Below are 139,898 nucleotides of genomic sequence, written 5' to 3' on the forward strand. Positions count from 1 at the left end.
CACTGGCTTCAGCAAGTTGCACTGCTGAGAAACCAGACTCCGCTGACTTCAGCTCTGGCAGTAGGGAAGGAAGGAGGGTAGACAGGAAATGGGGGACAGGGGGTGGCATGCTAAATTTACTCTTGTCCCTTTGGAGGGGGGGTGCTGCCAGCCCTGTGGGTGCTTCATCTGGCAGTCAGTCTGGACAAAGGCTCCCCAAACCCTCCTCCATACCCCACCCCTGCCTGCCACTCAGCCAAGTCTTACCTGATGCCTAAGCACAAGATACATCCTCCATAAACCATAGTTTTTAGGATTATCAAATACAGAAAAATGACTGGAAGGAAGTACACCAAATCGTTAAGAGAGATTAGCCACCAAGCATGGGATTATAAGTGAATTTTATTTGGTTCTTTTGACTTTCCTGTGTTTTCCTAATATTTTTCAATGGGCAGAACAAAATCATAAGTATTTAGGAAGTCTGGGGGTCCCAGTCTGGGTAAAATCATCCACTCTTTAGCTATGAATGCCCACACAGGAAGGCTCTGAGCTGGTGGTCCTGACCTGGGGACAACTTTGCCCCCCCAGGGGACATCTGGCAATGTCTGGTGATAAGCTGGTTGTCAGGACTTGGGGGAGCATTGCTGGCATCTAGTAGGTGGTCAGGGACCCCGACAAACATCCCGCAGTGCACAGGCCAGTCCCCCGAGGCAAAGAAGGGCCTGGTCCAAATGTCAGTGGTCCTGAGGTGGAGAAATTCTGCTCTTCCCACTTGGCAGTGAGGGCCCGTTGGAGTTCCCCTTCTCAAAAGTGTTTGGAAACCTGAACTGTGCGGCCAGGAGCTTGATTGCTGAGTCTCCTCTTGGTGGCTGGAAGCCTGTAGCCATAATTGCTCAGGCTTTTGCCCCCCGGGGTCCCACAGAGCCAGTGCCCCATGCCTAAGCCTGGCAAAATAAGGATGCTGTTGCTGAACCTGGCAGGGGGGCAGCCTTGGAACTGCTTTTCCGAGGAAAGGAGCAGAAAGGAATAGGCCTAGGGCAGGAGACAGGAGCACCAAAGGGGCGAAGATGCAGTCCCTTTCCCAGGCATATGAACCCTGCAAGGGGTGAAGCATGGTCCCCTCCTGTCTCAGCACTGCTTCCGGGCTGCCCCCTCCTTCGGGGCAGTCCTTCCGGGAGACTGATTGTTCTTCCTTGTGTCTGGCCTCCAGACCCCTCCGGCCTTCAGGGGATTTCCCCCAGAGCTTCAGTGGCCGGCTCAGCAAATCACTGGCTATAAATGAATCTGTAGGTCGGTAGGGTGCCTTAATCCCGCCAGCAGCCGAAGCCTCTGGAAGCCAACCCTGCCTGTTTGAACCCCCATCTCACCCACTGACAGACATGTTGGCTGGATGAGGGCAGGAAAGCTGTCACCTCTCACTGTCCCTTGGCTCCGGCCCCAAGAGCCTGCTGGTTCTTTCTTCCTTGCACTCACCTGCCCCAGGTCCTTTGCACCTGCCGCTTCTCTGCCTACTGCCCTCTCGCCAGAGGTCCGCGGGACCAGCATCTTCTCACCCTTGTGTCTCAGCGTGAATGCCGCCTCTTCAGAGGGGCCTGCTCTGCAGCCCTGCCCCGCTTTGGCTTTAGGACAACCCCCTGCTCCCCTTCAGGGTGGTGGTGGTGGTGCTCGCGCTGCCGTGTCCGACTCTCCGTGACCCCGTGGACTGTAGCCCACCAGGCTCCTCTGTCCATGGGACTCTCCAGGCAAGAATCCCGGTGTGGGGAGCCATGGCCTCCTCCAGGGGATCTTCCCCACCCAGGGACTGAATTGCATCTCTCACGTCTCTGGCATTGGCAGGCGGGGGCAGAGGTCTTTACCATTAGTGCCACCTGGGAAGCCAGGTGACCGTGTGGATGTACGGATTTTTGCTGTGCAAGGGGGGGGGGGGGCCTCTGCCCCTCACATCACTCTGTCTATGACTGCACAGTGCCTGGCAGTCCGCAGGGGTTCAGAAGACATTGACTGCATTGACAAATGGGTAAGGGAGTTTGGCAAGGGGGTGAAGATACAGGGACAGCAGTGGGCCTGGCAAACATCTAAGCACCAGAGGCAGAAATCAAAAGAGCCTTAGGTTTAAGGCTTAGGGCCAGGCCTGGCTTTCAATCCCTGCTCTGCTGCTTCTTTCTGGATGTCGGGCAAGGCTAACCTCTGGGAGCCTCAGCTTCCATACCTGTGAAAGGGGGAGAAAAGTCCTTGCTATTCCACAGCTGTGACATGGCTGGCACACTTCAGGTGAACAACGAGGGCCCACGTTCGAGAGACAGTCCCTGGCTATGGGAGCAGGCGTGGACCCTCTGAGGGGCACCGGGGGGCCTCCACATCCCCCCATGCCTGGAAGTCCAGCCCCTCTGTGGTTTGGGGAGCAAGCCCCCGCCCTGCTGAGCGCGCCGTCTTTTGGCCTAAAATTAGCTCACAAATTCCATGGCTGCCTGGTCAGTGCTTCCAACTGACAATTCAAACCAGATGTTTCCAGCTGTTGGAGCCCTTCCCCCCTGGCCAGCGCCTGCATGTGCCCCGGGGAGGTCGGACTCTACCCGGGGGAGATGGATCGGAGCCCGCACTCGGGGGCCCTGGCAGGAGCGGGAGCCAGCCTGGGCCTGTGGGCTCACCCCTCTAAGGATGGGGGCACCCTCGCCAGCTGACCTGCCAGCGAGTGGGGCTGGGGTGGGTAACCACTCTGCCTTTTTCCATTCAGGAGCCTTGTGGAGCGCCTGCTGTATGCCAAGCCTCTGTATTTGCTGCTGTCCAGATACTGTGAGAAAGAGTCCGAGGCGCCGCTTGCGTTGCTGTTGTTATTATTAGCATATGCATTTAGTGCCAGGTACTGGTAACCCTCCTGCCAATGCAGGAAACTTAAGAGACGCAGGTTCGATCCCTGAGTTGGGAAGATCCCTTGGAGGAGGGCAGGGCAACTCACTCCAGTATTCTTGCCCGGAGAATCCCATGGGCTGAGGAGCCTGGCAGGCTACAGTCCATAGGGTTGCACAGAGTTGGACACGACCGAAGTGACTTAGCACGCACATATGCACCAAGCTTATACGGGCTTCCCTGCTGGGCTCAGTGGTAAGGATTCCTTCCACCTGACAAGGCAGGAGAGCCAGGCTCAGTCCTACAGTTGGGAAGATGTCCCGGGGAAGGAAATGGCAACCTGCTCCGGCATTCCTGCCTGGAAAATCCAATGGACAGACGAGCCTGGTGGGCTCTAGTCCAGGGAGCCACAGAGGAACTGGACATGACTTAGCGACTAAACAACAGCAAGGCTTGTTACGTTCTCACAATAACCCAGGAAAGTGTCACTAGTGCTCCCATTTTACAGATGAGGGAACTAAGGTCCAGAGAGGTGGAGGAACTAGCCCAAGGGCTCTCGGCTCAGAAGCAGCAGAACCCAGAGGCCCTGAAGGGTAGGTGCTCTCAGCTCACCCTGGCTGAGTTTCCCTCCTTGCTGTTACCCCCACGGGACCCTTTCCCTCCTAGTGGATGGATCTGGGGGTTGTGGAAGACCCTCTCTGTGAGGCTGTCCCTGGGCTCGGGTGCAGAAGATGGCTCACAGCAGCTGCCAGGAGAGGAGGTTCATTAGGAGACCCGGGAGCCAAGTGTCGGGTTCCAGCTGAGTCAGAAGCCGGAGGCTGGCGGAGGGGCTGTGGGGATCTGCGTGGGCTTCACGGGGGCCTTACATGGAGCCGCTTCCCCAGCCCCAGAGGCGGGACCCAGAGCCCTTTCTGAGGGTCCTCGAGAGGAAGGGTAAGTCTGTACATGCATGAGTGTGTGCACGTGCGTGTGTGTGTGTGTGTGTGTGTGTGGCACCGTGCATAAAGAGGAGAGGGGCTTGATGCAGGGAGGAGAGGGCTTCACGCATGTGGGGGGACCGTGGTTGGCCTTCACTCGTGGTAAGAGCCAAAGCCCCCTGCAAATGCCCGCAGAGACCTGGCAAGATCTGGCGCCAGTGCCCCCTGACCTCACCTCCTCCCACCCTCCCGCTCACTCACTCGGCTCCAGCTTCACCGGACACTTTTCTTCTCCACGCCTTGAAAACGCCAGGCAGGGACTCGCCTAGTGGTCCAGCCTCTGAGCCTCCGCACTCTCAGTGCAGAGGGCCCGGGTTCCATCCCTGGTCAGGGAGCTAGATCCCACATGCTCCAATTAAAACTCCTGCTTGCTAAGATCCTGGGTGCCTCAACCAAGACCCAGTGCAAGCCTCTCACTGACTGGAGATAAATTAAAAAAACAAAGCCCAGCACCCCCTACCTCAGGACCTTTGCGCTTGTTCGTGCCTCTGTCTGGACCACTCTATCTCTGATCATCTCCCTGACTCACTCTGCCACGTCCTTCGGGTCTTTGTTTGAACATCACTGTTTCCCTGCTTTGTCTTCCTCAGTACCCCTTATCACCGTCTGCCATTCTGTATGTAGTTACTTAATTACTAAACTACCCTCTTTTTTGGCTGTGCTGGGCAGCATGTGGGATCTTAGCTTCCTGACCAGGAATGGAACCTCTACCCTGCTGCCCCCGAAATGGAAGTGCAAGGGTCTTAACCGCTGGACCACCAGTGAAGTCCCAGTGTTATCTTCTCAGGTATTTATTCGGCTGTTCTTAGTTGTGGCACTCGGGTTCTTCGTTGCGATCTTTCACTGAGGTGCGGAGACTCTTGCGGGCGTGTGGGATCATAGCTCCCTATCAGGGATCGGACCTGCAGCCCCTGAGTTGCAACGTGGAGTCTCAGCCGCGGGACCACCAGTGAAGAAGTCCTGCTCCCACCAGAAGGCAAGCTCCCCCGGGACAGAGACTTTTCATCCGTGTTGCTCTCTGCTGCAGTCCCGGTGGTGAAAAGTGTCCGACACATTGCATGTGCTCAGTAAGGACTGAGACAGAACAAGAAGGGAGAAATGGAAGGGAAGGATAGGGAAGAGGAAAGGAAGGAGGAAGGGGAGAAGAGGAAAGAAGAGAGAGGGAGGGAAGACGGGACAGACGGTCTTAGTGTAAAGGGAGGGGTCGCAGAGCAGGAGACACACAGGATGATGAGCTGTTTGGGTGACTTCAGGGCCCCGAAGTCCAGCTCTGAGCCTTCCCCACTCTGCCCCTCTGCTCAAAGACGGGCAGCACCCACCTCCCCCGCCCCTGCCCCCTGATTTCCAACAGTGCTGTATAGACGATTCAGGAGCACCATCTCAATTCCTCTTCATGATGGGGGGTGGGGCGGGGCAGCGGGGGGCTCCTGCAGAACGGCCTGCCGGAGGGCACCTCACCGAGGGCACCCCATTGGCAGCTGGCAGAGCGGGAGAGCCAGGCCAGGTCTGCAGCCAGGGGTGTGCGTCTACACCCCTACCCTCTGATGCGTGGGCTCCCACATGGGCTGCACGGAGCCGCTGCTTGCGCCGGGCTTGGGGAATGTAAATGTTCACAAGGCTGTGTGCAGCTGGCCAGGTCACCATGGACATAGGAAGCCAGAGATCCTACTGGCTCTGGTGCCCCCACCCCATCAAAAAAAAAAAAATGAGAGGGAGGCAGGGCTCTTAATTTTTAAAGACAACTTTGAGTCATAACCTACGTAAAGCATAACCATCTGAAGTGTGAGGCTTGATTTTCCCATACACACGCGCCCACATAACCGCCACCCAGACATTGTCCGGCTCCAGCCCGAGAAGTTTCTCCGTGTCTCTTTCCAGTCAATACCGCCCCCAAGGGTAACTGCCTTCTTCTTTTTTTTTTTAATAAATGTATATCTTTCTTTATTCAGCTGCACCAGGTCTTAGTTGTGGTATGTGGGATCCAGTTCCCTGACCAGGGATCGAACTCCGGCCCCCGGCATTGTGAGTGTGAAGCCTGAGCCGCTGGAGCACCAGGGAAGTTCTGGGTAACTGCCCTTCTGACTTCTGTCTCCATAGCCTGGTTTAGCCTTTGTTCTAGAACTTGTAAATGGAATCACCCAGTCCGTGTTCTGTGGAGTCCATTTCTTTTGCTCGGTGTGTCTATGAGATTCGTCCAACTGCCTGCCTCCCATCTATCTCATCCTCCCACTGGGGAGGAGTGTCACACGGACCACAGTCCGTGCATCCATTGTCCTGCTGATGGCTATCTGGGTAGTTGCCAGTTTGGTGTGTTTTGGCTCTTACGGATAAAGCGACGTTCTTGTCTGCATGTGAACGTGTGTCGTCGTTTCTCTTGGGGAAATACCCAGAGAAGAGCTTGCCGGGCCATTGAGAAGCGTATGTTTAACTTGATAAAACCCGCCAGACTGTTTCCAAAGTGGCTACGGTATTTCTCTCCCTACCGCGGTGGTGGGTTGTTTGCTGGAGTGGGAAATTCACTTAGAATCACACAGCAAAAAGAGTTCAGAGGAAACTCGGCTGACTCCTCCTGGTGTGGGAAGGGAAACTGAGGCTTGGCTCACAGCAGAGCGTGTGGGAGGGGCAGAGCTGGGAGTGAGGAAGGCAGGTCTCTCGGTTTCTGAGCTTGAATGACTCCTGGGCGAGAACCAATTCAGCAGCCCCTCTGGTTTCCCTGTAAGACACTTGGTGCCAAGCCCTTTTCCACCGCAGGGCCTTTGCACTTGGCTTTCTTGGCCCTGGAAGCTGTTCCTCCTGCCCCTTGAGTGCCTGGTTCCTCTTATCTGCACATGTCAGTGCCGATACCTCTTCCAGGAAGACAGCCCTGACCACAGTCACTAGAATAGATGACCAGACACCTGCCCCCGCCCCTTTCCAAGCTACTTCCTGTCTCCTTGGCCTTTTGATCTCCTTGATGGCATTTTGCAGTGTTAGGGTGTCTTCTTGAATTGCCAGTTGACTTGCTTCTCAACCAATTCCCCTGAGAGGAGCTCCTTGAGGCAGAGCAATATTATGTCAGTGAATCCCTTCCCTGGGCCTCAGTTTCCCCATCTGTAACACAGGCAGGTTGGACGAGAGCCATTCAGCCAGTGGAGGGCACTTACTGAGCACATACTGTGTTCCAGGCACTGGTGCCAGGGATATGGTGACAGAAAAGGCCCTTATTCTGGACCTGAGAAACTGACAGTCTAGAGACACATAGAAACAAGTCCTTACAGGGCACCAGGGGTGCAGGAACATAGAAGGAGCTGCTCATCTCCCTCCCTAGAGGCTGGGGTTCAGGGAGGGCTTCCTGGAGGTGGTGATAACAGAGATGCAAGATAGGCAGGCGGGTCAGGCCAGGGGGCACACGGAGGACAGTGCTTCAGGCGGAGGGAAGTCACTCCAGCATCTGTCTCATTCACAGTCCTCTCCAGGCCGCGGGCAGCTCCTGGCTCACGGAGACACTCGGTAAAGAGCTATGGAATGAGTGAACGTCTCTAGTTTACAGATGGGGAAGCTGAGGCATGGGGAGGTTTCACAGTGCGCCTGAGCCCTGGCCACTCCACCTCCTTGGAGTCCCCCACCAGGGGCCACTCCACGGGTGTTCACCCACAGGCCAGGCCTGTGCTGTGATGGGGCCGCAGCCCAGGTCTCTCCAGCCACATGAAAATCTTGCGATATTTTTGCCCAGAAGGCAGGCCCCAGTGGCTTCGGGGGCTGTGTAATTAGAAGTGGCTCTGAGCCCACCAGAGGCTGGAGCTGGGGGCTGCGGTGGGCCAAGCAGCTTGCCCAGGCTCAACCGGGGAGCACTCTGGCAGGGACTCAAGCCTGGGTGAGGTTTTCCCTCCTCTTCCCTGCCTCCTCAGTCCTGGTTGGTCAGTGGGGCAGGGGTGGGGGTGGTCACAGCTGCTAATTGCAGGCTAGGCACAGGGTGGGGGCTCTGAACTGCTTCAAGGCTGGGCAGAGGACTCTTTGCTCTGTTTCTGAAATTGTGGGTTGCAAGCGAGTGGCCTGGCCCCCTCCAAGCCACAGGCCTGCCCACCCTCCACCCTTGGAGCCATGCGTGGCGCTGTGGGCCTTGGGATTAGCCGGGCCAGGCCCTATCGTGGGTCCTGGAGCTGGAGAATGTGGACCGTGAGTCCCTCAGGATGGATGAGGAGTGGCTAGATCCTAGGAACGTGAGCGTGGAGGGCAGAGTGGTCACTGACATGGTCACAAGCATTTATTGAGCACCTACTGTGTTCCAGGGACCACCCTAGATGCTGGAGTTACGGCCACTCACAAAACAGGTAGAGTTCCTGGTCGCCCCGCAGGCCTCGTTCATGGACTTCTGCTTGATGATCAGAAACTGCTCTGAAGGCGCTGGCTTCCTGTCTGTCCCAGGGCCTTTGCACATGCTATCCGCTTGCATTCTTGCCTTCCTAAACACCTCCACCAGTAGCTCTACTTTCACCTCTTCATGGAGGCCCCCATAAGCCCCAGGACCAGACTAAAGCCCCCCAGATTAGCCTCTCACAGCCTCGGAAATGCCCCATTCCAACTCTTAGCACAGTTTGCAGTTAGATATTCATTTCTTTGTTGACTTGCTTATTGCAAGTCTCCTCTCTCTGAGCCTGTGTCTGCTCATTACTGTCTTCCAGGGCCTGACAGTGGCTGGGTGTAAACTCGATGCTCAAGAAAGATTTGTGGACTGAATACAATTTAGAATGTCACAGCGTTGGAGCTTCAGAGCTGGCAGGCTTGCAGCGGGCATCGAGCAAAACCCCACATTTAGCTGCAGCCCAGAGAGGGACAGAGATTTGCCCAGCCACTCACAGCTGATGAGTGAGCTGGGGCTGGAACTCAGGGATCTTTTTTCCTCCCATTGGTGACTGAGGTTTTTGTTATTCTGTCCTTAGATTGTGTCGGGATATTTGGCTTAAGGGGTGTGTGTGTGTGTGTGTGAGAGAGAGAGAGAGAGAGAGAGAGAGAGACAGAGAGATGGTCTGATAGCTGTCTAACAGGGTCACTGGCCTGGTAATTTTCCTGGCTTTATTTTCTAAACAGCTGGCTCCTCTTTGGGGAGGCGAGTTGGGGCTGCTGGGGCCATCAAAGGGAATAGCTACAATCTAGGGCCCTGGTTCCTAAAGGGTAGGCATAATCTGTTGATTCTTGTACTCTCCATGCTCCAAACCTTCCCTGGCTCCCTGTTGCCCCTGATGAATGCTGTTCTGAGCCTTTAGCCCCGCTCTTCCCTCGCCCTCCTCATTCGCTCCTCCCTTTTATCTACTTCGTTCTCCAGCACCGTTTCGTCACAGCCCCCTGTCCGTGTGTGGCATTCTCAGCCACCTGCCTTCATCCACGCTGGGCTTTCCTCCTGGAATGACCTTCCTGGGTCTCGGCTCATTCACAGTCACAACCTCTAGGACAAGTCCCCTGCCTCTTTCAGTGGACCTCTCTCTGTCCTGGGGTTCCCTGAGCTCTTGGCTTCTCTCCTGCCGTGGACCCACTTATTTTTTTTTTTTTTAAGCGATTAATGTATGTGTGCTTCTGCTTGGAAGTCCGTGAGCTTCCTGAAGGCTGGGCTGTGTCTGATTCACCTCTGAAACCTGCTTAGCACCGGGTCTGGTGCACACAGGTGTTCATTAAGCACTTGATGGATGAATGAATGAATGAGCGCAGGAATAAATGAATGCAAGGACTGCTGACTCACTGGAGTCCTCAGATCAGCCAGAGAGCCTAGTTCCAGTGCCCACAACTGACTTATCTCAGTTCCCTGGCGGAGCCTCTTGAATGCACCTTGCCTCACTTTCTCAGTCTGTGAAATGGGGCCATGAAAACCTGTGTTCTGGCCGCTTCACTTTGGGGTATCGCGAGGCCGTGGATCTCAGGATGTTAAGAGGGAACCCACAGAGCTTCCCACCCACCCCTGTAAATGGGGAAACGGAGGTCTGCGGAGGAAAAGGCTCTGACTTCGGGTGTCTGAATTCCCTCCCTGCCTCAGGCCTGACCCTCCACGAATCCTTTAAGCCCAGCTCCCACTCTGCTCCCTGAGCTTTGGAAAACCTGAGTCACAGCTGGAACCAAGCACAGGGAATTTTCCTCCTCACTTCCAGGGGCCTCGGAGCCTCCCTGACCTTGTCCTCTCGGGCTGGGAGGCAGGATCCCTGCTTGCTGGCCCAGGGGTGCTCGGCACGATGGCCCTGCTGTGTGTGTCTGTCGGCCTCAGTCTGCCCTGGGGACCCGCGGTCAGGGAGGAAATGCCACATCTGGTGTCCTGGGCTGTGGAGGGGGCACCCGTGGAGGAGAGGGTGTCCGCGAGTGTGAGCGGGGAGGGGGACTGTGTGTGGCCGGGCTTGGCCCCGCCCCTCCCCTTGTCCCCACCCCAAACCCACTTAATGAAATCAAGCTGGACGGAGGGAGGGAGTGAGGGAGGGAGGGAGGGAAGGAGGAGGCGGGGAGGGCCAGGGAGGGCGGGTGGCAGCCCAGAGCCGCGGCCACCGGGCACCGCCAGGGACTCTGACTCGCTCTGCTCCACCTGGCGGGACACCCTGTGTGCAGAGGAACCGGTGAGTCCTGGGGCCCCCGCCTCTCTCGGGGAGCCCGGGCTGTCTTGGAGTTTACGGGGCCGGCGTGAGTGCTTTCGGGGGCTTCTCTAAGTATGTGTGAGCCTTGAGTGTGTGTCGGATGCTGTGTACGTGTGTGACCTGTGTTAACAGGACGGGTGGCCAGCTGTGTGTGCACCGGGACGATGTGTCCTGAGCGCAGCGCTGTGGCGTGTGTGTGCGGTTGGGGCCTTGCTGTAGGGGGTGTGCTGGAAAGTGGGCGCCGGGGTGGGTGTTCCCGGGGTCCGCAGGAGGGTGGTGTGTATGGGGTGGTCCCATCTGTGGGGATCCCCAGCGGGTCAGGGGGTACATCGTGCAAGTGCTGCGTGCATCCGTGCGTGTTCTCTGTGTGTCTGGGCTGCGGTCCGGGTAGCCATCCGGGGTGTCGGGACTCTGTGCATCTGTGTCTTTGGTGCCTGTGTTGTGTGTCTGTACTGTGTGTATGTGTGTGGGTTTCAAGACCTCAGGGAAAGACTCCCGTCCTTCCCCAGGCCTCCCCTCCAAGGGGCCCAGGGCCCTGTCCTTGGCTGCCCTGGAGCAGGGGCTTCAGAGCTTCAGCCAGAACCCCTCCCCCCAAGGCCACTAATTGAAGCCAGGTTTCTGTGGGCTCCCCTCCCCCTCTGGCCACCAGTCCCTGAATGGGGGAGGGGCTGCCCCTGGCCCCTCAGCCTCAGGTCTTGGCGGGGTACCTTAGCCTTAGGGATGGATTTGAAGTATCTGCCTATTCCTGACCTCAAGTGTGGGCATCACATTTGAAAACAATGAACTGTGAGTGAGATGGGCTCTGGAGAGGGGCCCTGTTCCCAGCTTGGAGTCCTGGATAATCACGTGGTACTACTAATTGACATCTCCACCGCTATTTCTTGTCCTAACAATAGTCCAGGAAGGTGACCTTCTCCCCATCGTACAGATATGGAAACTGAGGCTCAGAGAGGTGCCATGCCTGACCTCAGGACACACAGCTGGGAAATGACCTCCATTCGGGTGTTCAGAGCCGCCTCTCCAGTCCGGCTCCATTCTGACCAACTGTGTGACCCTGGGCAGGCCTTTCCCAGTGTCGGGCCTGGGTTTCCTCTTGGATGAAATGAGAGGGGTTGGCCTGACCCCACCTCCTCGTGGCCCATGAATTTCTGCGTCCTGGAAAAAAAAATGAGGAGCAGGGAGGAGCTGAGGGCAGCTGATGGGCAGGACAATCATGTCAGAGCAGCCCAGGTCAGCGCACCCATTCTACAGACTGGAAACTGAGGCCCAGAGAGGTCAGGGGGCTTGTCCAGCAGGGTCACACAGCCATCTCCTGTGAAGCCCCGCCGGCTCCCCGCACTCAGCCTACATGTTTCCCAGGGAGCCCCGGTGAGAGGGGTGAATAGACTCAGAGAGTCAGGGTCTCAGTCTTTAAGAGCCAGAAGTAGTTTGCGTGGCCTCTTTCCTTATCCTCTGCCCCAGCCCCCAAGGCTCTTGGGGAAAGGAACACTTTACTCTGTCTGACTCATTGCTGTGCGTGTGTGTATGTGTGAGTGTGTGCGTGTGTGTGTCTGGTCCCGGATTCCTCGTTGGCTACAGCTTGGGGAGATTTCACTCAATGAGGTATTAATACAGATTTGGTCTTTCCTGGACGATGAGGGGAAAGAGTGAGCATATTTACATGTCAGGCAAGGATAATCATCATTTGTCCACGGGCGGGGTGGGAGAGTGCCCGCTGGTCTTGGATCTCTGCTGGGGTAGAAATTCGGCTGCTTCTGAATTCCATCTCCTCCCGCCCCCGCCCCTACCCCCTCCAACGGAGCAGCAGCTCCCTACCAGGCGTTTTCTGAACTTGTGGTCTCATCTGATCCTAACAGCTCCAAGAGGCAGGCCCTGTGCTCACCTCCTTGCCCCGCCCCCAGTTTACAGATGGGGAAAGTGAGGCCCAGAGGAGCCGGGCAGCAGAGCCAGACTCGGAACCAGGATCCTAATCCCGGCCTAACTGGCCTTCTCAGTCCGGTGCCTGCAGAGCTTCAGGGCGGAACCTTGACGGCCGCCGCTGCAGGGAAGACCCTGGTCTTCAGGCCCCACCCGGCCAGCAGTTTACAGCGAGAAGTTTCAGCTGCCACTATGAGAGGTCATTCCAGGGCTTACTCGAGGCAGCAGGCAGGGAGGTGACTGGTGAGGGAGGGGCAAATCCACCAAAGATCAAGGCTGTCTGTAGGAACCTAGGCTAACAAGTACCAGGGGAAGGCTCCTGAAGTTCATGGAACTGCTCAAATCCTGGTCCCAGCTGACAAGTCAACCAGGGAGTGTGAGCCCATTCCTGGGTCAGCTGGGGGCACATCGGAGTGTGAGTGTGTGTGGGTGTGAGTGAGTGTATGTGTGGATTCTCAGAATCACAGAGAAGGAAGGTTCAAATCCCAGCTCTAACACTTAGCATCTGTGTGTCCTTGGGCAGGAGGTCACTGTCTGTCTCAGGACCTCCAATTCCTCATTTGAGAAATGAACACAATACTGGTGTTCTAGGTTTCTTTGGAATTGCACCCACAAAAGGGGCTCAGATGAGCAACTGTGGTAAACGTACATGGTGACCTACTCATTTAAAATGAATCTCTTGACTTCCCTGATGGTCCAGTGGTTAAGACTCTTGCTTCCAATGTGAGTTTGATCCTTGATCAGGGAAATAGGATCCCACATGCCATGGAGCCCCCCGCCCTGCCCCAACAATTTTTTTAAAAGAGCCTCTGGGTGAGTGTTGCCTTGTCTGATATCCTGGGAATTTCTTTTGTATTTTGCTATCTGAGCCAGTCTGTCTACATTCATGTCATATTGGGAGGCACCAGGTCACTTGGAACAAGCCAGTCAATGGCCCCATGTCATTCCTACATCACCTCCTGAATCCCCAAGTCACCACAAGTTGGTACCATCACCTGCTTTGCAGAGCGGGGCCTGAGACCTGGGCTCTCATGGGGACCTGCTGCAAGATGTTGGGCACCTGACTCCTTCAGCCCAGGAACTCGCTGTGTGGCCTGAGGCCTGCCCCTTGCCTTCTCTGGGCTTCTGTCTCTCCCAACTGCATCCCCGAGAGGGGGTGCCACAGTCAGGGGCGTGTGAGGCTTTCCCATCCTGGCACATGCAGCCTCATCCAGCATCAGGGTCCTGGGCCCTCTGCTGGGCCAGGCAGGGACTCTCAGGGGGCGGCCTGGGGGGGCATAGAAGGGGTCCCTGGGTTGTCTGAGAGGCCAGGCCAACTCACACCAGCTGGGAGAGTTAATGCTTTAGAAGCCAGGCTCCTCTGTAAAGCTGGGCCATAAGGAATTTATTAGTCATCCGGGCTGTCTGGGCCAGGGAGGGTCTGGGGGTTCATGTCGGGAGCAGCCTTCCCATGGGGGAGGGAGGTGCGGAGTTCATCTGGATCCCATTTGGTGGCGGCCACAGGACTCCAGCTCCAGCTTTGTTTCAGGCATAAGGGTTTCCCCGGGGGGCTTTGAGGTGGCGGTTAGCCGTGGGGCACATGCTCACTCAGGCCCCTGCTGAGCTCAGAATCTGGATGCATCAAAACTTATGAATCTTTTGGTGACAGGACAGCAGATAGGCCAGGGGCAGTGGGGAGGGCTTCCTGGAGGAGGGGGTCAGCTTGCTCAGTTACTCACTGAGCCCTCCCTCCGGTGCCTGCATCCAAACTCCAGCTCTTCCTTAGCAAGTTTTTTGAATCCCTCTGAGCCTCAATTTCCTCACCTGAAAAAATGGGGAGAATGTAGTACTACCGCCACTAGGCGGTTCCCAGGAGTCAAGAGAAATTTCATCTAAGAAAGATAAAATAGGGCCTGGCACATGGCAAGCGATGAAAGAGTAAGTTCTTCTTATTCGTTGAGCCAAGTCCATCAAGATGCATTTATTGGGTGCTTACTGTGGGGTCCAGGACCCAGATACAATGCAAAACCGTGAAGCTGCCAAGACGAGTAAGATTCAGCCTGTGCCCTCTATAAGCTCAGATTGCGGTGAGTCGTTGGGGGCGGGGGAGAACCGACGTGAACCCCGGGATGGGGTCCATTGCACAGTGGGGAGGCTCAGGCCCAGGGAGGGGAAGCGATTTGCTAGAAGAGGTTCTGTGACCCCTGCACCTCCTCAGGGTCCCCTGAGGCCCCGGGGTCCCACCCTGACGTCTCTCCTGCCTCCCTTCCCCACAGGTCCCCGGCAACATGGTTTCCGCAGCGGCGCGCAGCCTCGCTGTGTCTCTGCTGCTGCTGCTGCTGCTGCTGCGGGTCCTGCCCACGGCGTCCCACTCCATGTCCCTGCAGGCTGGCTTCCTGGAGGACACGGGGGGCAGCGGGGAGGCCGAGGGCTCGTCGGCCTCCTCCCCGAGCCTCCCGCCGCCCCAGACCCCGGCCCTCAGCCCCACATCGGTGGGGCCCGAGCCCACGCCCCTGGCGGGCCCTAAGCCCCCCACCAACTTCCTGGATGGCATCGTGGATTTCTTCCGCCAGTACGTGATGCTCATCGCCGTGGTGGGCTCCCTGGTCTTCCTGCTGATGTTCATCGTCTGTGCGGCTCTTATCACCCGCCAGAAGCACAAGGCGTCTGCCTACTACCCCTCGTCCTTCCCCAAGAAGAAGTACGTAGACCAGAGTGACCGCGCGGGGGGCCCCCGGGCCTTCAGCGAGGTCCCCGACCGGGCTCCCGACGGCCGGCCCGAGGAGACCCTGGATTCCTCCCAGCAGCTCCAGGCTCACATCCTCGCCGCCACCCAGAACCTCAAGTCTCCCTCCAGGGCCGCCCCAAGCAGTGGAGACCTAGCCAGGGCACTAGAGGTTAGGTCAGAGGAAGAGGAGAAAGGCCCCCAGGAGGCGGACCTGGAAGCCCAGGGACGTGCGCTTCCGGCGGAGAAACCCGAGGTGCCTCCTCTGCCAGAGGAGCCCTGCTCAGTGGAGATGGACGCAGCTGCAGGTGCGGCGGCAGCCACTGAAGGTCAAGGAGAGCCAGACATGGCTCCCTCACTCGCCCAGGAAGCCGGGGGCCCAGCTGGTCCCCCTGAAAACCCCTGTGCTTGCGGCAGTGTCCCCCCCAGCATCTAACTGACCCCTCTTGAACTGCGGGCCCTGACTGTTGGACCCCTAGCGGTCACCTCCTTGGGCATAGAAAGGCCCTTGGTCCCCACCGCGCTCTGACCACCCTGCTGCCTCCGCCACTCCCCGCTGCAGATCCCAGCGTGTCTGACCCTACCACAGTGGGCGGAGATGCTGGTCTGTGTCCCACCTCAGGAATCTCACCGACTTCCAGAACATCTTTCTCCGCAGCCCCAAGGGGCTCATCCGAAAGGCAGAGCTCCTCTGGGGGCTGGCGCTTGGAGGCGGGTGTCCCAGTCACAGACACGTCCGCTGAGAAACAGAAGTCTCAGGTCCCTTGTGACAGTCCCTTGCAACGCCGCTGCTTTCCATCAAGGCAGGAAAGAGAAACGGAATAACGACATTTTGGAAGAGGTTGAATGAATGGGGAGATGCACAGGGGCCTGCAGGTACCACAGAAGATCCATCAGGAGGTTTCTGTGAGGGCCCCTGCACGCAGCGCAAGCATTTCCCAAACTGGCTTCCCTGGAAGAAAGACTTTGAGGGCCCAATGAACCAGTCGACAAAACATTGCTTCTCTGCTCTGCGCACCGCCTCTCCCCCAACCCACCCGACTGAAGTCCTCCAAGGCTTTGACAAGTCCTGCAGTAAAGGCGCCCATGGAATCCGGTTTCCCTTAGCCTTTCCCAAACTGCTTTTGACCGTGGAGTACTTTTGTTTTTGTTTTACAGCTACAGAGTAAAATCCTGCAGAGAACACTCTGGAAGTTACTGCTCTAAATGTTCCACGGGGTGCCCCCTCTCCAGTTTCCAGATGGTCCAGGGTGAGGGTGGTAGGGTTTGGGGTCTCAGCCTCTCATCCTGCTACTTACTGCTGTGGGGATGGGGCAAATGAAGTTCACCTTTCTTGCCAGGGACTCCAAGCAACCTAGAAGCTGGCTGGGAGGTGCTGTGTGTGAGGGGACCCCATTCTAGGACGGGTCTGAAGGTATGGGGGAGGGTTTCCGACATCCAGGCTGGAAGCAGGGGTCAATGGCCCCCCACCCTTCACACACACACACACACACACACACACACACACACACACGCCTGGCAGCCTGTGCCCACAGCATTCTTTAGTCTTCAACAAGGGAGCCTGAGCTTCGTCCAGGATTTGGGGAGGCCCTGTGAGGGGGTTCTTGTTTCTATCCCTCCGTCCAGGCTCCCCCACCTCTGCACAGCTGTCCAGGTGCTGGAATATAATAAACCAGCACAATAAACCTTTATTCAGGCCTGAGCATCCTGGTTTTCTGGGGGTGGGGAGAAGGAGTCTGCTGGGAGGTTGGGGGGCATTTCCTCTGGGCTGTTCTGTGGGGGTGGGGCAACTTTCTGGGGGGTGTGACACATCGACCTGGCCTTGGGAGCTGGATGGGTGTGGGAAATGGAGGGAGGGGTGGATGCCCCATGGGAACAGGGTCCAGAGATTGTGCCCCAGAAGCCCTGGGCTCATGGCCACCGAGGCAGTGTCCATGCGCGCCTCTGCAGCTTACGCTGTCTGCAGGAGAACCACCCACCTCTCCGTTTCCCCCAGGAGAGAGGGGCCGTGGAGGGGCTTGGGGCCAAAGTTTTAGTTCCCCCTCTCCCTGCAGAATGGCTGAGGGCTGGTCTGGGTCTCACGGACAGCGCCACACTGGGCGCACCCTTGGCCTGCGGTGCTGGGGTGGAAGGCAGTCCCTGCCTTTTGTCTCCTCACCCACCAGGCTCCTCCTTGCCTTTGATGGCAATTCCTGTGACCACTGCTCCCCCAGCTGCCAGCTGGAATCCAGACATGGCTGGGCTGGGAGCATGTGCTGAATCCCTGGGGTGATGGGGGCAGGAGGCTATCCCCAACCCCACCCCCTGCAGCCCCTCTCCTCCTCTGACCCCACATCCATCTGGAGGGGGCCGGGGTTTGGGTTTGGGTTTCAAAACACACAATGGCCACTGTCTGACTCAGTGGGGAAGGACCCTCCCTATCTCAGCCCAGACAGGTGACCGCCCAAGGACGTAGGGAGAATTGAAATACGAATACGGAATACCAGGATGCTGTGTGGCTAGGACCAAGTCATTCCACCTCTCTGGGTGTGATGAGCTCTCTGCTTGTTCCTGAGCTCCTGCAGGGTCCGAGGCATAGGGGTGTGGCTAGGAAGTACACGAAGCTTCCCCAAGTCAGGCAAAACCCAGGTAAGACAGCAGCAGACATTGGAGATCCCTGGGGAGCAGGCAGGGCTGGGTCTCCGATCAGCAGTGGCCTGGCCAGTGGCTCCTATTATTGTCCACTGGGCCCTCCAGAGGACGTGGGGCATGTGGTTTTAGCCACAGCCTGTTTCCCTAGGGACTGGGGAGGAGCTTAAGGAGGGGGTCTGAGCCCCAGTGCAGGAATCAACCTCTCTCTCACCTCTGAGCTTTTACAACTACTATTCCCACTGCCTAAGACACTCTTCCACCCCCTGCCTTGCTTTGCTAACTCTAATTTTCTGTTTGGCCGTGCAGTGCGGCATGCGGAATCTTAGTTCCCTGACCATGGATTGAACCCTGCAGTGGAATCTTGGAGACCTAATCACTGGACCACCAAAGAATTCCCGTTAACTCTCATCTTTTAGCTTCTGGCTTAGATATCCCTTCCTCCTGGGAGTCTTCCCTGACACCCTCCTCCCCCCTCCCCTCTTCCCAGGCTCTCTTCTACAGTCCTGTGGGCTCAAGGATGACAATAATCCCTTAGTTAAGGAGTATCTGTTATGTGTCAGGCACCGCTCTAAGCCGCGGACATCATCAACTCAGGCACTGTTCTCATCCCCATGTCACAGTTGGGGAAACTGAGGTCCAGAGAGAGGAAGTCAGCTGCCCAGATCACAGAGCCAGGATTCCAGCCGCGCGGTCTGATCCCGGAGTCTGAGTTCTCCGCCGGGCTCCCCTGCTTTTTCGATGAATGAACGAGTGATTGAATGAAGGACGCCCTTGGGGAGGACAGAACGGCCGCACGACCTCTAAGGCTTGGAGCCCCTCCACCCTGCCCCCCGCATCTGTGATGGAGTCACCCAGGAGAGGCCTTTGATGGGCTCACATCTGGCCGGCATCAGCGGGCAGTGAGCCGCGGAGGGAGACCACGGTGGGTGTGTGTGTGGCGAGTCCAAGGGAGGGGGAAACAGCACGGCTTAAGGGAGCGGGCGGGGGTGAGGGGTTCCAGCGTTCCCAGGGATCCCGGCGTCTGCCAGGGCAGAAACAGGCCCCCACTGTCCCGGGCCTTGTAAAGCCCGCAGCTGCCCCCAGTCAGGGAGTCTGCCCCGGGGCCAGCCCACAGCCGCCTTCGAGGGGGGGCGGGGGGTGGAGGGCGAGCAAAACCACCCTGAGACTGAACCCCGGCTGGTGTGGGAATGGGGCTTCAGGTGACGCGAGGAGGGGCTGGGGTGCTGAAGAGCCCCTTCCCCGTGTCCCGCTCTGCTCTGATCATCTGCCAGGCTGGGCGTAATCTGGCTGGCGTTTTGTTGAGAACAGGAAGGACAGAACCCACGCCTGCCCGGCTGCTCTGTGTTGGGCTCATCATCTTTACCGCTTGGGGTGCTCACCGTGGTCTGGGCTCTCCGGGAGACCACCTGAGTCAGTGCCAGCTCCACGCTTGCTTTCCTGGCTGTGTGGCCTTGAGGGAGTCGCCTCGCCTCTCTGGGCCTCTCTGGGCCTCTGTGGATAAACAGAAGATGAACCCACGCCAGCCCGCAGTGTTCTCCACCTGCCCAGCGGGGTTACCTGGGAGCTTTGAAACTCCTTTCTACCTGGCCCCCACCCAGACCAATGAAATCAGAGTGTCTGAGGCTACAGCCAGGCAGTTGTCACAGCCAAGATGCAAAGTCCCCCGGGAGAGGGGCCGGGGGTCTGAGCACCACTGTCTCCCCAGCACTCAACACTGCCCCTGGCACATAGCGAGCGCTCTGTGTGTGCGCATGCGTGTAAGGCAAAGGCGAGATGGTGCCCGCACATCCATAACCACATCGAATCCTTCCTACACTCTCCACGGAGAGAGGAGCAATATCATTACCCTCCCCCCATTTTGCAGATGAGAAAACTGAGGCTCAGAGGGGCGTAGTGACTTACCTAAAGTCACACAACAGGGCATAGCTGGTCTTCGAACCCAGGTCTGTCTGGCTTCTCAGCCTGGACTCTTCAGTGCCGAGCCTCCCACCTCGTTTTAGAACTTCCTGGTCCAAAGGCAGAGCCCCTTCTCTGATGGTGGGGTGGGCCCGAGCATTTTGCGTCCATTGCGTTTCATCTTGAGTCCCCCTTCCTTGTTCTGACCCCACCCTTCCTCCTGGGGTGATGACAGTGACTGCCAACTGCCTGTCTTTGTTTTCATTCATAGATTCGTGGAATCATCCAGTTTTTTTCCTTGCCTGGGATGATGTAACCCTCTGAGTTCCGAGGCGGCCCAGAAGTGTGTAGCAGGGTCATAGATCTTTTGTTTCCCAAATACAGTTCTTTATGAGCACCTACCCTGTGCCATGTACTGGGGAGGAACAGTTAGCAAAACTTATCTGAGGCTACATTCTAGCAGAGGAAATGAAACTTCATCAAAGAATCATCCAGATGCAACCACAATGATTAATAACGGAAATAGCCACCATTTATAAGTGGACTGTTCTGCACGTGTCTGGCATTTTACCCATATTACTTTTTACAGCTTTACTGAGGTGTAATTGACACACAATAAAATGCACATATTCAAGGGTGCAATTTGATAATTTTGACACGTATTTAAAGCCATCACCACAATTAATATAATGGATATACCCATCACCCTTTGTAATCTCTCCTTACTGCTTCCCCACCCCAACCCCAGTCCCCAGGCAACTATTGATCTGCTTTCCATCACTTTTATTTTCTGGAGTTTTATATAAGTGGAACCATACAGTGTGTACTCTGTTTTTATGTATGGGTTCTTTCATTCAACATAGATATTTTGAGATTTATTCATGTTATTATATCTACCAATATTTCACACTTTTTTATTGCTGAGTAGTATTCCCTTGTGGGCGTCCCATGTGGCACAGTGATAAAGAATTCTCCTGCCAATGTGGGAGATGCAAGAGACGTGGCTTTGATCCCTGGGTGGGGAAGATCCCCTGGAGTAGGAAATAGCAACCCACCAGTACTCTTGCCTGGAATTTCCCATGGATGGAGGAGCCTGGTAGGCTGCAGTCTATGGGGTCCTGAAGAGTCGGACACAACTGAGCGACTTCACTTTTACTTTTCACTTTCATGCATTGGAGAAGGAAATGGCAAGCCACTCCAGTGTTCTTGCCTGGAGAATCCCAGGGACGGCGGAGCCTGGTGGGCTGCTCTCTATGGGGTCGCACAGAGTCGGACATGACTAAAGCAACTTAGCAGCAGCAGCAGCAGCCAGTATTCTTGCCTGGAAAGTTTCATGGACGGAGGAGCCTGGGAGGCTACACTCCAAGGGGTTGCAACAAATTGGACACAACTGAACACACACACACACACACACACAGAGTATTCCCTTGTATATACATATGAAAACTTATCCATTTTCCTGTTGATGGATGTTCATGTGGTTTCCGGCTTTGGCTATTACAAAAAAAGCTATGAACTACTGGATGTTATTTTATCTCTCCTCCCAACCTTATTAAAGAGACGATTGTTAGTGCTCCCCATTTTACAGATGAGACTCATGGAGACTCTGAGAGGTCAAGTAACCTGTCCAAGGTCACACAGCCAGTAGTTGGAGTACAGAATCTTAAAAGAATGAGAATTTTTGAGCTAAGTGACTTTAGAGAACCTCTAAAGTTGAGAGAGACTCAGACCAGGCCCTCATTTTATACTTGGTCATTTGAGGACCAGACTGGCTGGGTCTCATCTAGAGCTGGGTGAGAATTCGGGGTTCTGCTGGGCAGTCTTGCACGGTATCCAGCTGCACTCTGCTTTATCCGGGCTCTTCATCTGGTTTGGGGGAAGGATCTGTCTGGAGTGGGACAGGGATTTGTCATTTTTTCAGGAGGTTTTAATTTCGGGATTCCTCTGGCTGCTCAGAAATAGCAGGAAGGATTTGGTGCTGGCTCCAGGGCCCAGGAGATTCCCCCGCAGCTGCTCCCCCTCCCCAGGCGGGTGCAGGGTTTATGGTGGCAGCTGCAAAGTATAAAATAGCTCTGCTCGTAAATCCGCTCTTGCCAGGGTCCCTGATGCCAGAGGCCTCTGCAATGCTCAGCATGGTTTCCCCCTCCCTGCCTACGGGGGCCCTGCAGTTACGCTGATGGTGCCGGGAAGGCTGGAGGGTCCAGGTCTAGGGTGGTCACCTGTGGCCTCTCACTTAGGGTTTGGAGAGTTGGTCTCAGCTGGAGGGCCTGGAGGGGGAAAAGACTAGGATTGCACAGGCCGGACTGGGGACAATGAGGGGAGAAGGTTGTGGTGGACATGGAAATAAGAAACAGAGACCTAGTCAGGGTCCTCTTATGTGCAACTTGGGCATGTCAACTTGTTGAACTGTAGGTTCCTCGCTTGTAAAGCTGGGGCCCTATCTCCTCAGAATGCTGTGAGGTTAATGGATGTGAGTGCGCTTTACACTGTGTGGGGCAGGGTAGCCTGATGGGTAGGGGTTCAGATGACCTGGGTTGGAATCTCAGTTCTGCCACTTCTCAGCTGTGTGACCTTGGGCAAGTCACTTAACCTCTCTGGGCCTGAGTGAGTTTCCTCGTTTGTGAAACAGAACCTCGGAGGGTTGAGGTGGGAGTTGAGTTCATTCTCGTAGAACAAATCCCCCACAAGTGCTCATTGAGTGTGAGCTCTTGTTTGCTGTAAACTGTGAAGTGCCGTTCCTCAGAAAGAGAAAAGAGGGAAACTTCTGGCTCTAAATGTCTGGTTGTTCTGGGAGTCACTTCTTTCCAGGTCTAGGTTTAGAAGCTTCAGTATCCTAAGATCAGTGATTTTAGAGGCTTGGAACTTCACATTTTAAACATCTATTCTTGAGGGGCAGGGCAGAGGGTGCTAGAAGGGTTGGTGGACTCAGAGCACCACCGGGAGCCAGGAAAGTCCTCTGAACCCTGGGGAGAGGGCGACAGATGCGGCCAGAGTCAGCAACAGGGTGCTGTGGCCATTTGGGGGTGAAAAGTCACCCCCACCCCATGTGCCCCTCTGCAGGGGCTTGGCTCCCAGTAGAGGCCAGGGGTCACATGGCAGCTGTTCCCCGTCTCCCTCTGGGGTGTGGTGTCCCCGCCAGGGTTTGGATACTGTCTGGTGGGTACAGCTGGAGACGTGGCTGTCGATATGGGCTGGGGAGCCCAGGGACTCGGGCGGGGCAGGTGCTGGGGCTATTTCTGGGGGGTTGGAAAAGTGAAGGGGACCCAGTGGAATTAATTGCCAGGTGGCCTGGAATATCTCTCCTTCCCTCTCTGCTGTGTATCCAGTATAAAACAAACCAAATGCTTAGACTGGCCAGAAATTTCTCTAGGCACGGTGGGGGAAGGGCAGAAGGTGTCTGCATCCTGGAAAGCCTGGGGTTCAGATCCCAGCGTTCGGATCCCACCTCCAGGCTGCTCAACCCTGGGCAGTTTCTGCTCTCTCTCAGCACTTCACCTGTGAAACCACAGGTCCTGCCCTGTTGTGAGGCTTAGATGAGAACAATGCTACTTGAGCATGTGGCCTACATGGGAGACCCCCAAGTCCCCCACCTGTGCCTTCCTCAGGATTTAAATCCCACCATGAGGGTGTTTCCATCTCTTCTTCAACACCCACTGTGTAGCAAGAGTGGCACTGAGGACTTTCTACACACTGGGTTCTCACAAAGCTGCGGGTGGCAGGGCATGATCCACCTTCTGCAGAGGGAGGCATGGGGCTCAGAGAGGCCAGGTCACTCCCCCAAGGTCACACAGCCAGAAAGAGCATGAACCGGGTTTTGAATCTCCTGGGCTTGTAGGGATCCCATGCATGCGTGCTAAGTTGGTTCAGTCGTGCCCGACTCTTTGAGACCTCATGGACTGTAGCCTATCAGGCTCCTCTGTCCATGGATTCTCCAGGCAAGAACACTGGTGTGGGTTGCCACGCCTTTCTCGACCCAGGGGTCGATCCCATGTCTCTTATATCTCTTGCAACGGCAGGCAGGCTCTTAACCACTAGCTCCACCTGGGAAGACACCAGGATCCTGTAAGTAGGGCTCTAACCACAGCTCCACACTGCCTGCAAGCCTACTCGTCAATGAAGGAGTGAATGAATGAGCACATGAATGCAGGATAACGGGGTTGATGGGGCCCGAGGCCAAAGTGTCCAGACTTCCATGTGACCTCCACAGCTCAGCTGGTGGCAGGGGGGTCATCGCAGTTGTTGGTACTGCACCCTTGCGGTTCTACGAGGTAGAAAGGCAGCAAAGAGTGCGTTGACGGTAACGGGCCACGGGGTCAGGCCCCGCCTACGCACCAACAGAGGATGAGATGGTTGAGTGGCATCACCGATTCGATGGACATGAGTTTGAGCAAGCTCCAGGAGTCGGTGATGGACAGGGAAGCCTGGCGTGCTGCAGTCCGTGAGGTCGCCGATGCAACAACTGCGCCTGCGTACATCTTGCCTGGGGGCGGGGTCTGGGTATGGGGCGGAGCTTGGCGTCCCTGCGCCTCCCACCACTTGGGGCCTGCCTGCCGGTGTTCAAGTGTAGCTGAAGTGGCCTTCCAGTCCACGTGGCCGGGGAATGACCAAGCTAGTCTGCTAGGCTCCAGCCAATGCTTTGACCCTGCCCAGGATGCCGCATGCGGTCGACGCCGAGAGTCCACCAGGTCTCTGGGGCCTAGCCCACGGGCCCTGAGCTCTCCGGAGGGGAGGCATGAACTTGGAGGTGAGGGGCCAAAGGCAGTCACTCACCCTGGGTCTGGGGCCCCGGGGTGAAGGTCTGGCTCTGCCCCTTTCCTTGTTATGCTTCCTGAGGGAAGTCACTCACTCCTTCTGGCCCTCAGCTGCTTCTCCCACAAAGGAAAGAAGGAGGCAACATCTACATTTCAGGCAGCTGGTGGGCCTCGAACTGTTCCCGTGTGAGGAAGCGATTGTCAGCAGCTGAGACAAGGGCTGCAGAAAGCCATTTTCCCTGAAGTAAAAAGAGTCGCTTGATTCTTGGATGAGAACATCTCGGGAGAACCTGGCGTTTTTTTACCCCCTTGAATCCATTGTGGGGAGAGCAACCACACCCCCCACCTTAAGAGACCCCTGGATGAGGTGTCCCAGCTCCTCGGACGGTCTCTCCAGCATCTGAACAAACCCTCTCAGAAGCCACTTTCCACCTAAGGGAAGTTGAACCGGCTTGGCCCAAGGGCCAGTTTCCCCCAGCAGAGGCCCTAGCTGGGTGGACAGGGCCAGCCATGGGCGAGCCAGTTAGAAACTCTTCTGAATTATTCCCCTGGCCTCTCACGAAATAAGAACATCTCGACTTTGTCCAGATCTGATCCCCGCACTGTCTGGTTTTGAGTATACTTCAGAAAGAGACAGAAGGAGGCTTTTGGAAGGTGGTGGGGCCACATCGATCAAGCTTGTCCATGTGTTTGCCCCTGAGATTCTTTTCCAGAAGGTACTATGGAAATACCTCTGCATGGGCCCTGAGATGGACCTACAAAGATGGTTGACGCTAGCGCTGATGCGAATAAATGAGAAAAGGGAAAATGACTTAAGTGCCCATCGCTGGGGGAGGGTTAGGGAGATGGCGGCCCTGTCGAGTTCAAGAGGATATTCAGAGAGAATTCGCTTCTGGGAGCAGGGTCTGGACGTAAGGACTGTCGTCAGCACATCCTAATTTGTTTTTCACGTGAATGATTTCATGTTGAAAGATCACTGTGAAGTCGATTCCATCAGCTTCATTGAGCTAATGAGGAAAGCACCCATGCTCAGAGAATTGTTGACGGATGTGGTAACCCCAGGGGCGAGGGGACTTGTCACACCGTGGGTGAGCTGGGGAGAGGGCTCAGCTCCTGGGTCTGGTCTGGCAGCTCATCGCTCCTATGGTGTCTTACATGAGGGAAAGGGCAGCCCTGGCGTGGTGGATTCACGCCTGTGAGTCACCTGTTGGAAGTGTGAGCCCAGACGTCCGCCACCCAGGCTTCGGGCACCCCAACAATGGAACCATCTCAGGGTGCCTCCAGGTCAGGCATGGGGGTAGAGCAGGCCCTGGGTGAGCTCACAAAGGGAGACCACAGGCGGCGGAGCTGGAGGGCCCTGTGTCACCAGGCCATCCTGCATGTGGGTGTCTTTGCAGATACCAGGTCCTACTGGAGGGGCCTTGCCAAGGCCAGGGATAGAGGCATCACGTTTTCAGCAGTGCTGCCAAAATGCGTCACCAGTTTCCATCACCATCTAGGTGTAAGGGTGGTTCAGGGTCCCCACACCCTTGCCAGCAGTGTGAGTTTCCAATCAGAGAGGTGAGGAGTGGTGTTTCATTGTTTTCAATTTGGTTCTCTGATTATCTGTGAGAGAGAGGGGGCTTTTAACCCCATGGAGTTCCTCTCCTACGAGTGACCTGTTTCTGGCCTTAGTTTCCACGTGTTGATTGATTAGGTACGTACTGGTTTTCAACATTTTTTGAGCCATAAAATCCTTTGTTCGAGTCAGCTCTTCCTAGGAATCCTAACATAAGTTGAATGAAAGCAAAGCTGCCTCCTGGCGGAGGGGGTGTGATTCCCAGAGGTACCTGTTTGCCCCTCTTCCCCCTCTTCAGTAGCCCCTAGGGCTTATAGTTTGCAAACAGTTGGTATAGTCCCACCACTCCAGGTCTAAGTGGGGAAACTGAGACCCAAAGTTGCCCAGAAAAGATCGAGGCAGGTCCCCAGGTAGGCTGACTGTCAATGGTCATTCAAGAAGGATCTCTAGGGAGATGGTCCATCCATCAGTGACAGGCTCGTCACGTTCAGTCTGTGCCCTGCACGCCATTTGTTTTTTGTGTGATGGTGGGGGGGTGGGTGGGTGATGGATGGTGCTGGAGGTGGTGACCTCAGTGTGGAGGTGGCTATGGTGGTGAACATCTTTGCTTGGTTCCTGATCCTCATGGGAGTGCTTCCAAAGTTTTCCTGTGATGTTTGCTGTAGTTTTCTGGTAAATGTCTTTTCTTCAAGTTAAGGAAATTCCTTTCTATTCTTAGATTGCCAAGATTTTTGAGTTGCAGATGGACAGTGAAGTTTATCAAACGCTTTCCAGTATCTGTGAAGATGATATTGTTGTTGAGTCGTTGTGTCTGACTCTTTCTGCAACCCCCATGGAGTGTAGCCCGCCAGGCCCCTCTGTCCATGGGATTTCCCAGGCAAGAATACTGGAGTGGGTTGCCATTTCCTTCTCCAGGGAATCCTCCTGACCCAGGGATCGAACCTGTATCTCCTGCATTGGCAGGGGAGGTTCTTTACCACTGAGCCAGCAGGTGAGATGGTTCTTTCTTCTCACCGTGGGGCACTGTATGAAGACCTCCCTGGGAAAGTCCAAATGAACTGATTTTGTCTCAAGCATGGAAACTCGCTCTCTCTCTCTCATCCACTTTCTCTGTCCCTTCTTTCTCTTTACCTAAACACAGACACTTTTTCAGGCCCAGGGAGCTGGACAGTAGAGGAGGGCGAGGCATCAGAATAGAAATGATCTCCCGTGCTGGGTCAGCGCTTTCCGCCTGCCTGACTTCTGCTGCTGTTTCCTGTACTAATCCCGGGGGGACCAGCTCCCCCCCATCTGGTTCCAGACATAGCCCGAGACATTCTGAGGTTGCGTTAAAATGCTGGTGGCAGACAGACAGGGGAGGATCTTGAAGCCTGGCATTCCTCCCCAGGATGCTGGAGGAGGGGGGAGGCCGGGCGGGTGTGTGGTGGGGGAGGAATTTGTCTTGAAAGGGGGGGCGGGTTGGCTCGGGATGTGGGGAGAAGGGCTGGTTGCTAGGCAGAATCGGCAGAGATGAATCATGTCCTGGCGGGAGCTGGTTATGGGCTAAAATGAGAAGTTATCCAAGGATATGGAATCTTGTTGTTTGAGCTGGAAGGGAGTATGGATTCATCGGGTCCAGTCCCCTCATTTTGCAGACAGAGGAACTGCAAATACAGAGAGGGAGAAAGGTTTGCCCAGAAAGTAAGGAACGGGTCTCTTGCCTCGTAGCTTTTTCCTGGGATGGTGGCCAAAATAAGCCCTTGGCACCACCTCCTGTATTGTACGCAGTTACTGTTCTAGGTAACCGAGATTTCATGGTGAATCCTTCGACTCGCTTTCCCCGAGCAAGAAAAATTCAGTGTTACTCTGTGAGACAAATATATGGACAGTGTGATGTTGGGGTGGAGGGGGGAGGCCTGTCTAGGGAGGTGGCATTTGAAGTGAGCTGCAGATGCTGGAGGAGAAGCTCTGGGAAGAGGGCTGCCGGCAGTGGGGCCAGTCTGTGCAAAGGTCCTGTGGTGGGGATGAGTTTGGTGAGTTTGAGACACAGCGGGGAGACTAGGGGGCTGAGGGAGGCATAAGGAGGACAGGCAGAGCCTTGGAGACCAGAGAGAGGTTCAGTGGGAAGCTGTTGCCTGCCCTGCATCAGGGGCGTGATCCTCGCCGTGACCCCTTCTCCTGCCCCGTGTTGCCTGCTAAGGGCCTGTCCTGTGCATGAATGAGCATTTAGTAAGCGCCTACTGTGTGCTGAGCTGTCCCGGGCCCTTCGTCCACGTGGTCTCATTTGATCATGTGGCAGTCTCTCCCAGGCTGACCGTTGGAGGAGGACAGATGGGAGAGGCCCACTCAGGCATCCCTGGCCCAGGCTCTGCCCCTCACTGAGACCCTCTGCTTGGTTAGCTCAGCCGGGAAAGGACCAGCCTGCGTGAGCAGCTTGTCCTTTGGTTCAGCTCCTGAAGAAAAAGAGTGGGAAAGGTTGAGAGGAGACTCCAATCCCGGCGGCCGCCCAAGAAGACTTGCCAGGAAGCAGGGCCATGCTGGCCTGAGCCTTTGGGGTTGGAATGGATGCGCACCCACTGGAAGGGCGGTGGTCCCCAGGGGCTCTGCTGTGGTGGGAAAGTGAGGATCTCGAGCTGGAGGGCAAATGGGACAGTGTGAGAAACTCCCAAAGGGCTCTTTGCCCCAGGATAGTAAGCCCAGCAGATGCCTGGAATTCCACCAGTGATTTACTTGGTGGTGTTATCAAGCCTTCCTTTTGGCTTCTCTTCTTGTAAGATGCAAATCTCCTTTGGAGAAAAGTGAGAAGATGATGTCGCAAACCCAATATTGTGATAAAATTTGGAGATTGTAAGTGATAGGGGCCCAGATGCTGAACAACTCTGAGGGGCCATCAGAGTTTTGTTTTGTTTTGTTTTTCTCCATGGGGTCACTGGAGACTTTGTTGGGGTTACCCTGCCACCCATCTTCTCCCTCTGCTCAGTCCTGCTTTCTTAGCCAGCCTTCCACAGGTGTCAATCCCAGGAACACTCCTGGATCAACACCCGGCTTGTTAACTCCACCCGAGAGTCAACCCTCTGGGGAATCTGACTTAGAATACTGGAGGTGGTAATGATGATGGTTATAAAGTTGATGATGACGGTGATGTTGATGATGAAGGTGATAATGTTGATACTGATGATGATGACGGTTATAATGATGGTTTTGATGATGGTGGAAACATTGATACTGAAGATGACACTGATGGGGATGGTGTGGTGATGTTGATACTGGTGATGACAATGATAATGAGGCTGTTGATGCTGGTGGTAATGTTGATACTGGTGATGATGGTATAATGTTGGTGATGGTGATAATGTCGATGCTGATGATGACAGTGATGGTGATAATGTTGGTACTGATGATGACAGTGATGATGAAGGTGTTGAAGATGGTGGTGATGTTGATACTGCTGCTGACAGTGATAATGATGGAGTCATGTCGATGATGGTGGAAACGTTGATACTGATGCTGGCAGTGATGATGATGGTCGATGTGCCAGTCTGCTCAGGCTGCCGTAAGACACCACCGATGTCGTGGCTTGAACAATAGAAATTTCTTTTCTCGCAGTGCTAGAGGCTGGAAGGTCCAAGATCAGATTTCCAGTAGGGCTCAATTTCTGTGGGAGCTTTCTGGCTATTAGATGGCTCCTTTGTCCTTGCATGGCCTATCCTCTGAGCATGAGTGTACCTTTGTACCCTTATACCTTTTTTAACCTTAATTACCTCCGAAAGATCCTATCTTCATATGTAGTCACAGTGAGGTTAGGGCTTCAGTATATGCATTTTGGGAGAGGGGACACAGTATAGTCCGTGGCAACGGTCATGGTGACAATAGCGATGGCGGTGACCGTGATGGTGACGTTTGTCACTACTGCTGACGGTGGTGATGACGGTGGTGATGATAATGACAAGAATAACTGTGATAGTATTGAGGATGATTATGGTGATGATGATGGGGATGACGGGGATGATGGGGATGGTGATGGACAGAGTCATTTCCTAGGCAGGTTGATAAGAAGTCTAGGGGTCCCCAAGGAGAGAAGGGTCTGGAATTCTCAAGGAGGAAAAAAGGACAAACATTTTTTTTCCTTCTACATTCCTTAGGATTATGTATCCTGCCTGAGGACAGTCTCTGGATTAAACCTTCTGGCTAATCCTGTTATCTTAAAATGTAAGTTATGGGAGTAGGTCTGGTGAGATCTTTACAACCTCCAGACATTCTCTGGATTCATTCAGTTCAGTTCAGTTCAGTCGCTCAGTCGTGTCCAACTCTTTGCAGCCCCATGAATCGCAGCATGCCAGGCCTCCCTGTCCATCACCATCTCCCAGAGTTCACTCAGAGTCACGTCCATCGAGTCCGTGATGCCATCCAGCCATCTCATCCTGGGTCGTCCCCTTCTCCTCCTGCCCCCAATCCCTCCCAGAATCAGAGTCTTTTCCAATGAGTCAGCTCTTCGCATGAGGTGGCCAAAGTACTGGAGTTTCAGCTTTAGCATCATTCCTTCCAAAGGAATCCCAGGGTTGATCTCCTTCAGAATGGACTGGTTGGATCTCCTTGCAGTCGAAGGGACTCTCAAGAGTCTTCTCCAACTCATTGGAGAGTATATAACTCCATTGCTAACACTAGCAAGGGGGTACTCTTTCTACCCCCTTCTGATGTCTATGTCAGAAGCTTTCTCTATCTCCTTTATGCTTTAAGAAAACTTTATTTCACAAAAGCTCTGAGTGATCAAGCCTCGTCTCTGGCCCCAGATTGAATTCTTCTCCTCCGGAGGCCAAGAATCCTGGCGTTTTTGCATGATTCAGCAACAACCTTTCATGATGATGGGGATGATGATGATGGTGATGACGGGAATGATGGGATGATGATGGGGATGGTGGTGATGGGGATGATGGTGATGGTGATGTTGGGTATGGTGATGATGGGGATGGTGGGGGTGATGGTGGGGGTGATGGTGATGGTGATGATGGGGTTGATGGGATGATGATGGGGATGATGGGATGATGATGGGGATGGTGGGATGGTGATGGTGGGGATGGTGGTGATGGGGATGATGATGGTGATGATGGGGGTGATGGTGTTGATGATGGGGGTGATGATGGGGGTGAAGATAATAGTGATGGGGGTGATGATGATGGCGATGGTGATGATGGCTAACATTCATTGAGTGTTTATTGCATGCCTGGTAATGTGCTTTTTTTTTTTTCCACTTGTGATCATTCTTTTAATCCTTACAACACATCTATCGCTTGCTATTGCTAAGTCACTTCAGTCGTGTCTGACTCTGTGCGACCCCATAGACGGCAGCCCACCAGGCTCCCCCGTCCCTGGGATTCTCCAGGCAAGAACACTGGAGTGGGTTGCCATTTCCTCCTCCAATGCATGAAAGCGAACGGTGAAAGTGAAGTCACTCAGTCACATCCGACTTAGCGACCCCATGGACTGCAGCCTACCAGGCTCTTCCATCCATGGGATTTTCCAGGCAAGAGTACTGGAGTGGGGTGCCATTAGGAGCTAGTATTCTGCTAATTTTTCAGGAAGGGAAATCAAAGTTCAGAGAGGTTAAGTACCTGCTTAAGGTCACATAGAGAGATCATGACAGAGCTGGGATTAGAACCCAAGTCCCTAGATCCCCATCCAAGGTTATTCCCTCACATCCTGTGGTCCTGCTCAAAGGGGCTGTGTGTGGTGGAGAGATGTTTGGTGGGGAGGGGTCCAGCCTGACTTCCCCGCTGGGGCTTCCTCTGCTCCAGCAGCCTGAGGCCCCAGCGTGGGGTGGGGGGATGGAGGCCCCCAGGACCTCTTTTGCACCAGCAGCTCCAGGGCATCAAGCGTTGTCCTTACCCGGGGGGCCTCCAGGAGTTATTCTGGGATGTGGGCTTCCCTGAGGTGAGGCCACAGGCTGGAGTGCCCAACAGGACATTTCCAAAGATAGCTGGGCAGGGAGGGTGCCGGTGGTATTTGAGGCCTGGCCTTGGGAGTAGCTGTGCTCTGTGGCTGACCAAGTACAGTGGAGTGAGCTTGCCTGTCAAGCCAGGTGTGACAGAAGTCACGTCTGTGTGTCCCTTGCACAGGGGCAGGCAGACTACAACTTGTGTAACTTTGGAGGCCGTGCTCTGAGGGCTCATTCCAAGGCGAAGACACCATAGGCTGGAAGCCTGAAGTTGTAGTATTTTGTTTTACTTTATTAATTTTTATTTCCTGTCACTCTAGTTTTTTGCCATGGCTTGAGGGATCAGAATACCCTGACCAGGAATCAAACCTGGGCCCCGGCAGTGAAAATGCCGAGTCCTAACCACTGAATCGCAGGGAATTCCGTACAGTATTTCAAAAATAGTAATAGCAGCAGTGATGATAACAGTGGTTGTAACAGTGACCGTTGCTACGAGTCATGGTAATGAGACTGATGTTAACAGAAGTAAAAACGGCCGTAAGAGAGAATAGGCCAGTCACGGTCTGAGCTCTCGGGCTGGAGCCCCGCTGCGGCCACGTCCTGGCTCTGTGACCTTGGACACATGCCTTTACCTTTTAGTTTCCTCCTCTGTAAAATGGGATGATCATGGAATTTTAGGATTTCTGTGCAGAGTAGATGAGCCCATCTGTATAAAGCACCCGGCAGCTGTGCCGGGTGTGTCTCTGCGGCTAAAGAGCCATGCGACCGTGACAACAGTGAGCATTAAGTGCCGCGTGCTTCACACGCTTCCTCTCATTTAATGGCCACGTCAACCAGACCAGGTGGGTTCTACTGTCACCCCACTTTGCAGATGAATGAATGGAGATTTGGGATGGTTGAGGTCTCTTGTTCAGGGTCACACAGGGCTAGGCAGCATTTGAAGCCACTGTTTCTGACTCCAAGGCTCTGAGCTCACCCTGCTCTGTCCTGCTGCTGCTCCCTGGGTGGAGGTCTTCTCTGGGGAGCCCTCCTTGAGGGCTGAGCTGATGTCATCTTGAGGGATGAAGGAAGCAAGCAGACAGGCCACAAAGCCACCAATGAGAGAGGTACTCATATCCATCTTCTGGCTGGGGCTGGAGCTCATCCGCAGGGTCCCCCTAACTCTGCCAAGATTCAGTGGGACCCGGAAATCTGTTCCATCATGAAAATGGACACAGAGTCTGCTCTCTTCTTGTCTCAAGTTCAAGGGGCCTTGATCACCTCTCATTTGCTTGGCTTTTTAAGAAGACTCCAGGATACAGATAGCCGGTTTTGGCAGGACAGTGCTTAATGGGAAGTTGTAAAAGTGCATTTCGACGTGGCCCCAAGTGGCTGGAATCCAGGACTAACATCTAGGAAAGGTTAGACTACAGATGTGGTCATGGCCATGGTGTGGTGCTTTGGGGGTGGGAGGTGGGCAGAGGACCACAGCTGGAGCTCTAAGCTACCACTTCCTCACTGTGCTATCTGAGGAAAGTCATTTCACCTTTCTGAGCCTCTGTTTCTCCATCTGTCCTTCATCCACTCACACACCCTCCACCCACCCCCTCCATCTACCCATCTATCCACTCACACATCCTTCCTCCCTCCATCCATTCACTAAATAAGCGTTCATGAAGCCCCTAATAAGACAAGAGCTGGACCAGAGGCTGGGTCCCATAATTGACATTTGTTGTTCAGTTGCTAAGTTGTGTCAGACTCTTTGCAACCCCATGGCCTGTAGCCCACCAGGCTCCTCTGTCCATGGGATTTCTACTGGAGTGGGTTGCCATTTTCTTCTCCAGGGGATCTTCCCGACCCAAGGATTGAACTTGCATCTCCTGCATCTCCCACATTGGCAGGGGGATTCTTTACCACTAAGCCACCAGTTCGTTCAGTTGCTTAGCTGTGTCTGACTCTTTGCGACCCCATGAACTGCAGCATGCCAGGCCTCCCTGCCCATCACCAACTCCCAGAGTCTACCCAAACTCATGTCCATCCAGTTGGTGATGCCATCCAACCATCTCACCCTTTGTTGTCCCCTTCTCCTCCTGCCCCCAATCTTTCCCAGCATCAGGGTCTTTTCAAATGAGTCAGCTCTTCACATCAGGTGGCCAAAGTATTGGAGTTTCAGCCTCAGCATCAGTCCTTCCAATGAACACCCAGGACTGATCTCCTTTAGGATGGACTGGTTGGATCTCCTTGCAGTCCAAGGGACTGTCAAGAGTCTTCTCCAACACCACAGTCCTAAAGCGTCAATTCTTCAGTCCTCAGCTTTCTTTACAGTCCAACTCTCACATCCAAACATGACCACTGGAAAACCATAGCCTTGACTAGATGGACCTTTGTTGGCAAAGTAATGTCTCTGCTTTTTAATATGCTGTCTAGATTGGTCATAACTTTCCTTCCAAGGAGAAAGTGTCTTTTAATTTAATGGCTGCAATCACCATCTGTAGTGATTTTGGAGCCCCCCCAAATTAAGTCAGCCACTGTTTCCCTATCTATTTGCCATGAAGTGATGGGACCGGATGCCATGATCTTAGTTTTCTGAATGTTGAGCTTTAAGCCAACCTCTTCGCTCTCCTCCTTCACTTTCAGGGAAGCCATAACTGATATTACTGTCATCAATAGAAGGCCAAATCATGAACCATCCTACATGGAATCCTGGGTAGCTGTTAATGAGGCTGGTCTACAGGAATTGAAATGGAGAAATATGGTTAAGAGGAAAATAAAAAGATACAGAAGTATGTGTAGTATGCTACCATTTGTGTAAAAAATAAAAAAATGAACAGGCATTTCCAAAGCATATCCACATGAAAATTTCTGGAAAGACAGCTAAGAAACAGAGATCAGAGATTGCCTATGAGGAGGGAGACTGGGGAATTAGTAGGGGTGGTAAGGAAGCTTATCTATCATTCTGTTCCCTTTCAGGCTGTTTGAATTGAGTTAGTTATATTTATTATTCTTATTTTTTACATTTTTATTTGTTTATTCTTGGCTATGCTGGGCCTTCTCTGCCACGCGTGGGCTTTCTCCAGCCGCAGCGAGCTGGGGCTGCTCTCTAGCCGTGGTGCAGGGGTTTCTCGTTGCAGCGGCTCCCCTTGCTGTGGAGCACAGGCTCTGGAGTGCTCAGGCTCAGTAGCTGTGCGACTCTTGAGCTCTAGAGCTCGGGCTTGGTTGCCCCATGGTATGTAGGATCTTCCCAGATGAGGGACTAAACAGATGTCCCCTGCTTTAGTGGGCGGATTCTTAACCACTGGATTCCCAGGGAAGTCCTGAATTAAAAAAAAAAAAGTATATTACCTATTTATTTATTTTTACCTATTTAAATATGAAAAAAATTTGTTTAAAAAAGACTCAAGTTTCTGAGTAATGATACAGAAAGACAAGGCAAGAGTGGAGTACAAAAACCATCCGTAATATGTATGGGATCAGGGAACGGCAGGTGCTCTGGGAGCAGCGATGGCGCCTAGCTCAGCCTGGGGGAGTTGGCATCGGCTTCCCTGCGGAGGCAGTGTCTGAGATGAGGCTCCCAGGCTGAGTGGAAGTTAAGGGAAGGTGCCTGGCTGGGCTCTTGCTGGTCGGGGGAGTAGCACAGGGCTGAAAGGAAGGTTTGGTGGGCCTGGAGCAAAGAGATGGATCGATGTAGTAGGAAGTTTGGATTTGTTTGAAGGGCGATAGGGAGCCAGGGTCAGGTTTCAAGAGGAGGGACAGGGTCAGAGTAGGGACTGGATTCCAGCAGTGAGGCTGGAGGCAGGGAGGCCTGTGGGGAGGCCAGGAGAGAGGTGATAGAGACCCAGACAAAGGCAGATGCATGAGGTGGGAGGGGCAGAGAGGGAGCTGGAGGTGGAAAGGGACGCCTTCTCATAGGAGCGTCAGCCTCCACGGAAATAATTTTAGCAAACTGCTTGGCAAAGTGCAGAGCACTCCACGGTGGTTCTCTCTCAGGGCTGCATTCTGTGAAACTCCCGGCGAGCTTTGGGAAAACGTCTGTGCCCAGGCCCTACCCACAAAGCATCAGATTTAATCGGATGTTGGGGTTAAATTGGGCTCCTGGATGACTGAGGCACGGCTGGGACCAGGCACAGTGCTTGGCGGCAAGTTGGCCAAAGGAATGGATTAGGGCTCACTCTGTGTTGGGGGTCACCTCCCGCTGATGCTCAGGGCACAGGAGAGCCTCCGGCGGTGTCGAGTTCTGCAGGAAGCAAACAGGGCAGGAGAATCTCGGCCTCTGAGGTCTCCCAGCCCACGCCCAACCTCGTGGCCTGGGAGTAGCTGACCTCCTGAGCCAGTTTGCTTGTTTGAAACAATGCCCACCCCAGAGGGCTGTGCTGAGGATGGAGGGGATTACAAATGTGAGGGCCTGGCCCGACGCAGGAGTGCATGGAGCTTCTGTCACTTACACGCTGGGATCTCCCGTGGAAGAGTTTATGTGGAGATGCGAAGATTGTTGGGATGTCAACATCTGTAGACTTGAATTCACCCACGGGGACATGGTGCCCCCCTGTGGTTCAGACTAGCTGTGTCTGGGCCAAGGACAGTCTCTCATGGAAGTTCAACCAAAATGTTCTCATCTTTCAGCTACATGACCACATATTTTGAGGTTTGGGCTATTGCCGTGGCTGTTTATGAAGAGCTTCTGATGTGTAGAATTTAGGCTTGGCTCTCAAAGGGTGTAACTGGGACAAAAATGTCTCGTTTTAAAAAAGTTGCAAAGAACAGTGGTGGGGAATTGCAGGGCGGCCACATATAATGAAGAGACAAGCGCAGCCTAGAGGCACCGTGAATTAAACAGCAGAGACGCCACACGGGACAATGTGACATGGTTCCACCCAGCTGCTCTAATTTGAGATTCTGATGAAGGCCTTGCTCTGTGGCCTTCCCCACTGGGTGTGGGGAAGGGCCTTTGAAATTCCATGCCCTTCCCCAGAACCCAGAGGAGTTTCGTTTCATGTTTTTTTTTTTTTTTTTTTTTAAACAAAGGAGGTATGTTTAAGAGAAGACCCAGCCAGCCTATGCCTGAACGTCAGGACATCTTACTTTTGAAGTTGCAGATCTGAGTCTTAGCTGGCATTTTGAGGTCATGTTTTCACTAGACCATTGGACCTCCTGTAGTGGGGCTTTGAGCTGCTGTGTGACCAAGGGCATCTCTGCATGACCCCCCACCCATCGCCTGTCTACCCTGGGGGAGGATGGGATAGGCGGACAGAGATGAGGTGCCTGTTACTTGTCCCTGAGTCAGAGGTGGATGTTTTAAAACTTTAGATCACCGTATACATACGGACCGTTCAGAACGAACTACTTAAGTTATCACAGCTGTGCAGGTGTGGACCAAAGAGGTTTCTTCCTGATGGCTTGGTTCATCGCCTCCACACAAAACCACCCAAGAGGTTCTCAAGAGTCGGGTATTGGAACAAACTTATGGCTGCTGGTTGGGGGGGAAGGATGGGGAAAGGGATAAGTAAGGAGTTTGGGATGGACATGTACACACTGCTATATTTAAATTGGATAACCAACGAGGGCCTGCTGGACAGCACAAGGAACTCTGCTCAACATTGTGTGGCAGTCTGGACGGGAGAGGGCTGTGGGGGAGAATGGATACGTATATTTGTATGGCTGAGGGCCTCTGCTGTCCACCTGAAGCTATTACAATTGTTAATTGGCTATACTCCATTAAAAAAAAAGTTAAAAAAAAAAAAAGTCAGATACTGGAACTGCCTGGCCAGACCTGGAGCAGACCCTGGGCCTAGAAACTGCTATTTAAAGCTCATTCCTCAGGCCTCTATCTGTTTTCGGTCCACAGCTTTAGGGTAGAGTCCAAGCCAGCGTTCCTCAGATTTCAGAAACCAGGGGAGTTACAGAAAGAATCTCTTGGAGTCACTTTGAGTTGCCAGCCTGCTATTCTGTAAAGACCAGTGAAGAGTAATGGCCATATCCTTCCCCCGCTCGTTTCAGGAGACGTCACTGACATCGGCTTTGTGAAGACCTTCACGTGTGATCTTTGCCGCCCAGCTTGCTTGGAGAGGAGCCTCGGTCATCACCCCATCCAGCATCTATGAACGAACCCCGTGGGGCTGAAGGCAGTCCTGTGAAGGGAGGGAGGGGCCCCAGCGACAAGGCTTACCAGAGAGACACTCTTACAACATTCCTTTATTTATTATATAGATGCAAAATCTGCTTTATGTACAATACTTGTATGTTATTTGGTCCTACCAAATAATCTTACCAAGGCATTCTACTGGTCATCTTTCCCCAAAAGATTCAGGTAGAATTAGATATTGTGCACTTCACGACTCCCCAAACCTGAGACTTCGCTACTGATTTCAGTTTTGGGGTCATACACACGGATTGAGATAGACACGCGCGAGGTTAAGGCGATGCAAGTGAGCTGCAGGAAACCCCAGGGTTCAGAACAACTAGGCTGTGTATTTTGCTTGAGTTAGACTCGCAAGGTGAGCAGCACAGGTTGTGTGGACCTCAGAGCGCTTTTATTTAGTGCGAGGGCTCCGGGACGCCTCTGTGGCTGTGTGGCGGGGGTGCTGACGGCCTGCGGGGCGCTGAGGCCCCTGTCACCGGGGCTCACTTCTTCTCGGCCTCTCCTGCTTTGGGCTCTTGTTTCAGCTTGTAATCAGCCAGGGCGGCCTTGATGGCGTCTTCAGCCAGCACTGCAGGTAATGGAACAAAACACAGCCTGTAGGTTTCTACATCTTTAAGAACTGAGACAGTGGTGCTGGGACGGGCTTGACAGTCCCCTCACCAGGGTGCAGGGTCAGGAGCAAGCTGGCCGTTTCCTGAGCCACTCCTTGGGGCGGCTCTGGGACAGACCGGGGGGCACACACCTGGGATTCTACGTTAGCTCAGCCTCTTGCTGGGACAGCGTGAGGGCTGTATACGTCAAGTGTCTGGGGCACTGGGGCAGGGGTGGGCGGGGAACGACACAACAGATGTTAGTCCTCAGCGGCTCACAAGGAAGTCGGGATAACACGGTGGATGTCGGTGATGCTGGCTGGCATAACTCGGGTCGCGTCAGTCTGGGGGTGGGATGGCATTTGCCGGCTCACTCTAGTGATCCCAAGTTTGGCAGCTTTTATGTTGGAGTCGGTATTAAAAGGGAGGCTTTTGGGGAAACAAGCATTGAGAAAGCTGGAGTGGCGGTGGAGAGCACTGGCTAAGTTCCAGCGCCCATGAAGGCCTGATGAAAAGGCAGGGGTTTCTCTGAAACCACGTGAAAATGTTTACAACCTATGGCCTTTATTCTCGGGTATTTGAGACTCCAGCTTAAGTGGAAAGAACTAGGGTCTCAGCAGACCTCCGTCCGGGCCCTGGCACTCATGTCTTGCCCTGTGAGTCCTGCCCTGGCAGGAGGCCTGGCTCTCTGCTGATTTTTAACTAATTTGGTCAGTAAACCTCCGTCACTTGGTTAAGGCTACTGTGTCTCATTCCCTCCTTCCCCTAGAAGGGTGAGATTTTTAAGGCTTTAGACTGAACGGGAAAGCCAAGTAAAAGCCTTCGGCACCTGGGCTTTCTCTCAGGACAGTGAAGAGAAGGGTACTGCACAGCTGGGCTGAGTCATCCCATATACACAGATGCAGACCCCGAGAGTAAAGGCCTCTGGAAAGGAAATGATAAAATGCACGGCAGATGGGATCATGGTGGAAGCCGCATTTTCTCCTTCACCGGTGCCAACTTCACCACGGTGGGGTGGGAACAGCACAGATTCCGAATCAAAGTCTGGGCTTTAGACTCTGGCCCTTTCCTGAGGAGCTGTGAGGCTGGGCGGCTTGAACCTGAGCCCTCATTTCCTGCTCTGTGAGGAGGAGGTGAGGACACGACTGGAGGACATTCCGAAGGGTCAGAAGTGAGGCCGCGACCAGCTCGGCATGATGCCCAACCCACAGCACCCGCCGGGAGACCCTGGGGCCCTGATCTTCTGGAGGCTGTGAAGACAACCCGAGCTCTAATCCTCTGAGGTTATAAACGTGGATTCCACGACCCCAAAGAACTCACCATTCACCTGTCCAGATGCATGTGGACACCATTACGGAAACGCCCCAGTCCCACCCCCGCCCCCAGCCCAAGCCTGTCGGCGTGCTGGAGGCGACACGTACTGGAGCAGTGCAGCTTCACAGGCGGGAGGCACAGCTCCTTGGCGATGTCTGTGTTTTTGATGGTCAAGGCTTCCTCCACCTGAGAGGCAGACAGGACAGAGGGGCAGCTTTAGTGATGCTCTGTCTGGTGGGGCCGAAGAGCAAACATTGCTGGGCTGGGGTGAGCCCAGCCTGCAGAGACACTGTCACAGCCAGGAGCAGAGCCCGGGGAGGCTCGGAGGGATCTCCTTGAGGCCAGCAGCTCCAGCCGTTTTTTTGTTTTTTTCTCGGCCAAATGGCATGAGGGAGTGTAGTTCCCGACCAGGGATTGAACGTGCGTTCCCTACAGTGGAAGCACCGAGTCTTAACCACTTGACCACCAGGAAGTCTCCTCGAGCCTGTTTGCCGAAAGGCAGTGATTTCCTGCGTTGGTTGTGTGACTATGAGTTCTCTGATGTCCATCGATTCTGTGAGCTGGATGGTGTCAGCGAGGTGGGCGGGGCCAGGGCCAGCAGCATAGATAGCTCCTAGGAGGAGACCTTGGGGTACATCCCTGGCCTGTAGGAGGACTTTTCACCTCCAGGTGAACTGAAAGAACGCCTGGACTTTGTCTCAAGCCAAGGGCAGACCCGGAGGCAGGCTTCTGTGGAGCAGGGCCTGCTGCCTTAAGGAAAGCATTTTCCCAGCCTGTCCCCCAGTCTCCCAAGTCCACTAACTCTACTGAATTAAGCTTCAAGTTCTGTTCCTGCAAACTCAGATGGGAGGCTCTCAAGGTCAGAGAAACGCTCTCTCTCCACTTTCTGAGGTGCCCTGTCTCCTCATGCCTACTCCCCCTGATGATCGTTCTGGACAGATCGGCCGGCACAAGCTGGGTCTTTGCTTCCTGGCCCTGAGGAGCCTGCTGGCCAGGAGGCCCTGAGTCACAGGGGACTGGTGGCATGTGGCCTGGCAGGCGGCCTGGCAGCAGAGCTGCCCGGCACAGGCCTCTGTGACTCAGCCTGCTGAACTCCAGCTGCTGGGGCTGCAAGGACAAGCACCTACAGTCTGGCCTTTCTGAGAGGTTTTAATGAGGACGGGACTTTCGAAAGGCTAGTCAGTTATCTCATGAATCCTTGTAAGCCACCTGCAATCCTTCCGGAAACCAGATGGGAAGAAATAAACAAAACAAACCATGGTACACCCACCCCTGAGCAGACTTAGACTTCTAAGAAATGATAACATCTGTGTCCTTGGAGAAAGCCAAAGATTTCTCTCCACTTCTGTTGTGTTCTAAGAGTAGGTGGGGACCTTTTTTTGATTTAGTTAAAACACCACCAAAACCCCCAAACAAATAAAAATGGTCCACAACAACAGAAAACCCCTAACTAAAAAAACACTTAAGACTATCCATAATTCCCAATGTGGAGAAGAGTTTGATAAAAGTCTGGGTAAGCAAAATTAAGAAAGAAAATCCTTGGAATATTTAGAAAAAAATTATAGTGTGTGTTTGTTTAAAACCTTCCCTTAACCAAGAGGCAGGTGTGTGGGGATATGACTTAATTCCAGTTTTCAAGAGCCTTACCGTCTTCCCCTTGACCCATTCGGTGGCTAATGAGCTGGAGGCGATGGCAGAGCCACAGCCGAATGTTTTAAACCTGGCGTCCACGATCCTCCCCTGTTCATCCACTTGAATCTGGAAAAGAGGCAGGAGTTAGCAGGGTTCTGGCACTGCCTGCAGAGCCCGGCACTTAGGGAGGCCCGCAGGGCATTTCCTAAGAGTTTTGTTCCTGCTTTCCATACTTAAAAGTTTGGGCGTTGATTATTGAGGCCCCTCTGTTTCAAAGAGTTCAGCAATGAAAAGTTGCAAGCAGGAACAACTATACAGAATTATACAGGCCTCGCTGGCAAAGATCAGCCACAAAGTGTGCCTCCTGCCCAGTCTCCTCCCACTCCCAAGCCTGACTTTTGGCTTCCCAGCTGCTGGGTCAGTGTGTGCCTTTAAGCACTGCCAGAGCTGGCAGTGAAGGTCACTGGCTGGTGCTTTCCCCTTTGACGTCAAACTGCATGCAGTGTGTTCCTCCCTGCCTTGCTTCTGTTCTCCAAGATACGCATGAAGCCGCCTGGCCAGCTTCCCACCACAGTGACGAAGGAGATGTGGAGAAAGCTATGGTTTACCAGAGTGCCGGGCGCTTCCACCGGGGCAGGCAGAGTTTGATTTGTGGCATTTCCCGTCCCTCTGGGGATAGCTAACTGATACAGTGAGTATGAACGTGAGATCTGTTTATTTTGTCAGAAGGGGTCAGCACAGTTTACCAGGAGGACTAGGATTCAGCCCCTGCTGGAATCATTTGTAACACTGACTTCTCCCACCTCACAGGAATCAAGATGGGGACCAGAGGAAATGCTGGACATGTAAATGCTCTGTCAACTACAGAACACCGTTCAAGCAAAGGGGTCACCGTTACCACCAGTAAAGATGGAAACCAGGGGTACCTGTAATTTCATGACATCACCACACGCTGGAGCCCCCACCAATCCAGTCCCAACATTTTTAGATGTCTTGTCAAGGGACCCCACGTTTCGGGGATTTTCATAATGATCCACAACCTGAAATGAGAGTGAAGAGAAATCACAGTCACTCTTTTTTGCTGTTCATCTCCCCGACTTTGATGGCAAGCTCCTTCAAGTCAGCAAGCTGGACCTGGCAGGCCATCACTAAATACCAAATTTCACTTGGGCAGGATTTAAGAGATATGGGGATCCTGGAGAAAAATCAGCAAAATCATGTCTTAATTCTGTGGGGTTTTGAACCACAACTAATTACTTGACCTCTAACCACCCAAGTCACAGAGTTGGGCTCAAACAGCACCTGTGTAATTTCGGAAGAAAATCCATTCTCAAAAGAATGATTACTATGCAAAAACCTACACGTCTGTATGGTCCCAGAAGCCTCATGGAGATTGTTACGGGAGGAACAAGGCTATGGAATACAGCCATTTGTGTGTGGTGATAAATAACCACCATGACTGTATTTCGGGGCCCTGAAATCTGCGGTGCCGCAGCGCGCTCTGGTGGCGGAAAGGCTGCGCGCGCCAGGTCATTCCGCGTGTACTGTCAACAATATACAGCCCTGGGTCCGCGGGGAGTGAGGTCTGTGCGCAAACGCGTGGAAGCCAGAACAGAGTAGACATCTATTCAAACTGGCACATGCGAGGCTTTAAAAACCTTGCGGTTTGTTTCCCAGTTAGTCGTTAAGTATTCCGAACTTCCAGTCCCCTTCCCCCGACCTATCCGACCACGGATTTTGACTTCCAAGTCCAAGGATCTGTAAGATAATATCCAGTTTCGACTTTCTGCCCCGGGGTTGATTTATCGCACTTTTTTTACTTAACCGGTTCCCAAGCGAGACACGTCTCATGTGGCTGCCAACTACCCAACCTGTCTTAACTCACAGCATCCCACCACCCCCAAACCAAACCAAAACAAACACAAAAACGTGACGACTGTTGGTTACACGTCCATGTCCACTCGGAGGCTCTGAGCTCCTGCAACAGTAACACCGACCCTCAGCGGCCTCCCTGTGCCAAGCGCCCTGCCCAGGACTCCGCAGGCAATGCACTCGCGTCCGGGGGCGCTGCCCAGACCCCATCTGACGAGCGCGGGGCAGTGACTCGCCCAAGGTCACTCGGCCGCTGTGTGTCCGGCTAGCCCGGACAGAGCAGGACCCTGCTTCCTGGGCAGCCGAGAGGCTTAAAGGCCGGATGGATGTTTCAGATTGAGGGCAGCTGCCGCTAGGCTAGCGGGAGCTGTCATTCCTGTTTCAGGCGCGGTTAGTCGCCCCAGCGCAGCGAGGGAAAGCCATTCGAGGCGGCCTCTTGAGAGGAAGGCCCCTCCATCCAGGGCTGGGGGCGGCCAGGGCCCTGGGCTGCAGTCGGGGTTCCAGGGCCGCGCAGAGCGGGGAGGGCCACTAGGCTGGGCTTCCGCTAGGACCCCTAAGTCCTCTGGGGGGTCCTCGCACTCCCGCCCGCCCCCCCGCCCGGTGCGGACCCCCGGGCCGCTCTTACCTTCTTGTGATAGAGCCGAGCGGGAGCTGAGAGCTCCCGGGCGGGCAGGCGCGGGGGCCGGAGCAACAGGGCCGACGCCGCCCGCCTCAGACGGCCCGCTCCAGCCGCCGCCATCTTGAGGGCTTGCGCCTGCGCAGGTGGAGCGCGCGGCCGAGGGGAGGGGCGCGTGCGCGAGTCGGCTCCCTGCTGGGAGCGCGCACCCTCTAAAGTACCGGCGACCTTGCGCCTGCGCCCTCCCGCTGCGTTCACGTGTCCCCGTTTTGTTCCCGCGGCGCGGAGCCTAAAGGTTTGAAATCGTTCGAGGGCTGGTCCACCGAGCTGGGTTCTGAATCTTGAGGATCCTTGAGCAGGAAATCAGGACCCAGCTTTGCGTTGACAAAGCCCCACCGCCTATTTCGGCGCAGAGGCTCAACCAGTCCACCCTTCTTGGCTCTATTTTGCAGCTTAGGAATTTGAGGATCAGAACGGTTTAGTAACTTGCCCTAGGTTGCCCAGAGGGGCCCAGTTGGGATTCTGACTTGAACAGTCCTGAGTTAGAATCCCATTTCTGCTCCTAACTGGCTGTGTGCTGCTAAGTGAAACATAGTGTCATTGTAAACCTCGATCTTTTTTGTACTAATTCAAGGACAGTTCTTCATCCATTGAGCAAATCTTGTGTTGAGTATCTACTTTTTGTCAGGGTGCTTTGGGAAAACAACCCAAGACGACACAATTAAGCTTGCTACTGAGGGAGCAAGGCAATAAATAGACCCACCAAGGCTTTTCTACCACTAAAGTGAGAAGCTTAACTAAAGGAAAGAATACTTTGCTCTGATTTTAAAAATTGTATATGTTTATGTCTCTATTAAAAAGCAAACTGGCACAGATTAAATCACAAGATATAGCAATGAAGAGATTCTAAGTAAATATTTATTAATGTAATTTATTGATACTGGTTTGCAGAATATGATCCTATAAAATCAAAACTCACGTGTATTTAAGTGCTAGGCGCCAGGCATTAGATAAAGAGAAGGAATCTCTGGGAAATGAGTTATTCTCATGAATGGTGCAATCGATCCTTCCCTGAGGACTTAAGACTTTTTTGCGCGTTTGAGGCTCAGTTGCTGGGGAGACTGACTCACGCGCCAGGTCAGACTAGGTGGTAAGATATTTATTCCAAGAATCATTTTTGACCTTCTCAAGATGGCGCCAAACCCTTAACTACAACCATCACGCTCACTCAGTGGCTGCCTCTATGGCTTCCACTTCCTGCCTAAGGACCCAACTGCTGTCCGACGTTGTGCCGAAACGCATGCCCTGTTGGTGAGCTTTTTTATTCGAACAAGAGCTACTGAAAGTATATAAAATAACATGAATCTCGTGTATTTCGAGATTTCCATGTCATCCGAGGCGCATAGTTTCTCTTCAGGTGGCAGACGGGCGGGATTTTGACCAGGCGCGCGCCGCGGGCAGCTCCAACTACTGCGGGTCTTTGGCGGCCAAGTGAGGACCCGGGAGTCTCTGGAAGTCCAAGATGGCGACGGCGGCCGCAGCATCGGCTTCTGAAGCGGAGGCTGAGCCCAAGGCCGGGCCCGAGGCCGAAGGAGAGGAGGATGAGGCTAAGGCGGCTCGGGCGAGGAGGAAGGTGTTATCGCGGGCCGTGGCCGCCGCGACGTACAAGACCATGGGGCCAGAGTGGGACCAGCAGGAGGAAGGCGTGAGTGAGAGCGATGGAGATGAGGAGTACGCCATGGCTTCCTCAGCCGAGAGCTCCCCTGGGGAGTACGAGTGGGGGTACGACGAAGAGGAGAAGAATCAGCTGGAGATAGAGCGGCTGGAGGAGCAGGTGGGCGCGGGCGTGGGCGGCGGCGGCGGGCTCTCTCCCTCGGGTTCCCAGGCCCCGGCCCACCTCCGTGGTCCTCGGAAGTAATATAAAGCGCCAAAGCCTCCAAATCGCAGTGTCCCAGCGCGTCTCCGGTCCTCGGAGCGCTTACTGCTCGCCAGGTGCTTCGCAAGTGTTATCCTATTGAACCCTCGCCAGAACCCGGCGAGGGAATTGCTGTATTTCCCGTTTTGTGGGAGGACCCTGAGGCTCCCGGTGGAGGGAATTCTCTTGTCACCATTACACTTAGTGCAAGTGGCGAGTCAGGCTTTGAACTTTGAATCGACTCCGCAACTCCCGCTCTTAGCCATACGGGTCAACTGTGTCCAGGCCTAGAAATAAGATTATTTTCCTCCAAGAAGAGTAGTTTGCTTGTAGGAATGACGAAGATAAGGAGCTCTGGCGTGGTAGGGAAAATAGTGACCGTGACGGTGATAATAGAAACGGAATAGCGTCTGGAGGCTAAGGCCCCAGTTCTAGCTCTTCCACACCCGTGTGTGCTGGGGCCAATATTATAACGTCTCTCATCCTCCACTCTGTAAACTGGGACAAACGGTTCCCGCCCAGAGAATTGTCCTAACGGTAATCAGGGCTCGGGGCCTGGCAATAGTAGCTATGTGATTTCTAATCTGTAACTTTAGAAGGTACAGGTGTTGGTGTCTCCTATGTAATCTAGGATCCCAGCAGGAAGTAGGTGGCACATTCAAGTTAGGAGAGTTTGGAATAAAGGTCCATAAAGAGACTGGGCCTCCCAGGTGGCTCAGTGGTGAAGAATCCGCCTGACAGTGCAGGAGAGATGGATCCAATCCTTGGGTCAGGAGGATCCTCTGGAGAAGGAAATGGCAACCCACTCCAGGATTCTTGGCTGAGCAATCCCATGGACAGAGGAGCCCGCCAGACTACTGTCCGTGGGGTCACAAAGAGTCGGACAAGACTGGGCACAGCACAGCAATGGAGAGACTGTTGAGTCTGGGGCAGGGAAGTCAGGAGCAAAGGTTTGGTTTCCCAGGGCTAGTAGTAGCAGGACCTTTAGGTGTCCACTTTAGTCCTGTAGAGGTGATGGAGTGACTGGTTTTCTAGATAGTTTGTGGAGAGGATCCCTGAGAGGAGTTGAGATGTTTGTTCCAGGGAGGTAGCCCCCGTTTCCCATCAGGAAGGAGGGTGGGCAAGAAGTACCCTGACCTACTTCAGTGCCTCGCTTCCACATGGCCTGTTGGGCAAATCCTGCTGGAACCCCGAGACCCAGAGACCCCATGGATGTGGTCCACATGGTGGGTCTCAGGACAGGGAGGGGAGAGAGTGGAGTAGTCTTGGAGGGGAAGAGATGGAGCTCCCATCTCATTTTACGGACGAGGACACAGAGTCTCAAAAGGACTGATGAAGTGTTTTGGTCAGAGTCAGGCCTAAGGGCATTTGAACTTTTCCAGGTTGTCTGTAGACCGAATGCCACAGTGGGTGTGAAATCAGTTAGTGATGTGGGGTTGGTAGCCTGGGTTTCTCAGTTAACTTGGCTGGGTGTGAGATTCCTTATAATGTCCTCTCTGGTGGTGACGTTCCTGCTAAGTTGTGAAATAGTTGTATCTTCTTTCGGTATATCTGTCTCATTTGTCATCCCGTCTGAACCAGCCAGGGGTAGGCCGGTGGTTACCCTTCCTGCCTTCTATAAACAAGCCTGCCGCAGTCCATTCATTCTCTTACTCATTTGGCAGTTGCAGTGTAATGTCAGGTGGCAGGCCGCCTGTGACCCTGTCCTGGTGGCAGTCTGTCTCTCTGGCCTTTGGCCTTTCAGTGAGCCCTTATCTTGCTTAGTTGGGGAAATAGAATTACCTGTTGAGGGGAAGGGGAGGCTCGGAAGCAGAGCGATTAAACCCTCAGTGAGGGTATTTTGCTTACTAAAGTGGAGGACGGGTCTGGGCAGAGGTGTCCTGGCCACTGGTGGTGTGTACTTGCCAACCCTACCTCAGGCCACCGCACAGGATGGGATCCGGCAGGTGATGGTGAACTGAAGAGCCTTTGGCTTTATCTTCTTCCTGGGGTCCAGAAATGGACTTTTCCAGTTTTCCCAAAACTCCCTCCCATGTCCTCTTAATCCCGGCCTCTAGTTCTTGCTGTAACGACTCTCCTGGTGGAGTGTGATGGTCAGTAACTTCCAGAGAGGCCCGCGAAGTGCTCGGCCTTGTCGTGTTTGAATTCCACTTCTGACCCCAAGTGTTTTTATGAAAGCTCACAGTCAGCTGTGAAATCTGTCCAGATAACAGAAGCGGAGATGTCCCGCTGTGTGTGTGGTCGTGGCTGAAACTAGGAGCGGCACCTCGTGGTCCCTTCCCGTGATTGGGCCGAGTGTGGTCCCACCAGGCGCCTCTGTCACCTCTCCGTGCAGGTCGTGCTGTCAGGGCGAGAGGAAACCTGTTGCAGAGCACTTGCACGATGGCTAGGCCGCCTCTTTCCCTGAAGCGTCCTTTGTCCGTGGCGATGTTCTGAGACCGGACTAGATCGGCACGTGTGCGCGTTTGTCAGCTCTGGTTGAACTCTCTGGACGGCCTCTGCGATGCATGTCCTTGTGTATTAAAGAGTGCCTCTCTATACACAGTGTCTTCATCATTTGGGCCTGAAAATCAGAAATGTAGACCGAAAACCATCCTAGAGTCATGTCTTCAGTGGGTTTTGTACATTTCAGTCCTTACCTCCCTGTGGTGGTCACAGGAGGGCTTGCGTAGATGCTGCTCCCAGGACTCGCCGCCGCTTCGTGCTCAGGGAACACATAGAGACCCGGGGGAGTGGGAGTGCTGGGGTGACCTGGGGAGCCATGCCTGCGCCTCCCACCATCTTCTCTTCTTTCACTGTTGTTACTTGTTGACGCACTTGAATGTTGATTTTGAGACATCGCTGTGTCACGGGAGCCCACTTGAGATCCAGAGGTGCACTTTAGTGCCTTCCAGGACAGGTAGGGAAACAACTGGTGGGCGTTAGAACACTTGTGTCCTGACCGGATTCTGACCTTTTTCAGCCCATCACGTAATCATGGGGCCGGTTCAGCCTGTCAAGTTTTATCAATCATGAGCAGGAGGCGGTTGCTTAAAGATTTTTAAAAAATTCTGGGTCGTGGGCTTCTGTGTTATTGGTTCTTTATTATCTGTTTGCACGTAGTTTATCTGTTTGCTTGTGCCGGGTCTTAGTTGCAGCACACCGGATCCGTGGGATCTTTTGTTTTAGTTCCCGCATGTGAGGTCCAGTTCCTGACCAGGGATTGAACCTGGGCCCCCTGCACTGGGAGCCAGGAGTCTTAGCCACCAAGTCCCTATTTACGTGTAATTCGGTGTATACAGAGCAGTTCACGTCTGTAAATTGTGAAGGGTGGTAAAGAGATGCACACCCTTGCTCTGCCGCTCACTCTCAGAGTGGGGGCTTCGTCACTGGTGCTGCCTGTCCAGATGGTTTCTCCCGTTCCAACGGCCCTGCTTCGATGCTCACCGCTGCCCCACAGCCCCAAACCCAGGTGACTGCTTTCTTGAACCTCATGGACTTCTGCTTCCTTCTCTTCTAAAATGTATAATTTTATCCACTAAGTTTGCAGCCCTGAGCAGATACTTTTGTTTGTTTTTGAGCTTTTACAAAAGCGTATCCTGCAGTATGTAATCTGGGAGTGCTCTCCGCTCAGAAGTGTTTCTGAGGTTCCGCCATGTTCCTTCGAGTTATCCATTTTGACTGCTGTGTATTCAGTACCCCAGGGTGTGAGTAGCACACAGCTTATCAGTTGTTGTGGCGTTTGAGTTGCCTGCAGTTTTTCCCCTAATACAGACTAGCTACAATGAACATTGTTACTGATAAACTGCCACTCTTGAAGCTGTGTAAGAGTCAGTATTGTTCAAACTGGGCTCATGGTCATGGGTCATGAATTTGTTTCGGTGGCTACCCCAGTGTCCCTCTGTGATGTCCCTTTCTGTGTGCGGGGGTCTGTTTCTGGGCACTCTCGTGTTCTGTTGGTCAGTTTGTCCTGTGTCTGTTCCACGGTCTAACTCATTATCTGCTGAGACAGATCCTCTTATGTGCAGTTTAATGCAGTAGCTAGTGTCTAGATTACTAAGAGTGCATTGTCAGATGGCAGTGTTAGTTGAATGAATTATCATTCATCTGTCATCTCTGGAGAGGGAAATATTTATTGCTGAAATGTTGTGGCAGATGTTGGAAGAGTAGGTACTAACCAGTCTCAGTGTGTAGACTTAAAAAAACACGACTCACTTGGCTGTGCTGGGTCTTCATTGCTGTGAGCGGGTCCTCTCTAGTTGCGGGAACTCCTCTGGTTGGGGTGCATGGCCTTAGTGCGGTGGCTTTTTGCAGATCGTGGGCTCAGCAGTTGTGGTGCATGGGTGTAGCTGCCCCTCCGTGTGTGGGACCTTCCTGGACCAGGGATCAAACCTGTGTCCCCTGCATGGGCAGGCAGATTCTTAACCACTGAACCACCAGGGAAGTCCCTAGACTTTTTTTTAAAATTATTTATCTGGCTGCTCTGGGTCTTAGTTGAGGCATGTGGGATCTAGTTCCCTGACCAGGGATCACGCCTGAGCCCCCTGTATTGGGAGTGCAGAGTCTTTGCCGCTGGACCATCAAGAAGTCCTTTGGTGTATAGACCTAATGTAACCTCATACCCTAACTCATTTGAAAGCTTTTTTAAAAAGTGAAACTTCGTTTTGAGGTAATTGTAGGTTTCCTTGCAGTTCCAAGAAATAATACAGACAGATCCTGTGTGCCCTTTATCCAGGTTCCCCCAGCGGTACTCTGGAGTGCAGTTTCCCAGCCCTCGTATTAACGTTGCCAGAGTCATTACACGGATGGGCTCTGCCACCTCAGGCCCCTCCTGCAACCCAGATGGAGCCGCAGCCTGACCTCGGACGCCCACTAAGCTGATCCCTACTCCTATCGTTTTATTATTTCAAGAATATTACATAAGTGGAATATATAGTATGTAACCTTTGGGGAGGAGCTGGATTCGTCTGAGTTGTGTGTGTATATTAGCTTGTTCCTTTCATGACTGAGTAGTTTTCCACAGCGTGGGTGTTCCACGGCTCGTTTACCCACTCACCCACTGAGGGACCTCTGCCTTCTTTCCGGATGTGGTGGTTGGGAGTACAGCCGTTACGCACAGTCCTATACAGGTGTTGTATGAACCTAGGTTTTATTGCTCTGGAAAAATGCCCAGGGGTGCACTTGTTGGGTGGTGCAGTGGTTGTATGTTGAATTTTAAAGGGAACTGGTTTTTTTAACCTCTTCTCAAGCATTTGGTGGCGCCCCCATTTTCCCTTCTGGCCATTCTTGGTTTTCTTTTCTTTTTTTTTTTTCCTTTCTTTCAAAAAATGTAGTCTTGGCCGTGCTGGGATCTTTGCTTTCTCTAGTTGCGGCGGGTGGGGGCCACCCTCTAGCCGTGGTGTGTGGGCTCCTTGTGGTGGCCTCGCTGGAAGAGCTCGGGCTCTAGGCGTGCAGGCTTCAGTGGGGTGGCAGGCGGGCCCAGTTGTCCCGCGGCACGTGGGATCTTCCTGGGCCGGGGCTCCCGCCTGTGTCCCCTGCGTTGGCAGGTGGGTTTTGACCACTGGACCCCCAGGGAAGTCCCCTTGCGGCCTTCTGACAGGTGTGCAGCGATAGCTCATTGCGGTGGCAGTTTGTACTCCTTATAGCTCGTGATGGTGACCACTGTCCACTGCACTCGCTGGCCATCTGTGTCCTCTTCGGATGTGCATGTCTGGTTCATGTCTTTTGCCAGTTTTTGTTTGGATTGTTTGTTTTCTAACTCGTTTGGAGTTACGTCTTCTAGATGTTAACTTCGCCAGATACTTGTTTATACATTTTCACCCCCGGCCTATAGCTTGTCTTTGCAGCCTCCTAACAGTCTTTTACGAGGCTTTCTAGGTGGTGCAGTGGTAAAGAGTCTGTCTGCCAGAGCGGGAGACACAATTCTTGCCTAGCAAACCCGAGGGACAGAGGAGCCTGGCGGGCTGTACAGTCTGTGGGGCTGAAAGAGTCGGACGTGACTAGGAGCTGAGCACGCGTGAGCACAGTCTCTTACAGAGCAAACAGTTGAAAGTGTTTATTGTTACTGCTTGTTTTCTGTATTAATCAATACCATGGATTTTGCTTCTTTCTTTGTGATACAGTGGAATCCAGTGATTTAGTTTTTACAGAGTGAACTTGCCTTGTGCACCTGGAATGACTCCTACGCAGTCATGGTGTGTGCTTCTTTCTGTACATTGACTGTAGCTCTGTAAGTTTTCCTCTCCACGTGGTGCTCGCTGCAGTCTGCTTATTTTGATTTGCTGTGCTTTCATTTTCATTCAGTTCTATGTATTTTAAGTTTTCTTTGAGATTTCCTCCTTGATCGATAGATTATTTAGAAGTGTATTGCTTGGGACTTCCCGGCGGTCCAGTGGTCAAGATTCTGCCTTCCAGTGCTGGGTTTGCGAGTTCAATCCCTGGTCGGGAACTAGGATCCCACGTGCTGCAGGATGTGGCCAAAAAAAGAATAGCAAGAAGAGATAAGAAAGCCTTCTTTAGCGATCAATGCAAAGAAATAGAGGAAAACAACAGAATGGGAAAGACTAGAGATCTCTTCAAGAAAATTAGAGATACCAAGGGAACATTTCATGCAAAGATGGGCTCGATAAAGGACAGAAATGGTATGGACCTAACAGAAGCAGAAGATATTAAGAAGAAGTGTCAAGAATACACGGAAGAACTGTACAAAAAAGATCTTCACAACCCAGATAATCATGATGATGTGATCACTAATCTAGAACCAGACATCTTGGAATGTGAAGTCAAGTGGGCCTTAGAAAGCATCACTATGAACAAAGCTAGTGGAGGTGATGGAATTCTAGTTGAGCTGTTTCAAATCCTGAAAGATGATGCTGTGAAAGTGCTGCACTCAATATGCCAGCAAATTTGGACAAGTTAGCAGTGGCCACAGGACTGGAAAAGGTCAGTTTTCATTCCAGTTCCAAAGAAAGGCAATGCCAAAGAATGCTCAAACTGCCGCACAATTGCACTCATCTCACATGCTAGTAAAGTAATGCTCAAAATTCTCCAAGCCAGGCTTCAGCAATACGTGAACCGTGAACTTCCTGATGTTCAAGCTGGTTTTAGAAAACCAGAGGAACCAGAGATCAAATTGCCAACATCCGCTGGATCATGGAAAAGCAAGAGAGTTCCAGAAAAACATCTATTTCTGCTTTATTGACTATGCCAAAGGCTTTGACTGTGTGGATCACAAGAAACTGTGGAAAATTCTGAAAGAGATGGGAATACCAGACCACCTGACCTGCCTCTTGAGAAATCTGTGTGCAGGTCAGGAAGCAACAGTTAGACCTGGACATGGAACAACAGACTGGTTCCAAATAGGAAAAGGAGTACGTCAAGGCTGTATATTGTCACCCAGCTTATTTAACTTCTATGCAGATTACATCATGAGAAACGCCAGACTGGAAGAAACACAAGCTGGAATCAAGATTGCTGGGAGAAATATCAATCACCTCAGATATGCAGATGACACCACCCTTATGGCAGAAAGTGAAGAGCTAAAAAGCCTCTTGATGAAAGTGAAAGAGGAGAGCGAAAAAGTTGGCCTAAAGGTCAACATTCAGAAAACGAAGATTATGGCATCCGGTCCCATCACCTCATGGGAAATAGATGGGGAAACAGTGGAAACGGTGTCAGACTTTATTTTTTTGGGCTCCAAAATCACTGCAGGTGGTGACTGCAGCCATGAAATTAAAAGACGCTTACTCCTTGGAAGAAAAGTTTTGACCAACCTAGATAGCGTATTCAAAAGCAGAGACATTACTTTGCCGACTAAGGTCCGTCTAGTCAGGGCTATGGTTTTTCCTGTGATCATGTATGGATGTGAGAGTTGGACTGTGAAGAAGGCTGAGTGCCGAAGAATGGATGCTTTTGAACTGTGGTGTTGGAGAAGAGTCTTGAGAGTCCCTTGGACTGCAAGGAGATCCAACCAGTCCATTCTGAAGGAGATCAGCCCTGGGATTTCTTTGGAAGGAATGATGCTGAAGCTGAGACTCCAGTACTTTGGCCACCTCATGTGAAGAGTTGACTCATTGGAAAAGACTCTGATGCTGGGAGGGTTTGGGGGCAGGAGGAGAAGGGGACGACAGAGGATGAGATGGCTGGATGGCATCACGGACTCGATGGACATGAGTCTGAGTGAACTCCGGGAGATGGTGATGGACAGGGAGGCCTGGCGTGCTGTGATTCATGGGGTCGCAAAGAGTCGGACACGACTGAGCGACTGAACTGAACTGAACTGCTTAATTTCCACGTGTTTAGAGAGATTGATTCCTACAGTAACTGATTTCCAGTTTGCTTCTCTTCTTACCAGAAAACATACTCTCTGTGATTCAATGTTCTTAAAATTTGTTGAGGTTTGTTTTACGGCCCAGGACATGGTCCCAGTGAATGTCCTTGGGCCTGGAGAAGACTGTGTTACTCTGTTACTGTTGGGAGGGTGTTCTTTATATAGCAATTAGATCATGCTGGTTAATGGTGTTGTTGAGTTCTTTTATATCCTTGCTGATAATCTGACAGTTCTTTTAGTTTCTGAGTGGGGGCTTTGAAATTCCCAGTGTAACTGTGGGTGTGTCTGTTTCTTCTTTTAGCTGTATCAGTTTTTGCTTCCTCTGTTTTGAGATTCTGTTGTTTGGTGCCTGCACGTTTGGGATTGTTTTGTCTTCCTGGTGGGTTGATCCTTTTATCATTACGTAATGTCCTGTTTTATCTCTGATCATTTTCTTTGCGCTGAAGTTTGTTTTATGTGATATTAGTGTAGCCACCTCTGCTTCTTTTTGTTGGTTGCATGCTAGATCTTTCCCCATGCTTCTGCCTTGTATAATTTTATTTGCTTATTTATGTTTGGCTGTGCTGGGTCTTTGTTGCCCTGCAGGCTTTTCTCTCCTGGTGGTGAGTGGAGGCTGCTCTCTACTTGTGGCGTGTGGGCCTCTCATTGCGGCGGGTTCTCTTGTTGTGGACTCAGGCCCTAGGGCGCGTGGGTTTCAGTAATTGCGGCAGGAGCACTTGGTTGTGTGGCTGCCCGGGCTCTAGAGCAGAGGCTGAGCAGCAGGCTTGCTGTGCAGCGGGTGGGATCTCCCCGGATCAGGGCTCAACCTTGCGTCTCCGGCACTGGCAGGCGGACTTCACCACTGAGCCACCAGGGAAGCCCCCATCCTTTCATTTGAATCTGAAGTGAGTTTCTGGTAATCAGCATTCAGGTAGGTTGTGTTTTTATTCACTCTGCTATTCTCTGCCTTTGAACTAGCATGTTTAGACCAGGTCCTTTAAAGGCAGTTGCCGATATGTTAGGTCTGAAGCCTGACATTTTATTCTCTTTTGTTTCCTGTGTTTCTTGCTCTCAGCGTTCTCTCTTCTTGCCTTTGTATGGGTTACCTGGACATTCTTTGGATTCCAGCTTGGTTACTCATACCAGTTTTTAGAGTCTTGCTCTGTATAGTTTCTTAGTAGTTGCTTTGAGTATTTCAGTGTATTTGATTTACATGGTATCTGTGTTTTATCCCTGAGTAAAGTGTTGAAATATTCCTCCCATTTAGGTCTCTACCATTTTTCCTTTCTAGTGTCGTCGTTTCGGGTATCAGATAGTCTTAAAGTATTTCAGTTATCACACACAGTTTAGGAGAGTCAGGAAGAGAAGGGTCGTTTGTTGTGCTTACCTGTGGTTCTGCTCTTTCTTGCTGATGCTCCAAGGTTTCTCTTATCATTCTCCTTCTCTTTGAAGAGGTTCCTCTAGCTGTTTAAGAGTAAAAGCCTGCTAGTGACAGGTGCTTTTAGTTTCCCTTTGTTTCAGATGTCCAGTATCTTTGGAAGCAGTGATCTTAGTTTATTAAACTTTTAGTTTGGAAAGTTTGAAATAAATCTTTTTGTACCTATAAAATAAATCTTTTTGTGCCTGTCACTCACCTTCGTCTGGTACCAGTCTGTCCCCATTCTTGTTTCTCCTGGTGGGGTTTTCATTTGTTTGTCAGTAAAAGAAAAGAGCTCTTCATACATGTCGCTGGCATGCGCTACAGTGTGATACTGAGTTACCTTTCAGAATTCTCACCCTCTGGTGGTGTATCCTACTTTACAGATGAGAGAAGGGAAGCTTAGAAAAGTGAGTGATTTGCCTCAGGTCACTCTGTGTTTGTTTCATTAGGCTGTTTCCTGTGTTTCTGGGAGAACCAAGTGTGTTCCGACAAGACCTGTAACAGATTTGAAGGAGTGTTCCATTTATTTTAAAATGTCTCTCAGAATTCCCTGGCGGTCCAGTGGTTAGGACTCTGCCAGGGCCCCAGGTTCAACCCCTGGTCAGGGAAGTGAGGTCACACTCGCCGAGTGGTGTGCTCAGAAGAAACAGAAAGTCTCTTGTGTATTTTTCTCCATCTTCCTGAGGGAAATGTTGCCTCGCTGCTTCTGTGACTCTTCCAGAAAACACATATCTTGTGCTCGTAGCAGGCGTGCGCTTTCGCCAGTGGTGACAGAAGCTGAGCTGTTTTGATGATCGCATTCTAAGTTTCCACCTGTGTCCCTTTTCCTTCCAGCTGTCTATCAACGTCTACGACTACAACTGCCACGTGGACCTGATCCGGCTGCTGCGGCTGGAAGGGGAGCTGACCAGAGTGAGGGCGGCGCGCCAGAAGATGAGCGAGATCTTCCCTCTGACCGAAGGTGGTGCCTCCGCAGCCGGGCTGCTCTCACAAGCGCAGAGAGTTGACGGGTCTTTCTTCCCGTGCTGAAAGTGGGGCATGCTCCTCATAAAAAGTTCAGAATAGATAAGTGTAGTGGAAAGAAGAAAATCCATCCAAAGGCAGCGACTTTTCGTTTCTCATCTTCTAGGGTTTTGCTACACATAGTTGTGGTCATGCAGCACTGAGTCACATTTCAAATCTTGATTTCTTTCTCGTAATGTTACGATAAAATATTTCTATGTCATTAAAATTTCCCCGTTCCCTTTCTGTTTCCCATTCTGGTATTTATGTATTTAATCTGTTCTCTCAGAAACAGATAATTGTAACTGTAGTATAGTTAAACTTTCATAAGCACTTTTAAATTTAAATGTTTCATACCTTATTTGGTCCACAGTAATTGGGCATTTAAGTTATTTCTACTTAAGTTGCTTATTTGAAATGTGATTACGCCAAGCACCTCTGTAGTTAAATCTCTATGCGTATACGTAATTGATCTTTTAGGGACAAGTGAGGTAACACAGATTCTAGATCCAGCTCTATCCCCCTTTCCCTCCCACAAAGCATGACTGTGGAGTGTAGAAGCTGAAATCCGATTGCCTTTCAGATGTCTTTCTAGCTGTGTGACGTTAAGTGCATTATATAAGCGTTCTAAGACTCAGTTTCCCCAGCAGTACGACGGGGATAACAGTAGTTTCTGCTTACGAGGCATTCTGTGTGCCTTGCTTAACACGTGCTTGGCGTGTCGTAAATGCTTGGATAGATGCCACTGTTACTAGTGTCACTGTGGCCTGCCTCACAGGATTTTGATAGATACTGAAAGAGAAAGTGTGTAAGTACTTTGCAGAAAATGAAACGCCCCGTAGCTGGAGGGATAGTATGACTCCAGCGACTTGATCTTTCTTGGAAGCGTCAGCCTCGTGTGTGCTTAGTGCAGGCTGTAAGAATTGAATTTCTCTGAACTGGGCCAGGGTGGATGAGGCAGACGAAGCCTGTGTGTGCTGACGCCTGGGGGTGCGGCGCCCGCTCTGCCCGCCTTCGGAGCGAGGGCCGCGGGACGGGCGGTGACGCGGGGCGCGGGTGTCTTGCAGAGCTCTGGCTGGAGTGGCTGCACGACGAGACCAGCATGGCCATGGACGGCCTGGACCGGGAGCACGTGTACGACCTCTTCGAGAGAGCGGTGAAGGATTATATCTGTGAGTCCCCTGCGGGCCGGCCCAGGCGGGTCTGGCAGGCTCCCCTCGCGTCCCTCTCGGCCGCCGGGCCACACCGTGAGGCGCTGCCCCCGGGAACGTCCTTCGACCAGCAGTGGGGAAGACTGGAGTGCGGGTATTATCGTCACTCTCTGTGGTTTTCAGTTGAGGCTCTTGGTTTCACAATGCGCGTGGAAGAAACAGTTGAAGGGAGGAGGTGAATAGACTCTCCCCCAGCATTTATCTCCAGGGAGAACTTAGCTGCTATTTCCAGGTGACTAAAGGCTACCTTTTACATATTGAATGGAATTTTAGACGCTTTGGACAGGATGCTTGTTTTCCCCCATACTCAGTTCAGTTCAGTCGTTCAGTCGTGTCTGACTCTTTGTGACCTCATGGATTGCAGCATGCCAGGCCTCCCTGTCCATCAGCAACTCCCGGAGTTCACTCAGATTCACGTCCATCGAGTCAGTGATGCCATCCAGCCAGCTCATACTAAAAAACTTAAAAAAAATTGAAATTATTATGGATTTATAGGAGTTTGCGAAGATGGTACAGAGAGGTCTTGTGTCATTTCTTGATCCAGTCTCCGCCAGTATCTTACGACTGTAGTATATGCGTGCTCAGTCGCTTCAGTCGTGTCCCACCCTTTGCGACCCTATGGACGGTAGCCCACCAGGCTCCTCTGTTGATGGGATTCTCCAGTCAAGAGTACTAGAGTGGGTTGTTATGCCTACCTCCAGGGGATCTTCCCAACCCAGGTATCGAACCTGCATCTCCTGCGCTCTAGGCAGGTTCTTTTCCACTGAGCCACCAGGAAAGCCCCATGACTGTAGGACAAACTCAAGGCAACGGCCCTTGGTACGTACAATGTCTGCATATAGTTTTGTGATATTTTATTTCACCACTGTCTCGAGCTACAGAATCTTCCATCACCACGGAGATCTGCCTGGTCTGCTGGCCTTTCACTTCAGTGAAAGTGAAGTGTGAACGCTTTATCTCTCTTTAAATCCAGTTTGATATAAGTATATCAAGTCTCTAAAATATTTTCTCTGCAGACACTGAGGACTGTATCAGACAATGTTGTGGATAAAATGTTTTTTAAAAAAGTCCCCATTGTTAATTAAATATCCCTTTTCCCTGTCTAATATTCCTCACTCCCCGTGTGGGCATTTCCCCTTGTGAGAAGTGTAGAGCCCCCTGTAAACCTGACTAACCCTCACTGAAGGAGCATTCTGCCTCAGAGAGCTAGTTAATTTTGTATTTCACAGCCCATGTGGCAGCTCTGTACTGGTGAGTGAAAACAGAGCCGCTAACAAACTTTAGCTAAGTTCTTTGAAATAGATTTATTTCATTGAAAAAGCAAGCCTCAGGAAAACATGCAGGAATTCTCACGTTAGCTTCATCTTTTTAGAATTTTTATTTTCGAAGATTAGTGTATAAGCATCAAATTATTTCCAGATTTCTGAAAAGTGACTTAATAGGCAAAATGTGTTTGGTAAAAAACAATGCATTTATCAAGAGTTTAATTCATTAGTTTTAAAGCTGCAGGAGTGAGCATATAGAAAGTTTATTAAAGAGGGAAAGAAACAAGGCAGCCAGGTCTCTTTGTTGTATTTTAGAGATTTAAAATCTTTGGTAACAGGATTGGTACTTTTTTTTTTTTTTTTCATTTCAATCAGAAGGCTTAAAGATGAATCAAGATTTAAAAGTTGGAACAGTCTAGGCTTTGCAGTCTTTCTGAAAATTCACTCAGATTTCTAACTATTTTCATTGAAATCTGTTAAGGGCTCCTTCAGTTTTAATAAATCCGCTTGATAACCGGTCGTAAGATTACATATTACCGCCTGGTGTGTGCTGTTTACACAGTCAGGTCTCACTGATGAGGCTTCGTAGGCGCGTCGGGTAGACGTAGGTAACCTGGTGACCTGCGATGCCTGTCAGTGATGCTGTGCTCTTTCTCCACGAATGAGCACTTTTTCAGTGGGCTCATTTCTTCTGTTTGCTTCAGAACAAAAGTTTTTACATTCGGGCATTTCCTATCCTGAATATACCTCTCGTTTTTAGGTCCTAACATTTGGCTAGAGTACGGCCAGTACTCAGTTGGTGGGATTGGTCAGAAGGGTGGCCTCGAGAAAGTCCGCTCTGTGTTTGAAAGGGCCCTCTCGTCCGTTGGGTTACACATGACCAAGGGACTTGCCATCTGGGAGGCGTACCGGGAGTTTGAAAGTGCCATCGCGGAAGCTGCCCGGGTGAGTGCCCAGTGCTTGCCTTCTATCAGCCGCTTACCAGTCTTCGTTAGTGGTCTTGGAAGAACACAGTTAACAAAACGGTCTTTGCCCATCCCTTAGTGGGCGGGCAGTAAAGTAAATAAAATCAAGTATCTTTGTGGAGTAGTAGGGATGTCTTCCTTGACTAAAAAGCAGATTCCCTACAAGCTTTTTTGTAGTGTTTAAAAAATACTGCTGTTTTAGTTATGGTTCCAGGTGAATGTACAAGGATAACCAAGTCACCTCCCCCAAATTATGTATTAATATGAAATTCAAATTATATTAGTATAATATATAAATATTGATTATATTAATATATACAGATGTTAGCTACTAATGTAATATAAAATATAATTTATATTAAAATATAAATATGTTAATTTAAATTACTTGTTAATATATATATAATTTTGAAGGGTGACTTGGTCGTCCTTGTACACTGTACATACAGAGAGTGTCCCATAGTAACTGTGAGGTTTGACCTCACCATGATTGCGTTTTTTTTAGACTAGACTATGATTTATAGGGTTTTAGAGTCCGCTCCCTGGTGTCTCCCCCACGATGTGTGTGACCACACTGTTGTTGGTGCTCAGTGGAGCCCTGTATCACTTAGATCGTCATGATTACGAGCGCCCAGGCCCTTCTGGACGGAGTCCCTGTTGAAGAACGTGCGGTGGTGCCTGCCCCCCACCCTCACTGAGGCGCGGGGCAGGGCCACCGGCTGACACGTGTCAGTCGTGACCCCATGTGGACTCGGGTCCCGCGCTCCCCTCAGTGTTCCTGCAGTGGCTGCCTCTGCGCTTTGATTCATGCTGTTCATTCACTGGAGAGTCTGTTTCTGCCTCTTTAGTTCTGGACAGCCTGCAGACGTGTCTCCAGTGCCAGCTCCTCCAGGAGTCCTTCCTGACTCTTCCCTTGAGAGCTGCAGACAGCCCTAAAAACCAGCCTGAAGCAAGCCACGAGCCTTTGATGCTTGAGATGCCTCTGTCCTATCTCATGATAGTCTTTTGGGTCCATTGCTTAGATTCCTTCTTGCTCTCCCCATCACCGTCACTTGGTAGAGATAACATTGACATTTGAGCCTAATACTTTGGCATAACACTTCATGTGTAAGGGGTCCTATGAATTTTTTTTAGTGTGAGCTAAAAATGTGCTAAAATAATTTTTGAAGTAGGCAAAACCAAAGTTTGTTATTTACTACGGGTTTGCTTCTTTAGCCCATGGCTGGCTTCCTTTCCCCTTCTGACTGGGAACAAACCTTTGATTCACAGCTGGAGAAAGTCCACAGTCTCTTCCGGCGACAGCTGGCGATCCCACTCTACGGTAAGAGAAACTGCCCTGTCAGCAGTCGGCGCTTTGGGGCGTGTCATGATTAGGCCTTTCCCAGCATCTCATGAGGCAGACGTGGCTGGCGTTTGTTTTCTTTTTGGACAATGTCACTGTTGACAAGGCAACAGTGGGTAAAAATGTATCTTGGATTGTTAACGCTCAGGAGAGTTGTGAGGGTTAGAGGTGGGACTCCCAGTTTCCTATGTTAAGATGTGGTGCGTGGGTGGGCAGAGACAGGGTCTCTGAAAGGACTAGGGAAGCTGACCCCCTGTATTTTCTGGGGGAATAAGAGTTCTGTCATAAGCATTTTCCCTTCAGAAGAAACCTCCATTACAGGGTGGGCTTTGGAGGTGATTTGGTTCATGAGCACAGTTGATTGGAGTAGCTCTGTCCGAATTTTTTGGGGGTTGGGAAAGATTCTTTGTTGTATGAACGTAATTTGGCAAGCCAGACCTCCTTTTTTTGAATGCAAGAAGCACTGGGAGGACTTTCCCAAGCGTGGGAAGGGTTCGAGGCCACCGTCTTGTGTGTTCCCTGGGTGCGGTTATGCACTGCACACCTTGGGAACCTCTGAGAGACTTTACTTAAACCCAGGTGTTACTTCTCTTTTTACTTCCCTGGTTTATTTGGGTTTGATTTGACAAATTATAAAGTGGCTCTTCAGTTGAATCCTTGGGTGACAAGCAGAAAAGTCCAGAGTGGAGCTGGCTTGTACATTTCACCTCACATACCAGTGTGAGATAGTGCAGCATGGTGAGTGAGCGTGAACTTGAGGCAGAAGACTGCCTGGGTTCAGAGCCTCGCTCTGCCACTGACTGTGGCCGGGTGACCTGACCCTCTGCTTGTGTTTCCTCAACCGCAGCTTGGGAGTCACTGTAGAACCTCCCTTGCAGAATTGTGAGGCTTGAGTGAGGTGATGGATGTGAAGTATTAGAACATAGGAAGCAGTACGTACGTGTGGTTCTAGCCTTGCTGTTAGTTCCATTTACTGATGGTTGGATTAGCTGGTAGGGCTGCCCAGGATGGGGCTTCAAGACAGAGTCTGGGGCCAATACAGGGCTCAGCAGAAGAGGTCAGGGTTCAGTCAGTAAGAGCCCATGGCCAGAGATGCGGGAGGGGCCCGGGGCACCTGTCTCAGAGTTTACTCTGTGTTTGAGATGATAAAACCCAACGGCCAGACCCACAGGGCTGACTCCATCTCTCAATAGATATGGAAGCAACGTTTGCAGAGTATGAGGAATGGTCTGAAGACCCCATTCCAGAGTCAGTAATTCAGAGTTACAACAAAGCACTGCAGCAGCTGGAGAAATACAAGCCCTATGAGGAAGCCCTGGTGAGTATGGCCCCTTCTGCGTTAAATGTCTCTCTCCCAGCTGCTCCCTACATCAACAGTTGCGAGTGAAACAGTATCTTTGTCATGGAATGTGTAGAGTGGATGAATGTGTACATTCAGTTTCCATCCTGATGAGAGTTGAGCGTCCATGTGCCCACCGCCAGGTTAAGAAGCAGCGCATTGCCGGTCCCTCAGGAGTCTCCTCTGTGCCCTCTCCGGCTGCTTCCTCCTCCCTCTCCGGAGAGGCAGCCACTTTCCTGACTTGTGACCATCATCCCCTTAGTTTCATGCCCTATGGACGTATCCTTAATGTGTAGTTCAGTTTTGCTTGTTTTTGAGCTTCTGTATAATGGAATCAGGCTGTATATTTTCTTTTCATTCAAGATGTCTTTGAGTTTGACGTTGATAAGTATAGTTACAGTCCATTTGTTTACTGTAAGGTTGTCTGTGTATAAACTATCCCTTTCATAGGTAGTTGGGTTGTATCCAGTGTTTTGCTAGGAGGAGGAGAATTGTTCTGATGATTCTCAGACGTATCTCTTGGTACACGTGAAAAAGAGTCTCTTTAGGCACATATGTAGCGATTGTTGAGGCACCTATGTCACAATGGAAGGAAGTGCTGGGTCCTGAGGCAGAGCTGAACTGTTTCCAGGCTGTAGCCGCTGCTTCTGCCGGCAATATCTTAGCGTTCTCATTGCCCTGCCAGCTGGGATGTTGACATTTTAGCCAGTCTCATGGATTTGAAAGTACAGTTTTAATTTGCATTTCTCTTTCATTACTAATGAAGTTGAGCGTCTTTTCACACCTCAGATTTCCTTTTTTAAAAAAATCTTTGAAGTAGCTGTTCAAGTCTTTGACTCAGTTTTCTTTCGGTTTGTCAGATTTTTTCTAGCTGGCATCTGGGCGTCCTGGGTCTTCATGCATACTTTCGGTTGCATGTATTGCGATTTCTTCCTCCCAAGGCGGTGGCCTGTTGTTGCCATCCCCCCCGCAGTGGCATGTTTTGATGACTAGTTGTTCTTCAGTGATGTTACTTAGTTTGGCTGCGCCGGGTCTGTCTCGCTGCAGGGGCTTCTCGAGTTGCGGTGCGCGGGCCCCTCATTGCGGTGGCTTCTCTCGTTGTGGAGCATGGGCTCTAGGGCACGTGGCTCCCGGGCTCGGGAGCGCAGGCTCAGTGGTGGTGTCTCACAGGTTTAGTGGCTCCTGGGCGTGTGGGATCTTTCCGGATCAGGGATCCAGCCCACACCTCCCACGCTGGCAGGCAGATTCTTTACCGCGGAGCCACCAGGGAAGCCCAGTGAACAGGTCTTGATTGTAATGTAATTGGATTTATCGTTCTTTCTCTTAGAATTTGTGAATAAGAGTTCTCTCCGTACTCTGGGGTCACTAATCGACTTAGCTCTTGTTTTTCTCCTGAAAATTTATAGTTTTGCTGTTTGTTTCTCAGCTTTCATCTGGAATGGATCTTTGGGCATGGTCTGAGGTGTGGGCTAACTTCGTTTTTTTTGTGGAGAAACAGTTGTTCATTGCTGACTTTGGTAATTCTCCCCGGCCCTCACTCATGTGTTGCCCCATGCCTGTCAGGGATTAGCTGTCCATTTCTGTGTGGGTCCATTTCTGGGCTCTTTGCTCCACCCCGCTGGTTTATGTTACACTGTTGCAATGATGCGATGGTTTTATAATTAAGTTTTGATCTTCAGTAGCATGAGTCCCATTCATGCCGTTCCTCTCCTAGAGGGCCTTGGCTTTCTTTAGCTGTTAATGCTTCCGTTCAGAATGAGAATCAATTTTTCAAGTTCTACTTAATAATATTATCGTTACTATTTTTTTTATTTGGCCACACTGTGCGGCACGTAGGATCTTAGTTCCCTGACCAGGGATGGAACTCGGACCCTTGGCAGTGAGGGCATAGAGTCCTAACCATTGGACTGCCAGGGGACTCCTTTGAATTTTGATGGGAATTGCATTGAATCTGTAGGTGAATTGTTGAAGAATTTGCATTTTTTAAACATCAAATCTTCCAGTCTGTGGACATGGTCTGTTGTTGCTATTCAGTCGCTCAGTCGTGTCTGGTTCTTTGTGACCCCGTGGACTGCAGCATGCCAGGCCTCCCTGTCCTTCACTATCCCCTGGGGCTTGTGTAGACTTAATGTCCATTGAGTTGATGGTGCCATCCAACCATCTCATCCTCCGTCGCCTGCTTCTCCCGCCTTCAGTCTTTCCCAGCATCAGGATTCTTTCCAATGAGTTGGCTGTCCGCATCAGGTGGCCAGAGTATTGGAGCTTCAGCATCAGTCCTTCCATTGAATATTCAAGGTTGATTTTTTTTTAGGATAGACCGCTTTGATCTCCTTGCTGTCCAAGGGACTCTCAAGAGTGTTCTCCAGCACCACAGTTTGGAAGCGTCAATTCTTTGGTGCTCAGCCTTCTTTCTGGCCCAACTAGCACATCTGTGTATAGCTATTGGAAAAACCATAGCTTTGACTATAAGGACCTTTGTCAGCAAAGTGATATCTTTGCTTTTTAATATGCTGTCTAGGTTTGTCATAGCTTTTCTTTCAAGGAGGAAGCTTCTTAATTTCATGGCTGTAGTCACCATCTTCAGTGATTTTGGAGCCCAAGAAAATAAAGTCTGTCACTGTTATCATTGTTTCTCCATCTATTTGCCATGAAGTGATGGGGCTGGATGCCATGATCTTAGTTTTTTGAATGTTGAGTTTTAAGCCAGCTTTTTCACTCTCCTTTTCACCTTCATTAAGGCTCTTTAGTCCCTCTTAACTTTCTGCTGGTAGGGTGGTGTTATCTGTATATCTGAGATTACTGATATTTCTCCCAGCAGTCTTGATTCCAGCTTGCGATTTCTCCAGGCCAGCATTCTGCATGATGTACTCTGCATATACATTAAATAAACAAGGTGACAGTATACAACCTTGATGTACTCCTTTCCCAATTTTGAACCGGTTTGTTGTTCTATGTCTGATTCTGACTGTTGCTTCTTGATGTGCATCCAGGTTTCTCAGGAGGGAGGTAAGGTAGTCTGGTAGCCCCATCTCTTGAAGAATTTTCTGCAGTTTGTTGTGGTTCACACAGTCAAAGGCTTTAGCATAGTCATCAAAACAGAAATAGATGTTTTTCTGGAATTCTCTTGTTTTTTCTATGATCCAGCGGATGTTGGCAATTTGATCTCTGGCTTCTCTGCCTTTTCTAAATCCAGCTTGAACATCTGAAAGTTCTCGGTTCACGTTCTGTTGAAACCTAGCTTGAAGGATTTTTAGCATTACCTTGCTAGCATGTGAAGTGAGTGCAGTTGTGTGGTAGTTTGAACGTTCTATGGCATTGCTCTCTTTGGGATTGAAATGAAAACTGACCTTTTCCAGTCCTGTGGCCACTGCTGAGTTTTCCAAATTTGTTGGGCATATTGAGTGCGGCACTTTAACAGCATCATCTTTTAGGAGTTTAAGTAGCTCAGCTGGAATTCCATCACCTCCACTAGCTTTGTTTGTAGTAATACTTCCTAAGGCCACTTGATTTCACACTCTAGGATATCTGGCTCTAGGTGAGTGATCGTAGCATTGTGGTTATCTGGGTCATTAAGACCTTTTTGTACAGTTCTTGCAGCCTCTTAGTATCTTCTGCTTCTGTCCGGTCCATACCATTTTTTATTGTGCCCATCTTTGCATGAAATGTTCCTTTGGTATCTGATTTTCTTGAAGAGATCGCTAGTCTGTCTTGTTTACTCTCTTTGCATTGTTCACTTAGAAAGGCTTTCTTCTCTCCTTGCTGTTCTTTGGAACGCTGCATTCAGATGGATTTATCTTTTCTTTTCTCCTTTGCCTTTTGCTCTCTTCTTTTTTCTGCTATTTGTAAGACCTCTTCAGAGAACCATTTTGCCTTTCTTTTTCTTGGGGATGGTTTTGATCACTGCCTCCTGTACAATTTTACAAACCTCTGTCCATAGTTCTTCAGGCACTCTGTCCATCAAATCTGATCCCTTGAACCTATTTGTCACTTCCTGTGTATAGAGGTTTGATTTAGGTTATCCCTAAACGGCCTACTGGTTTTTCCTGCTTTCTTCAATTTAAGTCTGAATTTGGCAATAAGGAGCTCATGGTCTGAGCCACAGTCAGCTCCAGGTCTTATTTTTGCTGACTGTATGGAGCTTCTCCATCTTCAGCTGCAAATGTAATCAACCTGATTTGGGTATTGACCATCTGGTGAATTTCATGTGCAGAGTCATCTCTTGTGTTGTTGGAAGACTGTGTTTTCTATGACCGGTGCATTCTCTTTTCAAAACTGGGTTAACCTTTACCCTGCTTCATTTTGTACTTCAAGGCCAAATTTGCCTGTTATTCCAGGTGTCTCTTGACATCTTACTTTTGCATCCCAGTCCCCTGTGATGAAAAGGACATCTTTTCTTGGTGTTAGTTCATGAACATGGTATAGGCCTCTGCTGTTGAGGTCTTATCTTTCTTTGAGGTGTTATAAATTTATCCAGTGCCTTGAACACATTTTTAGATGTATTTCTAAGTGTTTTTAATACTGTTGTAAGCAATATCTTTTGAAAGATTTTCTGTTCTAGCTGTTTGTTCCTGGTATATAAAATGTAATTTTTAGTGGTATTTTAATCAAACTTGTTCAGTCCTTATTAATACTGGTAATGTATAGATTTGGGGGAATTTTCTGTGTTGACAGTAATACACACATGGTATTAGTTATAAATGGCCTTTATTCCCTTTTCTTGGCCTTAGAATATTTTTTATTTCATTCACCACTCCTCAGACTTCTGCTTTTGTTTTCTCGAGTTTCTTGCCTTTCAGTTGGCCCGCAGGTCACTGTTAATGCTGCATTTTGCAGCACCTGTGTGGTCGCGCTTGCTGCACACATTTCCGGCTTTCTCGGCTTCCTCTCACCACACCCTAGATCTTTCACTTGGAGTCACTTTTCCTTTGCTTCAAGTCCACCCTTTAGTGTCGTGTGCTTGGATATTTATTTGTAACATTTTCTGTTTTTTTTTAAGAGGTCTTTGTTCTCCTTGAGAGTTAATTTCTCAGGATATAGAATTCTAGGCTGACAGTTCTGTTCTCTGAGCAGTTAAATATGTCTTTCTGGCTTCTGTTGTGCTGCTGAGAAGTCAACTCTCTTAAAGAACTTATGCTTCTTGAAAGGAAATTCTTGTTTGTACCCTGGCCAGTTTTAAGATGTCATTGTCTTTTGTTTGTTTTTGTTTTATTTCTCTATTTTTTGGCTGCACATATAGGATTCTAGTTCCCTGAGCAGGGATCAAACCCTCTTTCCCCGCGTTTGAAGAGCAGTGTCCTAACCACTGAACCACCAGTGAAGTCCCAAGACGTCTTTGGTTTGGTTTGATGTCCGGCAGTTTGGTTACAGTAGGGCCAGGTGTGTGGGTTTCTTTGTATTTATCCTGCTTAAGGTTTGTTGAACTTCTTGCCTCTGCTTTTGGTATCTTTAATGGGCTGGTGAGTAAGAACACAGCTTTTAGCTCTGGGCTAGAACTTTACTCCTGTGACTTGGTTTCCTCAAATGTCCGATGGGATTGAAATGATAACTGCCTCCTGGGATTGTTGTAAAGATCAAATTCTTAATATTATCTCTTAAACTGGCAAAAGCTTAGCCTTCCCTTAGCTTAACCACCTTCATTTAGATTTTGTTTGTGATATTTCTTGTTTCTTTCCCAGTTGGTTGATTTGCAAGAATTTTTTTTTTTTTCAATATTCAATCTAGTACTTTCTGCCATTTTCAGTGGCACAGTTTGTCTGGGTAACTGATTTTTAGCATTATTTAGTAGAAACTGAGCCTCTCCAGTATCATCTTTTTAAGATCAGAGCTGGCCCGCATGAGCACTCTCTTTTTCACATGTGAATAATTGGCATTTAAGTGTATTTCACAGAGGGCTTCTCTGGTGGCTTAGATGGTAAAGAATCTTCCTGCAATGCAGGAGACCTGGGTTTGTTCCCTGGGTCAGAGAAGGAGAATGGCAACCTATTTTAGGATTCTTGCCTGGAGAATTCCATGGACAGAGGAGCCTGGTAGGCTGTAGTCCATGGAGTTTGCAAAGAGTTGGCCATAAGTGAGCGACTAACACAACACCACTGTACTTCACAAAGCCTCATTCATGAAACCCTGGGCCAGTTGAATTTTGTTTTGACCATCAGCAGGGAGTGGCTGAGGAGAGAATGAACTGAACAAGAGGATTTTGTCTAACGAGACTTCTGGCTGGCTGTCTCTGGGCCAGTGCACAGTGGCCATACATAGCCTCTTCCGTCTCCTACGTGTGCCTGCGCTCTGGCAGGAGCTGATACTTGGAATGACAGGCATGAAGCGACGCAGGGCGCCAAGCCACTCTGGTGTGGTTGCGTTCACCCCACTCAGTAGGCCAAGAAAGCCGTATCTGTTTCGGAAGAGGGCTAGCAGTGGTCATTGGCCAGGTATTTCTCTTTCATGCAATTCCTGGTTGATGGGTGGTTTTAGTTCTCTGTGATCTAGGAGTAGACTTAGAAAAGGAATTATGGAGCATCTGTAACTCTTGCCATGAGGTGGTACTTTGGACTCACATTCTGTCTGTCAGACTTGCAGATCCGGTGTGCAGAGGTTCTGAGAGTGGGGATTGGTGGGGTCCTTATCTTGTTGTGGCCATTCTCGCCATGGTTTACTGTGGACATGTGTGTGCTCTCCAACAGTGACACGTAGCCCATTGCAACTTCACTGCCATTCTCCTTTGCCCCAGCTGCAAGCTGAAGCGCCCAGGCTGGCCGAGTATCAAGCGTACATCGATTTTGAGATGAAAATTGGCGACCCCGCCCGCATTCAGCTGATCTTTGAGCGCGCCCTGGTTGAGAACTGCCTTGTTCCAGACTTATGGATCCGTTACAGTCAGTACCTAGTAAGATAACCTACCTGTTCTAATCTCACTTTATTTTTACCAATTTAGGTTCTACTTTAAATCAGAAAGAGTGCCAGGAGTTGGCGATGTACTGCCCCTCTCTGCTTGATCCACTAAGGAAGTCTTCTCGTGTTGCATTGTAAACTGATCACTAACTGTGAAAAAAAGTTGGCATAGTCTTACTATCAAGGACTTTATAACAGATTAATTTTTCTTTTACCGTGTTATTATGGAAAAATTAAATACATAAATACAGACAGGTTAGTAAAATGAAATGACAAGTACCCATCACCCATCTTCAACACTTAACTAATGGCTTAGTCTAATTTGATCTATAATCTTAACCAGTTTTATCTGTTTCCTTACCTATTCCCCCCTTCCATGTTATTCTGAAGCAAATCTAGAGATCCCATTTTGATGGTAACTGTTTCAGTACACGTGTATTAAGAGGTTGACTCAGGATCTCAGTTAAGTCCATACGTTAGGATTGGTTGATGTCTCTTAAAGCTCTTTGATCTGTAGGTTTTTCTCTACCTCTCTCTTCTCCCCTCAAACCCCGGGTGGATTCTTTGTTGAAGACACCAGTCATGTTAAGGAAATTTCTTCTGTTGGTTGGTTTTGCTGAGAGTGTCTCTCGAATGGTGGTGCCTGAATGAAACTTCGTCTGCTGACCCTGGCATTCTTTATCATAGGACCGGCAGCTGAAAGTCAAGGACCTAGTCTTGTCTGCACACAGTCGTGCTGTTCGAAACTGCCCGTGGACGGTTGCCCTGTGGAGTCGGTACCTCCTGGCTCTGGAGAGACACGGAGTTGAACACCGCGTGATTTCAGGTGTGGATTGTTTCTGTGGGAAGACCTCTAAGCTCTTTGTCCCAAGTCAAGAACGCTGGGCTGTGACAGAGTCATTGTTCTTTTGGAATATTTGGTGTTGTGACAAAAAGGGCTCTAAGTGAGAGATAAACTAGATCTATTTTTGACTTCTTAAAACCTTTTAATGTTTTACTCGTCACGATTTTCCTGGGAGTCGTCGTCTTTTCTCCAGCTCAGTTGACCTGGAGCACTTTACTGCAGGGCCTTCTGTGGGACTTGCCCTTTCTACAAAACACACAGTTTGTGCACCACTGTGGTAGCCTTTCTTCTGAATATTTCTCTAGCTCATTTCACTTGGTTGCATCCCATTGTTACTGTGAGCCATATAGTGTCTTATAAGAGGTTTTTATAATCTTGATAATTTTATATTAGCTTCTTCTTGAAGTGACCATGAATCCTGGCTTTTTCTTCAACTCTAGTGACCTTTGAGAAAGCTCTCAGTGCTGGCTTCATTCAGGCCACCGACTATGTGGAGATCTGGCAGGCATACCTTGATTACCTGAGGAGAAGGGTCGACTTCAAACAAGGTATTAAAGTTCCTGTGTTTCTGTCAGAACTGAACTGTTTCTTCGCATGTCTTGGTGGGAGGAGGCAGTGGCCCGAATACCTCACGATGGGGCAAGCGATGTAGACCAGCCACTGGTAGACACTGTAGCTGTTTCAGTCTGTGCTGAGTCACACCATGGACGCTAAAGGGAGAGAGGAATGTCCTTGCCTTTTACGCTGGCCCCTGCCAACCTCTTCAGTCTTATTTCTCCCGTCTGTGTGTCCTGAATAGTTCTTTACGTGGGACGGCTGTGTTCCCTTTAAGTCGTTGAACCTCTGCCTCCATGGGATCCCTTGCCTTCCTCCCTCCCGAAAAGAAAATAATGAAGAGCAACCAGAGCCCCGCCGTGCTCCCACCCCTGCCGTGCTCCCACCCCACTGGTGCTTGCTTAACGCATGCAGGTGGATTTTGGCTCTTCTGCTGGGTTGGGGAAGACCCCTCCACTGTGGCCCCACCTGGCCCCCTGGCCCCCTTTGTCCTTGCACCGTCTGTGACGTGCGCTGTCATGGGTCTGCCCCCTGTCCTGTGTGTGATCAGGGCAGGAACGGGCAGTGTTCTATCCGGCGTCCCCAGCGTGAGCTCAGGGGGTATCAGTATGGGATTGGACAGCACTTAGAAGACGTGGTATGTGGTGTCGAAGAGTTGAGCCTGCCCTGTGCTTTCTCACAGACTCGAGTAAAGAGCTAGAGGAGCTGCGGTCCGCGTTCGCCCGCGCCCTGGAGCACCTGAAGCAGGAGGTGGAGGAGCGTAAGTGCGTCCTTCTGCCCCCCCGCCCGTGCTTCCTCGTCTGGTCCTGGGGTCTCTTCAGGCCAAGGCGGTTTGCCTCTCTGCTGTTCTCTTTGCTTTTAATGTTTATTCATTTGCCTGTGTTGGATCTTAGTTGCAACATGCTGTGTTGTGCGATGTGTTGAGTCCATAACAGACTCTAGTTGTGGACCTCGGGCTTAGATGTCCTGAAGCATGTGGGATCTTAGTTCCCCGACCAGGGATTGAACCCATGTCCCCTGTGTTGCAAGATGGATTCATAACCACTGGACCAGCAGGGAGAAGTCCCTAGGTTACTTTCTAATTTTGTCTGCTACTCTTCTTCAAGGTTTCAATGAAAGTGGAGATCCGAGCTGCCTCATCATGCAGAACTGGGCTCGGATTGAGGTAAATGTTTTAACAGACCTGTTAGCTTCATCCACCTTTGCGGGACCTTTGTCCCATAGCGTGGCTGAAGCTGAGTTGGGGTCCCAGATGACCACCTAGGCCCTGCAGGGCTCTGCGTTGTTTACCTCGCTTGACGCGTGTTTGTTAATATCTGGCGGCATCCAGGCTCCCAGCCAAGTTGCGCAGCAGTTGTCTGCACGCCAGGTGCTTACTCGTGTGTTACTTCTCTCCCACTCTGGGCCCCAGTGATGAGCGTGTTCTAGGCGTGAGCAGTTTGCCGTGCCTTTCACTTTGGGCTGGGGATGAGATAGACCCTGTCCCTGTGCTAGAAAGACTTGAAACTAATGTGGAAGACAGATGATAGCGGATATGATGAGCTGAATATTATTGCTGGCTCATGGACCCCACAGTGAGTCAGACGTGGACTTGGCCCCTGTGTCCTCTTCTCTGAGGGGGGTCCGGTGTTGAGTTGGTGGTGGATGGGATGGCTGTGCTGAACCGTGTTAAGGGTGCAGCAGCGGAGGCGCAGAAGTTAAGGCAGCGTCAGCTCCTGGTGCTCTTTCTGTCCCTGCCTGGGCCTTCGGATGAAACACGTAGAGTTAAGGCTTGATAAAAATAAAATCAGATGCCTGGCCAGGACTGTCCTCAGTGCCTGTGTGTTCGCTCGTGTGGTTCTCACGGTGAACGTAGGCAGACAGCCTGAGGCTTGACGCTGCAGAAAGGCCGGGTGCTTGGGCCGGGCTGTTACCATGGGGGGTGGGCGCGGCGCCTGGCAGTGTCTGAGGAGCTGAGTAGCACAAATAGTTTTGGGGTGGGAGGTTTTCAGCACAGTGAAGTATGTTTTGTAACGGGTGTTGACGTCGTCAGGCCGGAGTCCTTTCCTAACTTGGTCTGTTCATGCGTTCAGGCTCGACTCTGCAACAACATGCAGAAAGCGCGAGAGCTCTGGGACAGCATCATGACCAGAGGGAATGCCAAGTTCGCCAACATGTGGCTCGAGTATTACAACCTGGAGAGGTAACGGGCCCGGGGTGAGGGGAGGCGCTTGTCAGGTGTGACCGTCCTCGGCGCTCGTGCCCCAACCCCGCCCGTACAGCTCAGACTGCTGCTCACGGGCGCTGCTCCCTTTACGGTCCTGCCTCTCTGTGCCTGGGCTTGTTGGGTGGGCTCTAGAGAACCACACATGATATTCCGTGCCTGGGCTCTTCTTATGGCCATGTGTTACTTGCCACTTATATTGGTTTGTTTTGATCTGGGGACATGAATATTTTATTTGACTTCTTAGGGAGCTGTATATTTTTTTTCATGTTTGCTTTGTCTATAGTTAAAAATACTGAAAAGCAAAGAGGGGAAAAACCCCCAAATTTTTTTCAGTGACAGACCCATATAAAACCAGTTTGCTAATAGTTTGAATATGTTCTTTGAGACTTTCCTGTGCTTAAATTTTTAAGAAATGGTGATGCAATTACAGTATACATATTCTCAATCTCTAAAATTATTTTAACTGATGTTTATAGCATGAGGGAAGATATAAAGAAGAAGATCAGCTTTTAAATTCAGTATATCTTGGATGGTGGTGGTGTTCAGTTGCCAAGTGTTCATTTGTCCCACTCTTTGAGACCCCATGGACTGTAGCATGCCAGGCTTCCCTGTCCATCACCACCTCCCGCAGTTTGTCCAAGTTCATGTCCATTGAATCGGTGATGCCATCTAACCATCTCATTCTCTGTTGCCCCCGTCTCCTTCTGCGTTCAGTCTTTTCCAGCATCAGGGGCTTTTCCAGTGAGTCAGCTGTTTGCATCAGGTACTCTAAAAGTATTGGAGCTTCAGCTTCAGCATCAGTCCTTCCAAAAAGAATTCAGTGTTGATATCCTTTAAGATTGACTGGTTTGATCTCTTTGCTTTCCAAGGGTCTCTCAAGAGTCTTCTCCAGCACCACAGTTCAAAAGCATCAATTTTTCGGTGCTCTGTCTTCTTTATTGTCCAGCTCTTACATCCATACAGGACTATGAAAAGACCGTGATCTTGACTGTTTTTAATTTTGTCGGCAAAGTGATGTGTTTGCTTTGTAACACACTGTCTAGGTTTGTCAGACCTTTCCTGCCGAGAAGCTGCTGCTTCTGATTTCATGGCTGTAGTCACCATCTGCAGTGATTTTTTTTTTAGAGCCCAAGAAGAGGAAATCTGTCACTGCTTCCCTTTTCCCCCCTCTGTTTGCCATGAAGTGTTGGGACCAGATGCCGTGACCTTAGTTTCTTAATAATTGAGTTTCAGGCCGGCCTTTTCACTCTCCCGCTTCACCCTTATCCAAAGGATCTTTAGTTCTTCCTCTTGGCTTTCTGCCATTTGAACGGTGTCATCTGCATCTGAGGTTGATACGTCCCCCAGCAGTCTTGGTTCCAGCTTGTCACTCAGTGCGGCCTGGTGTTTCTCATGATGTGCTCTGTGAAAAGTTAGATAAACAGGGTGACAGTCAACTGTCCCGTACTCCTTTCTCGATCCTGAGCCAGTCAGCTGTTCATACAGGGCTCTAAATTCTAACTGTTTGTTCTTGACAGGGTTCTCAGGAGACAGGTAAGATGGTTTGGTATTCCCATCTCTTTTTAAGACTTTTCCATAGTTTGTTATGATCCACAAGTCAAAGGCTTTAGCATAATCAGTGAAACAAGAGCTAGGTGTTTTTCTGGAATTCCCTTGCTTTCTCTATGATCTAGTCAATGTTGACAATTTGATCTCTGGTTCCTCTGCCTTTTCTAAACCCAGCTTGAACATCTGAAAGTTCTCAGTTCACATAATGCTGAAGCCTAGCTTGGAGGATTTTAAGTATAACCTTACTAGCATGGGAAGTGGGTACAGTTGTCCCGTGGTTTGAACATTCTTTAGTACTGCTCTGTTGGGAATTGGGGTGAGGGTTGACCTTTTCCAGTCCTGAGGCCACTGCTGGGTCTTCCAAATTTGCTGACGTATTGAGTGCAGCGAATAGAGTCCTCTCTTAGGATTCTAAACAGCTCTTCTGAAATTCCATCACCTCCTCTAGCTTTATTGACAGCAGTGCTTCCCAAGGCCCGCTTTGCTTCACACTCCAGCATGTCTGGCTCTGAGTGAGAGAGTATACCATTGTGGTTATCTGGGTCACTAAGGTCTGTTTTGTACAGTTCTTCTGTGTATTCTTTCCATCTCTTCTTCATCACTTCTACTTCTATTAGGTCTTTACCATTTCTGTCCTTTATTGTGCCCATCTTTGGACGAAATGGTCTTTGGATATTTCCAATTTTCTTGAAGAGATCTCTCGTCTTACTCTTTCTGTTTTCCTCTTTTTCTTTGCATTGTTCTTTCAAGAAGGCTGCCTTGTCTCTCCTTGCTATTCCCTGAAGCTCTGCATTTAGTTGGGTGTACATTTCCCTTTCTCCCTTGCCTTTCACTTCTCTTCTTTCCTTGGCTACTTGTAAAGCCTCCTCAGACAACCACTGTGCCTTCTTGCATTTCTTTTTCTTTGGGATGGTTTTATTCGCTGCCTCTGTACAGTATTATGGACCTCTGTCCATAGTTCTCCAGGCAGTCTGTTTACTAGATCTGATTCCTTGGATCTATTCATCACCTCCACTGTATGTTCATTTGTGTTTTATTATTTAGTTGCTTAGTCCTGTCCAACTCTTGGGCATTGCATGTCACTAAATATTTTTTTTCTGTTTTGAATATTTTGCCTCCCCGATTTAAAAAAATAATATGTGCTTAAGTTAAAATAGAACCTTTACAGAATGTGAGATAGAAAGTTTCTTAAAAATCCTTCCCCAGAGATGACCATAATTAAAGCTTGTTGAGTATTCCACTAGATCAGTGGGTCTCAAATGTTTTGGTCTCAGGACCACCTCAAGAGCTTTTGTTTATGTGAGGTATATTTATTAACATTTACCATATTAGCAAATGAAACTGAAAAATTAAAAAAACCTTTTATTCATTTAAAGTTCACTGTAAAGACATTAAACATTAATGTGTTTTTATAAGAAATGACTGCTTTCCAGACTCCAAAGTAACATAGTGAGAAAGTGGCCTGGTTTTATACTTTTTACAAATTTCTCTAATCTGGCTCAGTAGCAGACAGCTGGATTCTCCTGTCTGGTTCTGCACCCTCTCCGTGGTGACGTTTTCGTTGGAGACTATGAGACTGTTCTGTTAACATCCAGTGGTCTGTCTTGCCCTGAGCAGACCTTTTTCCCCAGCAGGATTCCGTGACATGCGTCGTGTGTATAGAAAATGCTGACCCATCGAGTTCTGCGGCTCTTCTGAATATTGGCGCATCTCGTTTTCCCGTTTGTTCATATCTGCACTGATCTTCACAGAAGGGTCTTTAAAGCAGGAGGCTGTCAAACTCACAGTGGCAGATGCAGGTTTTCCAAGTTGTGATTTTCACTTGAAAGCCCCAGTTTTATCAGTCAACAAAAACTCTTCAGTGGTTTTTCTGGAACTGACAGCCTCACTTCATTAATTTTTGAAAATGTCTGCCAAATACACACGTCTGAGTCACTGTAGTTTTTGCCACTCAGCTGTTCTCTCAAGTGAAAATGATGTTCCATGAGAAGAAAGGAAGTAGTCCAGCTTGCAGCTCAGACAGTCACCTGATATTTGTTTGCTCCAGCCGCTGTACTTGGGTATGAAGAGGTGCTTAACGTGTGCTCTCCGTTTGTCACCCAGAATATCATCAGTGTGCACTGTCTTGATTTGTGCCAAGGGCCACTGTAGCTTTGGCAGCCTCAGTCCAGATGTCAGCACAGCGAAAAAGTCCGATAAAAGTATGTCAGTATATAAATGAAAGGAGTTTTGAGTTTGCAGACCTCCTGAAAGGGTCTTGGAGACCTTTAGGTGTCCATGGATCATACTTTGAGAACCGTTGCCCTGAGTTTTTTCTTAGTGTCCTAATGTGTGTTTACAATGTTTATGTATGTTTATTTTTTAAACAGGCGAATATGGTGTCTTGTAACGGTTGGGGTGAAGAGAGTATTGTTTTGTAACTATTGTGTTGAGCAGTATCTCATTTCATGTCAGTGTGGGAAGATTTTTGTGACCCTGGGCACAAAACCTGATAGTCGCTGTGTTGGTGGCTTTCCCCTCAAGGGGGATGGCATCCTAGAGTCTCTCTGGGGCGTTTCCCCTGTCACCCCAGCTCTTGGGTCCTCCCACACACCTTGCACACGCGGAAGCAGAAGGCCTGGCTGTGGACCGCTGTTTGCAGGTGCCCTGGCTTCTGAGGGAAAGAGTGGTCTAGAAGAAAGCCTTCAGGTTTGACCAGGGAGCTTTCTGGGACAAGGAAGAAGCATTAAAACCATTGGCACGAAGAGCGTGGTGTCTCCTCAGAGCTGAAGGTGACGCTAGGCTTTGCTGCCGTGGCGTTAGCTGTGCGAGGGTGCCCCCCGCCCATGTCTTCCGCTGGGTCCCTGTGGCCCCAACTCTGTGTTTTCCGCCCCAGGGCCCACGGTGACACGCAGCACTGCAGAAAGGCTCTGCACCGGGCCGTCCAGTGCACCAGCGACTACCCGGAGCACGTCTGTGAGGTGTTGCTCACCATGGAGAGGACAGAAGGTGGGGACCTCAGCGCTGCCTTGGGCTTGGGCCTTGTTCCTGAGGCCAGTGTGGTTGCAGGGCTGAAGGTGTAAGGACATGTGTGTTTACGGCTTCCCCCTCTGGGGGCCTCTGCGATGAGACCATCATGCGGTGCTTGCCAGTGAGAGGGGAGTCCCGCGCCCTTCTCAGTCTCCACCTGCAAAGGGACCTGTGACGGGGCTCTAGCACAGGCCTCTTGGGGGACAGGGCACTGCTGTCATGCGCAGCTTCCCTGGACCCGCTCTTCCTTGCTGGGTACCAGGAATGCTCTTCCTGCCCCCAGTCCTGACGAGCAGAACTGTCTCTGGGCGTTGCCAAGAGCTCCCTTGGATCAGTAGAGCCTGTGTTCCAGCACAGCGCGGCGAGGCCCATGGCGAGACTGCTTTCTAATCACGTGTGCCTCCCTGGTGAATTTCAGAGCCTCCGTATACAGTTTCCACGGGCATTAGTCTGGATTTTGGGTACTATGACTCTTTTTAGAACTGGAAATAGACACCTAAACAGCAGCATCAGTAAGAAAAACACCTCAGCTTTTATCATCTGAGGAGCTCTTAAAGTAATCTTTTGATCTTAGTACAAATGCTTTGTACCTTTTGCATTAGAACGTTTTCACTAATCTTTGCCACTGAGAGCTTGTAATAGAATCTAGTCTGGTTTCAAGTCTCTTTTCTAAGAGAAGGAGTGATCTAAACACACCTGGGAGAACTGTTTGAGTTCTGAAACTTAAAATCTACACAAATGAAATCTTAAAATGGAAAACCAATTCTCCAGTTGTTACTGTTTGATGGAAGAGCTCTCTCCTGGAGGTGTGGGGAAATTGAGACAATTCTATATTTTTATATCCTTCCAAATCCAGAGAAGTGAAACTTTGCTTCTCCTTCCCCTCAAGGTACTTTAGAAGACTGGGATATAGCTGTTCAGAAAACCGAAACGCGACTGGCTCGAGTTAACGAGCAGAGAATTAAGGTAAGGATGCTCTTTGTTTCAAGTCTCTGAACCTCTGAAAGCTTTTTTTTTTTTTTTTTAATTTCTTATTGGAGTATAGTGGATTTAAAATTCTGATAGTGATTTTGACTGTGTTTGGTATGAATGTTCCTTGTTAAAACCTTTGGGATCATCCTCTAAGAAGTGTATTTTATTCAGTGTGTTAACTATGAGATCAGTGTTTAAGACTATCTTTTTTTTTTTAGATTGGCTTAAAATGTTAACCCCAGTAGTAAATCCTTTAGGTAGTGGGGTACTTAAAGGTTACTGAAATAGATGAAGAAGATAAAAAAGGAGCCTGACTGGTGTAGCCTAGTGGTTGGAGCGTGAGTGCCCCCAGATGAGTCAGGGCCCGTTTTATAGATGTTTTTCTTTTTACTGGTGAGTCATTCCTGGGGATCTTGGGAGACATACTGTAGACTCGAGATGCAGCTCCTTAAGGGCCTGAAAAGGTGGAACTTAGCCCCTGAGCCGCCCCTCCAGCCCCGCGCCCTTCCTGGTCTCCTGGGGGTGGCCGACCTCCTCGTGTGCTCACCTCTCCCGTCACAAGTCAGTGGACTTCGTGTAACAGCCACATACAGTGACACATCATGTCCCGACCTTCCAGGCCGCAGAGAAGGAAGCAGCCCTTGCCCAGCAAGAGGAAGAAAAGATTGAGCAACGGAAGAGGGCCCGGGCCGAGAAGAAAGCATTGAAGAAGAAGAAAAAGATCAGAGGGGCGGACAAGCACAGAGCCGATGAGGATGATGAAAAGGAGTGGGGCGACGATGAGGAAGGTAAGGCCTGGCAGGACTTTCATACCTGGGACATCCTAGACCTCCAGACAGGGTGCCGAACAGCACAGAGAACTTCATTCTGGAACCGTTTGAGGATAAGGTCCCAGCGGGCTTCCCTGGTGGCTCAGGTCATACAGAATTGCCCTGTCAGTGCGGGAGGCGTGGGTTTGGTCCCTGGGTCGGGAAGATCCCTGGGGAAGGAGCAACCTGCTCCAGTATCTTGCCTGGAGAACCCCATGGACAGGGAGCCTGGTGGGCTACATGGGGTGGCACAGAGCAGGACACAGTAGAGCGAGTAACACGCGGAGTGCCCGCCGCCTTCCCTGCCACTGCCTCCCCTCCACCTGGTGGCGCCCCCCTCCCCTGCTCGGCTCCCAGGCCTGCACCAGGTGCCACCCCTGCCGGCACACCGGGCACCTCCGTCCCCTTTCTGAGTGGCGCCTGCCTTCTCCCCCACTGCGGACTTTCCCTCCCCTCCTCACCAGGTGTGGGCGTTTCTGTGCCCTCAGGCCCTGGCACCTGGCTGCAGCCCTGCCCTGCGCCTGTACTGTACCCCACCCTGCCCTCCCCCCACCCCACCACCGACACTTGACTCCCACTTGGTGGTTTGAGTTGTTGAATTTTCCGGGCTGTGTTTCTGTCACCCCTGCCATTTCACGTGTGGGCAGTTGTGGGTTAGATTTATTTCAGCAAACTCGGTCAAGGTAAAGAGTGGTCTCTAGACGCGAAAGGAGGCTCAGCATCTTCCTAGTGCGGAGCTGTCAGCCAGAGTCAAAAGTGACGGAGTCATCGTTCATTTCTTGGGGCCCTCAGAAGTGATCGTGGGTAGCTCACTGCTCTTTTGGGGTCCTGCTGTAGCAAGGGGAGGCACAGGGGACCTGTGACCACAGTGACGTGTCATGGGGGCTCGGGGAGCTGTGGGTGAGAGTCACGGTGGAGGGTGGGGGAAGCACTGGGGCCAGCGGGCTGCCGGAGACTGTGGGGCGCCTCCCCCGTGGGCAGTGGCGCTGTACCCGGGCATCAGTGGGGGTGAGCGAGTGTCCAGAGAGGGGGCCGGGGCCTGCAGAGCACAGCATGGCCCGCTGTTCCCTGCAGCCTTGGGCCTGATCCTGGTGGGGGCTGGGGGCTGGGGTCGGTGAGGCCGGCAGCCCGCCCATCAGTGCTGTAGAATGCAGAGTGCAGTGGGTAGGCCCCATCTGGAGGGCAGTGGGGAACTGACAGAAAGGTCTGGCAGCAGGCGGCCCACCCTGGTTGGTTTCAGTCCCGTCCCCCTGGCGGCACTGGGGAGTGTTGGTTGGAGTAGAGTGTTGTTGTTAAGCTCTGTGGAAGGACATGGGACAGTCATGAATGTGGGGAGGAGCTAGTGCTCTGTACCACTTCCGGGTTGGCCCGGGGAGTATCCACTTCTGGGTCACTGAGGTGCTTGTTTACATGTGGCCCCTGGGCTCCATCCCCATCTCTGCCCCGGGCTTTCCGGGAGGGGTCCTAGGGATTTGCCGGGACAGTGTGGAGACCTCCAACCTGACCTCTTGTATGGTTGAGCATGGACGATGAGCATTTAGGATGTCACTTGCACCTGAGTTGTCCCCTCCCCCGGATGTCACTGGGGCCAGGCAAGGAGTGGGATGTGCTGGGAGGGTTGGGAGAGACCTGGCAGAGGGTGGGGGGCGTGCACCCTGGCGTCCGCATGGGTCTTGGTGTCTGGTGGGGAGAGCTGTCTCCCTGCTTGGTGCACCCTGGCTCAGCTCAGTGCCAGGAGACCATTACCTAACCATCCTTTCCCAACGACCCACAGAGCAGCCCTCCAAGCGCAGGAGGGTGGAGAATAGCGTTCCTCCTGCCGGGGAAGCGGAGCCGGGCTCTGAAACCAACCTTTCCGGGAGCAGCGCCCCCACGGGCACAGAGCCCCCCTCGGAGCTGAAGGAGGTGCGGGTGGGCGCCCGGCGGAGGGACGTGCCCAAGGTGCCGCACGACAGCAGCAAGGACGGCGTCACCGTCTTTGTCAGCAACCTGCCCTATGGGCTTGGGGAGCCGGCCGCCACTCTGCGGCCGCTCTTTGAGACCTGCGGGGATGTGGTCGAGGTGCGCCCCATCTTCAGTAACCGCGGCGACTTCCGTGGCTATTGCTACGTGGAGTTCAGAGAGGAGGCGGCGGCTCTGCAGGCGCTCCAGCTGGACCGGCAGAGTGTTGAGGGCCGGCCCATGTTCGTCTCCCCCTGTGTGGACAAGAGTAAAAATCCCGACTTCAAGGTTGGTATGAGGGGTAAACCCGCCTTTCCATAGGTTGCAGTGGGACAGACTAAATGCTCTTTGCCTCCTGTCTTTAGAATCTAAGTGGAATGTTTGTTCGGAGTGAAATGCCTGAATTAGCTGGGTCCATTCAGAGCTGGTTCGCTGAGGTCTGTACTTGGGGCTGGTCACTTGAGCTGCTGTAGGTGCCGTGTAACAGCTCCTTGCCGTGGGGTGGTTAGGAGTGACGGGGCTGCGCCCAGCGTCTGGTGTGTTACCTTTCGACCCTCACCCAGACTCGGAGAATGGCGGCCTTTATTCTGGCTGTTTTCGAGAGGAGGAAGTGAAGGCTTCAAGAAGTGAGGGACTGGCCCAGGGCGAGTGGGCAGTTCTTCGCACCCAGAGCCAGCTCTGGCCCAGCCTGTGGATGAGGCCTGACCCTGCGGTGTGGGGAGCTGGGCTGGGCCCGGGGTGTGAGTCCTCTCTCTCCTCCACAGGTGTTCAGGTACAGCACTGCCCTGGAGAAACACAAGCTGTTTGTGTCGGGCCTGCCCTTCTCCTGCACCAAAGAGGAACTCGAGGAGATCTGCAAGGCCCATGGCACCGTGAAGGACATCCGGCTGGTCACTAACCGGGCTGGGAAACCCAAGGTTGGTGTCTGAGCCTGGAGCCCGGGGGAGCCTCTGTTCAGATTACTTGGTTCTAGAGTGGTTTCTGGTTTGTCTGCTAAGAAACAGACAAGAAGTTAACAGAAGGATAGGTGCACTAGGCTCTCCATTTGGAGTCAGGTTAACTTGTATGTGCATAACTACACTGAAAAGAAAAAGGCGTTGCAAGAAAAGCTACCACAAATTAGCAGGGGCTCCAGTGTGGTCCCAGGCTGTGGGGCCGTGGGGTGTGGTGCCCCCCTTTGCAGTCTGCTTCCTCCCTCCCGGACCCCTCTTCACGAGGCCTCCGGCATCTCCCCGAATCCCTGCCCTGGTGTCCTCCTTACCGTGTTCTCCCCTCTGGTTCCTCAACTTCCTGTGAAATCCTTGACCACGTTTTGAGTAGTTGTTTAAGAAGAGATCGGTTTGAGAGAGGCCCCTTCACGTTTGTCCAGGTTAATTGAGAGCTGACGAATATATGGGCATTGCTAGGTTTATGCTGGCCCATCTCTGGCACTTGGTGCATAGAAGTTGATGAGTTGTCTGAAGTTATGGTCCGTTGCAGAAATAGGGGAGACTAGGGCAGGGAAGGAACCTATAGGCCAAGGGAGGGGCTCTCTGAACCGGCCTGGGGCCCTGAGTGGGGAGCTGTGTCCTGGCTTGCAGCGCTGACTGGCCTGGCCTCACACACCCTCAGGGCCTGGCCTACGTGGAGTACGAGAACGAATCAGAGGCGTCGCAGGCCGTCCTGAAGATGGACGGCATGACCATCAGGGAGAACGTCATCAAAGTGGCCATCAGCAACCCGCCGCAGAGGAAGGTTCCGGAGAAGCCGGAGGCGAGGAGAGCCTCGGGGAGTGCCCTGCTACCGCGGCAGGTCTACGGGGCGTAAGTGTCGTGCGCGCTGGTGCGGCCTTGTGGCACCACGGTGACCCTGTTTCCCTCTAGGGCAGTGAGTTAGGCGGAGGGTCAGGCCTGCCTGCTCCGTCCTGGGGCAGGGGTTCCCCACCAAGTCCATGCCGAGGGCCAGCCCAGAAGTGGGCCCTCTCTCGTCTACGCTGGTTTACACCAGTGGTTTATTTAAGTTTTAAAAAGATTTTTTTAAAGATGGTGGTCACTCTGAAGTCCCCTTTGGCAGGTGGATCCACGTGTGTGGGTCCCAAACCTGACAGCCGGGTGTTCGCCAACTGTGACCCCAGCAGAGCTGTGTCCTCAGCCATGGGCATGAGGCAGCAAGGTTGCAAGGTTGTCTGGTGAGGTCTGTATGGTCACAGCCGTTCCATCCACCCTACGCGTGTGACCGTGTTGCACAGGCATGGCCCTGGCCAAAAAGTTGTGGAAAAGGTGGAGTTTGTTAAAGTCACTGTCCCCTGATAGCCAGAGTCGGGGAGCTCAGGGCCCATCTCAGCCTTCCTGTGTGTTGCTTTTCACCTTTTGTGTTGGGGTGGTCCAGGACCAGCCTGGCTCACGCCACCAGTTGTCGCTTTGGGAGGTCCATGCAGTGTTTGCTCTTCCAGGCGCGGGAAGGGGAGGACCCAGCTCTCTCTGCTGCCTCGCGCCCTGCAGCGCCCCAGCGCCGCCACCGCCCAGGCTGAGAATGGCCCTGCCGTCCCGCCGGCAGGTGCCACCCCGGCCACCACTGAGGCTCCCAAGATGTCCAATGCCGACTTCGCCAAGTTGCTCCTGAGAAAGTGAGTGGGACGGTGCGAGAAGGGAGATGCCTTACTTCACGCTGGCCGGGAAGACGCCTGGTGCCCAGCAGGGCCCTGGCCATGCAGGGCCAGGTGCAGGGCACGGCCACACGCTTCCTCTGGTTTAGGCAGGACTGGAAAAGGGTGTCCAGGGAAAGAGGTTGTGAGTGCTCCCTCATATTGAGGGCAAGAGGACGAAAACCACCACTCCACAGGCTGGGTGCAGGGTGTAGTGTTCTGAGATACTTTTGTGTCTTGAAAGAGCTGAGAAACAGAAGTGAAACTCGAACACACTGTTCTGAGACCCACTTGTCCAAGTATTTTTGGCCAACTCTGGTCCCTTTTTATAAGACACTTCCGTACACCCTGCACAGCACATGTGCCCGTCACTCTTTTAATTTTTAAAAGACAAAATGGCAGATGCTAGTAATTCACCAGAATGGCCTATTTTAGTAAAGGGGTGGGGAGGGGACATCACTTAAAAAACATCTGATGGAGTTTTGTTCATGGGGGCTGTGCGTTTTTATATTATGTATTTGTAAATGACTTGTCAACCCATTGTTTTGTTTCCTCAAAGCAAAATATTTGTGACATTTGTTTCGTGTAGGAACTTTGCGCGCCATCTGCTATGGACCATTTTCTTTGCCTAGTGACTAGTGAACTGTGTTCTTTGTCTAAATACTGAGTTTCAGCCCTTTGGTTTTGTTTAAATACCATGTCAAGTGCAAACTTAAATTCTCTCCATTTAGCTTTGTTTATTAAACTGAAGTTCTCTTAAAAACTTCTTGCAGAAAGGTACTCAAATGTGTGTTCAAATATGTATTTTGAAATGGGTGTAGCTGGCTTTACCTGATAGATGTGTAAATAGACCTTTTGTAAGTCAGATCCGGCCATTTTGCTTTAACCATTTCAGCTGTGAGACCTCCAGTTTACAGCAGTTGGGCGCTTACAGCTTTTCTACCCCTCATCTTTTATCCAGCATTTATTCCTTTGAAAGTGATGTTGCCAGTTCAGTAGGAAAACTGACTTTATAAAGGCACTCTGGGGGAAAATATCGGAATTCTTTCCTTTGCGATGAAAAATCGGCTCATTTATCTGCTTTTAAAGGTTCTATGCATCAGTCAGGCTTTACTGTACTTTCTGGTGTAACATTTTTAATGGGCTGTTTGAAACAGGTAAGTAGACGGAATACTAAACTAAGCCCCACACGCCTGCCGTCGAGCTCCAGCCTTGCTCAGCCCGTCTTCGTCTCCACCTCTCTCCAGTACCCCTGGGTCCCACAGGGAGACCCCAGACATCACAGCGCCCCTACTATTGGAGCACCTGTCTCTACGGACTTGAAGACCACGGTTTTATCGTTATTTCTAGAAACATGAGTAGTGTTAATGTCAGCCAGCCAGCCAAATTGTCAATTTCCTATTGTTTTGTAATAACCCTTTTAATCTGTAGGTTCTCTGTACCTCATCCTTTGCACAGAACACTTGTTAGGTGTTTTTGAATTCAGGCAGCAGCTTTAAAGCTGTCGGAAGAGCCTGTGTTCTCTGGGGGTGGCTGGCCGTCTGCTCTCCTGCAGAGGCCTGTTCTGTGGGTGAGAGGCTGCGGGTCAGGTGGGACCGAGGGGCTGTGAACCTCTGCTCTCAATCCAGGTCGCGGGGCGCTAGGGAACGGTGGTGGTCTCCTGCTGTTCCAGTCCTCTGACCGCACTTCGTCCTCTCAGGCGTACACAGAGCTCGTTAGAGGTGGGCCTTTCAGACTTGAGCAGGACCCTAATGGGTGCAGGGTGTCGACTGTTCTAGAAAGAGATTTTCAGGAACATAGGAGTGGGTTTGTGTTGTCCCTGGCTTGACGGGTGGAGGGGGAACGGATGGGGAACGGATAGATGAAAGACCATTTCAGTGATTTCAGTCTTAGTGCGAGGTCAGTGGTTCAGCCCCGTTAGCATAATCAACCAGTTCTGTGTCTCCTTCTTGTGACGTTACCATCTTGGGTCTTTCCTTTTTTTCTGTCTCAACAATACAGGGCTAAAGTTCTGAAAGAGTCCCTCCTTCATCCCTAGGACAGAGGGGAACATCTCTTCAGGAAGGAAGCAAAGTCTTAGGCATTTATGTAACAAAATACTTTATTAGTAATGTCTTAAAATAATACCCTTCAAATATAGCTAAAGTGCAGATCTCTCCCTCTAGCACAAAGCAAGCCCTCAGTCACGCTTCCTTGGTGTGCTTACAAAACGTAGAACGGTAGAAGAGTTAAGGTTTAAGAAATATCATGGCATACAAATAGAAAAATATCTTTTATCAAGGTCAGAATAACTCCTTTGGGGCCATTTCATACATCTTTTCACTTATCTTTTAGAAAACTGCTCTGCTTGTTATCAGAAGAGGGTCCTCATTACCGTCAGGATCTGAACTGTCTCCTCACACAACACTCGGTGGGCATTCACCCTCATTCAGACACTGACAGTCCAGGGCTGGACACCACCAGCTCGGCCCCTGGAAAACGGGCTCGATGGTGTCCACCCTCAGGGCTCAACGGCAGCAGTCGTGTTGGCATCTGTGCCAGGTAATGATTGAAAAGACTCTGCCTCCATAACGACAGTGTGGGTGCGTTACAGGTAACATTTCATCTTTTTACAAGTTGCTAGAAAAATAAGGCCATGCCAAGGCAATCTATGCTGCTTCCCCCGAGGGGACAGGGGCTGTGGGGCAGGTAAGTGGATGAGAGGGATGCTTCCTGGCTGCGGTCAAGGGTGTTTCTTGGTTCCTACAGAGCGGCGTCCTAACTCATCACAAACACTTGTCTGGCACTGACTTGCCATCTGTCTTCAGTGGGTCCTAACACTTGATTTGCAGCAGGATTTAACTGTCGGGTGACAAACCCAGAGAACCTTTAGACTAAAACATCTGGTCTGAATTGCTGCGAATACGAGAAACATCAATAGAAACCAGGCTAGCCACACCCCTGTTCTTAATCAGAAAAACAGCCACCTCTGGTACCAGCATTTGGAAACTGTGGCTCAAAGCATGTTCCTTGGACTAAGCAAGGTGTCTAACTAGAGACATGGTGAATGCTCGCTTCCTGTCTCAGAAGTCTGCTCTACCAGTAAGATCAGTCACAACACTAAGCTCTCTGTAGGGGAGCCAATGCCTGTAAGAAAGCAAGCTTTCAGTCCTTTCTCAACTGCGACCGCCCCAGGGAGGCACAGACCCCCTCAGCCGGTTCCAAAAAGTGCTGGGAGGAGTTACTCCTCCAGGCCTCAGCCCACACTCCTCACCTTAGTGCAAATTTCGCTCCAGAAATTGGGTTCTGGTCACACGAGCATGGATGCCCCCGAAGCCGCTGGGACCACCCCAGGGGTCAGGGCCACCAGCAGACACCACACGTGTGCCAGCTCAAAGGAAAATAAATAACTTGGCTCAGTTATAAGTTATCTTGGGGACAAGGCTTAATAATTTAGTTTTCTTCTTTAAAGAGACATTTGGAGGTAAAGAATGTTTTCAGTTTCTTGCCCATCTCCTTCTGCTCTGGGAGATGACTAGGTTTCTAGAAATGTGCTTTTTTTTTCCTCCGCTGGGACATCCCTTGCCACCAAGGAGGGATTTACAGCGTTAGGGCTTCACCGGCAGTGTCTCCTTGAACCCAGAGTGGTTGGGTCTGGCCTCTGGCAGTGCCACCGGGTACTCCGTGGTGGCGAAGAGCAGGGTGTCCAGGGTGGTCTCCGTGCACTTGGCGATGAAGCGGATGAAGGGCCTCACGTCGCCCTCGTTGGCGACCTCCAGCACATGGTAGTACTCGGACCGCTGCTCCTTGCGGATGGTGATGGGCGGGTAGCCCGCCTGCATGAGGATGAGGTTCATGAGCAGGCGCGAGGTCCTGCCGTTGCCGTCGATGAAGGGGTGGATGTAGACGAGCTTGTAGTGGGCCAGGGCCGCAAACTCCACAGGGTGCAGGTTCATGGCATCCTCCGAGTTGAGCCACTGCACGAACTCCTGCATCTGCTTCTCCACCTCCTGCGGGTGGGGCGGGATGTGGTGGCCCACCAGGACCTGCGTGGCGCGGAAGCGGCCGGCCTCCACGGGGTCCACGTAGCCCAGCACCCGCCGGTGGATCTCCAGCACGTCGCCGATGCTGACGGAGCCCACGCGGGACAGCAGCGTCGTGTTCACGTACGTCATGGCCGCGTGCATGCCGATGACCTCGTTCTGCTCCTCCAGGCTCTTCCCCGGCACTGCGTAGCGCGTCTCCAGGATGTGCCTGATCTCCGAGAGTGTGAGGGTGTTGCCCTCGATGGCCACCGTGTGGTAGATGTGGTGGTAGTAGGTCTCCTCCATCACCCGGCGTAGCGCGGAGTTGCCCTTGGGGATGGACATGACCTTCTTCACCTTGCTGTCGATGATGCTGAAGAAGCGCTGGTCGATCTCCTCCACCAGCGGCAGCGTGCGGTCGCGGTTGACCAGCGCCTTCTCATGGTGGGGCGCGATGGTCAGCGCGCGGGTGTACAGGTAGTCCGCCTGGATGATGTCCTTGTCCTCCTCCGAGAAGATGCCGAACTCGTTGAGCGCGTCCACAAAGCCCGGGTCCATCTTGAGGGCGTGCAGGAAGAGCTTGTGGGCCTTCTGCCGCTTGCCCTGCCGTTTCATCTCCAGGGCCTGGTTCAGAGCTGCTTTGGCCTCCAACTTGCCTGCTAGGAAAGAGCCAGAGACACGGGTCAGGGAGGATGGGGGCAGGCAGAGAATGTTCAGAGGGGCTGTCACTTGGGCTGTCTCCCCCACAGCCTCAGGGCCCCTCCAGCCAGGCTACACCTGCCCTTCCGTGTGTCTGTCTGTGCAGACAGGTTTGTTCCCTGCAGCCCCGTGGGGCCCCGGGCTGGTCACTGTCCACTCAGTCCCTGAGCCACTCTCTACTGTGCGGGCATCAGCTGGGTGCCCTGGTCCCCTCTGAGCGATCGTGCTCCTGGACGGCCGCAGCGCCCATCAGGAGGCCCTCCCCTACAGCTGCTCCAGCTCGCGGCCACTCTAGTGACTTCTGGAGGTGCGGGTCCCTTCTTCCTGCATCCATCCCCCACCCCTTTAGACCCTGACTGTGAAAGGTTCCCCGCTGCTGCTAGGCCCTGGGGGGCCTCCTCATCCCTGGACCTTTTGACCTAATGGTTTTCAACCAGACCCTCCATTACACCTGGCCCTTTTCTGCCACCCTCCCACCTTCAGTGCCAGCCGCACCTACTGGGTGGCCTTTAGTCCAAGGGTGCGGCGCCCTCCTAGCCTTTCCACCTGGCTCACTCTCCCCTTGCCCCTTCTTCCTGAGGTCTCCGCAGGCGGCCCCTCCTCCAGGGAGCTTTCCTGGCGTGTGCCCTTGGCTGCCTCTGCTCCATAGCACCACCCCTATCTGGGCCACCTATCACCTTGTCTAGCTGGGAGCTCAGGGCGACCACGTGCCCTGCACACAGGACATAGCAGGCCCTCTGAACACCTGTGGGGTCAACGACTGTTAAGAGATGGCTAGTCTTACCTGGGGAGGCCTTGGTCTTGACCGCCAGCAGCGCCGCACCCCTGGAGGTGAGACTGAGCTCCGTGGACGGCCTGGTGCACCTGGTGACCGCGGGCTGTGCCCGCTCCAGCTTGCTCCTGAGCAGGTAGAAGCCCTTGAGCACAGTCAGACAGTGTTCTTCCACTGTCCCCAGCGGCAGCAGCAGGGCCAGCAGGGAGCCCAGCACCATGCTCAGCAGCATCGCCCACAGGAAGCGGCCCCAGACCGAGACCCACTTTGGTTCAGTCACTGCCATCACCGAAGCCATCGACATGAGTGTCATCTGGGCCCAGGGGCAGGCCCCTTACACACATCCACAGGGGCCTGGGAGAGAGCAGGACCTGTAGGAGGTGAAGCAGGGGAACAACACCTTCAGGACACAGGTTTGGCTTCAGCAGAGTCTCAGAGACCTACCCCCTTGCCCCCACGCCTCCTAACTGATGACCAGGGGTGGGGGCAAGGCAAAGATGGGTGCCATGCCCAGGGTGGTGCGACTGAAAAGGAACACTGCTGCCGCTCAACACTAAACACTTGCTGTGTGCCAGACCCCATGCTGAACCCTGGTGGCAGCCTCTTACCAACCTCTCCTGTGGTATTCAAGTGGAAGCCTGGCTCTGCAGCTGAGACAGGTTCAGGGAAGTGAAGGGCCTTGCCCAGAGGCACTTGGACAGCAAGTGATGGCCTTGGGACCTGAGTGCGGAACCCATGGCTCTAGCCTCCTCACTTGGGCACAAATCTCTGGCCTCAGACCCAACACTGGGTGTTCTGGACACACAAGACACAGGTCCAGAACAACTAAGGCAGTTCTGAGGCTTGCTTGAGAAGTACAACTGTTCAGGGGCCTGACTTATTGCCGCCTGGGCAACCACCTCCCCCTGCCCTGGCCCTGACATTACCCACGATACTGGTTCCTGCTCTGGCCACCTTTTTCTGGCCTGTCCAGCAGGCATCTGGCCTAGAGTTTGCGCAGTCTGAGTATCTTAAGAGGAACTCAGGTTGTGGGTCTGAGGCTGTGATTGCTCTCTGTGACAATGAGCAGGTGTTTGGGGCTGGCAGTGGGAGTGGAGGGGTCCAGTCTGCAAGCACCATCATGCTAACAGTAAGCATTTATTAGGCAACTATGGTGTGCTGGGCACTAAGCTGAGTACCAGCTGTACCTTATCTCCCCACTCATTATCCCACCGAGGTCAGCTGCCCCTGGCATTAACTTTTCAGCTGAGGAAAACTAACTCATAGAATAAGTCAATACCCAGACGACCCACAAGAAGTAAACAGGCATCAGGAACGAATCCCCAGTGCATCTGTGTCTAGAGTACCTAGGTATTAACGCACAACCAGGGCCCAAGCAGCTACTCCTGGTACTAGACCAAGATCCAGAACTGATGACGTTTCAGGAGGAGCCTGGCTGGTCGATACAGAACATCTGAAAAGGCTTGGTACAAACTCTAGTGGGGAGGTACAGAAGACGGTGCGGGTCACTGCTCCGTCCAGGTGGTCGGGGCTCTCCGGCCAGGCTGCAGCTTGCCAGAGAGGAAGTGGCGTTCCTGGGAGGCACGAATCTCAATGCTCACTAGCTAGGAAGAGGGAACCTGAGAGGACACTGAACTAAGGTCATCCTGGAGGCCCGCCCCTTTCCGAACCCCATCCAGGGTTCACTGCCCCGCTGCACCCTTCCCCGCCCACCCCCTCCTCACCTCGCGCCGCTGCGGGGCCCTGTTGCCGCCTTCTCGGCGCTCGCAGTCTCTGCTGGCGGCCGGCTCCCGGGACCTCCGCCGCCGGCCCGCGGCCCCGCCCTCGGCGGCCCGCCATTGGTCGGCCCATCAGCCTCTTCGCAGCGGATTGGCTTCCTCGACTTGTCGGCGTCTCGCACTTCCGGGTTTCCGCGTCGCCTCCGCTTTCCCGGGAAAGACGCGCCGTGGGCCACTCCCATTGGCTGACTCCTGTATCGGTCTCGTGCTCGAAAGGGCCAATAAGCAATGGGGAGGGCGGGGCCAGGGAGACCAGCGGGAGCCCTGGGCACGGGGAAAACCCCCGCCTAGGCGGTTTTGGGGCCTTCTGGGTAGCGACTGGGAAACGAAGTTCCGACTGCCTTTCTCTTAGGCCCACGGGAGGATGAAAAGGGGCCCCGGGAAGGAGGGAACCTGTTTCCTTAGGTGTAAAGTGAGGAGGCTGATGGTTTAAACCTGTGTCTGACTTCCCAGCCCGCATTCACAGCCTGGTCTCTGCTGCCAGGGCTGCCGGCTTCTCTATCACCTTCTTTTCCTCCTAAGTTTTAAATTTACATACTCTTGAGAAGAGCCAGCCTGGTTCTCCTGCCTTCCGGTGTGGACAAAGAATGTTGCTGCCATTCCGGTAAACAGACTCTGGCCATCCCAGAAGCCATCAACCAGCTGCCCAGAGGGTGTGTCCTGAGGGGAATTCAGGATGGAGAAAAATAGGATATAGGAGGCCTAGACAATTCAGATGCGATCAAAAGAATAATTTCAATGAGCCTAGATTCTTCCATCTTCTCATATATAGGAGAGCACTAAAGTTAACTTGAGATGTCTGTTTTGGTGATTAACGGTCATGTTTGGATGTTCAATTATCTCTCCGCCACCCCACCCTCCACAGGGCCCCAGCAAAAACTCATCGTAGCTCCTTCCTTCCCTGTTTGGAACAGATCTTCAGAGCTGAGAGACTGTATTGGGCCATATAGCCCTCAGTAATGTGCCCGAATAAAACGACTTTGAGGTTGTATTTTTTTTTTTTTCCCTTCAGTTGACAGAAATTTTCCTTGAAGCAGAGAGTTGAAACCTCCATCTTAATTCACAAATATTGACATTAAACATGCAGGATGCATCTGGAAATGCTAAGCTCTAAGTACATGAGGTTAAAAAAAAAATTGTTACTGCTGCAGATTCTGAAGTCAGAGAGACCTGGGCCTAAGTTCAGACTTTGTCACCTCCACTCTGTGTGTCCTTGGGCAAGTCTCAGTTCCCCCATTTGTAAAATGGGGGCTAACAGCCTGCCTCGCTTTTGCCCTGAAGTTTGGGATTTGCAGAAGCCCTGACACCAAATCAAGCTCCTCTTATCCCATGCACAGCACACCAAAATGCTGAGAAGCTGAGGTTTACAACAAAGAGGATTTATTCAAAAGGCAGCCAAGTGAGGAGACAGGAAAACAAATCTCAGATCCTTCTCTCTGAAAGCCAGGGGCTCAGGGTATTTACTTGAGTTTCTCTTGGGTTTCCCTTGTGGCTCAGCTGGTAAAGAAACTGCTTGCAGTGTGGGAGACCTGGGTTCAGTTCCTGGGTTGGGAAGATCCCCTGGATAAAGGGAAAGGCTACCCACTCCAGTGTTCTGGCCTGGAGAATTCCATGGACTGTATAGTCGATGGGGTTGCAAACACTGAGCGACTTTTTTAACAGGAGGGAAAGGGGTAGGGCACAACTTTTGAAAGAATGATGTAGCCCAAGGACAGGAAATAAACCAATTAGAATCAAGTGGGACCAAGATGGCAGACAAAACTAGACCTTGATCCTCAATCCTCAAGTGAAATGACACACCCAGAGGTGCCATGACAGTTCCAAGGCACTGTCAAAAGACCAAGAAGTGGGTCTCCACCCCTTCTCAAAAATAGTTGGAATAACCCTCCCGCTCATTAGCATATGAAATTACCCAGCCTATAAAAACTAACCCTGCCACATTTTGTGCTGCACTTGCCCTTTGCGATGGCCCATGCTCTATCTGTGGAATATGCTTATCTCTATATCTGAATAAATCCACTACTTACCTATCATTTTGTCGCTCACTGAATTCTTTCTGTGATGAGACATCAAGAACCTGAACTTCATTAGGTCCTGAAACCAGGTACCATGGGTTTTGGCTGGGCTTGAGTCCCAGCCATGTGGGTTCAAGTTCCAAGCAGGGTTTGCGCTGGATTTGAGTCCCAAATATTGTTTCCTTGGGCTCCAAAATCCCTGCAGATGGTGACTGCAGCCATGAAATTAAAAGACGCTTGCTCCTTGGAGGAAAAGTTATGACCAACCTAGACAGCATATTAAAAAGCAGAGACATCACTTTGCCAACAAAGGTCCGTCTAGGTAAAGCTATGGTTTTTTCCAGTAGTCATGTATGGATGTGAGAGTTGGACTATAAAGAAAGCTGAGCACCCAAGAGTTGTTGCTTTTGAACTGTGGTGTTGGAGAAGACTCTTGAGAGTCCCTTGGACCGCAAGGAGATCCAGCCAGTCCATCCTAAAGGAAATCAGTCCTGAATATTCACCGGAAGGACTGTTGCTGAAGCTGAAACTCTAATACTTTGGCCACCTGATGTGAAGAGCTGACTCATCTGAAAAGATCCTGATGCTGGGAAAGACTGAAGGCAGGAGGAGAAGGGGATGACAGAGGATGAGATGGTTGGATGGCATCACGGATTCAATGGACATGAGTTTGAGTAAACTCTGGGAGTTGGTGATGGGCAGGGAGGCCTGGCATGTTGCAGTCCATGGGGTTGCAAAGACATGACTGAGCAACTGAACTGAACTGAGTCCCAGTCACATGGGTTCAAGTTCCAAGCAGGGTTTTGGCTGAGTTCAAGTCCCAGCCACATGGGTTTGAGTCCCAAACTGGGTTTAGGCTGGGTTTGAGTCCCAGCACATGGGTTTGAGTCCCAATCTGTGGTAAACGATTTCACTTTCACTTTCAGGGTATTTACGAGATGAATAAAGCTGCTGCGTGATTGGAGGCATGGGGACCATAGGGCAGGTAACTGGAAGAAGGCGTGAAAATGATGGTTCTGTGCAGGCATAACTAAGCTACAGGCCTCCACACATTCAAAAGGTCACAGAGGGACCCTCACCATGCCCAGGTAAATGGTGGGTGATCCTAACCCGTCTCAACCAGCTCAGTTCAATCTAGACACAACTGACTCTGACTCTGGTAAACATCTTATTGTTTAGCTATGGGCACTTGTGACACGTAGCAGGGTCCTATAGTTCTTCTCCCCATGCCCCCTGCCTGCCTTTTGTCTGTGGAGAAACTTTCACCAAGAATGAGTTTAATCGGAGAAGTGAGAAAATACAGACACAGAGGAAGAGAGTCCAACAAGATTAAATAATAGATTTGTCATTATGCACGGTCAAGGACCTTTCGTGGGCTATAGATTCTATTCTAAGTCATATCTTGTGAGCTGTCTGATAGATTCTGAAACCCCCGCCAGTGGAAGAAGTTAACTACATGATGTCCATGACATAAGCTGCCACGATTCCAAGAACGGGCCTCAAGAAAATGGGAACAAACCTACCCTGGACCTAAAGATTAATTGTACTTAAAACCATCAAAACAATGCGGGTCAAACTGCCATACAACCAGTTTCAAGATGACTGTCGGAGCTGACGGTGCTGTTTCTACGTGCAGCCCCCTTCCCCCACCTATAAAAGCTCTTTCCCACTGTCTATGGTGGGTGGGGGTGAGAAGTCAGCCTATGGACTGAAATCCTTCCTCCACCACCCTGGATGCGGGCAACAAAAATAAAGCAAACTTTTGTTCCATTAGTGCTGCTTCTTTGTCAGCTTTTGAGCAGCGAACAGTCCATGCTCCACTTTTAGTTACGCTTGGGGGACACACAGCTCTTAAAATGACCTTAGCAGAGGCAGATGAAGTAGATGCAACCCACGGTTGCCCCTATTTTTGGATCATTCCTTAATCTTAAGGAATAAAGGCAACAACCGTTCTGACTCCTTCTTGCTGAGAAGGGGTGTAGCTTGATGAATCAAACCATTTAGCACCATTCATTTGAAAATATTCTCTTGTTCCCAGATTCAAGTTAACATTTTGATCCCAATAAACAATCACCACCTACGTACCAGCTGTCGGCATTTATAGGCCCAAGATTGGTAACTGAAACCATAAAGACGTAGCCTGAGGGGAGCACAGAATGCAGACATTGGAAGCTCCAATACTTTGGCCACCTGATGCAAAGAGCTGACTCACTGGAAAGGACCCTGATGCTGGGAAAGAGGGAAGGCAGGGGGAGAAGGGGACGGCAGAGGATGAGATGGTTGGATGGCATCACTGACTCAATGGACAGGAGTTTGAGTAAACTCTGGAAGTTGGTGATGGACAGGGAAGCCTGGAGTGTTGCAGTCCATGGGGTCGCAGAGTCGGACACGACTGAGCGACTGAACTGCACTGAAGTTCTTGTGGAAGGAACATAGCCTGGGAGAACAGAGTACACTTTCTACAATATCTTGACTGAGTAGAACCTTGCCAGGGGCAGACACCAGGGTCTTAAAAAACAAATCCAAGCAGAGGGCCTTCCCTGGTGGCCCAGTTGTTAAGACTTCACCTTCTAATGCATGAGGTGTGGGTGCGATCCCTGCTCAGGGAGCTAAGATCCTATATGCCTTGAAGCCAAAGCACCAAAACAGAAACAATATTGTAATAAATTCAATACAGACTTTAAAAAAAAAAAAGGTCCACATTAAAAAACAAAAACAAAACCATGACTTTAGAATCTAAGAACGCAAGGAGAGGACCAAATTTCAGCTTAGTCAAGAAAAAAACGGGACAGGAAATTTTTTATTAGCCCAATTTATTGCTTGTGAATGGAGAAGGAAATGGCAACCCACTCCAGGATTCTGGCCTGGAGAATCCCATGGACAGAGGAGCCTGGAGGGTTATAGTCCATGGGGGTCACAAAGGAGTCCAACATGACTGAAGCGACTTAGCACAGCCTTGCTTGTGAAGACAAAGTGAAGTTAGGGAGAGTCAGAAAATTAATGAGAGGCACAATAAAGGAATCAGCATGGTCCAATACGAAAAAAGATTTTGGATGACATGTCCAACAGCTAGAGAGATGAGCACTTTTCAAACTTTGGCACAAGTAGGTAGTGGCTGAATTGTCCTTCCAGGCCTGGGAGGGTCGAAGCCAAGAGAAGGCATAACAAGAGAAGAATCATCCTGGTAACCAAATGAGAGAGTTAATTCTTAAGGTAGGTTGATAAGGAGTCCAGGGCCCTTGAGGAGGAGAAAGGGGTCTGGGGTTCTCAAAGAGCAGAAAAGGACATTTTTTTCCTACATTGCTTGGGCTTCTTTGCTGGCTCAGCTGGTAAAGAATCTGCCTGAGGTGTGGGAGACCTGGGTTCGATCCCTGGGTTGGGAAGATCCCCTGGAGAAGGGAAAGGCCACCCACTCCAGTATGCTGGCCTGGAGAATTCTGTGGACTGTATAGTCCATGGGGTTGCAAAGAGTCAGACCCGTCGGAGCGCCTTTCACTTTCACGTCACTTTTGTATTAGTCTCATAAAGCGTTTTTTTCTTAAACTCTGAGTTGTTATGACAACAGTCTTTAAGACTAACTTGCTTTAAGCCATGAAATTAAAAGACGCTTACTCCTTGGAAGAAAAGTTATGACCAACCTAGATAGCATATTCAAAAGCAGAGACATTACTTTGCCGACTAAGTTCTGTCTAGTCAAGGCTATGGTTTTTCCTGTGGTCATGTATGGATGTGAGAGTTGGACTGTGAAGAAGGCTGAGTGCCGAAGAATTGATGCTTTTGAACTGTGGTGTTGGAGAAGACTCTTGAGAGTCCCTTGGACTGCAAGGAGATCCAACCAGTCCATTCTGAAGGAGATCAGCCCTGGGATTTCTTTGGAAGGAATGATGCTAAAGCTGAAACTCCAGTACTTTGGCCACCTCATGTGAAGAGTTGACTCCTTGGAAAAGACTCTGATGCTGGGAGGGATTGAGGGCAGGAGGAGAAGGGGACGACAGAGGATGAGATGGCTGGATGGCATCACGGACTCGATGGACATGAGTCTGAGTGAACGTCGGGAGATGGTGATGAACAGGGAGGCCTGGCGTGCTGCAGTTCATGGGGTCGCAAAGAGTCGGACACGACTGAGCGACTGAACTGAACTGAACTGCTTTAAGCCCAGAGCTCATGATCACACAACAAAACAACTCATCTTGCTCAAGGGTTTGTTTTTCCTTAAGCTCTGGACTAATAATTATATAACAATATCTTGCTCAAGGACACATAGCACCTTCTTAACAAGAAACTTCTGACTAATGCTGTTATCTTAAGATGTCTGTTGTGGGAGTGGGTCTGGTAAAAGTGTATCAGGCCTTGATAAGACTAGTGAGCAGGGCCCTCTCCTTCCCCTTTCTGATGTCTGTGGCAGAAGATTTCTCTGTCCCTTTTTATAATTTAATAAAACTCTGCTACACAAAACCTCTTGAGTGGTCAAGCCTGGTCCCTCGTCCCGAAGTTAAATCTGCAGAGATCATGAATCCAACATCATTCACCGTAAGCTGTCACTAACAGGTTAATTAAATTGTGTTCTGGGACTTCCTTGGCGGTCCAGGGGTTAAGAATCCACCCGCTAATGCAGGGTACATGGGTTTGATTACTGCTTGGGGAAGATCCCACATGCCTCGGGGCAACAATGCCCATGTGCCTACTACTGAGCCTGTGCGCTCAAGAGCCTGCGCTCAGCAACAGGAGATAGTAATGTTTGGTAGAAACCAACACAATTCTGTAAAGTGATTGAAAGTGAAAAGTGAAGTCACACAGTCGTGTCCGACTCTTTGTGACCCCATGGACTGTATGTAGCCTACCAGGCTTCTCCGACCATGGGGTTCTCCAGGCAAGAATACTGGAGTGGGTTACCATTTCCTTCTCCAGGGCATCTTCCCAACCCAGGGATCGAACCCGGGTCTCCCGCATTGGAGGCAGACGCTTTAACCTCTGAGCCACCAGGGAAGCGATTAACATTAATTAAAAAATAGAAAGAGAGAAGCCACTGCAATGAGAATCCCATGCACAGTAATTAGAGAGTAGCCCTTGTTTGCAGCAACTAACGAAAGCTGGTGCTCATCAACAAAGAGAGTGCAGCCAATAAATGAATAAATACAATTTTAAAGTAATGATAAATAAAATCTAGAAAAAGAAAAAAAGAATCTACCTTGTAATGCGGGGGACATGGGTTCAATTCCTGGTTGGGGGACTAAAATTCCACATGCTTAAGAGCAACTAAGCCTGCGTTCCACAGCTACTGGGCCCCCGGGTCACAATGAAAGATACTGACTGATATAACCAAGACCCGGTGCAGCCAAATAAACAAACAGATGTTAAAGAAAAGAGCAAATTGCCCTCTGAGGATTACCAGAAGACAATTGCCACCTCTGTAGCAATTGTGCTCACCTCAACTTCTTTCTCACAGCTTCTTTCTGAAAAGAAACTTGAGATTCCATAAGGGACTCACTGCCCCCTTGCAGAAGTCAGTGGAACTTCTGGAACCAGCCAAGGTTTGGATGATCTTGGTCCCGGTTTTTCTTCTGTGGCGAGCACGGTTTGTGTTTCCCCATCATGTTCCTCATAAGGTCTGATCCAGAGAGGATGGAGCTGGTTTTCTGGATGTTTATTCTTTAAGATTTCAGTCTAGAGGCTCATTGTCTCCTCTAAGAGCTTCCTAAACGAGTTTCACTATAAGTCCAAAGTTGGGGATCTGAATGTGGCAGAACCCGGCCACCCCCCCAGGAATCCCCGTGGGTCTAGAGCTTCCTTTCTGTCGGGGAGCAAGTCTCTCTATCCCCGTGAGGGTTCAGAACCGAGTATTTCACAGAGGGCTGAGAACTCTGCCTTTCTCTTCGACTGCCCCCACTCCCCCACCCCCCACAGCCTCTTTCAATCAAAAAAGTTCAAAATTGATACTCTATTCTGGTCTGAGGTATTTGTTTTATTGGACATCAGAGGACCGTCCACAGCACTGGAGCAGGGCTTCCTCCTTTGGCGGAGGGCCCCTCAAATCTTTTGCCAGAATTTCTCCAAACTTCACGGGAGGAATTTTTAACCCCCTCAGGAAGCAGTGTCCTAGAGTAGTGTTGTTTAACTCCTGCATCTAGACCTTCCTATCTGACGGCAAACAGAGAGTGGAAATCTCCATCTTAGCTCACAAATATTAAAATCAAACCTCCAAGACATGCCCCAAAGTGCCAGGCATTAAGTTGTTGTTAGCAGTACAGATTCTGGAGTCAGGGAGACCTGGGCTCAAATTCAGCCTGTGTTCTCTCCGCTCCATGTGAGCTGAGGCAAGTGGCTCCAAGCCTCAGTGTCTCCATCTGCAAAATGGAGACAACTTTCCTTACTTTTACCATCAAGTTTGGGATTTGCAGTAGGCTGGACACTTTAAGCCATGCCCGCAGGGCAACCCAAGATGGGCGGGTCATGGTGGAGAGGTCTGACAGAATGTGGTCCACTGGAGAAGGGAATGGCAAACCACTTCAGTATTCTTGCCTTGAGAACCCCATGAACAGTATGAAAAGGCAAAATGATAGGAAACTGAAAGAGGAACTCGCCAGGTCGGTAGGTGCCCAATATACTACTGGAGATCAGTGGAGAAATAACTCCAGAAAGAATGAAGGGATGGAGCCAAAGCAAAAACAATACCCAGCTGTGGATGTGACTGGTGATAGAAGCAAGGTCCAATGCTGTAAAGAGCAGTATTGCATAGGAACCTGGAATGTCACGTCCATGTATCAAGGCAAATTGGAAGTGGTCAAACAAGAGATGGCAAGAGTGAACGTCGACATTCTAGGAATCAGCGAACTAAAATGGACTGGAATGGGTGAATTTAACTCAGATGACCATTATATCTACTACTGCGGGCAGGAGTCCCTCAGAAGAAATGGAGTAGCCATCACGGTCAACAAAAGAGTCTGAAATGCAGTACTTGGATGCAATCTCAAAAACGACAGAATGATCTCTGTTCGTTTCCAAGGCAAACCATTCAATATCACGGTAATCCAAGTCTATGCCCCAACCAGTAACGCTGAAGAAGCTGAAGTTGAACGGTTCTATGAAGACCTACAAGACCTTTAGAACTAACACCCCAAAAATATGTCCTTTTCATTATAGGGGACTGGAATGCAAAAGTAGGAAGTCAAGAAACACCTAGAGTAACAGGCAAATTTGGCCTTGGAATGTGGAATGAAGCAGGGCAAAGACTAATAGAGTTTTGCCAAGAAAATGCACTGGTCATAGCAAACACCCTCTTCCAACAACACAAGAGAAGACTCTACACATGGACATCACCAGATGGTCAACACTGAAATCAGACTGATTATATTCTTTGCAGCCAAAGATGGAGAAGCTCTATACAGTCAACAAAAACAAGACCAGGAGCTGACTGTGGCTCAGATCATGAACTCCTTATTGCAAATTCAGACTGAAATTGAAGAAAGTAGGGAAAACCGCTAGACCATTCAGGTATAACCTAAATCAAATCCCTTATGATTATGCAGTGGAAGTGAGAAATAGATTTAAGGGCCTAGATCTGATAGATAGAGTGCCTGATGAACTATGGAATGAGGTTCATGACATTGTACAGGAGACAGGGATCAAGACCATCCCCATGGAAAAGAAATGCAAGAAAGCAAAATGGCTGTCTGGGGAGGCCTTACAAATAGCTGTGAAAAGAAGAGAGGCGAAAAGCAAAGGAGAAAAGGAAAGATATAAGCATCTGAATGCAGAGTTCCAAAGAATAGCAAGAAAAGATAAGAAAGCCTTCTTCAGCGATCAATGCAAAGAAATAGAGGAAAACAACAGAATGGGAAAGACTAGAGATCTCTTCAAGAAAATTAGAGATACCAAGGGAACATTTCATGCAAAGATGGGCTCGATAAAGGACAGAAATGGTATGGACCTAACAGAAGCAGAAGATATTAAGAAGAGGTGGCAAGAATACATGGAAGAACTGTACAAAAAAGATCTTCACGACCCGGATAATCACGATGGTGTGATCACACATCTAGAGCCAGACATCCTGGAATGTGAAGTCAAGTGGGCCTTAGAAAGCATCACTACGAACAAAGCTAGTGGAGGTGATGGGATTCCAGTTGAGCTGTTTCGAATCCTGAAAGATGATGCTGTGAAAGTGCTGCACTCAGTATGGCAGCAAATTTGGAAAACTCAGCAGTGGCCACAGGACTGGAAAAGGTCAGTTTTCATTCCAATTCCAAAGAAAGGCAATGCCAAAGAATGCGCAAACTACCGCACAATTGCACTCATCTCACATGCTAATAAAGTAATGCTCAAAATTCTCCAGCCAGGCTTCAGCAATACGTGAACCGTGAACTCCCTGAAATTCAAGCTGGTTTTAGAAAAGGCAGAGGAACCAGAGATCAAATTGCCAACATCCGCTGGATCATGGAAAAAGCAAGAGAGTTCCAGAAAACATCTATTTCTGCTTTATTGACTATGCCAAAGCCTTTGACTGCGTGGATCACAATAAACTGTGGAAAATTCTGAAAGAGATGGGAATACCAGACCACCTGACCTGCCTCTTGAGAAATCTGTATGCAGGTCAGGAAGCAACAGTTAGACCTGGACATGGAACAACAGACTGGTTCCAAATAGGAAAAGGAGTACGTCAAGGCTGTATATTGTTACCCTGCTTATTTAACTTCTATGCAGGGTACATCATGAGAAACGCTGGGCTGGAAGAAACACAAGCTGGAATCAAGATTGCCAGGAGAAATATCAATAACCTCAGATATGCAGATGACACCACCCTTAAGGCAGAAAGTGAAGAGGAACTAAACAGCCTCTTGATGAAAGTGAAAGAGGAGAGTGAAAAAGTTGGCTTAAAGCTCAACATTCAGAAAACAAAGATCATGGCATCTGGTCCCATCACTTCATGGGAAATAGATGGGGAAACAGTGGAAACAGGGTCAGACTTTATTTTTTTGGGCTCCAAAATCACTGCAGATGGTGACTGCAGCCATGAAATTAAAAGATGCTTACTCCTTGGAAGAAAAATTATGACCAACCTAGACAGCATATTCAAAAGCAGAGACATTATTTGCCAACAAAGGTCCATCTAGTCAAGGCTATTGTTTTCCCAGTAGTCATGTATGAATGTGAGAGCTAGACTTGTGAAGAAGGCTGAGCGCCAAAGAATTGATGCTTTTGAACTGTGGTATTGGAGAAGACTGTTGAGAGTCCCTTGGATTGCAAGGAGATCCAACCAGTCCATTCTGAAGGAGATCAACCCTGGGATTTCTTTGGAAGGAATGATGCTAAAGCTGAAACTCCAGTACTTTGGCCACCTCATGCGAAGAGTTGACTCTGATGCTGGGAGGGATTGAGGGCAGGAGGAGAAGGGGACGACAGAGGATGAGATGGCTGGATGGCATCACTGAATCGATGGACGTGAGTCTGCGTGAACTCTGGGAGCTGGTGATGGACAGGGAGGCCTGGTGTGCTGCGATTCATGGGGTTGCAGAGAGTCGGACACGACTGAGCGACTGAACTGAACTGAACCCTTTAAGATCCGACCTCCTTCCTCTGTGACTCACATCCCCCCGGGGAACCAGTTCCCAGCAGTGGTTGTGTCACCAATGGAGTCACCAGCCCTGGGTTCAAATCCCAGCTCTATTTACTACTTGGGAACTGAGTTGCATTAAGCAACTGACTTGGCCTCAAGGACGTCCCTTTTGGCTGCTCCGGTCAGTGGGGATAGACCCCACTGGCCTTTTGTGGGTGTCAGTCTGTTTCTAGTTTAGGGAAGCCATTGACCCAGAGCATAGTGGGAAGCGTCCAGGTCCCTGTCACAAAGTGGGGCACAGCAAGCTGAGGGACCCAACAGCTCTGACCCTGGCCCTTTGCATCCCTGTTTATATCTGCTAACTGGCCCTGTTTCCACCAACTCCCCGCCCTTGGCGTGGGGCGGAGCACTTAGCAGAGGTTGAGAGATCTTGTGGACTTGAGCAAGAAATATCGGAAGCAGGACAAACCGTGGAGTGTTTAGGAAACACAATCAGGATGGTGGTTATTTCTTGTTTCTCTCTTTTGAACAAAGGCCATAAACATTATTACCTCCCCCTGAATCTCACTTTGGATGGTGCAAGCAGTGATGTCCTTATAAGAAACCCTCCCCAGAGGAGGGCCTTCTCGGCCAGCTAATTATGGAGGACAGCAGATGGAGTGGAAAGCGGTGAGGCTCTGGGCTGGACAGATGTGTGTATTCAAGTGCAGGGTCCTCCACGTCCTGGCTGGACGACCTTGAGCAGGACACTGACCCTGTCGCTGAGCTGGTATCATGGAGCTTGTGAACCCCATCCCCTGCCTGGCATAAGAGGATGTAATCACCTGCTTTTAAAGACATCGTCCTCTCTCCCTTCCTTGGAACACCAAGTATAAACTCTTTAATGAGCTAGGAATGTGGTAGCAAATCTGGAAGCCATTCAAGAACCAATAATGAGACATACTGCCTGGGAGTAAGATGCTAGGGAGAGGTGGGGAGTGTGGAGAAAGAACAGTAGTCCAAAGCGGGCAGCGGTTCTCAGCTCTAGCCTTCTGCTTCCCTGACCAGGGATTGAACCCCAGGCCCCCTGCATTGGGGCCTTAGCCACTAGGGAAATCCCATCTCGCCTATGTTAATGATGCTGGGTGCAGCCCAAAAGTTGACAGATTTTTCCAGTTTCTCCAAAGAAACATCAGGCCTAGATTTTAAATAAAAATGTCCTTATTTGTTTTAAACAATTGGCCTGTCTGCCCACTGGCTACAGAGGGCTGCCAGATTGTAATCCCTGTTGTAGGCTTTTAAAACGTATGCGGAGATAGTGGTAGAGAACACAGAATTACTGGTAACACACAAGACCTTTTTAGCAAATGGAGGCACTACTGTCTATGGACACCAGGGGGCAGTACCTCACTTGTCATCGCTTCTTCCATTCAATCCCCGGTCAGGAGATCCCACTCAATTTTCTGTCTACATTCAGCTGTGCACAAAATATGGTCCCTGAAGCGGTATTGAAAAGCGGGCTTTCTCCATCTTAAGCACTCTGTATTTGGTGGAAATTGCCTCCCCGTGGTCCACGGAGCGGTTTTCTAAATGCTTACCTTGACTCTTGACAAAGAACCTGGGAAGTGGCTGCCTGGGAGATGTGTCCATTATGCAAAGCAAAACAAACCAGAAAGCCCTTATGCATCTTTAAGAAACAGCAGTCAAATGCTTCCTCCTGGCAGAGGTGAAATCCGGATGATTCAACTTCATTTAAAAGAAAATTCTCTTGAGCTGGGACTCTCCTCACTCTTACTCCTTTGCCTGGATTTTTTCATTTCCCTGTAGCTCAGGTGGTAAAGACTCTGTAATGCAGGAGACCTGGGTTCAATCCCTGGGTCGGGAAGATCCCCTGGAAAAGGAAATGGCAACCCACTCCAGTATCCTTGCCTGGAGAATCCCGTGTACAGAGGAGCCTGGCGAGCTACAGTCCATGGGGTCGTAAAGGGTCGGGCATGACTGGATGATTAACACAACCTAAGGCTGAAGAGGCCTCAGCAGGCCTTCTCTCTGAGTACTGATCAGTCCTTCTTATTAAGCTCAGTGTGGTCAGGCCCAGTTTCTGAGGCATTCCCCTCCTACCCCAGAGACAGGAGTTTGAAGACCCTGTGTAGGTGTCCCTGGGCTGATGGCTCATGCCCTGGATTTAGGACGCATCTCAGGTCATGGGGTGTCGGATTGATTTTCACCACTGAATGGATCTCAGACATGCAAGGAAGTATTCTCAGAGCAAGTCACTTGGGGAAGCCATAGGTCCTACTTTCAAAAAATTAAACCTATTTTTTCTTGTTAACAAATCAATGACATTATTTCTTAAAAGCAAGATGGGGTTATTATAGATGTAACAGAAGGCACAAATAAACAACAATGAGAAGAGACTTCCCTGTGGTCCAGTGGCTAAGACTCCATGCTTCCAATGCAGGGGGCCCAGTTTTGATCCCTTGTTAAGGAGCTAGATCCCACATGTCATAATTGAAAGACCCTACATTCTGCAGTTAAGACCTGGTGCAGCCAAAATAAATAAATAAACTTTAAAAAAAAATAAAGAAAGGGAGGAAGATGGTAGGTAAGAAAATTGGTAAAGTTAAAAGCAATAAGAAGAAAATCACTCATGCACAATTGCCCTTGATATTTTTCTATGCCCATCTGTGTTTAAGAAAGATTTCAGGCACCCAGAATGCATGGATAATACAATAAGCACCTGCATACCTGCCACCCAGTTTAAGAAATACCATGTCGTATTACAAATGCACCATACAAAGCCCCAAGGAAGCGCCCCTCCCACACACACCCTTCCCCTCCCAGGGGTAACTACTATCTTGAATTCAAAGCTTATTATACTCATGCATGGCTTCTTGCCTTCATTCATACATATGTATTTCTAAATAATATTCAGCAATTTTCCACTTACCTATCCGTGGGTACTTGGATTGCTTCTAATCTTTCGCTGTCACAAGTAACCTTTCCCCATTACAAGTGGCACTGCAGTGTGATTCTTGTATAACTTTCAGGGCACATGTGTTGAAGTTTCTCTCTGGCAGTTTCTCAAAGAATCACCCGGGGAACTTTTAAAGATGTACCCCTACTAAGACTGGACGCCTCTGTGGTCCAGTGGCTAAGACTCTGCACTCCCTGTGGAGGGGGCCTGGGTTCGATCCCTAGTCAGGGCACTAGATTCCACATGCTGCAACTAAGACCTGGCACAGCCAGATAAATAAATAAATAAATAGCACCCCTACCTTGGCCTGCTCCAGATCAGTCAGTTCAGTTCAGCTGCTCAGTTGTGTCTGACTCTGCGACCCCCATGGATGCAGCATGCCAGGCCTCCCTGTCCATCACCAGCTCCTGGACTTCACTCAAACTCATGTCCATTGAGTTGGTGATGCCATCCAATCACCTCATCCTCTGTTGACCCCTTCTCCTCCGGCCTTCAATCTTTCCCAGCATCAGGGTCTTTTCAAACGAGTCAGCTCTTCGCATCAGATGGCCAAAGTATTGGAGTTTCAGCTTCAGCATCAGTCCTTCCAATGAATATTCAGGACTGATTTCCTTTAGGATGGACTGGTTGGATCTCCTGGCAGTCCAAGGGACTCTCCAGAGTCTTCTCCAACACCACAGTTCAAAAGCATCAATTCTTTGTCACTTAGCTTTCTTTTTAGTCCAACTCTCACATCCATACATGACTACTGGAAAAACCATAGCCTTGACTAGATGGACCTTTGTTGGCAAAGTAATGTCTCTGCTTTTTCATATGCAGACCAATAAAGTCCTCCAAAACTCCCCTTAATTCTTAACAGATTTTTATTATTATGTAGGATTCAATATTTGCTTACTTAAAAAATACAATAAAATTACAAATCTTTAGGCCTACCATTGATGATTTCGACTAGTGTATTTCTAGTGTAATGCAAGCTCCTTTAGAGATAGAGAAGATTACTGGAACTCCCTCTCAAGCTGCCAATCCCTGTACCTACCCCTATCCCCCACCAGAAGCAACCACTCAAACTCTCTGCATCCTAAGTAGTTCAGTTCAGTCACTCGGCCATGTCCGGCTCTTTGTGACCCCATGGACTGCAGCACGCCAGGCTTCCCTGTCCATCATCCACTCTTAGAGCTTGCTCAAACTCATGTCCATCGAGTCGGTGATGCCATCCAACCATCTCATCAATCATCTCCTCTTAACTAGAAGAGGAAATAATTGTAGCTGTCACAATATCTCATCATTAGTAGTGGCAACTCCCATTCGTTAAGCACTTACTGTGTGCTAAGTAGTTTATATGTATTATTTTAATGGAGTTTTGTAATGATGCCATGAAGTAGATATCCTTAAACCCACTTTATAGAAGGAGCAACTGAGGCTCAGAGACGTTAGGGCACTAGCCTGAGGTCACACAGCAAGCATGTGGCAGAGTCAAAGTTTTCAAGCAGTCTTCCTGACTTAGAAGTTACAGTTTTAACCACCAGTGAAAAGTGGAAGTGAAAGTAGCTCAGTTGTGTCCAACTCTTTGGGACCCCATAGCCGGTAGCCCGCCAGGCTCCTCTGTCCATGGGATTCTCCAAGCAAGAAGACTGGACTGGATGGCCCTTCCCTTCTCCAGGGGATCTTCCCAAGCCACGGATCGAACCCAGGTCTCCCGCATTGCAGGCGGACTCTTTACCATCTGAACCACCAGGGAGGCCCTTTAACCACTAGGAGACGCTACAATTTCAGAGCCAACAGGTCACACTTGAACTGCTCAATTTTATGGTGGAAGCTGAGGCTGATGGGAAAGACGGAGCCCTGACACATATCCAAGTCTCTAGATTCCTTATCCGCCAACACAACACTTTCTCAGGTCAAAGCACTTTGGGAAAAGGAGTGAGGAGCAGGGAGGGAAAACTCTTCAAAAGCCATCTTTTATTCTCAAGACAATCTCTGGCTATCCGAGGGGCATCTGGATCTGTTCTACCTCAGTTATCCATTGCTCCATAACAAATAGCCCCCACACTTAGCAGCTTAACGGAAGTCACACACTGTCACTTCTGCCAGGCTCTATTGGTCACAACACAGACCAAACTTGGTAAAAAGTGTGGGAGGGGACTACCTAAGGTTAATGGAGAAGTGGAAATCACTGGGGACCATCTGGGAAGCTGCTGACCCTACACCCACGGCCCCTGCCCCTCCTCGGTCCCAAGAGGTCTGCCCAACAGCACGGCAGCTTGGACTGCAGGTTCCCCGGGCAGGGAGTCTTTGCAGGTGTGAGTTTCTCCACCTGTGAGAACAGTGGGCTCCCAGTTACCAACTGCCATTCCTCCAGTTGCTTAATGAAAGCTTTCTAGCCATGTCACTCTCATTGGCCCCAGGAGCTGCCTTGCCTACTCCTGCCTGAAAACATGGTCATGTTGATGTGGAGACCGGCTCTGATACTTGAGACCCTGCTTTAGACCACAGCTTCTAAAAGTTGCGGCTGGCACCGTCGCCTCTTCCCACATGGTGCTGGCGACTCAGGGTGACCACTAACCAGCATGGAGTGTGGACCCTGAGGTGCCACCGCCCGCATCCTCAGATTTCCCCGCCTCACCTGATTCCAGGTTGCCCTTCCTGCCGCGTCCATCGGCTAGGCATCTGGTGCCTGGGAGATGCTGGGCAGAAGGCTGCAGACCACCTGGGTCCAGAAAGCAGGCCTTTTGGGTGCATCCTAAAAGCTCTCGGTGAAAGCTTCCTGTTGCCATAGTAACGTGTTGACATGGAAATTAACATGGGTCCCTTGCTAGCCAAGAAAGCCAAGCTTTTAGATAAGAATTCCTAGGAGGCCTTTGGAGGGACATCAAAGCGTCTTTTTCAGGTGTTGAGGAAATGCTTGTTAAAAATTACTGTGAAATGAGTGCAGCCCTAATCAGGGAGACGGTGGAGGGTTTGGAACTCTTAGAGGAATTAGAGGCATCAGTTTAGAGCCAAGGCAACTTAAAAAAAAAAAAAAAGGCTTTCTGAGATATAATTTGCACAGCACAGTCCACCCATTTAAATGTATGCGATTCCATGGTTTTTTAATACACTTAGAATTGTAAAGCCATCCCCACAATGCAGAGACCTGGGTTCAATCCCTGGGTTGGGAAGATCCCTGGAGGTAGGGCACGGCAACCCACTCCATATTCTAGCCTGGAGAATCCCCTAGACAGAGGAGCCTGGCGGGTTATAGTCCATCGGATTGCAAAGAGTCAGAGGTGGCTGAGCACAGAATTGTAAAGCCATCCCCACAGTCAATTTTAGGACTTTTTATCACTCCCCCTGAAAAGAAACCCCCATCCCTTTCAGCAGTCACTCTCATTTCTCCCGCACTGTCCTTCCTCAGCCCCGGTGATCTATTTTCTGTCTGTGTAAATTTCTCCATTCTGGACAATTCCTAGAAATGGAATCATACAATATGTGGTCTTTTGTGACTGGCTCCTTTCAGCGTTTTTATTCTTCTTTGCTTCCTTAAGCTTCTCCATGGTTTCTCTGACAAAGGCGTCTCCATTCTCTTTAAGAACAATTCGCTATGTCTGGAGGTACAGCTGCCAAGTTAGCCACCGGGGTTGGAGATGGATGGAAGGAGGCAGGTTCTTCCGAGGCCGCCAACCCTGGCCCTCATGTTCGTCCATGAAGTTTCCCTTTGAGAGATACAAGCCACGTGTGAAGGGACTTTTGGTCGCTGGCAGCAGGGAGCTGAGTGTCAGAATGACACAGGCCACAGATGGATGGCCTTGGCCCAGCCTGGTGGATAAAACACTGACTCTGAACACTGACCTGAGTTCAAATCTGAACTCCACCATGTCCCAGCTATGCAACTCAGGCGACTGACTCCACCTGCCCGAGCCTCAGTTTCTCTAGCTGTAAAGTGGGGCTAACAATAACACCTATATCAGGATTGCATGTGAAAAGAATCAGCATCCTAGGTGGCTAAGTGGTAAAGAATTTGTGTGCCCGTGCAGGAAATACCAGAAACTCGAGTTTGATCCCTGGGTTGGGAAGATCCCCTGGAGGAGGAACTGCAACGCACTCCAGTATTCTTGCTTGGAGAATCCCATGGACAAGGAGCCTGGTGGGCTACAGTCCATGGGGCTGCAAAAGTCAGACACGACTGAGCAACTAAGCGTGCACACACACACACACACACACACACACACACTGGAAAAGAAAACCTCATCATGCTTTTAGCCCATCTGTGAATCATCTGTTTTATGATTTTGTAGTGTTGTTTAGTCACTGAGTCGTGTCCAGCTCCTTGTGAACCCACGGACGGCAGCAGGCCAGGCTCCCCTGTCCTCCACTATCTCCTGGAGTTTGCTCAAATTCATGTCCACTGAGTCAGTGATGCTATCCAACCATCTCATCCTCTGCCGCCCCCTTCTCCTCCTGCCTTCCATCTTGAATCATCTGTTCTATGATTTACTTTTTTCCCCTCCAGTTTTTGACTGTACCCCATGAAATGCGGGATCTTAGTTCCCTGACCGGGGATTGAACCCACACCCTGTGCAGTGGAAGGCAGAGTCTTAACCATTGGACCTCTTCCAACATGTCTCTTTAAATCATCCTTTAAACACAGAGTTTCATCCTAAGGCAATGATATTGGTGACATCACGGGGTTCAAAGGGGTTTTCCCTAACATACACTATAATGATACTTAAAAAGTGATTGTCCCAGAAATTAAGCTTCTTAAACAAGGCCAGGATTTTTGCGTATTTTGCTTTCTGACAGACCTCCAGCCCAGTGCCTGGTACACTGCAGATGCGTAGTAAAGGTTTGTTGAATGAATAAATGAACAAATGACCTTAAATCATCCTCCGTGCTTTGGGGAACATGGAGGCCGTGCACAGGAAGTGTGCTTGGCTTTTGGCCCACGGTGAGCATTTGATTAATGTTGGCGATAATGATTATGAGCTGGGACAGCCAGAGGAACCGGGGTCCTTGGGCAGGAAGCCCAGCTGCCCTGCCCCCAGCCCCCAGCAGCCATCTTCCTGTCCCTTTGGTGAAGGGGGGAAGGAGGTAGGACTCAAATCCACTGAACCTGAGGCAACTTTTGTTTCCTCTGAGCCCTCGGTCTGGATGGCTGGACTGCGCTGAACCTTGACAACGGGAGAGCATCCGTGAGATCTTGATGGGGATGTTCACGGTCTACGAGGGCTCAGGGTACACAGCGGCCAGACCAGTCTTCGGCCACTATTTTAGCGTTGCAGGCACTGTTTTGAAAGAGACGGCAGGAGTTTGGGCACGTCGCTGCTTCCAGCTGTCCCCCATGAATGCTGTGTGCTTGCTTAGCTTCCAGGAACATAAAACCCGCTGTCAATGGACTTGCCCAGAGCCTGCATTCGCTGCATTTTTGTTCTTGTTTAGTTATTACATTAAGTCTCCTGTGATTACAGAGCCGACAGCTGGTAAGGATTTGCATATGGCATGAAATTAAGTTAGTTCATTTTAATGTCTAAACTGAGCAGGGTGTGAATTTGTCTGGTGGAAGCTCTGTCTCCCTTATCTGTGTTTGCACATCTGCTTTGGGCACTAGCTTCTGAGGTCTTCAAGTTTAGTTTCTCCTCACTGCGCCCAGGCAGGACAAGGGGTTGGCTGCCCCTGCGAGAATTCCAGCAGGGATTTCTGCATGTGGGGTTTAGAATGTTCTCTTTTACGTTTCAGGAGGAATGAAGACTCGAGGGCTACTGGGAAGCGAGTTAGAGTTCGGTTCCCCAGCTTTGCATCTTTCATGGCAGTGTGCCCTTGGGCAAGTCACTTTCCCTCTCTGGGCCTCAGTTTCTCCATCTGTCAAATGAGGGGTTGGAAGTAAATATGTGTTCATCTGCGAGGCTGACCTTTGGAGTGAAATGACATTTCACTGTGTGGGACTAGGACGGACATCGTATAGTGTTTAGCATCCTGGGTCCTTGGGTGTCATATGCCAAGTCCCCCCAACCAACCCCAATCGCCGCCAACCCCAGAACCCCTGTGCACGTTTCCTGATGCCTCCGCAGCCATCACAGTCAGGGCCCTGTGCACCTCCGGGGCCGGTTTCCTGTTTTCAGATGCACTGCCTTCCAAAAGTCTCCAACGACCAGCACCTGAGCTCTTTACTGGCATACCAGCCTCATGCTGCCAGAATCCGTTCTGCCGGGGACTTAAGTTTCCCTACCCCTGGGCAGCCCTTAGTCAATGACGCAGGGGTGTGGTGTCCAGGAGTGGAGCGTAAATACTTCAGCTCCCTCGCCTCTGGCCTGGTCAGCTCTAAGATGGGGCAGCTGCAGTGTCCCCAGACCTCCCTGGGGGATCGAGTGCAGGCTACCCTCTGTGTGACTGTGCCCAGAGATAAATCCATGCACCTACAGGCAGTTAACAAAGGCAGCAAGAATATGCAATGGAGAAGAGACAACCTCTTCTACAAGTGGTGCTGGGAAAGCTACTGGACCACAGTGAAATGTGAATATTCCCCTGCACTGTACACGAAAGCAAACTTAAAATGGTTTAAAGACCTTAATGTTAGACAACACCACAAAACTAGGAGAGGACAGAGGCAAGACATTCTTTTGATGTAAATCGTAGCAATATTTCCTTAGATCAGTCTCCCAAGACAAAAGAAATAAAAACAAAAATGAACAGATGCAATCTAATCGGACTGGTCAGGGAACCAGATCCCGCATGCCACAACTAAGACCTGGCACAGCCGAATAAATAAAAATTAAAGAAGAAACAATCAACAAAATGAAAAAAAAAAAACCCTACAGAATGGGAGAAAATATTTACAAACAACGCAACTGAGAGGGTATTAATTTCCAAAATACATTAATACAAACAGTTCAGTATCAAAAATCTCAAATAACTCAATCAAGAAATGAGCAGAAGACCTATATAGATATTTCTTCCAAGGAAATAATATGTGTTGGAGAGGATGTGGAGGAAAGGGAACCCTTGTACACTGTTTCTGGGAATGTTAACTGGTGCAGCCACCATGGAAAACAGCTTGGAGCGTCCTTAAAAAAACTAAAAGCAGAATTACCATATGAAGCAGCAATTCCAATCCCGGATATGCATCCAGGAAAAAAGTGAAAACAAATTTGAAAAGATACGGGAAAGCAACCCAAGTGCTCATCAGCAGACGACTGGCTTAAGAAAATGTGATCTGTGTATATTCAATGGAATATTACTCAGCCGCAGAAAAGAATGGAATGTTGCCATTTGCAGCAACACGGATGGCCCTAAAGGTTAGTAGAGGCTGAGTGAAACAAGTCAGACAGAGACAGATACTCTGTGATATCACCTATGTGTGGAATCTAAAAAAATAATACACATGAACCTATATACAAAACAACGACTGGGGCCCAAGTCCAGCTCTTGCGCCCAAGTGGCAATCAAGCCAAGGGGACTTGGTCTTGGGCTGGGCTTTCCAGAAGGCCCAGAGACAAGGATCTGTGTGTCTCAGGGGAGTGAGCGAGGCAGGGCGGGGACAGGAAGGACGCCAGACAAGGTACAGCCTCAGCAAAGCCCCGGGGAGGGAAGCCTCAGCCCGATCCGTGGGGGAGCCCGGGCGGGTGAGTGACGTCCCAGGAAGAGAGCTGGGCTTCCCAGATTTATCTCTGGGCACAGTCACACAGACGGCCCTGACAGTCATCAGCTAAGGGCTTCCTGGGAGAAGCGCTCAGGCAGTGCTGGCCCCTGCAAGCACCAGGGGAGAGCCTCCAGCAGCTGAGGGTGGGGCTGCAAAGAAGAGGCCCGGGCTGGCTGGTGGATCTCACTGGATGGAAGCAGGGCCCCACCTCCTCCGGTACAGACCCGGCTGAAGGTGGGAGATGCTGGGACATACTGGAAAGGCTGCTCTCAAAATCCCAGACTGACCTGGTGTTCTCTCGTCACTGTGTGACCTCAGGCAAGTCTCTGAGCCTCTCTCAGCCCCAGTCTTCTCATCTGAGAAATGGAGGCAGCATTTGTCCCTCTCCCCAGCCGCCCAGGGCTTGGCAAATCGTAAAATACGACACACGCGCAGATTGTTTGCCCTTCTCTGGGTTAAGGGTTTCTCTGTTTCACGCCTCTGTTCAGTGTTCTAAATCGAATGGAATTGTGGATTATGTTAGTTTGCCAGGGCTGCTGTGACAAAAGACACAGACTGGTGGGGGTGGGGGAGGGGAGGGGAGCTTAAACAACAGAAACGCGTCTTACTCACGGTTCTGGAGGCTGGAAATCCAAGCTCTGGGTGCTGACAGGGCTGGCTTCTGGTGACAGCCTTCTCCTTGGTTTGCGGATGGTGTCTTCTAGTTCTGTTCTCCTTCCTCTGTGCACACAGGGCAGGGTGGGGGGCTTAGGATCAGTACAGTCTTGTTTTCTATTTCTATTTTTAGTTTTTTTTTCTATTTCCTAATGAGAGTAAGATTACTGCATGTGGGTGAGGTGGGGGCTGCAGGGATCAGGCACCGTTACTGCGGTCGGCTGGTTGCACTGATGGTCCCAGTTAACGTTCTCCCTGTGTTTATGAAGTTCATTTATGAAGCTCGGTCCCCTCCCGCTCTGGATCTGGACCATATGACTTTCTTTGGCCAGCAGCGTGCTAGCATTTGTTGCTGTGTAGTTGCTAAGTCGTGTCCCACACTTTGCGACCCCGCGTGGCCTGTAGCCCGCCAGGTTCCTCTGTCCAAGGGATTTTCCAGGCAAGAATACTGGAGTGGGTCACCATTTCTTTCTTCAGCGGAATCTTCCCTACCCAGGGATCGAACCTGTATCTCCTGCACTGGCAGGTATGTTAGCAAGCAAAATGCAAAAGCAGACTGGAAAAAGTGCTTACCTGTCTCCATGGCTCTGATGGGCTCCTGTCACCGTGAGAACATGTCTGGGCTAGCTGGAAAATGTGCCCAGGCCAGAATGTGAAAGGGACGTGCATGTGAGAGGCACGTGGGAGAGAGCCGGGTTGTACCAACTGAGGCCAACAACCAGTTGACCACCAGACATATGGGTGAGGTCGGCTGAGGTCAAACCTGCTAGCCAACCTGCAGACTTGTGAGCAGTAACAGGAAGTGTCGTTGTTTTCAACCACTGGGGTTTGGGGATGTTTGTTACACAGCATTACTACAGCAGCAGATAACAGCTATATTTGCACTCTGTGCAGACTCCCTCCCTCTTTCTTCAGCTCATATTTATTGAGTATCTGTAAAGTGGCAGGAATACAGTGATGAACGAAACTAGATACAGTCCTTGCCCTTAGGTATTCAAGAACACTGCTCCTATTTGTCACTCACCTTGAAAGACTGAATTCAATAAGAAGTTGGCTTATTTTGTGCTTAGAACAACACATTCTGTTCTGGGCTGATCTAGGATGGGTTGTTTCTCACAGCATGGTTTGTTCCTTCTCTCGTACCCATTTTAATTGGTCCCCAAGCCTCTGCAAAGACCACCACTGGTAGACACAGCTCTTCCCAGTAACGGAAATCCTTTCAAAATGATGTGTTCAACCAGGGTGCTCTTAAGTAATTTATGTAAAGAGTGAGCAATTCCTTGTAGGTTTTTTTTTTAATAAGGTAGGGAGAGTTTTATGCACTATAAAGTATGATGTATTGTGATAAATGATGCTTTGGTCTGAGGTCTATGCAGAAAAGCATGGTGTTTCTCTGAGTTCTGGGAAATACACTGTAAATAAAAGTGGTGGTTTATTTTTTGGCTGGGCATTTTTTTCTAATAACGCAAAGACATGTCAACACCTATTTCTTAAGGGCAAAATACGAGGTTCTCTTCCCTTCTCACCAGTGAGAGTGACTAAGGCTTGCTGAAACCTTTAGTTGCTTACTGGAAGCGGGGTCTGGTCTAGAGTATGGGTCACATTGTGGTCCACATGGTTCCTGCTGGCTTATCCAAGTTCAGGCAAACTGGGGAAGTTGGCACCCTCTGACCCCGGGCTCCTGTTTCCCTTTGGATGTCATTCCCAAAACAAGTCATCTCTGTGATCAGGCTGCGGTCGGCAAATCCCCCTGTAAAAGTAGAAAAGTCGGTCACGGTTCCATTCCTGGCCTCAGTTTCCCTATCTGTACAGCTACCCAATGATAGCTCACTACCTCTCTAGCTGTGCCCCTCTACAAACAAGCCCAGCTGTAATTCCTCCCCGGCTTTATGCGTTTGTCACAGACGCATCTTGGAGACACAGAGACAGAGAAATGGGTCTCTCTGCTGGCATTTCAGGCAGCGTGATGGGAAGTGGGAGGCCATTCTGACCTGGCGTGTGCTTGGGGAATGCTGCTGCTTGCTCCTTGAATGTGCTATGTGGGGTGGGGTCCTAGGGCTTTGATGAGCTCCCTGAGTTGGCAGGGTTCCCCTTCTGGGCTTCACTTTCCGTTAGACGGAGCTAGCAGCTCTTGCTTCACTCTTCTCACTGACCCAACGCCATGGTCAAGTGGGATCCAGGACACGGGTGTGCGAGGAGAGCCTGAAGCGCCACGAAACCCACCGTCACCTTCCTTGACCTCGTGTTGTTTGAACCCACTGCTGCTGGCTGCACCGGCTGGGTGAACGTCTTCGGTATTGATACGGCCGCAAAGAGCCCAGGCTGTTAAGAAGGACTCTACCAAATATGAATCGCAATGCTCAAGTCCCATTGAGCTGGGGCTGAGTGTGGCTATTTCCCTGGGCCCAGGAACCATTTCTGGGAAATGGGAACCCGGATGGTGGGGTTATCAAACAATTATGGCTATTGGTTTGGGGGGTGAGATTACAAGGCACTATAGGCTGAGCATCGGGAAATTAAATTTCTTGCATTTTTGACTCAATCCTAATCATGCCGCCAGCCATGGGATTTATGAGGCTGTAAAGTTTTAAGCCTGGTGCGGGCTGGAGACCTTGCTGATGGCTTCTGGCCTGGGTCCTTGACAAAAGCATCCGCCAGGAGCTGGGGGGCTCAGCGGCCCGTGGTTCAGCTACCCCCGGCAGGTAGCTGCGGAGGATGAGCAGCACAGATTGGGAGACCTGCTCTCTTGTTGCCTGCAGCTTCTTCATTGGCACAGCCAAATGATTCCACAAATAAACACACCAGTGCAAACCGTGGTTAAGGGAGTGAGAGGACATTCCGGATGATCTGGAAAGGAAGAGTGGGTTGAATAGGGGACCCCACAAAGATATGTCCACATCCTAACCCCAGGAAGCTCTGAAGGAGAATTTATTTGAGGGGAAGAAAATAGGGGTCTTAGCAGATGGAATCAGGTTAAAGATCTTGAGATGAGATTTTCCTGGATTTTCCAGGTGGGTCTTAAAATCCAATGACAAGTGACCTTAAAAGAGAGAAGGGGAGGGACTACCCTGGTGGTCTAGTGGCTAAGACTCTCAGCTCCCAATGCGACCCAGGTTCGTTTCCTAGACATCTAGTTCCCTGCCTAGGAAAGTACACAACTAGGAACTAGTTGTGTACATGCGGCAACTAAGAGGTGTCATGCCACAACTAAAGGTTCTGAATGCCGCAGCTGGGACACGGGACAGCCAACTAAATAAATACATAAGTAACTATTTCAGAGACAGCATGAGAGAAGGGGAGGAGGGCACGTGAGGGTAGGGACAGAGGGTGGAGGGATGCAGGCAGAGTCCGAAGGACACTGGGAACCACCAGAAGCTGGGAGAGGCAGGCGAGAATTCTTGCCTAGAGACTCAGAGAGGTCAGGGCCCTGCTGACACCTTGATCTCAGACTTCTGCCCTCCAGGACTGTGAGTGATTGAATTTCTACTGTTTGAAGCCATCAAGTTTGGGGTTATAGCCCATGCAAACTAATATAGATATAACATAATTATGACCTGCTTTGGGAAATCAAGGAAGGCTTCTGTGAGGAAGTGACTTCTGAGCTGGCAAATGTAGTTTAAGTAGGAGTTCAGTTGGTGAAAGGGTTTGAACTGGAGGCGAGGGTTTTGACAGGGAGGGGAGAAGTGTTTTGGGAAGAAACAGCATGTGAAAAGGGCCCTGAGGTGGAGGAACTGACTGTGTTCCATCCACAGCCCCTCCTGTCCATTCTGTCAGTTTTTCAGAAGCATCCGACTCTGTCTCACCTCAGGACCTTTGCACTTGCTGTTCCCTCTTTCTTCTAGGTTTTTGACCCATCTGCTTCATCCTTCAGAGTTCAGCTGAAAGGAAATTTTTGGCGAAGCTTTTCATGATCACCCTAACTAAATGCATTTCCTCCTCATTCTTTACCCCTTCATCAATTTGTCTCCATTACAGCATTTAAAATAGCAGTGACGAGAATAGCTAAGGCTGAAATAGCCCTCACTATGTCTGATGCACACTGCTAACTGCTTTACATGTATTATCTCATGTAATTTTTCCAGCTCTGCTAGGGGACAAATACTTTTTCATGGTTGTTAAATTCCCATTCTACTGATTGCAAAACTGAGGCATAGAGAGTTTAGGTGGCATGATAATAAGAGTTGGAACTGGGATTTGAACCCAAGCAGTCTGGTTGTAGAGCTTGTATTCTTGGAAATGATGTCCTACTCATCAAAGTCTGGACCTGGCGGTTTCTTGTTTGTGGTCACTCTTCCCCACTAGACTGTAGACTCCAGGAGGTGTGGTTCCGGATGCTTCTTGCTCACTAATATGCCCCCAGAGCTCAGTGTGGCCAGGGCTCATGTTCAGCAAACCCTAGGCAGCTGCCTCCTGCCTTCTGGACTTCGAGAGCCTTGACCCGTCCTGACTGCAGGGTCCCCAGGGGATTAGATTCACCAGGGGACAGTGATGGGTCCTCGGGAGCATTGGTTGTGCACTTGGATTCCTTCCTGTCCCACAGTCTTCAAGGGATGCATGTGGCCCTTCTCAGCCTCCTGTCTCCTCCATCCTGGAAGGTGGTGGGAGGAGACGCCGATGCAATGTTGCCAAGAGGCACAGAGGGTCACTGCTGCCCCAGAAACCTGCCCTCACTACCTTGGCTTGGCTGCTGGGTGTGAGGGGTTGGCAGGACTGAAGCTCGGAGACCACTCCAGCGGTTCCAGCTGTTGTGGGCAGAGCTTGGACATCCAGATGGAAGGCCCCCATCTTCCAGGAAGCCTGGATGTGCCGCTGCAGGTGTCCTGAAGCATCAGTCCCATATCCATGGCAACCGCGCTGAAGAGCGATGGTTACCTCCTGGCCGTCCTCGTCTCACTCAAGCCGATTACCCATGGTGCAGCCAGCTGTGGCCCGGCTGGCCTGCGCTGCTCCGCACCTTCGGCTGCTAGGCACCAGCAGGGTATCGGGGGCATCCTCTTCTGCCGATGGCTGAAGCTCATTTTAAGTCTTTGCCTGTGGCGTGTTCACTAGCATCCTGTTGGCACCAGAGTCACATGGACAAGCTCACTATCGGTGGGGGGTGGGGGGAGGGCAAATTAACTGCCTCTTGTGGGAGGAACCTGGCAGAGGGCTAATATCTCAGTACTTCTGTCCGCTGAATGTGTGCCCAGAGGCCCCCGAGGCAAAGAAACGCACGCAGATGATGGGAGACAGCCGCGGAGCCTCGCACACGTGCAGGGGCAGGCCACCTGTGGTGGCCACAAGAGCATCCACCGTCACCATCAATTAAGGACAGAGGGGATATTGGTCTGGAGGTGGGGCAACAGGGGCCGACTCCCTGGGATTTAGATCTTGAACACAAAGACCAAAAAAAAAAAAACAACCAAAAACCCAAAACATACCACCAACTGGAGTTCATTCAATTTCGGGAGACAACCCAAATGTGTCCCATTAGTTTCTGCACTTATGGCACGTCCCTTCTGCCTCCCTGAGCTGCCCTCTGGAGCCTGGAGTTTCAGCTTTTCCTTCTATTTTCATTCATTCACCAGGATTTACTGAGCATGTACTATGTTCCCTGGCAAGCCACTGCCAGCAACCAAGGGGTGCGATGGATGTGGGGTGATCCTCTTCCTTGAACCCCAGCACCTTGTTTAACCCCAGAAGGGAAAGTGAGTCACCCAAACTTTGGAAATGAGTGTAGATCGGCCCTGTGACACAGAATGCCTGGTTTCTTTATTTTTCCAGATCAAGGGAAAGCTGGATTAGCCCTGCCCTGCCTGGCTGGTGAGATGTTCGTAGGGACCCCTCCCTACTCTAGGTATTAAGAGATCAGAGAGAGACTCCCCCGTATTAAGAGATCAGAGAGAGACTCCCCCGGTGGTCCAGCGGTTAAGAATCCACCTGCCAATGCAGGGGACATGGGTTCAATTCGTGGCCTGGGAAGTTCCCACGTGCCATGGAGCAACTTAGCCTGTGCGGCACTACTGCTGATGCCCGAGTGCCCTAGAGCCCCGGCTCAGCAATAAAGAGAAGCAGCCGCCGTGAGAAGCCCGCAGCTCAGCTAGAGAGTAGACCCCACTCGCCACACCTACAAAAAGCTTAAGCACTGCACTGAAGGCCCAGCACAGCCGAAAATGACTAAAGAAGAGATCAGATCGCCCACGGGGGTCCTACGGAGGTCACTGTGTAGTTTCTCCTTGCTTTGAGCAGTGTGTCTTTTACGGAACGTCCATGAACTGGCCATGTGATCCTCGGCAAAATGATGGCACTGTTAACATCAACAGGGTTATATGCTGTGTATGCCCAGCTTTATCCCACAGGGCTGAAACTGACCATTTACGTATTGCTTCCCTGGTTAGGCTGGGAGCTTGGTGAGAACGGACATTTGGCCAGTCTTCCTCAATTTCCATCTCTCCAGCAGTGCCCAGCACCCAGTAGGTTGTTCATAAATGTTTAACGATGGGTGAAAGAAGCGCTGGATTTGAAGCAGAAGCTCTGCGGCCGTCAATAATCCACTTCTCTCTGGCTTCAGTTTCCCTGCTTGTGGAACAAGCAGGTTGAATTCGATCATCTCCGAGACGCCATCCAGCGCTAAGATTCTCTGCACTCAGGGCACAGCATAGGGCTTCACTTCCTAGTCCCTCTGCGTTGGGCAGGGTCACATGACCAATCCCTTGTCATTGGGCAGGGTCATGTGACCAATTCTGCCCAGTGAGTTGAGGACAGAAGAGGCAGTTTCTGGGCTGGACCATTTGATTGCTGGTAAACCATGCTCCAGGTGCAGTTCCCCTCTGCCTGGAGGTGGAGACTGCATCTTGCAAGTGGGGCCGTGGAGCCAAGGTCTTAGTTGAATGGGGCACAACCGTGAAATAAACCAACTGTTAGGTGTAACTCATTTGGGGGATCGATTGTTACCGCAGCATGACGTGGCCTGTCCTGCCTGCTACAGTTACTCCTGGTGGTCTGGAAGGGAGTTGCCAGGGAGCACAATGCAAGCAAAGAGACTTTTGAGAAGGTTATTTCATTCCTGGAGGTGAGAGGGGATGGAATAGCGGTGTCCAGGTGAGGAGAAAGGAATGGTCAGTTGCAGGTTGAAGCTAAGAGGCCACGGCATGCGAATGGATATTAGGGATAAAAGAAAGAATTACTTCTGCTAGGCTTACTTGTGTCTGTACTTGAAGGGCTTTCCAGACCATGGATTGGGCTGGAGTTTCCTCCCACAGTCTCATATTAGAGAATGAACTCTGCTCACATTTTAAGAAGTGGGTCTCTGTTTTCACTTTTCATAAAAGGCAAGGGAAAGCTCACTCTGGAGGGGCCAGGGGCCTAGGCCTGCCTCTGACAGTCACAGGGCTGTTGGCTGGCAGCATCACCGATTAGAACGGAACACGACAGGTGCTGGTCAGTTGGCCGCGCAGTGGGCGTCAGGGAAATGGACTTTGGCTTGATTATATTATCTGGCTGTCCCCAAAGAGGTGAGAAAATGGGCCTAAATCCCTCTGGCTTTGTGCCTCGTGCTCTCCCATCCCACACCACCGCCTTGTGTAAGACAGAGCTCCATCAGAAAATGGCTTTTTAGAACAGCTGCTGAGAAAATGGGTTAGCCGGGGACAATCTTATTAGAGTGATAACTATGTCAGGAGACGAGAAAGAGAGAGATGCAATTTAGCCCTGTATGTTCTCATTAAAATGACTGTGCATCTTTGTGAAGGACTGCTTTAACAGGACCAAAGAGAGACAAACCCTGTGGGAGACCCTGGGGACCGGGGGTGGGGGTAGGGGCTCGGGTTACATGGCAAAGGAGGGCTGGCTGGGAGTGTCCATTCCAGAGGAATGTGCCCTTGCGTTTGTTCCAGCTGGTAGAGCTGAGCTGTGCAATGTGGCAGTGACTAGCCACATGTGGCTATTTGCATTCAAATTTGTTAGCTCAGTTCAGTCGCTCAGTTGTGTCCGACTCTTTGCGATCCCATGGACTGCAGCACGCCAGGCCTCCCTGTCCTTCACCAACTCCTGGAGTTCACCTAAACCCAAGTCCATCGAGTTGGTGATGCCATCCAACCATCTCATCCTCTGTCGTCTCCTTCTCCTCCTGCCCTCTATCTTTCTCAGCATCAGGGTCTTTTCAAATGAGTCAACTCTTTGCATTAGGTGCCCAAATATTGGAGTTTCAGCTTCAGCATCAGTCCTTCCAATGAACACTCAGGACTGATTTCCTTTAGGATGGACTGGTTGGATCTCCTTGCAGTCCAAGGGATTCTGAAGAATCTTCTCCAACACCACAGTTTAAAAGCATCAATTCTTCAGCACTCAGCTTTTTTCACAGTCCAACTTTCACATCCATACATGACCACTGGAAAAACCATAGCCTTGACTAGATGGACCTTTGTTGGCAAAGTAATGTCTCTGCTTTTGAATATGCTATCTAGGTTGGTCATAACTTTCCTTCCAAGGAGCAAGTGTCTTTTAATTTCATGGCTGCAGTCACCATCCGTAGTGATTTTGGAGCCCCCCAAAATAAAGTCAGCCACTGTTTCCCTATCTATTTGCCATGAAGTGATGGGACCAGATGCCATGATCTTAGTTTTCTGAATGTTGAGCTTTAAGCCAACTTTTTCACTCTCTTCTTTCACTTTCATCAAGAGGCTCTTTAGTTCTTCACTTTCTGCCATATCTGTCATCTGCATATCTGAGGTTATTGATATTTCTCCCGGCAATCTTGATTCCAGCTTGTGCTTCCTCCAGCCCAGCATTTCTCATGATGTACTCTGCACATAAGTTAAATAAGCAGGGTGACAATATACAGCCTTGACGTATTCCTTTTCCTGTTTGGAACCAGTCTGTTGTTCCATGCCCAGGTCTAACTGTTGCTTCCTGACCTGCATACAGGTTTCTCGAGAGGCAGGTCAGGTGGTCTGGTATTCCCATCTCTTTCAGAATTTTCCGCAGTTTATTGTGATCCACACAGTCAAAGGCTTTGGCATAGTCAATAAAGCAGAAATAGATGTTTTTCTGGAACTCTTGCTTTTTCCATGATCCATTGGATGTTGGCAATTTGGTCTCTGGTTCCTTTGCCTTTTCTAAAACCAGCTTGAACATCTGGAAGTTCATGGTTCACATATTGCTGAAGCCTGGCTTGGAGAATTTTGAGCATTACTTTACTAGCATGTGAGATGAGTGCAATTGTGCGGTAGTTTGAGCATTCTTTGGCATTGCCTTTCTTTGGGACTGGAATGAAAACTGACTTTTCCAGTCCTGTGGCCACTGCTGAGTTTTCCAAATTTGCTGGCATATTGAGTGCAGCACTTTCACAGCATCATCTTTTAGAATTTCAAATAGCTCAAGTGGAATTCCATCACCTCCACTAGATTTGTTCATAGTGATGCTTCCTGAGGCCCACCTGACTTTGCATTCCACGATATCTGGCTCTAGGTGAGTGATCACACCATTGTGGTTATCTGGGTCATGAAGATCTTTTTTGTACAGTTCTTCCATGTATTCTTGCCACCTCTTCTTAATATCTTCTGCTTCTGTTAGGTCCATATCATTTCTGTCCTTTATTGAGTCCATCTTTGCATGAAATATTCCCTTGGTATCTCTAATTTTCTTGAAGAGATCTCTAGTCTTTCCCATTCTGTTGTTTTCCTCTATTTCTTTGCATTGATCGCTGAAGAAGGCTTTCTTATCTCTCCTTGCTATTCTTTGGAAGTCTGCATATCTTTCCTTTTCTCCTTTGCTTTTTGCTTCTCTTCTTTTCACAGGTATTTGTAAGGCCTCCTCAGATAGCCATTTTGCTTTTTTGCATTTCTTTTTCTTGGGGATGGTCTTAATCCCAGTCTCCTGTACAATGTCATGAACCTCCATCCATAGTTCATCAGGCACTCTGTCTATCAGATGTAGTCCCTTAAGTTTCTTTCTCACTTCCACTGTACAGTCATAAGGGATTTGATTTAGGCCATACCTGAGTGGTAAAAGGGAATACAATGAAAACTTGAGTCAGCCGGCTGCTCTGGCCACATTTTAAGTGTCCAGTAGCCATGTGTGGTTAGTGGCTCTCATACTGGAGAGCACAAGATCCACTGCCTCTTCATCACGGCAGAAGGTTCTGGTGGGTAACTGTGGTGTCGACTGTCAGGGAGGCTTATGATGGAAGACACTCAAATAACAGAAAAAGGGCAGGCTGAACTTCCCTGGAGGTCCAGTGGTTAAGAATCCAGCTGCCAGTGCAGGGGACCTGGGTTTGATCCCTGGTCTGGGAAGATTCCACATGCTCTGGGGCAACGCTATGCATGGACCACAGTGACTGAGCCTGTGTGTTGCTGCGAGTGAAGCCCACGCACCCTAGAGCCTGTGCTCTGCAACGAGAGAGGCCGCCGCAAAAGCACCGGGCGCCTCGTCTAGAGAGTAGCTCCCCCTCGCCACAACTAGAGAAAACCATCATGCGGCAGGCAAAAGTAATTAGTAATTTTTGAAAAGGTAGGAGCTTTCCTGGCTCCAGCTTGAGGAGCCTAGATACCTCTTGCTTCTGTCTCCCACGAAGTGGAGGAACTGGGCTTAGAGCCCAGATCTCAGTTAATTCCAGCACCACCCTCCTCCCATGGCATCTCTAACCTCAGGGTAACCTGGGCTGCGAGAGGCGGCTATGAGGTAGTGTGCGTGCATGCTCAAATGCTCGTCACGTCCAACTCTTTGCGACCCCATGGACTATAGCCCACCAGGTTCCTCTGTCCATGGGATTCTCCAGGCAAGAGTACTGGAGCTGCCATGCCCTCCTCCAGGGGATCTTCCTGACCCAGGGATCGAATCTGAGTCTCTCACATCTCCCTGAATTGGCAGGAGGGTTCTTTACTGCTAATGAAACACCTGTTTGCTAACTCTCTCTTGAGTGAGGGAGCTGGGGTATGTGTGCCCTACCACTGACAAGTCGTCCACTGAGGGATGCTCTCCTGGTGTCGGGGCAGCATTAATTCCAGACACTGCTGAGTTGCTGAGGGCAGCCAGAGAAAGCTCAAGGCAGGGATGCAGGAGCTGGTGGGAAGTTGGGCCAAACATGGCAAGTGTGGAGAGATGGGGGAGGGCACTTTGGAGTGCCAGCTTCAAGCGACAAGACAGGTCAGACAGATCTTGGAGGCGAGGGGGCCACTGGCTCTGCTCTTTACTTACCCTTTGGCCCCTACCTTTGCTCTTTTTGCCCCATCTAATCTCTCTCTACAGTTAGGAGTTCCCTTTAAAACGGGAATTGGGACTTCCCTGGTGGTCAATGGTTGGGAACCCATCTGCCGATGCAGGGGACATGGGTTTGGTCCCTGGTCCGGGAAATTCCATGTGCATCGGAGTGACACCAGGGGAGCATTCCTCAGTGGATGACTTGTCAGCAGAAGGGGATACATACTTCATCTCCTTCGATCAAGAAGTAGTTAGCAAACTGAGCTGTTTCATTAGCGTTAAAGAACCTTCCTGCCAATTTAGGAGATGTAAGCGTACAGAGGCTGTTCACCCTAGAGCCCGTGTCTACAAGAGCAGCCACTGCAATGAGAAGCCCTCACGTTGCAACTAGAGAGCAGCCCCCACTTGCCGTGACTACAGCAAGCCCACACGCGGCAGTGAAGACCCAGTGCCGCCAAAAATAAAGAACATTTAAAAAAGGAATTAGACCATGTCCGTGATTTTTGCGTTAAGATCAAACCCAAATTCTAGACACATGCATATATGCATGTACATGTCTGCGAACACCTGTGTTTCTAGATTTTTTTTCCTATGTATTGAAAACCATAAAGTCACATTAATACCTCTGATTCTAATCCATCGGTGTGGAGTGCATGCTGGTTCTCTCTCTCTGAATTTGTGACTTTCTTCTCTTGTGGTGAGAAATCTGACTGCTCTTATCCTCAAGGTATTGTTTGATCCACAAAACAATTCTCCCATTACAGCTGCCACACCTACTTTGCATGGATGTCCTGGTCACCCTAACCTCATGCCAATGCCCTCCTCATCCTGCTTAGGATCTGACCGCAATTATATTGTTGTTGTTATGATCACCCTTAGCAGGTCGACGGGACAGAGGAATAGAGGGTGGCTGCTCCCAGTGAGACAACCTGCTTTGATCTGGCCAAAGGAGCCCATCTAAGAGGCTCATGGGAGCCTGTCTTTTATATTCATCAGATGCTTCTCTATAGCCCCCGCTAAGAGGTCAAAGTAATTAAAAATCTTTCACAATTACCCAGTATTCAGAAACTGATGGCTGGTTCCAAGAGCCTTGCTTTTTATTCTGTTTCACCTCCCCCGCAGAAATCGAGGGGAGGGAAAGCAAGTAGCAGCTGATATGATCCCCCACTCACTTTCTATAAAGAGGAAAATTAGCTGCGCTAATAATCATGAATATTAATATATAGCCAATTTCACTCAATTAAAATGATGATCTATAATTCTGCCTCACAGCTTTATGGAGGCCATTTCAATGACTCCTGAGTGGAGTTTGGGTACTTTTCAGAGTTCATGGGTTTAGCTGAACTCTCTCACCCCCGTTGTTGGCTTCCACAATGTACTCTTCCCTGACCAAGTCACTCAACCCTCCCAATACACATTTCTCTGTTTCTAGGCTCCAGGATGTATCACTGCCATGGTAAGGGCATGCGATTCTGCATAGCTTCTGACTCTGAAACCGTTTTCCCTGAAAACCACTCCCGCTGCTCCTCTGATGCACGGGGTCCCTGGGACATGTATGCTTCCCTGGTGCCCTAGTGACTCAGAGGGTAAAGAATCTGAGTGCAATGCAGGAGACCTGGGTTCAATCCCTGGGTCAGGGAGACCCCCTAAAGAAGGGAATGGCCACCTACTCCAGTATTCTTGACTGGAGAGTTCCATAAAAAGAGAAGCCTGGCAGACTACAGTCCCTGGGATCACAAAGAGTCAGACACGACTGAGCGAAGTAGCCGTATTTATTCAGTGAAGTTCTACCTTCTCTGGGCAGAGCCGGCAGGCCAAAGGGGGCGGGGCACCCAAGCTCCAGATGGGCCAATTAGAGCATGAAGCTTCCCTGGGATTTTGGGATCAGGACTAAGAAGGTCCAGGGTCAGAAGAATGACTTTGAGCAAAACTATAAAACTCAGGAGCTGTAGGCAGCTATCTGCTCTTTCATCACACAAACTGGGTGGCCCAGGGGCCAAGAGAGGAACAGCCTGAGACCTGGACATCCGGAGGGCTTCCTGCCTCCCCTGGGTCCTGGCATGTCCCGCCTCGGGTTCCTTAAAACACTTCTGTATCCTTATACTCAAGCCCCCTTTCATTCCTAGCGTTAGATGTAAAAGGCTTCTGTTACCTGCATCCATTGTCTGTTCTTCCTTCTGAGACTTGAGCGGGCATTCCTGCCACTCCTCACTGTTCAAAGAGCCACAGTCTCCGCCAGAAGAAAGCCCCAGGCCGGGCCAGGGAACAGAGCGTCAGTCATAGCCTCCAGCCCTCAGGTTCTATTCCTATCTACCCATGGACAATTGTGTTAAAAGAGAGGAGAAAAGATAAGACAACATAGATCCGGCCAGTGGAGAAGATCACTCAGCAGGTTTGGTGGTTTTGATGCCAAACAGTGGGTTGCCTGACGTGTTATGTTTCAGCTGGTTGTTTGGGGTTCTTGTAGACGCAGCTGCTCCGTGTCAATGGCACTCTGCTGTTTTCCTGTGTGCCCTGTCACTCTCTAGCTCCTGGCCCTGCTGTATTCTCTGAGCACTCAGCCCTGCCTGGTACTCTAATACCTATTTGTTAGTTCAATATGTGTTGATCATCTCCCTCGACCAGAGCCCCTTGTCTATCTTGCTCAGTTCTGTACCCCAGTGTCTAGAACAGGGTCTGGCACATACCAGGTAACTAACAAACATTTTGAACCGTGGTGCTGGAGAAGACTCTTGAAAGTCCCTTGGAGAGCAAGGAGATCAAACCAGTCAATCCTCAAGGAAATCAACTCTGAATATTCATTGGAATAACTGGTGCCGAAGCTGAAGCTCCAATACTTTGGCCACCTGATGCAAAGAGCCGACTCATTGGAAAAGACCCTGATGCTGGGAAAGAGTGAGGGCAAGAGGAGAAGGGGACGACAGAGGATGAGATGGTTGGATGGCATCACTGACTCAATGGACATGAGTGTGAGCAAACTCAGGGAGATAGGGAAGCCTGGTGTGCTGCAATTCATGGGGTTGCAGAGAACTGGACACGACTTAGTGACCGAACAACAATGACAACATTTTTCAGGAGGAAGAAATGAACAAATGAACAAATGAATGGGTGAATTTTACCTCTCTTTGGTAAGCCCCAAGCAGAGGCTCTGGCTGTTGACCAAACATACCACAGATGAATGAATTTTTGTTTTAACCTTCTTCCTGGTACCCAAGAGCCACTCGTAAGGACAAGCTACTTTTCCTGGGTTCAGGCAGAGAATGTGGCTGGGAACTTAGCCTTTTTGATCCAGCACACCTAGGTCTGAATCCCAAGCTCTATCACACTAGCTGTGTGGCCAGGGGGTAAGCTACTAAACCTTTCCAAGTTGCATTTCTTCATCTTTGAATGGGGAATGATAATAGTTTCTAACTCATCAGGTTATTGCGCAAACTCAATGAGCCAATGAATGTCAGTTTCTTAGTTCTGTAACTGGCATATGGTACTTGCTGAACAAATGTGAGTTATTATTATAGCTGCGCTAAGAGAGATCACCCTGCACTGGTGAACAGCACTGATTCATTTGCTCATCAGTCCATGAACTGATTAGTTAATTCATCAACATGTTTTGAGTGTTTGTGTGTGTTAGGATCCAAGGATGTAAATGAGGGAGCAAGATGGTTTGCCTCTCCCAAGGAGAATAAGCATCATAGGAGAGAACTCAGAGATGATCAAAGGCAAGGCCGTCTCCATGACTCTGGGGCCTCCAACACAGGTCTCGGAGGTAGGACCCAAAGCGATGCTGGGGGATTTAGAGAAATCTTGGAGTGGGGGAGACAAGGGTCCGGTTCTGGTTCCAACTTGCTGTATAAACTTGGCACATGGGGACTTCCCTGGTGGTCCAGTGGTTAAGACTTCATGTGGATGCTCCCAATGCAGGGGGCACAGGGCTCAATCCCTGGTTAGGGGAGCACATGCGCTGCCTCATGTAGCCAAAAGAAAAAAAAAAAAACTATGTTTTTCTTAAACTTGGGAAATGTACATCACCTTGCCTAATCCATTTTCTCACCCCAAAAATGTGGGTGTGGCATTAGATCAGTTGGCTTCAAGCCCGACGTACATCAAAATTGTTTTTTGGGCGGGATATTAAAATACCCAATACAGGGCTCTGCTCTGCAGAAAGTGATTCAGATATTGGAAGGACTGAGGCTCTAGGTACAGCCTGATGCAGCCCTCGGGACACACTCTGAGGACCTGTGAAAGCAACAATAAAGTTTCCTCCCTGTGGTTTGGCATTCTTAAACACAGCATACTGTCCCCCTTGAGGATAAGGTGTAGGCACTGGCCTGATTTTTCCTCCTCCCTCTCAACTCAACCTTTAGCTCCCCAAGGAGCTTTCCATGGTCCTGAAGTCAGTCCTGGACTAACTTTCTTGCTTTCTTGTAGAAATTTCCCCAGTTGGCATCCTCTGGGTAGCTGTTCCTTTACGAAAGGAGATTGAATCGACGTGAAGGTCTCCTCCACCTGCCCTGAAGTTGTTCCAGTCCTTCCTCTGCGTTGGCGAGAGAAGAAAACAGTGTTCTTGTTTCCATGCCAAGTTGCCAGGGCGCTGGTTTCCATGACAGCAGAGGGGGGAACTGAAAGCCTGGCTCTCACCTACAGAGGAATTAAAAGCCACCCTCTTGGAGAACAAATGATGATTCCAGGAGGATGCTGGAAACTGGAGAGAGTAGGTTTTTCATTCATTCACCCACATAGTGTGGGGCTCCAGGGAGGAGATGGCCTGGAGAGCTTGGAGGGAGGGGAGGTTTTCTAGGGACTTTCACAAGGAGGCTACATAATAATGTGAATGGCAATCACAGGGACCTCCCTGGTGGCCCAGTGATTGGGACTCTGTGCTCCCACTGCAGGGGGCACAGATTTGATCCCTGGCTGGGGAACTAAAATCCAGTAGGCTGCACAGTGAAGCCAAAAAAAAAAAAAAAAAGGCAATAGGACTGATAACATTTCACATGTCCATCATGGTTTAAAACTTGTGGCAGCCACTTTAGACCCTCAATATGGACAACCCATGGGTTTTCTCAGGAGGAAATGTGGAGAGAGCATACGACCTTCGTGCTATCTCTCTGCAGTGCGTGGGATTTCTCATCACTTGACTGGACTTCTCCAGCAGTGTCCAAGCACTGATTCTCCTCTCCCTCATCCAGACCTACCAGTCCCCAGTCTAACTCACTCCCATCACTGGCAATGACACGTCTCAGAAGCCAGTCTTAGCCTGAGAACAATAATGAATCGAAAAGCTATTGCCTCAGGTCAAGTTTATTCCTGGAGGCACCATCCTAATTTAAAGTAGCAACGCCAATGGCAGGACTGACACTTTGCCAGATGATGGAGGAAAAGAATTTTTGCATACAGGTGCGTTTCCCCTCTCTGTTTACACGAAGGGTTGCTCTTATTCACATTGCCTTAGAGAACTGTTCATATATCCTTAGGACAACCCTATGAGGTACTATTATTATCCACATTTTGCAGATGAGGAATGCAAGGTCCAGAGAGGCTGTCAAAGCTCACACTGCTAGGAAATGCCAGAGCTGGGATTTGAACCCGTGTCTGCCGCACACGACTTAGCGATGAGCACGCACGCATGCACTAACACTCCGGTTGTGTTAGTGCGCACACTCCGTGTGTGTGTCCAGGTCAACTGGACAAGAAGCCAGGATAAACCCTTCAAGAAACTCAGCTTGCTTGAAGCCTAAGGGTCCTTCTAGGCCTCTGCTGTGATTAATTTCAAAGTGGTTTCCATAGTCAGGAGGATTTGGGATCACAGAAAGGTGTCTGGGAAGAAGGGGTTTGGGTTGGGTTCCTTTTGGAACAGTGACCCAGCACAGGCTGACATGAAGTTGGCTCAGTCCAGAGGCAGGAAATAGAGAAGCCTCACAGTTACAGCAAAAGCAAAAACAAAAAAAACCCCTCTGGAGTCATGCTTTGCCATTCTTGGAGGGCCTGACAGCATCTTTAGACTTATCTCCTTAGACTCCAGAGGTTGGGTGGCAATGTCAAGATGGGAGTTTATGTTTGCGGAGACTCCAAGGTTGTGATCTGGGGGAATAATTAGAATCAGGCCATCAGAAGAGGTCAGGATCTTCAAGTTTCAGAGATGAACAGGACCTCAGGAATAGTCAAGCCCAGTATATCCCAAAGTGTTTCTGTGTCTATCAGCAGGGATATATAAGATGATTTAGGGGTTGTATTAGTCAGGATAAGCTCATTAAGGCTACAGTAACAAACAAACCCAGAAAGAGCTGGGGCTTAATGCAACAAAGTTTTATCTTTTCTCCCCAAATTCTGACCAGGGTCTGTTGGCCCACCAGGGTGGTGGTCTTCCGTGCAAAGGTTCAAGGACTTGGGCTGCTTTGATTTTTGTAAAGCTGCCACTTCACTGTGTAGCTTCCAGGTCATTCAAGCAGGGAAAAGAGAATCAAGGGGCTGTAAGGCTGTAAAAAATGACAATAGACACACGATCTAAACATCTTTGCTCTAAACAAGAGCCAGCTAGCAGGAAGGAAGGAGAAGGGTATTCACCAGCTAGGGGCTTGGGACCACCCAGCTCCTTTTCTTGGCATGTCACAACACAGGTTCTCATCTATCCCCAAATATAACCAGAGACCACTTTCAAGATTTGTGCTAAAGTTAGCAGAGGAGAAGGAAGGAAAGATGAGGCTTCACGATGTTCCTTAGAGGAGGGGAATGTGGGCCTTGTAGCAAATGCCCAGTAGGCTACTATTTGAGAGGGCTTCCTTGGCTGTCCATCGGTTAAGACTTTGCGCTTTCAATGCAGGGGGCACAGGTTCAGTCTCTGGTTGGGGAAACTAAGATTCCACATGTCCTCATGGCACGGCCAGAAAATTTTTTTAAAAAATTGAGGGATACTGATATATATTTGAAAGACGGAGCACAGACAGAAACTCGAATGCATGCATACACAGAGATACACAAACACACTGAGGCCAACACAGAAAGACACACAAATCACACACATATTCAAGCACACACAGGCACACTCACACCCACAATGATACATGACACTCGGCTTCCTCTGTGTGTGATGAATCGTCCCAAGGCCAGGAGGAGAGGCTGAAAGGTCCCGGAGGTCCCGTAGGGGGCAGTGAGCTAGGTCTGGAGCATGTAAATCTGGGGTTGGCAGAAGAATGAGCTAAGCTACCCCCATCTCTCTCTTGCGGGCGTCGCATAAATCTCTCCCGGCCCCTGTCCCGCCCTCCCGGCAACAATCCTCACTGCCAACTCTCTCAGGTTTACTAGATTGAGGTCCTGGAGTGCTTTGTTTGCGCCCCTGCCTGGCCGAGCCTGCCTGACAGGGGTGAATTTACCATCCCTGGAGCCTGCAGAATCAATACTGCCTTCTCCTTGCTGGAGGGATAGAGTGGGGTTTGCAGGAATGAACCACGCTTGGATGGACCTGGGCCCCTGCTCCTTGTGGAGGAAAGGGAAGAGGTTCCTGACACAGGAAAGCAGGACCCCAACTCACTGTGACATGGCCACCTGTGGACCCCAAGACCCAAGGCTCTGGGGTCAATGTAATTAAGGCAGAAACCAGCTAGGAGTCTTGGAGATGTCACTAAGCCCATGGCCTCTCCAGTGCCAGGATGTACCCCGTGTAGTGGGTGAAAGTACCGATTCTGTACTCAGCCTGCCTGGGTCTGAATCTCAACTCACCCACTGAGCAGCTCTGTGACTTGGGACTAGTTAGGAAGTACCTGAAGCCTCAATTTCCCCATCTGTAAAATGGGAATGAAATGGTCCGTCTCTTACAGTGCAGTCATGGAGCTGTGACATGTTTAAAGCATTTCAGTACAGGATCAGACCCTGGGAGACAGAAGTCTATAAGCCCTGGCTGTTCTTCTCATTAATGCCATGTAATGTGAGTCAAGGAAGAGCCACAAACCCAACTCAGAGAGAGGCATTCACAGTGATGCTAGAAGCTTCCAAGAGACAATGGCTGCTGAGTCTCCATCCATCTCATTAGGAGAAGTCTTGATTGTCCCAAATATGCCAGGACCAGACTCACCAGGGGGCCAAGCCAAGTGACAAACGACCCCCACTAGGGCGCAGTCGATGGAGGGGTGGGACCAGCTTCAGGGCCTACTGGCCCATTTGGTTAACTGACTGTTACTTGGGTGTTTGGTGACAGGCATGTCCATCCTAAAGGAAATCACCCCTGAATAGCCATTGGAAGAATTGATGCTGAAGCTGAAGCTCCAATACTTAGGCCACCTGATAAGGAGCCGACTCACTGGAAAAGAACTTGATGCTGGGAAAGACTGAGGGCAGGAGGAGAAGGGGGTGACAGAGGATGAGATGGTTGGATGGCATCACCGACTCAATGGACATGAGTCTGAGCAAACTCCGGGAGGCAGTGAAGGACAGAAAAGCCTGGCGTGCTGTAGTCTATGGGGTCACAAAGTCTGACATGACTGAGCGACTGAACACAGCAACAACAACAATGGATGTTGCCATGTGCATTCCCCAGGGGCTGCCTTTCTCTTCCTCTCTCCAGGGCCCAGTCTTTCCGTTCTTTCTTCTCAGGTCTTTACGGAGCCCCTTCTAAGTACTGGGTGCTTGGACAAAATAGGCCTGCTCCTTATCCAAGCAGTATCTGAACGGTGCACTGGGAAGACAGACTGTCAACGAATAGACTGGTAAACAAGATAATTTTAAGTGGTAAAGAGTTTTTTGAGAGAGTCACCCAGCTGATAAGATGGGAGGGATTTTATGCGAATCCAGGAGGACCTCTTGAAAGAGGTGATATCTGAGTTGCGACCTGAAGGGGAGAAACAGCACGCTGGGCAGACACCTGGGGAGGGGGTGGTGGTGCAGAGGAGAGGGCTGGGAATTCCAGGGAGAGAGAAGAGCAAGCAAAGGCCCTGGGGTGGGGTGGGGAGAGCTGGGGGTTTCCAACAGCAGGAACAGCACAGGGTAAGTGAGGCAAGTACTGCAGGGGAGAGGTCTGGAGGGCAGGCAGATCGAGTCCTGCCCTGCAGACCAGGGTGAGAAATGAGGGTTTTATTTTAAGTGTGAGCAGAAGTCATTCACTGGAGGCTCCAAGCTGGGGAGAGACACGTGATCCCATTTATATTTTAAACAGAGGACTCTGGCTGCCGTGCAAAAAGGAGCGGCTGACTGGGGGAGACGCCAGGCTGGAAGCTGGGAGAGAGGGAGGAGGTGGCTGCAGAAATCGCGATGCCTGGGCCCTAGGTAGCCTCAGTGCAAAGTGAGAGCTGGATTCGCCCGTACATTTTGAAGGAACAGCCAACAGGACTTGCTGACAGGTTGACTGGATGGGGCATAAGGGTGATAGATTTGAACCTGTCTGTCTTCATTTAGGCCCAGTTCTGTTTTAATATCAGCCTTTCTATCATGGTTAATACTGCTGTGCCTCAGACTCCCGGGAGGGCGGGAGGAACGGACTGCAATGGAGACTGTGATGTCAGAGGTCTGGGAGGTCGCCCTGTCTCCACTGCTGACTTGTTAAGGGATGCTGGGTGAATCACATGCCCGCCTCACCTTGGTCCCTGGGTCTCCCTTGTGAAATATGCATGACCATCTTGTCTGGAGGAGGGAGGCTTCGAGGATAACCTGAGTTCAGGTGATGTGAACTTCGGGAGCTTGGGAAGCAGTGGGGCAGGATGGTGGCAGCAAGCCCGCGTCCCTCTGCTGGCCGGTCCCTCCCCTCCCTCCCTGCTTTCACTGTGGTTCTGAAGGCCCTCTCCTCCCCTGTCTGATGCTACCAAAGTTGACTGACGGGTGGGACGGATGAGGACACGGGGCAGAGGGAGGGGAGATGGCTGTGAGGGCTGTCCTGGGCAGAAGGGCCTGGGAGGGAGCTGCCTCCAGCATGACGACCAGGGAGGAGAGGGCCACGGCTGAGTGCTGAACAGCCCTCGTTGGGGTCGGAGTGGGAGGAGACTGACTTTCTGACCCATCTTTCAGGAATAATTTGCCACACAATTATTCTGGCAATTCTTCAGCACCATAAAGAGAAGGCAGGGGGCTTAGGAACCTCATTGGGAGAGGGAAAGAAGGGCAATCTTGTTCCCTAACGAGGGGTGACTGACCAGTGTGTGTTAGTTGCTCAGGCATGTCCAACTCTTTGTGACCACATGGACTAGCCACCAGGCTCCTCTGTCCATGGGATTCTCCAGGCAAGAATATTGGAGTGGGAAGCCATTCCCTTTTCCAAGGGATCTTCCTGATCGAGGGATGAAACCTCGGTCTCTAACTAGGGGTGACTGACCAGAGCCCCTGGGAAAGTTCCCATGAGCTGGGGCATCAAGGAACTCTCTGTCACTGTGAGTACACTTGGGACTTAGCAGTCCCAACTGGGGAACCTCTTTTTAAACATCCATGAAATCATGATTATGTCCAAGGTTGTTTAATGGATCTTCTCCTCTCCTGGAGACATCCTAACTGCCCATCAGTCTGGGACTTATCCAACAAACAATATCACAACCGCACCATGGAATACTATGCAGCCGTTAAAAAGGACAAGGTCAATCTCTGTGTCACCCCGATGGAACTTCCTTAATACAAAATGAAGTGAGAAAAGGCAAGTAGGAGAATCATGTGTGTAGTATTATCCCCTTTTTTGTAAGGAAAACAGGCACAGAGAAAGGAATTCTACAATAATCTGTTAACATTCGTAACTTCACTGGAGTGGGCTTGGCGAATGGAGCGGGAGAGATTGTTGACTTTTTCTTTAAACTTCTAGCACATTACAACAGGCATGTGTTTATTTTCACAATTCAAAAACTGACTGCGTGTTTTTGAAAGTTCAAGATGTTCTCAAACTTGTTAAATCTACAAGGAAATTTTGCACCTGAACCCCAGTCCCTGGGGTTAGGAAACGATACTAGATGCATGAGAGAAAGAGGATGAGTGAAATTTCTAGAGCTGTGTATCTCCTTTCTCCGATGGTCTTTAAAAGTCTAATAAACCAGGAGCCCAGACGATGGAGTCGGTAACTGATGAATACCTCCTCGTGGGGGGTTTGTATAGAACATGAAACAGTCTCGCCACCCAAGACGTCAGCATGCCGCTGCTCCAGCTGCTCCAGGCCAAGGCCTGCTGACAGCCTGGAGATGAGGGGCCAGAGTTTCCTCCTGTGACCCCTCTCCATCCTCTGGGTGGACAATTCTGCTGCTAGAATGAGTGATGGGTGAATGAGTGTTATGGTGATGCTGTGATGTCCAGCTCTGGAGGCTGTGATGGGGGACAGTGATGATGGAGCTGCTGCTTCTTGGGCAGAGCTGTTCACTACAGACAAACCCTCTGACAGGTAAACAAAAGGGGTTGCTCCTTAGTCTGTTCATTAGCTCTGACATTGTCCCCAGGGTATGTGTTAGCTGTAGTGCTGGTGGGGTAGGTGGAGGGGTGTGGATGGGTGGGGGACTTCTCTCTTCCCATCTCTCATCTGGCTGCCTCCTTCCTACTGTCAGAACAGAGAGCCCTGACTTGCCACTGGGATTCCACACTGGTCCAGACTTTGCCCATCACCTGCCCTACCTGCCTGTGTCTCCCCGAGCCAGGGAGAGCTCCTCCCTCCCCCAAAACAGCAGCTCAGTATTGGATTCCCTTGTTCACGTTCTGTTTTCACAGGTGACAAGAGCTCGGGATGCTGTTTCTCCTAAGCGTTCTAACAGGAGCCTCCGTGAACACAATGCTGAATCATATGAGGGACTCGGAGAGATTTCAGGGATTCTGATCAACTAAGGGATAGGAGATCTTAGGGCTAGGCAGCAAGCGCTGGTTGTTAAATAACACCTCCCTTCACTATTTATAACGAACTGTGTGTGCTCAACACATAACTCTTGGAAAACACAGAAGAGCAAAAAGAAAATTAGATATAACATTCCTCTATAATTTCTCCAGTCCAAAATTACATTGGCAACACATACACACACATGCACACACACACACACTCACACACAATGTATATATTTACCACAAATAGCAAACTCTGCCTATTCTTCTGTAATGGATTCTTTTCACATGGGCATACACCCGCAACTACCTTCTTTCAAACTATCTATTTTTTCCCAAATGCAAATATTATAAACAACACAAAATGTAAAAAAAAAAAAAAAGATCTGCTATTATCTCAATCCTCTGGGTAACCATTATCAGTTTAAAAAGTCTTTTTAAGGCTTTTTTTCTATGCACGTGTGTACCAGAGTATGATTCCGATAGGCTTGGCTTCTGTTTTTCCAGCCCCACGTCCTTAGCACCTACAGGAGTGTCTGGCATGTGGTAGGTGCTCAGTAAATATTGCTGAATTAATGGAACATAAATGCATATTTAATAGTGTTCCTGGAGTAGAGTCAACTCACACATTTTTACAAATCAAAGCTTACAAATCAAAGCTGGGAAAGCCTTCATGCAAGACATTCCATTCATTTTCTGCTTTCTGGGAACGAGCCTGGAGTTTACCTTTGAGAAAGACCGTCTCTTAATTCAGGATGTGAGCATGTGGTGAGCAGAAGAGAAAACTGCGGTTCTTGGTTCTCAGTTCTCGGTTCTCGGGGAGGCGCTGAAAGCTGGAATGCTGAAGTTGCAGCTAGAGCTCATACATATCCTAAAGAGGACTGAAAGGCAACCGTGTTAACAGAAGGTAGCCTTGCAGGCTGGGAGAAAAAGGCCCAAATGTGAGAGCTGGGTGGCTCCAGGTCTCAGCGTGCTTATTTGCCCTGAGAGACAGGGTGTGTTTTCTTCTCCAGGCATTTGCTCCCCAGAACTTGGGGACTGAGGGCCAGACGACTGGAGTGTGCATCTCATGCACCCAGGAGGCTTTATAAATGTAGATCCCCAGGTTTACCTTGTGCAGCAGCCGTCTGCTGCTGCGTAACAAGTTACACCCAAACTTAATGACTGAAATAGCAACAATGAATCTTTGCCTCACACAGTGTTTGAGGGTCAGGAACTGGGGAGTGTCTGAGCTGGTTGGTCCTGGCTCTGGGTCTCACGTGAGGCTGCCGTCAAGGTGTGGGTCAGAGCTTGGCTAGGGCTGGAGGGCCTGTTTCCAAGGTGGCTCTCCTGCGGCTGTCACGTCTGTGCTGGATCTCGACAGAACTCAGTGTCTCAGCCCATGGAAACCTCCACAAGGCTGCTTGAGCATCCTTGAGACATGGTGGTTGACTCCCCCTAGAACAAGTGACCCAAGAGAGAGCAAGGCAGAAGAAGCTGCAGTGTCTCTTCTGACCTGGCCTCAGAAGTCACTCCATTAATTCCACAAAGCCTACTGGTTACACAGATGTTATGGGCTGAATGTTTGTATCCCACCCCAAATTCATATGTTGAAACATTAATCCCCAATGTGATGGTAATAGAAGAGGGGCCTTCAGAAAATGATTAGGGCATGAGAGTGGAGCCCTCACGGATGGAATCAGTGTCTTGCATAAGGGACCCCAGAGGACTCCCTTGCTTGTTTCTGCCAGATGACAAAACAGCAAAAAGACAGTCATCTATGACTCAGGAAGAGAGCCCTGACACCTTGATCTTAGACTTCCCAACCTCTGGAACTGTGAGAAATTGTTGCTCACATACAAAGAACTGATGCCTTTGAACTGTGGTGCTGGAGAAGACCCTTGAGAGTTCCTTGGATTGCAAGGAGATCAAACCAGTCAACCCTAAAGGAAATCAATGCTGAATATTCATCGGAAGGACTGATGCTGAAGCTGAAGCTCCAATACTTTGGCCACCCTATGCAAAGAGCCGACTCATTGGAAAAGACCCTGATGCTGGGAAAGATTGAGGGCAGGAGGAGAAGGGAACGGCAGAGGATGAGATGGTTAGATAGCATCACTGACTCAATGGACATGAATTTGAGCACACTCAGGGAGACAGTGGAGGACAGAGGATTCTGGTGTGCTGCAGTCCATGACATTGCAAAGAGTCAGACGTGACTTGGTGACTGAACATCTACTATGGTGTTCTTGTTATAGCAGCTGTTGGAGACTAAGATAACAGGTCAGGCCTATTCAAGGTAAAAGGGGATGACACATAAGGATGTGAACAGCAGGGACCCATGGGGGGCAGGGATCATAGAGGGCCATCTTGGAGGCTGGATGTCACAGCCTGATTTCACAGGTGTGTGTGGGCTGAGCTCAGGGGTCCACCTTTTTACAAAGTGCTCAGGTGATTCTCCTGCTTTGGCCCTAACACAGAATTGCTGGCTCAGTGGGTGGCTGTAAACAGCCTCCGGAAATTTGCTTTCCCTGGGTTGTGGGAGAGAAGGGCGAAGAACACTAGTTCCATTGGCTTATACACGAAGTAGAAGAGTTTTGACAATCGTGAAAATGACCCCTGGGCCTGTAAATGGTCTTTGTAAGGAAAGGCAGTAAGCAGATCTGCTCTGTGGTTTAAGGAGCCCCACTCTGGTGTCAGACAGGCGGAGAATTTAGGTGTTATTTGGTCCTTCTGAACCCCAGTTTCTCTTTCTATAAAATTAACTATTACAATAAGTGTACATGACTTTGAGTTTGAGAAAGTTCAAATGATCATTTTTTGGAATCATTAATTCCCTTGAGAATCAGATGATAGCTAGGGAGCCTGTGGGGGATCAGTCATGACTGCCTGTCTGGCATAACTTT

General features: G+C 50.4%; 4 protein-coding genes and 1 long non-coding RNA gene across 9 annotated transcripts; 3 read left to right on the forward strand and 2 right to left on the reverse strand.

Moving 5' to 3' along the window:
- Nucleotides 1–1,285: 1,285 nt before the first annotated feature.
- Nucleotides 1,286–16,713, forward strand: TMEM119 (transmembrane protein 119). 2 transcript variants are annotated; one of them, XM_027956660.3, is made up of 2 exons: nucleotides 1,286–5,869; nucleotides 14,563–16,713. In XM_027956660.3, exon 2 carries the CDS (start codon nucleotides 14,575–14,577, stop codon nucleotides 15,445–15,447), a length of 873 nt encoding a protein of 290 aa, XP_027812461.1. In that variant the 5' UTR covers nucleotides 1,286–5,869; nucleotides 14,563–14,574; the 3' UTR covers nucleotides 15,448–16,713. The 2 variants fall into 2 exon arrangements, with proteins under 2 accessions (XP_027812461.1, XP_027812460.1); XM_027956659.3 differs by lacking the exon at nucleotides 1,286–5,869 and adding an exon at nucleotides 10,291–10,372.
- Nucleotides 16,714–29,934: 13,221 nt separating this feature from the next.
- LOC132658011 (uncharacterized) lies at nucleotides 29,935–38,009 on the forward strand. The gene is made up of 2 exons (XR_009596925.1): nucleotides 29,935–30,035; nucleotides 37,732–38,009. It is a non-coding gene; the product is annotated as an uncharacterized LOC132658011 (long non-coding RNA).
- On the reverse strand, nucleotides 37,909–44,031 carry ISCU (iron-sulfur cluster assembly enzyme). 2 transcript variants are annotated; one of them, XM_027956661.2, is made up of 5 exons: nucleotides 43,907–44,031; nucleotides 42,336–42,449; nucleotides 41,425–41,535; nucleotides 39,885–39,963; nucleotides 37,909–38,441 (listed from the first exon to the last, which is right to left on the reverse strand). In XM_027956661.2, the coding sequence occupies exons 1-5, from the start codon at nucleotides 44,018–44,020 to the stop codon at nucleotides 38,356–38,358; spliced, it is 504 nt and encodes a 167-aa protein (XP_027812462.1). In that variant the 5' UTR covers nucleotides 44,021–44,031; the 3' UTR covers nucleotides 37,909–38,355. The 2 variants fall into 2 exon arrangements, with proteins under 2 accessions (XP_027812462.1, XP_042090665.1); XM_042234731.1 differs by having other exon boundaries at nucleotides 38,243–38,441; nucleotides 39,784–39,963.
- A 1,367-nt stretch (nucleotides 44,032–45,398) lies between these two features.
- Nucleotides 45,399–84,815, forward strand: SART3 (spliceosome associated factor 3, U4/U6 recycling protein). Of its 2 annotated transcripts, none has more exons than XM_027956662.2 (19): nucleotides 45,399–45,731; nucleotides 56,354–56,480; nucleotides 57,589–57,693; nucleotides 59,758–59,942; nucleotides 61,178–61,283; nucleotides 62,498–62,622; nucleotides 69,368–69,523; nucleotides 70,216–70,354; nucleotides 70,813–70,920; nucleotides 71,610–71,687; nucleotides 72,034–72,092; nucleotides 73,000–73,109; nucleotides 77,557–77,669; nucleotides 78,580–78,656; nucleotides 79,282–79,450; nucleotides 81,246–81,700; nucleotides 82,177–82,329; nucleotides 83,024–83,214; nucleotides 83,844–84,815. In XM_027956662.2, the coding sequence occupies exons 1-19, from the start codon at nucleotides 45,420–45,422 to the stop codon at nucleotides 84,019–84,021; spliced, it is 2,946 nt and encodes a 981-aa protein (XP_027812463.2). In that variant the 5' UTR covers nucleotides 45,399–45,419; the 3' UTR covers nucleotides 84,022–84,815. The 2 variants fall into 2 exon arrangements, with proteins under 2 accessions (XP_027812463.2, XP_027812464.2); XM_027956663.2 differs by having other exon boundaries at nucleotides 61,232–61,283.
- Nucleotides 84,816–86,118: 1,303 nt separating this feature from the next.
- FICD (FIC domain protein adenylyltransferase) lies at nucleotides 86,119–91,288 on the reverse strand. 2 transcript variants are annotated; one of them, XM_012097960.3, is made up of 3 exons: nucleotides 91,235–91,288; nucleotides 89,523–89,881; nucleotides 86,119–88,695 (listed from the first exon to the last, which is right to left on the reverse strand). In XM_012097960.3, exons 2-3 carry the CDS (start codon nucleotides 89,821–89,823, stop codon nucleotides 87,623–87,625), a joined length of 1,374 nt encoding a protein of 457 aa, XP_011953350.1. In that variant the 5' UTR covers nucleotides 89,824–89,881; nucleotides 91,235–91,288; the 3' UTR covers nucleotides 86,119–87,622. The 2 variants fall into 2 exon arrangements, with proteins under 2 accessions (XP_011953350.1, XP_011953348.1); XM_012097958.3 differs by having other exon boundaries at nucleotides 86,119–88,698.
- Between the last annotated feature and the right edge of the window lie 48,610 nt (nucleotides 91,289–139,898).

Source organism: Ovis aries, chromosome 17, assembly GCF_016772045.2.
Source record: "Ovis aries strain OAR_USU_Benz2616 breed Rambouillet chromosome 17, ARS-UI_Ramb_v3.0, whole genome shotgun sequence".
NCBI lineage: Eukaryota > Metazoa > Chordata > Mammalia > Artiodactyla > Bovidae > Ovis > Ovis aries.

Bases quoted from the DNA above. Each gene is read 5' to 3' on its own strand.
- FICD (XM_012097958.3), bottom strand. From the start codon at position 89,823: ATGACACTCATGTCGATGGCTTCGGTGATGGCAGTGACTGAACCAAAG. The intron at 88,699-89,522 runs GTAAGACTAGCC...GCTCTTTCCTAG, and splicing joins CAAGACCAAGGCCTCCCCAG to CAGGCAAGTTGGAGGCCAAA.
- SART3 (XM_027956662.2), top strand. From the start codon at position 45,420: ATGGCGACGGCGGCCGCAGCATCGGCTTCTGAAGCGGAGGCTGAGCCC. The intron at 59,943-61,177 runs GTGAGTGCCCAG...TTGCTTCTTTAG, and splicing joins CCATCGCGGAAGCTGCCCGG to CCCATGGCTGGCTTCCTTTC. The intron at 83,215-83,843 runs GTAAGTGTCGTG...TTGCTCTTCCAG, and splicing joins CCGCGGCAGGTCTACGGGGC to GCGCGGGAAGGGGAGGACCC.
- TMEM119 (XM_027956660.3), top strand. From the start codon at position 14,575: ATGGTTTCCGCAGCGGCGCGCAGCCTCGCTGTGTCTCTGCTGCTGCTG.
- ISCU (XM_042234731.1), bottom strand. From the start codon at position 44,020: ATGGCGGCGGCTGGAGCGGGCCGTCTGAGGCGGGCGGCGTCGGCCCTG. The intron at 42,450-43,906 runs GTAAGAGCGGCC...CTCTCATTTCAG, and splicing joins CTCGGCTCTATCACAAGAAG to GTTGTGGATCATTATGAAAA. The intron at 39,964-41,424 runs GTAAGGCTCTTG...TCTGCCTCTCAG, and splicing joins AATGGGTCAAGGGGAAGACG to GTGGAGGAAGCCTTGACCAT.